The following is a 144,179-nucleotide window of genomic DNA, read 5'->3' on the forward strand; positions in this document are numbered from 1 at the left end:
TAGAATTGATGCACAATATAAATTCTCAGTAAGATGAAGCAGACCAAGTGTCAAGTGAGATAAATAAAAATAAAACCTCTACATAGAATAGCAAAGAAAAGACAAAAATCTTACAAGAAATCATAAAGAAAGGGTGGATTAGCCAAAAGGATTTGCAAAGAGATAATAGACTTTCCAGCAGTAAAATGAGAGGGTAAAAGACAATGCAATATTATTTGTGAAGTGTTAAAGGAAAATAAAGCCTATGTAGAATTCTATACCAAACTATTATTCAGGAGTAAGGGTGAAGATAAATATTTTCAGGGACAGTTTCACTGAAAGAACTAATAAGAATGTACTTCAAGAAGGAGAAAATTGAATTCAAAAAGGAAAGAGGATTCAAGAAGCAATGGTGAACAAAGAAAATGTTGAATATGTAATTATATTTTTAAAAGCATTTAGTGTAAATCGAAAAGTTAATGACTAATAGGGAGTGGTTAAAAGAAAGGTGAAATTAAATATAAGGAGATTAACGAAAATGTTAGAAGAAATTGCCTCTATCACCTCTGTGTGCATTGCTGTAAGGGAATACATGAGGCTGGGTAATTCATAAAGAAAAGAAGTTCAATTGGCTCACCATTCTGCAAGCTGTACAAGCATGACACCAGCATCTGCTCTGCTTCTGATGAGGCCTTATGAAAGAAAGTGAAGAGGGAGCCAATTTATCACAGAGCAAGAGCAGGAGCAACAGAGAGGGGGAGATGTGCCATGCTATTTTAAACAAACAGGTCTCTCATGAACTACCAGAGTGAGAACTCATCACCAAGGTGATGGGGTTAAGCCATGCATGAAGGATCCATATCTACGATCCAAACACCTCCTACCAGGCCCCACCTCCAACACTGGGATTATGTTTCAACATGAGATTTGAAGGTAACAAATATCCAAACTACATCATCCTTCCCAACTTTCCTCATGCCCATTTTTAATCGCTCTTGGGCACCTGTCTTCCTGCCCTCATCTCTTGGAAACCACTGATCTGCTTTCTGTCACTATTGAGACAGGTAGGATGATTAGTTCCATTTTATTGTGGTCTGGAGAAAAAGAACAAAAGCCCCTTGCCTAAGTGCTAGCTTATGTCTCAGCCAATCAGCAACAAATGCCTAAAAAACTATTAAAAACAACTTCCTCCCTCAGGGAGCTAGGGACTTGCCCAGGGCTCTGTATGTGCAGTTAGACTTCAACTCCAACCTACATTTATCCCTTTCTCATTTTAATGCTAACAATTACACCCAGGGCATGGAAATTTAAAATGCTAATGCTATATAGGATGTATGAAGAAGCATGTAGAACCACTGTGCAATTTCTAGAAAAACCCCTCCCATATATGCCCTGACCCAAACCTTCCCTAAAGAAAGACTCACTAAAACTAACCCACACACTACCCTCAGGGAGCAGCCCATTCCTTTTGCTTTCATGGTGCTGGCTTCCATGTGCACAAACTGAATAAACTCTCCCTTGCTGCGATGTATGGTGATCTCTCTTGATTTATTTATTTATTGTTATTATTATTTTTTTAAAGATGGGGTTTCACCATATTGGTCAGGCTGGTCTTGAACTCTTGACCTCAGGTGATCCGCCTGCCTCAGCCTCCAAAATTGTTGGGATTACAGGCGTGAGCCACTGTGCCCAGCTCTCTCTTGACTTCTATACTGGGGGATTGCAAGAATCCAAGGCATCTGCCAGTAACACTATGAATTAGTTTGTAGTTTCTAAAATTTCATATAAATGGAGTCATAGAATATATACCTTTTTTTGGTCTGGTTTCTTTCACTCAGGATAAAAATCTTGAGATTCATCCATGACACTGCAGTAGATATTGCTATTTCTTTGTATTCCTCAGAAGTATTCCATTGTATGAATTTGTATGGATATACCACAATTTATCCCTTCATCTGTTGATAATATTTGGATTGTTTCCAGTTTCTGACCATTTCAAATAAAGCTACTATAAATAAATCTTTGTATGGATAAATGCTTTCATTTTTCTTAGGTAAATACCAGGAGTAGAAAATTTGGATTATATGTGAGGTATATGTTTAACTTTTTAAGAGACTGAACGACTGGGTGCAGTGACTCACACCTTTAATCCCAGCACTTTGGGGGGCCAAGGCGGGCAGATCATGAGGTCAGGAGCTTGAGACCAACCTGGCTAACCTGGTGAAACCCTGTCTCTACTAAAAATACAAAAAAAAAAAAAAAAAAAAAATTAGGTGGTGTGCGCCTATAATCCCAGGTACTTGGAAGGTTGAGGCAAGAGAATTGCTTGAACCCAGAAGGTGGAGGTTGCAGTGAGCTGAGATGGTGCCACTGCACTCCAGCCCGAGTGACACAGCAAGACTTCATCTGGGAGGGAAAAAAAAACAACAAAAAAAACACTAAACAGTTTTCCATAGTTGTTCTGCTATTTTACATTCCCATCAGCAACTTAAGAAAATTCCAGGCCAGGTGTGGTGGCTCATGCCTGTAATTCCAGCATTTTGGGAGGCCAAGGCAGATGGATCATTTGAAGTCAGGAGTTTGAGACCAGTCTAGACAATACGGTGAAACCCATCTCTACTAAAAATACAAAAATTAGCTGGGTGTGGTGGCACACGCCTGTAATCCCAGCTACTAAGGAGGCTGAAACATGAGATTGCCAACATTTGGTATGGTCAGCCATTCTAATACTGGCCATTTTAATATATATGTAGTAGTATTTCAGTGTAATTTTTAATTTCCAGTGACTAATGATGTTGAACAACTTTTCATATACTTACTTTCCACTTGTGTATCTTTTTGGAGGAAGTGTCTGTTCAAATATTTATCTATTTTAACAATTGGGTTGTTTTCTTATTATTGAAAGTTCTTTATATATTGTGGGTAAAAGTTATCAGATACACAATTTATAAATACTTTCTCCCAGTCTGTGCCTTGTGTTCATTCTCTTAATAGTCACTTTTGCAGAGCAAAAGATTTTTTTATTAAGTTCAGCTAGTTTTTAAAAAACGTATTATGCTTTTGGTGTTATACCTAAAAAATCTTTTCTGCTTTTCGGCTTTCTGCTCAGAGGAGGCCAAGGTGCAACTTTCTTCGGTCGTCCCAAATCTGGGTTCATCCGATACCAGCCGCCTCCACCATGCCGCTGAAGTTCAACCCCGAGATCAAAGTCGTATACCTGAGGTGCACTGGGGGTGAAGTCGGTGCCACTTCTGTGCTTGCCCCCAAGATCGGCCCCCTGGGTCTGTCTCCAAAAAAGGTTGGTGATGACATTGCCAAGGCAACGGGTGACTGGAAGGGCCTAAGAATTACAGTGAAACTGACCATTCAGAACAGACAGGCCCAGACTGAGGTGGTGCCTTCTGCCTCTGCCCTGATCATCAAAGCCCTTAAGGAACCACTAAGAGACAGAAAGAAACAGAAAAACATTAAACACAGGGGGAATATCACTTTCAATGAGATTGTCAACATCGCTCGACAGATGCAGCACTGATCTTTAGCTAGAGAACTCTCTGGAACCATTAAAGAGATCCTGGGGTCTGCCCAGTCTGTGGGCTGTAATGGTGATGGCCGCCACCCTGATGACATCATAGATGACATCAACAGTGGTACTGTGGAATGCCCAGCTAGTTAAGAAGCACAAAGGAAAATATTTCAATACAGGTCATTTAACAACTAAAAAAAAAAAAAATTTTTTTTCCTAAAAAAGGTCACAAGATTTTTCCCTTGTTTACTTCAAGTAGTTTTATAGTTTTAGGTGTGAAAGGAAAGTATCTTGGGCCCCCAAAATCACCACGCTAAAGGGAAAATTCAAGCTGGGAACTGCTTAGGGCAAACCCACCTCCCACTCTGTTTAATGAGATAAATGCATATCTGATAGCCTCTTCTGGAAAGGTTAAGCAGAAACTCAAAGAATGCTACCTTTGAGTCTCATGGGTTGATGTCTCATGTGTCCCTAAAATGTAAAAAACCAAGTTTTGCCTGACTACCTTGGGCATATGGCTTCTGGACTTCCTGAGGTTGTGTCATGAGCATGCATCCTCAACCGTGGCAAGATAAACTTTTTTTTTTTTTTTTTTAATTTTTTATTGGATTTTAGGTTTTGGGGTACATGAGCAGAGCATGCAAGACAGTTGCGTAGGAACACACATGGCAGTGTGCTTTTCTTTCCTTCTCCCCTTCACCCACATTTGGCTTTTCTCCCCAGGCTATCCCTCCCCACCTCCCCCTCCCACTGGCCCTCCCCTTTTCCCCCCAATAGACCCCAGTGTTTAGTACTCCCCTTTCTGTGTCCATGTGTTCTCATTTTTCATCACCCACCTATGAGTGAGAATATGCGGTGTTTCATTTTCTGTTCTTGTGTCAGTTTGCTGAGGATGACGTTCTCCAGATTCATCCATGTCCCTACAAACGACACAAACTCATCATTTCTGATTGCTGCATAATATTCCATGGTGTATATGTGCCACATTTTTCCAATCCAGTCTATTATCAATGGGCATTTGGGTTGATTCCAGGTCTTTGCTATTGTAAACAGTGCTGCAATGAACATTCGTGTACATGTGTCCTTATAGTAGAACGATTTATAGTCTTTTGGATATATACCCAGTAATGGGATTGCTGGGTCAAATGGAATTTCTATTTCTAAGGCCTTGAGGAATCGCCACACTGTCTTCCACAATGGTTGAACTAATTTACACTCCCACCAACAGTGTAAAAGTGTTCCTTTTTCTCCACATTCTCTCCAGCATCTGTTGTCTCCAGATTTTTTAATGATCGCCATTCTAACTGTCGTGAGATGGTATCTCAATGTGGTTTTGATTTGCATCTCTCTGATGACCAGCGACGATGAGCATTTTTTCATATGATTGTTGGCCTCATATATGTCTTCTTTCGTAAAGTGTCTGTTCATATCCTTTGCCCACTTTTGAATGGGCTTGTTTGTTTTTATCCTGTAAATCCGTTTGAGTTCTTTGTAAATTCTGGATATCAGCCCTTTGTCAGATGGGAAACTGCAAAAATTTTTTCCCATTCTGTTGGTTGCCGATCCACTCTAGTGACTGTTTCTTTTGCCGTGCAGAAGCTGTGGAGTTTCATTAGGTCCCATTTGTCTATTTTGGCTTTTGTTGCCAATGTTTTTGGTGTTTTGTTCATAAAGTCCTTGCCTACTCCTATGTCCTGGATAGTTTTGCCTAGATTTCCTTCTAGGGTTTTTATGGTGCCAGGTCTTATGTTTAAGTCTTTAATCCATCTGGAGTTAATTTTAGTGTAAGGTGTCAGGAAGGGGTCCAGTTTCTGCTTTCTGCACATGGCTAGCCAGTTTACCCAACACCATTTGTTAAACAGGGAATCCTTTCCCCCTTGCTTGTTTTTGTCAGGTTTATCAAAGATTGTATAGTTGTAGATATGTTGTGTTGCCTCCAGTGCCTCTGTTTTGTTCCATTGGTCTATATCTCTGTTTTGGGACCAGTACCATGCTGTTTTGATTACTGTAGCCTTGTAGTATAGTTTGAAATCCAGTAGTGTGATGCCCCCCGCTGTGTTCTTTTTGCTTAGAATTGACTTGGCTATGTGGGCTCTCTTTTGGTTCCATATGAAGTTCATGGTGGTTTTTTCCAGTTCTGTGAAGAAAGTCAATGGTAGCTTGATGGGGATAGCATTGATTCTGTAAATTACTTTGGGCAGTATAGCCATTTTCACGATATTAATTCTTCCTAATCATGAACATGGAATGTTTCTCCATCTGTTTGTGTCCTCTCATCTCGTTGAGCAGTGGTTTGTAGTTCTCCTTGAAGAGGTCCCTTACGTTCCTTGTGAGTTGTATTCCAAGGTATTTTATTCTTTTTGTAGCAATTGTGAATGGCAGTTCGTTCTTGATTTGGCTTTAAGTCTGTTATTGGTGTAGACGAATGCTTGTGATTTTTGCACATTGATTTTATATCCTGAGACTTTTCTGAAGTTGCTTATCAGTTTCAGGAGTTTTTGGGCTGAGGTGATGGGGTCTTCTAGGTATACTATCATGTCGTCTGCAAATAGAGACAATTTGGCTTCCACCTTTCCTATTTGAATACCCTTTATTTCTTTTTCTTGCCTGATTGCTCTGGCTAGAACTTCCAGTACTATATTGAATAGGAGCGTTGAAAGAGGGCATCCTTGTCTAGTGCCAGATTTCAAAGGGAATGCTTCCAGTTTTTGCCCATTCAGTATAATATTGGCTGTTGGTTTGTCATAAATAGCTTTTATTACTTTGAGATACGTTCCATCGATACCGAGTTTATTGAGGGTTTTTAGCATAAAGGACTGTTGAATTTTGTCAAATGCCTTCTCTGCGTCAATTGAGATAATCATGTGGTTTTTGTTTTTGGTTCTGTGTATGTGGTGAATTACGTTGATAGACTTGCGGATGTTGAACCAGCCTTGCATCCCCGGGATGAATCCTACCTGATCATGATGGATAAGTTTTTTGATTTGCTGTTGCAATCGGCTTGCTAATATTTTATTGAAGATTTTTGCATCTATGTTCATCATGGATATTGGCCTGAAGTTTTCTTTTCTTGTTGGGTCTCTGCCGGGTTTTGGTATCAGGATGATGTTGGTCTCGTAAAATGATTTGGGAAGTATTCCCTCTTTTTGGATTGTTTGAAATAGTTTTAGAAGGAATGGTACCAGCTCCTCTTTGTGTGTCTGGTAGAATTCGGCTGTGAACCCGTCTGGACCTGGGCTTTTTTTGTGTGGTAGGCTCTTAATTGCTGCCTCGACTTCTGACCTTGTTATTGGTCTATTCATAGTTTCAGCTTCCTCCTGGTTTAGGCTTGGGAGGACACAGGAGTCCAGGAATTTATCCATTTCTTCCAGGTTTACTAGTTTATGCGCATAGAGTTGTTTGTAATATTCTCTGATGATGGTTTGAATTTCTGTGGAATCTGCGGTGATTTCCCCTTTATCATTTTTTATTGCATCTATTTGGTTGTTCTCTCTTTTATTTTTAATCAATCGGGCTAGTGGTCTGTCTATTTTGTTGATCTTTTCAAAAAACCAGCTCTTGGATTTATTGATTTTTTGAAGGGTTTTTCGTGTGTCAATCTCCTTCAGTTCATCTCTGATCTTAGTTATTTCTTGTCTTCTGCTGGGTTTTGAGTTTTTTTGATCTTGCTCCTCTAGCTCTTTCAATTTTGACGATAGGGTGTCAATTTTGGATCTCTCCATTCTCCTCATATGGGCACTTATTGCTATATACTTTCCTCTAGAGACTGCTTTAAATGTGTCCCAGAGGTTCTGGCATGTCGTGTCTTCGTTCTTATTGGTTTCGAAGAACTTCTTTATTTCTGACTTCATTTCATTGTTTATCCAGGCAACATTCAAGAGCCAGTTGTTCAGTTTCCATGAAGCTGTGCGGTTCTGGGTTGGTTTCTGAATTCTGAGTTCTAACGTGATTGCACTATAGTCTGAGAGGCTGTTTGTTATGATTTCAGTTGTTTTGCATTTGTTGAGCAGTGCTTTACTTCCAATTATGTGGTCAATTTTAGAGTAGGTGTGATGTGGTGCTGAGAAGAATGTATATTCTGTGGATTTGGGGTGGAGAGTTCTGTAAAGGTCTATCAGGTTTGCTTGCTCCAGGTCTGAGTTCAAGCCCTGGATATCCTTGTTAATTTTCTGTCTGGTTGATCTGTCTTAATATTGACAGTGGAGTGTTAAAGTCTCCCACTATTATTGTGTGGGAGTCTAAGTCTCTTTGTAAGTCATTAAGAACTTGCCTTATGTATCTCGGTGCTCCTGCATTGGGTCCATATATGTTTAGGATCGTTAGCTCTTCTTGTTTTATCGATCCTTTTATCATTATGTAATGGCCTTCTTTGTCTCTTTTGATCTTTGTTGCTTTAAAGTCTATTTTATCAGAGATGAGAATTGCAACTCCTGCTTTTTTTTGCTCTCCATTTGCTTGGTAAATCTTCCTCCATCCCTTTATTTTGAGCCTTTGTGTACCCTTGCATATGAGCTGGGTTTCCTGGATACAGCACACTGATGGGTTTTGGATTTTTATCCAATTTGCCAGTCTGTGTCTTTTGATTGGTGCATTTAGTCCATTTACATTTAGGGTTAATATTGTTATGTGTGAATTTGATACTGCCATTTTGATGCTAAGTGGCTGTTTTGCCTGTTAGTTGTTGTAGAATCTTCATTATGTTGATGCTCTTTTAGTGTGATTTTGGAATGGCTGGTACTGGTTGTTCCTTTCTATGTGTAGTGCCTCTTTTAGGAGCTCTTGTAAAGCTGGCCTGGTGGTGACAAAATCTCTGAGTACTTGCTTGTTTGCAAAGGATTTTATTTTTCCTTCACTTCTGAAGCTCAGTTTGGCTGGATATGAAATTCTGGGTTGAAAGTTCTTTTCTTTAAGAATGTTGAATATTGGCCCCCACTCTCTTCTGGCTTGTAGTGTTTCTGCCGAGAGATCTGCTGTGAGTCTGATGGGCTTCCCTTTGTGGGTAACTCGACCTTTCTCTCTGGCTGCCCTTAGTATTTTCTCCTTCATTTCAACCTTGTTGAATCTGACGATTATGTGCCTTGGGGTTGCTCTTGTTGCAGAATATCTTTGTGGTGTTCTCTGTATTTCCTGCATTTGAGTGTTGGCCTGTCTTGCTAGGTGGGGAAGTTTTCCTGGATGATGTCCTGAAGAGTATTTACCAGCTTGGATTCATTCTCTTCGTCCCCTTCTGGTACACCTATCAAACGTAGATTAGGTCTTTTCACATAGTCCCACATTTCTTGGAGACTTTGTTCATTCCTTTTTGTGCTTTTTTCTCTAATCTTGGTTTCTCGTTTTATTTCATTGAGTTGGTCTTCGACTTCAGATATTCTTTCTTCTGCTTGGTCAATTTGGCTATTGAAACTTGTGCATGCTTCACGAAGTTGTCGTATTGTGTTTTTCAGCTCCTTTAATTCATTCATATTCCTAAGTTATCCATTCTTGTTATCATTTCCTCATATCTTTTTTTACGTTCCTTTGGATTGATTTAATACATGTTCTTTTAGCTCACAAAAGTTTCTCATTATCCACCTTCTGAAGTCTAATTCTGTCATTTCGTCACAGTCATTCTCCGTCCAGCTTTGTTCCCTTGCTGGTGAGGAGTTTTGGTCCTTTCTAGGAGGCGAGGTGTTCTGGTTTCGGGTGTTTTCCTCCTTTTTTCGCTGGTTTCTTCCCATCTTTGTGGTTTTATCCGCTTGTCGTCTGCGTAGTTGCTGACTTTTCGATTGGGTCTCTGAGTGGACACCCAGATTGTTGATGAAGTATTTGTTACTTGGTTTTCCTTCTACCAGCCTAGCCCCTTCACTGTACAACTGCTGAGGTCCACTCCAGGCCCTGCTTGTCTGGGGTGCACCTCTAACAGCTGTGGCACAGTGAGGGATGCTACCCGTTTCTTTTTCTGCTATCTTTGTCCCAGGATGATGCCTGCCAAATGTCAGTCTTTTGGATATAGAGGGGTCAGGGAGCTGCTTGAGGAGACAGTCTGTACTTTTTTGGAGCTCAATTGCTGAGCTGTGAGCTCTGTTGTTCATTCAGGGCTGTTAGGCTGCTATGTTTGATTCTGCTGCAACAGAGCTCATTAAAAAACCCTTTTTGTTTTTCTCAAATGCTCTGTGTTGAGGGGTTTGGGCTTTATTTTTGGATGTTCGATGAGGTATCCTGCCCAGCTAGAAGGCAGACTAGCCACTGTTTGGCTGCCGAGGCTCCGCCCTGCTGTTTTGTGATTCGCCCTGTTCCTGCAGGCTCTGCTGTGGTCTCCGCCACGCCCTGCGGTGGAGTCTCTTCGTTGTAGTGTGTTGCCTCAGCAACGGCAGGCTGCGTCAGCAGTGGGCGTGTATCTCAGTAGGGACGGGTTGTCTCGGCAACGGCTGGCTGCGTCAGCAGTGGGCGTGTATCTCAGTTGGGGCGGGTTGCCTCGGCAACGGCTGGCTGCGTCAGCAGTGGGTGTGTATCTCAGTTGGGGCGGTTGCCTCGGTAGTGGTGGATGCCCCTCCCCCACAGAGAGTCTCGGACCGTCTGCTCGGGATAGTTTGAAATCGTGGTTTTGTTCGTCCCACTGGGTATCCCAAACGATCTGTCCCTGCAATGCCCTGGGCTGCCCTACTGTCCAAGTCTCATTCAGTCTCAAGTCCAGCCCTCTCAAGTCTCAGGTTGCCGGTTCAACAGGGCACCCGGACAAGCACGCCCTGTGGGGATTGCTGGGTAGGGCTGGCCGCCGCCGCCCCGGCTGCCAGCTTCGCCAGGCAGACCTACTGCCTGGCGTCCCGTGTCTTTTTTATACTTGGGAGTTCCCCCGTTCTGTGGGCAACAAAGATCAGTCTGGAAATGCAGCTCCGACTCACCGTTTGCGGACTCAACGAGAGCTGCAATCTTGGGTTGTTCTCACAGTGCCATCTTGAGTCCTCCCCCCAAGATAAACTTTTTAAATTAATTTAGACCTGTCAAAAATTTTGGTGGTTCACACAGGTTGTACATTTAGTTCTAATGATTATTTAATTTTTGTATATGGTATGCGGTATGGATCAAAGTTTTTTAGATATGGAGATCTAATTTTAATCTTTGTCATGACTGATTTAGCTGTTTATGGACCTTTATTATTCTTCCTAAAGTTTTGAGTTTTACTAGTTCCTTAAATATTACTGGAATTTTAATTGCAATTAGTCAGTGTAGAGATCAATTTAGGGGAGAATCAACATGAGCCTACAGTGTTTCTCCAGGTGTTTCACTGAAACTGACTTGCCAAAGTCATCAGTTACCTCCATGTTGCTAAATCCAACAGGCAAGTTAAACCTAAATCTTACTTGACCTCTCAGTAGCATTTGGCAAAGGGCTTCATTTCCTCTTCAATGAAACTTGGTTGCCAGGACTCTATACCAGAGATCACCAACCTTTCACTGGAAAGGGCCAGATAGCAACTCTAAACTTTGGGGACCTTATAGTGTCTTGTGCAATTACTCAACTCTGTGTGTACTGACTACAGTGTGAAAACAGCCATAGACAATATGTAAACAAATAAAAGGCAGCAAGTCAGATTTGGCCTCTGTGAGCTATAGTTCACCAACTTTTGCTCTACATTCTCTTTGTTTTAATCCTATCTTTAACTCTTCCTTACCTTACCTGTGCTTGTTGCTCCCTGTTCTCCTAACCTGTTAACATCAGAGCACCCCAGGACCTAATTTTTGACTTTTCAATAGATTTGTTGATGATAACACCCAATGTCATAATTATAAGTCTTTTATCTATGCTAATAATCCCAAATTTATATCTCCACCTCAGATCATGTACTGAACTCCAGATGTTATATCCAATGTCCTTTTCATATCTCCACTTTGATATCTAATAAGCATCTTAATCAAGACATGTCCAGAAATCCTGTCTTCATAAACCTACTCTGTTTTCAACATAGTATTAGTCAAGGTCTCCAGAGAGAAAGAATCAATAGGATATATATATATTTATGCCTATGTATTGACTGATAAAGGAAATCCATTATAGTTACTGGCTCACACAATTACAAAGGCTAAGAAGTTGAACAATTTTCCATGGGTAAGCTGAAGAACCAGGAAAGCTGGTAGTATAATTTAGCTTGAGTCCAAAGGCCTGAGAATTGGGAACTGACAGTGTAAGTCCTGGTCTTAAGCCTGAGAACCAGGAGCAGTGATATCAGTAGATAGATGTCTTAATTCAAGCAGAGAGAGCAAATTGCCCTTCCTTAGCCTTTTGATTCTAGTCTGAACTTCAAAAAATTGGATGATGCCCACCCACATTGGTGAGAGTGATATTCTTTACTCAGACTACCAAATGAAATGATAATCTCTTCTAGAAAAACACTCACAGACACCCCAGAAATAATATTTACCAGCTACATGGGCATCCCTTAGTCCAGTCAAGTTTATCATAAACTAAAAGACAAGTCCCATATTGGAAAAAGATAATTAACAAAGGACTAGTATCCAGAATATATGAAGGATTGGTCAGAAAAAGCCAGACAACTCCATAGAGAAAAGAAAGGGGACAAAAGATAGAGATACACATTCATAATGGAATTCATAATGCGCCACCATGCCCAGCTAATTTTGTATTTTTAGTAGAGACAGGGTTTTGCCATGTGGGCCATGTTAGTCTTGAACTCCCAACCTCAGATGACCCACCTGCCTCAGCCTCCCAAAGTGTTGGGATTACAGGCATGAGCCACCGTGCCAAGATTTAAGGCCAGGCGCAGTGGCTCACACCTGTAATCCTAGCACTCTGAGAGGCTGAGGTGGGCGGATCACGAGGTCAAGAGATTGAGACCATCCTGGCCAACATGGTGAAACCCCGTCTCTACTAAAAATACAAAAAATTAGCTGAGCTAATTTGGTGCACATCTGTAATCCCAGCTACCTGGCTGAGGCAGTAGGATTGCTTGAACCCAGGAGGCAGAGGTTGCAGTGAGCCGAGATTGACCCATTACACTCCAGCCTGGTGACAGAGACTCTGTCTCAAAACAAAACACCCAAACACACACACACACACACACACACACACACACACACAGATTTAATTAAATGTCGACAGTACAAAACAGAAAATTTAGGTACTTAATCATCAACCTCAACATTTCAAAAAGTAGTTTACATAGCCGAGTGCAGTGTGTCATGCCTGTAATCCCAGAACTTTAGGGGACTGAGGTAGGTGAATTGCTTGAGTTCAGGAATTTGAGACCAGCCTGTCCAACATGCTGAAATCCCATCTCTCCTAAAAAAAAAAAAAAAAAAAAAGCCAGGCATGGTGATGTGCATGCTGCGGTCCCAGCTACTTGGGGGGCTGAGGCAGGAGTAGCCCAGAAGGTGGAGGGGTTGCAGTGAGCTGAGATCCCACCATTGTACTCCTTCCTAGATGACAGAGCAAGACCATGTTTCAATTAAAAAAAAATTTTTTTTTTTTTCAAAATAAACCCTATACAGGTGTAGTAGTTTACTTTTTAGAATACTGATTCTCAATCTTTATTTGCAACAGGCCAAGAACTCATGAATTACTTTATCTAATTGAACTATTAAATAACCAGTTAAAATGCATTTGAAATATAAATAAATGCTTATAAGAATAGGCAGGGTGTGGTGGCTCACACCTGTAATCCCAGCACTTTGGGAAGCCAAGATGGAAGGATCACCTGAGCTCAGGAATTTGAGACCAGTCTGGCCAACATAGTGAGACCCTGTCCTTACTAAAAATAGAAAAGATTAAATAGGTATGGTGGCACATGATTCTAGTCTTGATTATTTGGGAGGCTTAGGTGGGAGAATTGCTGAGCCCCAGGGGTCAAGGCTTTAGTGAGCCATGATTGTGCCACTGCACTCCAACCTGGGTGACACAGCAAGACTCAATCTCAAAAAATAAGTAAGTATATGCTATATAAGAATAGAGTGCCACATCTTTCAGAATTTTTTGACAGTCGAGCCTGTTGTTGACATGTTGATATACTTCACAGGAACGTTATTGTATAGTCTTACAGCATGAAAGTATACTATCACATCTACCTATCTATATCAATATATCTTAAAATCTCTAAGCCACTATCTTTAATGAACATGTAAATTATTAACCTCATCTGCTACTAATGATGACTATAAGAAATAAATCTGGAGATATTTAAATTAATGTGAATGAAAAATGGTACCAGGGAATTCAGGTTAAAGAAAAAAAGCTCAGTGATAAAATATTCAATAATACTAAAATATAGAATACATATTAAATTTAAATAATGTCAGCTAACTTTCCTCTAAATATGTCATATAGATACTAAAATAACTGTAAGTCAGCACATTTATACAGTAATTACATACTGTGATGACATTCAGTATTCTCTTATAAAGGCAAATTTCAAATTTGAAACAACTTTCATTTTTCTCTAGGTATAATTTCTAGACACATAACAATGCTTGCATTGAGAATCTTTCAAAAATCTGAAACCCTGTATGATCATCAAATAAGAGAATTTATCAGTGAATGGGAGAAAACACACTATTAACTGAGAAAACAGAATGGCAAAGGTACACAGATAAAAGAGAAACAAGAAAAATATTAAACAGGATTTTACAGTTCCTAGTGTTACATGATAGAATGCCTGGCCTTTTGTGATACTGCCCATTTTGTCAAGGACAGGACATGTGGAAGAACAGGACATTTAAGTTTCATTAATTAAAACAAAGAGAATGTAGCCACCTATTACATTTCAGAAGAAAGTCTAACTTGGTCTAAATACAGCTAATTCTACTACGGCCATATTAAATAGTTTAATCAAGGGTCACTATTTCCACTTTAAATTAGGATTTCTTTATTCCATAGTGACCCTAGGTGATTTTAATATTTTATTTAACTATTTTCAGAAGACTGATAAAAAATGTCTTTATAAGAACGGAGAGATACTCTGTATCTCCAAAAAGAAACTGTACAATTACATATTAGCTACAGAAATAATCCCAGTGCTTTAGAAAACAAAGGCCACTTCTGCAGAGAGCTGGCACACACTGTGATTTTTTTTTGGGAACAATTTAATATTTTTCAGGACTAAATATCATTTTAATCTAATAATTTAAATCTAATAATTGCATTTCATATGGGAAAAAAACTCACCAACTTGTAAAAACACCGCATTCTCAAATAGCTATGGCAAGACCAAATATTCATTAAGGTCAGAGAGAAGTGAATATATCTCCCTAAGCATTTATTTTGCTTTATGGCATTTGATTTTCAATGAAAATGAAATGTTTTCTTATCTAATTTCCTTTAGAAATACTTAATTATGTTCTTCAGTTCTCAGTAATGACCTTTCAACATGAAATTTAAATATGAAGTTATTCTGTAATTCATTCATTTTCAATATGCCAGTTCAGAGAAAGATGTCTGCATTTCCAGGACTTTGCCAGTGTTATAGATTTTAAAGTTAAAAAGTGCAAAGACTTATTTTATCCTAGAAAATTCATTGCTTCTGAGTTGGTGTGTCACAATATGGCACATTTTCTATAAGAAGGTCTTTCCTAGGGACCAGTTCTGAAAGAAAAAAAAAAACAGAGAATAATTAACATCACTAAAATTGGAATTAAATGCAACGACACTCATTTTCCCCTGAAGTTCATAATAGTAAAATGTCTAGTTTTAAGATAAATCTCCCAGGGATATTTTATTTCAGTTGATATCTAAGGTGGAGTCCTTGACTCTAATTAGAATTAATAGCATTCTCATTTCAGATTATATAAAAACATATATGATCAACTTAACCCTTTATCATTTATTAAATATAGCAAATTAAATAACTGATCAGAATTCAGCTAAAACTTCTATTATTGACCATTTAATTACCAATTACTGATAATGAAAACAATTAGAAATTTTGCTTATACTATCTACTATATGAAAAGCAAGACTGGTCTTCTAATTTAAAGATTCAAAATTTCATAGAACAATGGTACTTAAAAGAGGGTGTTTTGGGTGGTCATATCAACTGGAGAATGATACTGGAATTTAGAGGACAGGAGCCAGGGATGCTAAATCTCCTGTAATGTGTGGGACAGTCTGGCACAGCGAAGAACTGTCCTGTACAAAATGCCCATAGTGCCCATGTTGAGAAACATCATTAAACAACAACAAAAACCTGTTAAGTCCTAGTTAAGACATCTTGCTGGAGTCAAGATAAAGCTCTTAAAATACAAATTTTTGGCCAGGTGTGGTGGCTCATGCCTGCAATCCCAGAACTTTGGGAGGCTAAGATGGGAAGTCTGGAGTTCAAGATTAGCCTAATCAACATGGTGAAACCCCATCTCTACGAAATGTACAAAAAAATTAGCTGGGTGTGATGGCACATGCCTGTAGTCCTAGCTACTTGGGAGGCTGAGGCAGGAGAGTGGCTTGAACCCAGGAGGCGGATGTTCTAGTGAGCCAAGATGGGGCCACTGCACTCCAGCCCAGGCGACAGAGCAAGGCTCCATCTCAAAAAGAAAAGATATAAAATTTTGAGGAGATACATGATTTCTTCTTTTCTCCAGAAGAGCTGAACCTAGCTGAGCTGTCATACTCAAAAATTGCTTACATGACCTTTTAAAAAGATAACCTGCCTATACTTTTTAAAACATCATGGTTGTGAAAGACAAAGAAAGGCTGAAGGACTGCTCTAGACTAAGGATGACTGAAGAGATATGATGACTACCGGCAACATGTGATCCCCAATAGGATACTGGTCACAGGGATTTTTTTTCATTTTGTCATAAAGGGCATTATTAGGACAAATGAAAGGAGTTAAATGTTAGTATTGCATCAATGTTAATACACTGGTTTTGATAATTATACTGCAGTTACATTAGAGAATGTCCTTGTATATTTAGGAAATATATATTCAAATATTTTAAAGAAATATACTCTAAAGTATTTCTCCAGAAGCTCTAAACTCAAATGAGCTATCATAATTTTAAAAATGCTCATTTTGGGGTAAATAGGCATATGTCTGCAACTTACTCTCAGAAAGTTCAGGGAAAAAATTAGGAAAACATAATAAACCATATACGGTAAAATGTTAGCACTTGTAGAATCTGGGTTATATCTACATATACACATACACACATATATAAAACCTTTATATATATATACACATACATACTATATAGGGATATATATATATATATACACACACACTATATATATATACACACACATATATATACTATATATGTGTATTTATGTATAGGTTATATATACATAGGTTACACACAGACATATATATATAAATACTGACCAGGTACAGCAGCTTTTGCCTGTAATTCTGGCACTTTGAGAAGCTGAGGTGGGAAGATTGCTTCAGGCTATGAGTTTGAGACCAACTTGGGAAACATAGGGAGACTCTGTCTCTACAAAAAATTTTTTTTAAAATTAGCTAGGCATGGCGGTATACACCTGTATTCCTAGCTACTCAAGAGGCTGAGGCAGGAGGATTGCCTGAGCCCAAGAGTTTGAGGTTACAGTGAGAAATGATTATGCCACTGCATTCCAGCCTGGGAGACAGAGAGACTCTGTCTCAACAAAAACAACAGCAAAAACAACAACAACAACAACAACAACAAAGCACTAAAACAAATTCAACCCAAAAGGCAAACTGAAAATTTTACTTAAAGAAGAACTGGTCTGACTAAAAATAATGCTCTTATTAGCCAGATTATAAATTTGGCTTACAAAAATAAAAACCAGTTAAGTAAGTATTATTTAACCTTTGTTTATATTGCACTTACTTTTACCAAACCTTTGGAGGTTTCATCAGAGAATAAATTTTAGTGTACATTTTAACTTGTTAACAATGGCAATAATTTGTTTCACTTTTCAAACCTGTATGTGCCTATTTCATGCCAGACATTAGGTCAAAAAATTAAGGTATGAATGTGAATATATAATAGTCTCTTCAGCTTCAAGGAGCATATAATCTAATGGAAAAGACAGCTAGACAAACCACAAATTATAGTATAATGTAATGTATTACAAAAGTGGTACAAGACTTTTATAGGAGAATGGAAAAATAAATGGCTAAATATAGCCCTATCATTTTAGAATATGTTCAGCTCTGAATAACCGAAGTCCAACAAGCTGGTTTAAATAAGGGATTTAATTTTTCTCACATTATCAAGAAATACAGATTAAGGCAGTCTGGGCTAGTGTTGTCCTTAGTGATACTAAAGACCCAGGCTCTTTCTCTCTTCTTGTTCTGCTACCTTCCATGAGTGTTTTGTCTTCACTGCTGCTGCCATATTATAGCTGCACTCCATGTGGGAAGAACAGAGAAGAGAAAACAGTAAAAGGAGAGTGCCAGCTCAGTCTATTCCTTTTAAACAGGAAAACAATGACTTTCTTGGAAGTAACACCCAGTTGATAGGGTTTATATAGACCAGAAAGGTGTCACATGGTCTGGAAAATAACTTTTTTTTTTTTTTGCTAGGTACATTGTACCCTGAACACAACTTTTCAGTTAGTAAAAAAGAACAGGAGAAGCCGGGCACAGTAATCACAGCTGTAATCCTACTACTGTGGGAGGCCAAGGTGGTCAGATTGCTTGAGCTGTAGTTCCAGCTACTCAGGAGGCGGACGCACAAGAATCACTTGAACCCGGGAGGTGGAGGTTGCAGTGAGCTGAGATGGTGCCAGAAGCAGACTCTATCTCCAAAAAAAAAGAACAGGAGAATAGATACTGGTGAGGCAACAAGCATCACCCTTTTTGGCCATGCAATATGCATCCTTCTTTTCATCTGTAGAATACATCCACTTACTACCTGTCCCCTAAGGTCTCATCCAGACTGAAATAAAGTATTTTTGGTTACAGTGCTAGTTTTCCAGAAGGTCCTGCTGAGCCTCATTGTTCTATGATGAAGATATTGGGGAAGATGCCCTTCTTTGCGTCTTTAAAAGCTTTCATAGTCCACTTCCTGGTGACATCAGTTTAGGGGCCCAGATTTGGCCTTAAGAAGTGAAAAAAGCTCAGGCCTAGAGTTTCTTGGCAATAAAATTTGCTCAAAAACTTTATGAGCTTCAAATTAGTTTCCAGTCATTTCCATGCACTAGTAGCCACAGAAAAATAAGCATGAAGACTGTCATCCTTCGGTAACAGCCTCTACATTCTGTCTAATCCCCTAACCCTTACCTTAGTGGCCACTTCTTAAAGTAGTGAAGAATAAGCTCCAGTGAGTAAATGAATCATACATCTAATCTTTGTCTGGAAGAATAAGAAAGTCTTGAAGCATTGATCTTATTCCATGTTACAGCTCAGAATTCTCCTGTTTGCATTGGCTTTAGTCTTAGTGGATAAAAACAATTAGCATTTTTTAACTCTCCAAGGTTCTAAATGACGGGACTTTTTAATCGATTAGGCTCTAGGCTGTAGACGGAAGAGTGCCTTTTAGCAAAGAAGTACTTCTTTCTACCTGTGCTTTGCAGACTAGCTTAATCTGCATTCATCCTCCTTTTCAATTTTAATTATTAATTGTTGAGATGGTACCTCCTCTGTCTCCCAGGCTGGAGTGCAATGGCGCAATCTTAGCTCACTGTAACCTCAGCCTCCCGGTTTCAAGCGACTCTCCTGTCTCAGCCTCCTGAGTAGCTGGGATTATAGGCACCCGCCACCATGCCTCGTCAATTTTTGTATTTTTCAGTAGAGGTGGGGTTTTGCCATGTTGGCCAGGCTGGTCTGGAACTCATGACCTCAGGTGATCTGCCCACCTCGGCCTCCCAAAGTATTGGGATTACAGGCATGAGCCACTGTGCCCAGCCAATTTTATTTAATCTAACTCATATCACCAGGAAGTGGACTATAAAAGCTTTAACTGTCAGTCTTGGTTGCAAGTCACAGAACCAGCCTCTGGCTGCTTAGAAGCTGAAAAGGCATTAAACAGGTTGTTTCAAATTGTCAAGAACCAGGCAGACCTGAGACTAAGCTTCCAGGAGTAATGACCAAAGCCATACCACATAAATAGGTTAATGATAAAAACGGCTGCTCTTCTGTGGGGTGCCAGAAGAAACTGCCGCCATTTTTACTCTCATGGAACACAAGACGCTACACTTCTGATGTTGCCAGAAACTCAACTTTACCATGTCTGCTCTTGCCATCATACCAATGCTACTTCTCTTCTCTATGAGGAACCTGATCCGGAAACCAATGATGCTACTCCTGCCAGCAAAACAGATTCTGTGCTGAATACAGGTAAGTGTGCTTCACCTAATCAAATGCCCATGCTGGAGCTACAAAGGAAACTGAGCAACTGAAATTTTCTAGATTCTGATTTAGGGATTTAGAATTCAGGCAGATGGAAAGTCTTGAAACAAAGCAGGGCTATTTGAAAAGTACTAAATAACCAGAAAATCTGTCAAATATCCACTATACTGTTTCTTTATCTAATTCACCTTATTCAATAATCTTTGGCATCAAAAGATATTTTACAACTGAATTGTTCTGTATTTATTAACTGTTAACTCTTTAATTAGGGCAAATGTATCACAAGTATACTGTTTTCACTATAATTTTGTTTTATTGATTATAAAATCCCTGACTTTGCTCTCCACATTAAATACTGAGTAGTATAACAGCATTAGTTTGTTGATGATGACAGATCTTTAAAAAGGAACTGCATTGAGATGATGGTTTATTTCCTGTACATTAGGCCCTTGAAATGCCTTATCTACTCTGGTCATATTAAATATATCAATAAAAAGCAATTTCTTGAAATAAAGTCTTTATCTCAATTTTGGAACAAAATAAAAATTTTGATAAAGATTTTAAAATAAATTATGTATAGCATAGTTTATAATAGTGTGACAATCATAGAGATATTTTGAATCTGAATAATTTAAAGGACATTAAAATATTTCATACTGAAATTCCAGAAACACTTCTAAATATTTCAAGCATGTTATCTATATTATATAAATGATAACTTCAAATTAGGGAAACTATAACCAAAAAGTGTTTTCTTCTAAGAACCTGTCCCTAACTCATCAAGTTTGGATCTGCAGCTCTGCTTATGTGCCTCAAAAATCTCTGCCTCCTATCATGGCACTGAAAGAACTAAAACTGTACATTTAATTGTCTGTCTTTTACACAGCACTCTAAGTTTCCCTGGATAGGAACCAGATCTGTCTTGCCCATTGTTCTATCCCTGGCATCTAGCCTAACAGTGATTCATTGTTTGTTAAGTCACATTAATGTCTTAGAACACAAACCATAGACAGTTTTAGACAATGACGAATCTAAATAAACCAAAAGGCAGAAGTTTAAAATACATCTGAAAAACAGCTTCTTAGAGATTTTCTTAAAATTGTATCATTCGTTTAGAAGTACCTCCCTATTTTTTCTTATATAAATGCCAGAGAGGAAATTAAAAATATGGATTTTACTAAAAAACTAAGTACCATAAAAAATAATGACCTGAAGTCCTACGTTTACTTGGGACCATCTTTACCATAACTTTATATGAATGAAAATATACATGTTTCTCAAAGTACAACATTGAAACCAGGTGACTAATATGCACACTAGAAACAGGGTTTCCACAAATGTCAGTAATCAAATAGAAAGCAAGTATAGAATAATGAATAACCTGAGTATCTTCCTAACTTATAAAGGCTATGCTAGACCAATGATGAGTGATATGAATAAAAAATTATAATTTATACAAATTCATGCACCTAAGGGTAATACGAAAAACAGAAAATGTAGAGAACATTTGAAAAAAAAAAAGTTTCCAAAATATTTTTTAAAGATTTTAAAAAGAAGGAATTATTTCAAATGATGAATTATCCTTGTAATAACTTTGAATTCACCTGCAGGGATAAAGGAAATAAATGTTTTCCTTTTATTATTATTATTATTATTATTATTATTATAGAGATGGAGTCCTGCTTTGTCACCAGGCTGGAGTGCAGTGGCATAATCTCTGCTCTACTACAATCTCCACCTCCCGGGTTCAAGTGATTCTCCTGCCTCCGTCTACTGAATAGCTGGGACTACAGGCACATGCCACCATGCCCAGCAAATTTTTGTATTTTTAGTAGAGATGGGGTTTCACCGTGTTGGCTAGGATGCTCTTGATCTCTTGACCTTGTGATCTGCCCGCCTCAGTCTCCCAAAGTGCTGGGATTACAGGCGTGAGCCATTGCACCTGGCCTCTTTTTATTAAATTGATACATACTAAATATATGGATATTTAAAGGGTACAGAGTAATATTTCAATACATGTATATGTGTGATGACTAAATCGGGGTAATTAGCACATCTATGACCTCATTTATCATTTCTTTGTGTTAGGAATATTCAAAATTTGCTCTTCTAGCTATTTGAAAATATACAATAAATTGTTAATTATAGTCACCCTACAGTGGTATAGAACATTAGAACTTATTCCTCCTGGCTAACTAATTTCAGACCCATTAACCAACCTTTGGCTATCCCCCTTCAACCCTTCTTGGCCTCTAGTAACCACTATCTGCTCTCTGTTTCTGTAAGCTGAACTTTTTTAGATTCCACATGAGTGAGAACATGCAATATTTGTCTTTCCGTGCCTGGCTTATTTCACTTAATATAATGTCCCCCAGGTTCATGTTTGTTGTCACAAATGATAAGATTTCCTTGTTTTTATGACTGAATAGTATTCCATTGTTATATATACAGATAGACTACATTTTCTTTGTCCATCTGTCGATAGATTCTTAGGTTGATTCTGTATCTTGGCTATTGTGAATAGTGCCACAATAAACATGGAAATGCAGCTATCTTTTGGATACAGTGATTTCCTTTCCTTTGGATACATACCCAGTAGAGGAATTACTAGATCATGCAATAGTTCTAATTTAGTTTTTGAGGAACCTCTACTGTTTTTTATAATGGCTATCCTAATTTACATTCCCACCAACAGTGTATAAGAGTTCTCCTTTCTCCACATTCTTGTCAGCATTTGTCATTTTTTGTCTTTTTGACAACAGTCATTCTATCTGGGTGAGATGATATCTCATTGTGGTTTTAATTTTTATTTCCCTGATTAGTGATGCTGAGTATTTTTTCATATACTTGTTGGTCATTTGTATGTCACCTTTTGAGAGATGTCTGGAAGTGATTTAAAAAAAAAAAAGAGAGGCTACTTAAGGAGTTTCTGCTGGGATTCAACATTTAATTTCCACCACAGATATTATTTGAATGAAAGAAAAAGAGATGGATTTAGAATTCACTCATGCATACAAGGTGATTACTCTTCCAAATGAAATTTCATTTTATAACTTTTAATTTCTATTATTTTTATTTTGGGACATTATTTCTTTTTTTTTTTTTTTTTGAGACGAAGTCTTGCTCTCTCGCCAGGCTGGAGTATAGTGGCGCCATCTCGGCTCACTGCAACCTCCACTTCCCGGGTTCAAGCGATTCTCCTGCCTTAGCCTCCTAAGTAGCTGGGACTACAGGCACGTGCCACCATGCCCAGCTAAGTTTTGTATTTTTAGTAGAGATGGAGTTTCACCATGTTGGCCAGGGTGGTCTCAATTTCTTGACCTCGTGATCTGCCGGCCTCAGCCTCCCAAGTGCTGGGATTGCAGGCGTGAGCCACTGCCCCTGACATTATATGATATATATTTTTTTTTAAAGAGAAAAAGAAGGGGAAAAAAAGAAAAAGAGGGAAAAAGGAATATTACTTCATTCCTAAAATGGGTTTCAATAATGGCCAATCAATATTTTGAGTGTTTAAAGTGGTTAATGCATATTTTATGTGTTTAAAATGGAGACCTCTATTGTGTTTATTTGTTCTGGCTCTGAGTTCAAGTCCTGGATATCGTTATCAATTTGTTGTCTCGTTGAATCTAAATCTCATTAATGTGTCTTATGTATTTGGGTGTTAAGATCTCTTATTGTTACATTAATCCTTTTTTTTTTTTTTTTTTTTTTGGGGTGATTTTCATTTATTTATTTATTTATTTATTTTTTTAAATTTTTTATTGGATTATAGGTTTTGGGGTACATGAGCAGAGCATGCAAGACAGTTGCGTAGGTACACACATGGCAGTGTGCTTTGCTTTTCTTCTCCCCTTCACCCACATTTGGCATTTCTCCCCAGGCTATCCCTCCCCACCTCCCCCTCCCACTGGCCCTCCCCTTTTCCCCCCAATAGACCCCAGTGTTTAGTACTCCCCTTTCTCTGTCCATGTGTTCTCATTTTTCATCATCCACCTATGAGTGAGAATATGCGGTGTTTCATTTTCTGTTCTTGTGTCAGTTTGCTGAGGATGATGTTTTCCAGATTCATCCATGTCCCTACAAACGACACGAACTCATCATTTCTGATTGCTGCATAATATTCCATGGTGTATATGTGCCACATTTTTCCAATCCAGTCTATTATCAATGGGCATTTGGGTTGATTCCAGGTCTTTGCTATTGTAAACAGTGCTGCAATGAACATTCGTGTACATGTGTCCTTATAGTAGAACGATTTATAGTCTTTTGGATATATACCCAGTAATGGGATTGCTGGGTCAAATGGAATTTCTATTTCTAAGGCCTTGAGGAATCGCCACACTGTCTTCCACAATGGTTGAACTAATTTACACTCCCACCAACAGTGTAAAAGTGTTCCTTTTTCTCCACATCCTCTCCAGCATTTGTTGTCTCCAGATTTTTTAATGATCGCCATTCTAACTGGCGTGAGATGGTATCTCAATGTGGTTTTGATTTGCATCTCTCTGATGACCAGTGACGATGAGCATTTTTTCATATGATTGTTGGCCTCATATATGTCTTCTTTCGTAAAGTATCTGTTCATATCCTTTGCCCACTTTTGAATGGGCTTGTTTGTTTTTTTCCTGTAAATCTGCTTGAGTTGTTTGTAAATTCTGGATATCAGCCCTTTGTCAGATGGGTAGACTGCGAAAATTTTTTCCCATTCTGTTGGTTGCCGATCCACTCTAGTGACTGTTTCTTTTGCCGTGCAGAAGCTGTGGAGTTTCATTAGGTCCCATTTGTCTATTTTGGCTTTTGTTGCCAATGTTCTTGGTGTTTTGTTCATGAAGTCCTTGCCTACTCCTATGTCCTGGATAGTTTTGCCTAGATTTCCTTCTAGGGTTTTTATGGTGCCAGGTCTAATGTTTAAGTCTTTAATCCATCTGGAGTTAATTTTAGTGTAAGGTGTCAGGAAGGGGTCCAGTTTCTGCTTTCTGCACATGGCTAGCCAGTTTTCCCAACACCATTTGTTAAACATGGAATCCTTGCCCCATTGCTTGTTTTTGTCAGGTTTATCAAAGATTGTATAGTTGTATGTATGTTGTGTTGCCTCCGGTGCCTCTGTTTTTTTCCATTGATCTATATCTCTGTTTTGGTACCAGTACCATGCTGTTTTGATTACTGTAGCCTTGTAGTATAGTTTGAAATCCGGTAGTGTGATGCCCCCCGCTGTGTTCTTTTTGCTTAGAATTGACTTGGCTATGCGGGCTCTCTTTTGGTTCCATATGAAGTTCATGGTGGTTTTTTCCAGTTCTGTGAAGAAAGTCAATGGTAGCTTGATGGGGATAGCGTTGATTCTGTAAATTACTTTGGGCAGTATAGCCATTTTCACGATGTTAATTCTTCCTAACCATGAACATGGAATGTTTCTCCATCTGTTTGTGTCCTCTCTGATTTCGTTGAGCAGTGGTTTGTAGTTCTCCTTGAAGAGGTCCCTTACGTTCCTTGTGAGTTGTATTCCAAGGTATTTTATTCTTTTTGTAGCAATTGCGAATGGCAGTTCGCTCTTGATTTGGCTTTCTTTAAGTCTGTTATTGGTGTAGACGAATGCTTGTGATTTTTGCACATTGATTTTATATCCTGAGACTTTGCTGAAGTTGTTTATCAGTTTCAGGAGTTTTTGGGCTGAGGCGATGGGGTCTTCTAGGTATACTATCATGTCGTCTGCAAATAGAGACAATTTGGCTTCCACCTTTCCTATTTGAATACCCTTTATTTCTTTTTCTTGCCTGATTGCTCTGGCTAGAACTTCCAGTACTATATTGAATAGGAGTGGTGAGAGAGGGCATCCTTGTCTAGTACCAGATTTCAAAGGGAATGCTTCCAGTTTTTGCCCATTCAGTATGATATTGGCTGTTGGTTTGTCATAAATAGCTTTTATTACTTTGAGATACGTTCCATCGATACCGAGTTTATTGAGGGTTTTTAGCATAAAGGGCTGTTGAATTTTGTCAAATGCCTTCTCTGCGTCAATTGAGATAATCATGTGGTTTTTGTTTTTGGTTCTGTTTATGTGGTGAATTACGTTGATAGACTTGCGTATGTTGAACCAGCCTTGCATCCCTGGGATGAATCCTACTTGATCATGATGAATAAGTTTTTTGATTTGCTGTTGCAATCGGCTTGCCAATATTTTATTGAAGATTTTTGCATCTATGTTCATCATGGATATTGGCCTGAAGTTTTCTTTTCTTGTTGGGTCTCTGCCGGGTTTTGGTATCAGGATGATGTTGGTCTCATAAAATGATTTGGGAAGGATTCCCTCCTTTTGGATTGTTTGAAATAGTTTTAGAAGGAATGGTACCAGCTCCTCCTTGTGTGTCTGGTAGAATTCGGCTGTGAACCCATCTGGACCTGGGCTTTTTTTGTGAGGTAGGCTCTTAATTGCTGCCTCAACTTCAGACCTTGTTATTGGTCTATTCATAGTTTCAGCTTCCTCCTGGTTTAGGCTTGGGAGGACACAGGAGTCCAGGAATTTATCCATTTCTTCCAGGTTTACTAGTTTATGTGCATAGAGTTGTTTGTAATATTCTCTGATGATGGTTTGAATTTCTGTGGAATCTGTGGTGATTTCCCCTTTATCATTTTTTATTGCATCTATTTGGTTGTTCTCTCTTTTCTTTTTAATCAATCTGGCTAGTGGTCTGTCTATTTTGTTGATCTTTTCAAAAAACCAGCTCTTGGATTTATTGATTTTTTGAAGGGTTTTTCGTGTCTCAATCTCCTTTAGCTCAGCTCTGATCTTAGTAATTTCTTGTCTTCTGCTGGGTTTTGAGTTTTTTTGATCTTGCTCCTCTAGCTCTTTCAATTTTGACGATAGGGTGTCAATTTTGGATCTCTCCATTCTCCTCATATGGGCACTTATTGCTATATACTTTCCTCTAGAGACTGCTTTAAATGTGTCCCAGAGGTTCTGGCACGTTGTGTCTTCATTCTCATTGGTTTCGAAGAACTTCTTTATTTCTGCCTTCATTTCGTTGTTTACCCAGTCAACATTCAAGAGCCAGTTGTTCAGTTTCCATGAAGCTGTGCGGTTCTGGGTCGGTTTCTGAATTCTGAGTTCTAACTTGATTGCACTATGGTCTGAGAGGCTGTTTGTTATGATTTCAGTTGTTTTGCATTTGTTGAGTAGTGCTTTACTTCCAATTATGTGGTCAATTTTAGAGTAGGTGTGATGTGGTGCTGAGAAGAATGTGTATTCTGTGGATTTGGGGTGGAGAGTTCTGTAAATGTCCACCAGGTTTGCTTGCTCCAGGTCTGAGTTCAAGCCCTGGGTATCCTTGTTGATTTTCTGTCTGGTTGATCTCTCTAGTATTGACAGTGGAGTGTTAAAGTCTCCCACTATTATTGTGTGGGAGTCTAAGTCCTTCTGTAAGTCATTAAGAACTTGCCTTATGTATCTGGGTGCTCCTGTGTTGGGTCCATATATGTTTAGGATCATTAGCTCTTCTTGTTGTATCGATCCTTTTACCATTATGTAATGGCCTTCTTTGTCTCTTTTGATCTTTGTTGCTTTAAAGTCTATTTTATCAGAGATGAGAATTGCAACTCCTGCTTTTTTTTGCTTTCCATTAGCTTGGTAAATCTTCCTCCATCCCTTTATTTTGAGCCTTTGTGTATCCTTGCATGTGAGATGGGTTTCCTGGATACAGCACACTGATGGGTTTTGGATTTTTATCCAATTTGCCAGTCTGTGTCTTTTGATTGGTGCATTTAGTCCATTTACATTTAGGGTTAATATTGTTATGTGTGAATTTGATACTGCCATTTTGATGCTAAGTGGCTGTTTTGCCTGTTAGTTGTTGTAGATTCTTCATTATGTTGAAGCTCTTTAGCATTCAGTGTGATTTTGGAATGGCTGGTACTGATTGATCCTTTCTATGTGTAGTGCCTCTTTTAGGAGCTCTTGTAAAGCAGGCCTGGTGGTGACAAAATCTCTGAGTACTTGCTTGTTCGCAAAGGGTTTTATTCTTCCTTCACTTCTGAAGCTCAGTTTGGCTGGATATGAAATTCTGGGTTGAAAGTTCTTTTCTTTAAGAATGTTGAATATTGGCCCCCACTCTCTTCTGGCTTGTAGTGTTTCTGCCGAGAGATCTGCTGTGAGTCTGATGGGCTTCCCTTTGTGGGTGACCCGACCTTTCTCTCTGGCTGCCCTTAGTATTCTCTCCTTTATTTCAACCCTGTTGAATGTGACGATTATGTGCCTTGGGGTTGCTCTTCTTGCGGAATATCTTTGTGGTGTTCTCTGTATTTCCTGCAATTGAGTGTTGGCTTGTCTTGCTAGGTGGGGGAAATTTTCCTGGATGATGTCCTGAATAGTATTTTCCAGCTGGGATTCATTCTCTTCATTCCCTTCTGGTACACCTATCAAATGTAGGTTAGGTCTTTTCACATAGTCCCACATTTCTTGTAGACTTTGTTCATTCCTTTTTGCGCTTTTTTCTCTGATCTTGGTTTCTCGTTTTATTTCATTGAGTTGGTCTTCGACTTCAGATTCTTTCTTCTGCTTGGTCAATTCGGCTATTGAAACTTGCGTTTGCTTCGCGAAGTTCTCGTATTGTGTTTTTCAGCTCCTTTAATTCATTCATATTCCTCTCTAAGGTATCCATTCTTGTTATCATTTCCTCGAATCTTTTTTCAAATCTTTTTTCAAGGTTCTTAGTTTCTTTGCATTGATTTAATACATGATCTTTTAGCTCACAAAAGTTTCTCATTATCCATCTTCTGAAGTCTAATTCCGTCATTTCGTCACAGTCATTCTCCGTCCAGCTTTGTTCCCTTGCTGGTGAGGAGTTTTGGTCCTTTCTAGGAGGCGATGTGTTCTGGTTTCGGGTGTTTTCCTCCTTTTTGCGCTGGTTTCTTCCCATCTTTGTGGATTTGTCCGCTGGTCGTCTGCGTAGTTGCTGACTTTTCGTTTGGGTCTCTGAGTGGACACCCAGAATGTTGATGATGAAGTATTTCTGTTGCTTGGTTTTCCTTCTACCAGTCTAGCCCCTTCGCTGTACGACTGTTGAGGTCCGCTCCAGACCCTGCTTGTCTGGGGTGCACCTCTAGTAGCCGTGGCACAGCGAGGGATGCTACCAGTTTCTTTTTCTGCTCTCTTTGTCCCAGGATGATGCCTGCCTAATGACAGTCTTTTGGATATAGAGGGGTCAGGGAGCTGCTTGAGGAGACAGTTTGTACTTTATAGGGGTTTAATTGCTGAGCTGGGCACTCTGTTGTTCATTCAGGGCTGTTAGGCTGCTATGTTTGATTCTGCTGCAACACAGCTCATTAAACAACCCTTTTTTTTTTTCTCAAATGCTCTGTGTTGAGGGGTTTGGGCTTTATTTTTGGATGTCCGATCAGGTGTCCTGCCCAGCTCGAAGGCAGACTAGCCACTGTTTGGCTGCCGAGGCTCCGCCCTGCTGTTGTGTGATTCGCGCTGTTCCTGCCGGCTCTGCTGTGGTCTCCGCCACGCCCTGTGGCGTAGTCTCTTCGTTGTAGCGTGTTGCCTCAGCAACGGCAGGCTGCGTCAGCAGTGGGCGTGTATCTCAGTAGGGACGGGTTGTCTCGGCAACGGCTGGCTGCGTCAGCAGTGGGCGTGTATCTCAGTTGGGGCGGGTTGCCTCGGCAACGGCTGGCTGCCTCAGCAGTGGGCGTGTATATCAGTTGGGGCAGGTTGCCTCCGTAGTGGTGGACGCCCCTCCCCCACAGAGAGTCTCGGACCGTCTGCCCGGGATAGTTTGAAATCGCGGTTTTGTTCGTCCCACTGGGTATCCCAAGCGATCTGTCCCTGCAATCCCCTGGGCTGGGCTACTGTGCAAGTCTCGTTCAGTCTCAAGTCCAGCCCTCTCAAGTCTCAGGTTGCCGGTTCAACAAGGCACCCGGACAAGCGCGCCCTGTGGGGATTGCTGGGTAGGGCCGGCCGCCGCCGCCCCGGCTGCCGGCTTCGCCAGGCAGACCTACTGCCTGGCGTCCCGTGTCTTTTTATACTTGGGAGTTTCCCCGTTCTGTGGGCAACAAAGATCAGTCTGGAAATGCAGCACTGACTCACCGTTTGCGAATTCAACGCGGGCTCCAATCCTGGGTTGTTCTCACAGCGCCATCTTGAGTCCCCTCCTACATTAATCCTTTTACCCTTGCATCCTTGTAGCTTTGAAATCTATTTTATTAAGTGTGAGAATTGCAACTCCTGCTTTTTATTTATTTATTTTTGCTCTCCATTTGGTTGGTGAGTTTTTTTCCATCCCCTTGTTTTGAGTCTTTGTATATCTTTAGATATATCGTTAGGTTTTGTGGATAATGTATATTTTGTGTGTTTAAAATGGAGAGCCCTATTGAGTTTATTTGTTCTGGATCTTAGTTCCAGTCCCGGATATTGTTATCAATTTTCTGTCTCATTGAATCTAAATCTCATTATGGGTCTTATGTATCTGAGTGTTAAGATCTCTTATTATTACATTAATCCTTTTATCCTTGTAGCTTTGAAATCTATTTTGTCAAATGTGAAAATTGCAACTCCTGCTTATTTATTTATTTTTGCTCTCCATTTGGTTGGTACGTTTTTTTTCCAACCCTTTATTTTGAGTCTATGTATATCTTTGGATATACCATTAGATTTTGTCTGTATCTTTTGATTGGGAGATTTGGTTGATTTAAATTTAGGGTTGCTGCCGTTTGATATTAACTGGCTATTTTGTCCTTTCGTTGATAAAAATTCTTCTTTATGTTAATGTTCTTTACTTTTTGGTGTATTTTTAGAAAGGGTCATACTGGTTGTTCCTTTCTGTGTATAGTGCTTCTGTTAGAAGTTCTTGTAAAGCAGGCCTGGTGGTAATAAAATCTCTGAGTACTTGCTTGTTCCTAAAAAATTTTATTTTTCCTTCAAATGTAAAGCTTAAATTGGCAGGATATGAAATTCTGGGCTGAAAGTTCTGTTGATTAAGTATATTGAATATTGGCCCCCACTCTCTTCTAGCTTGTAAGGTTTCTATTGAGAGATCTGCTGTAAGCCTAATAGGCTTACCTTTATGAGTAACTTGATCTTTCTCTCTGGCTGCCCTTAATATTTTCTCCTTCATTTCGATCTTGGTGAATCTAACGATTATGTGCCTTGGGGTTGGTCTTCTTGAGGAATATCTTTGTGGTGTTCTCTGTATTGCCTGGGGTTGAATAGTGTCCTGCTTTGCTAAATTAGGAAAATTTTCCTGGATAATGTCCTGGAGAGTATTTTCCAGCTTGAATTCATTCTGTCCGTCACATTCAGGTACACCAATCAAGCGTATATTAGGTCTTTTCACATAGTCCCATATTGCTTGGAGATTTTGCTCATTCCTTTTTATCCTTTTTTCTCTATTCTTGTCTTGTCGGTTTCATTAAGTTGATCTTCGACCTCTGATACCCTTTCTTCTGCTTGATCCATTCGGCTGTTTAAGCTTGTACATATTTCACTAAGTTCTCGTGTTGTATTTTTCAACTCCATAAGTTCATTTGTATTCCTCTCTATATTGTCTATTCTTTTCAACATTTCATCTAACCTTTTTTCCAAGTTCTTAGTTTCTTCACATTGGGTTAGAACAAGTTCCCAGAAGTTTCTTATCATCCACCTTTTAAAGCCTACTTCAGATAATGGAACACAGTCCTTTTCCATCAGGGCTTGTTCCGTTACTGATGAGTCCTTTTCCATCAGGGCTTGTTCGGTTGCTAATGAGTCCTTTTCCATCAGGGCTTGTTCCGTTGCTGATGGGTTCTGATTTTGAGTATACTCGGCCTTCTTAAGCTGTTTTTTTCCCTTCATTGTAGATGACCCGCCTTTCTAATTAGTTTTCTGAGTCGACGTCCGACTTATTGATTCCCAGTGCTGGGATCCAAGCAACCCACTGTGGCAACCTAAATAGCAGCGGTAAGACTGATGGTGCTCTTCTGCCCGGGAATCTCTGGTCTGGCTTCCCTCTTGAGTCCGCAACAAGCGGCGCTGAGTTCCCGGAGCTCCAAACTCCGGTCAGTAGGGGAAGCAGTCCTGTTGGCTCTGCATGAAGAGCTGCTGCGCCGAGACGCCGGCAAAACCGCTGCGGCGGCCACAAGAGTCGCGCTGGCGACCCGTGGGGCTCCTCCACTGGGAATCGGCTGATCGGTGAGTGACGAAAATTCGTCTAAAAGTGTGGCGTCGTCTCGTTCTCTGAGCTTTCACTGGGAGCTACAATCCTGAGCTGTTAGTGGTCGGCCATCTTGGATCGATCTCTATATGATATTTTTTAGAAACATATAATCACAATTCTCCATTTTCTAAACAAGAAGCAGAATTTTAGTTCATTTCTATGTGACAGTGTAGACACTGCTAAAATATTTTGAGAAACTGTGCTTAAAGTAACTTTTAGAAAGACAGATTAAGGAATCAAATTTGTTACATTTTGGACCTATACAAATGAAGTAGGAAAAAAGATATATATATATATATGTATTCACACACACACAGACACATACAGCCACACAGAAAGAATGAGGCTATTACTAAGGCAATCTATATTAATACTCCTAAAAGAGTCAAAATATTTAATTGTGTGGGAAAATTAAAATATACATAAAACCAAAGGATAAAAAGAGATTTAAACCAATATTCAATATTGTTATATCTAAAACCAGGAATTTGAAATATAGATACTAAATTTTAGTTATTTGAAATAACCTAAAACTTTATTCATATGATAAAAATAATACATATCTGTGATTCCCTGGATAAAATGTTGGCTATACTACACAGAAACTCTAAAGATCATTATTATGATAAAAGCTGATGACTATACATTTTTAATTTAGGATTAACTATGTTTGCTGACTTATAAACATAGATCAGCCAGGTGCAGTGGCTCAAACCTATAATTCCAGCACTTTGGGAGGCTGAGGTGGGTGGATCACCTGAGGTCAGGAGCTCCAGACCAGCCTGGCCAACATGGTGAAACCTCATCTCTACTAAAAATGGGCATGGTGGCAAGCTCCTATAATCCCAGCTACTTGGGGGGCTGAGGCAGGAGAATCACTTGAACCTGGGAGGTAGAGGTTGTAGTGAGCTGAAATCGTGTTACTGCACTCTAGCCTGGGTGACAAGTGAAACTCCGTCTCAAAAAAAAAAAAAAAAAAAAAAAACAGAAAAAACAGGCCGAAGCGGCAGGTTGGGCTGTGGCTCACATCTGTAATCCTAACACTTCGGGAGGCCGAGGTGGGTGGATCACAAGGTCAGGAGTTGGAAACCAGCCTGGCCAATAAGATGAAACCCCGTCTCTACTTAAAACTAAAAAATTAGCTGGGCGTCATAGCAGGTGCCTATAGTCCCAGCTACCCAGGGGGGCTGAGGCAGGATAATCACTTGAACTCAGAAGGCAGAGGTTGCAGTGAGTCGAGATCGAGCCACTGCACTTTGGGCTGGGCAACAGAGCAAGACTGTGTTTCAAAAAAAAAAAACAAACCAAAAAACAGAAACCACCCCCATCCCCAAAACAAACATAACTCAGATCTAATAACTTTTGTGTGTGTCTGACAGAGTCTGGCTCTGTTACTAAGGCTAGAGTGTAGTTGTACAATCTTGGCTCATTGCAACACCACCTTCCAGGCTCAAGTGATCCTTCCACCTCAGCCTCCTGAGTAGCTGAGATCATGGGCACATCTCCATGCCTGGAAAATATTTTGTATTTCTGGTAGAGACAGAGTTTCACCATGTTGCCCTGGCTAGTCTTGAACTCCTGAGCTCAAGTGATTCGCCTACCTTAGCCTCCCAAAGTGCTGGGATTATAGGTAAGAACCACAGTGCCCAGCCCAAGATCTAATAATTTCTGGTAAGTCCCCATTAACTAAAAGTAACTTTAAAAATCCTTTGGACTTACACTACCCGGTAGAAAGACCTAGTATAAGGCTGTAATAATCAAGACATTATGGTATGTGATACAGGACAGAAAAACAGATTGAAGAGATTATTAAGTCCAGAAACAGATGTACACATATATAGTTCTTTGATTTTATGAGAAAGGTGATCCTATAGAGTAGTAGGGGAAAGAGTGGTGTTTTCAATAAGTGTTGCTGGATCAACTGGATAGTCACGTGTAAAAAAATAAATCTTGACCCCTTATCTCACACCATATACAAACCAACTCTAGTTGATATAAACAACCAAATGGAAAACATCAAACAATATAGCTTTTTTTTTTTTTTTTTCCCAAGATGGAGTCTCACTCTGTTGCCCAGGCTGGAATATGGTGGCGTGATCTTGGCTCACTGCAGCCTCTGCCTCCCAGGTTCTAGTGCTTCTCTTGCCTCAGCTTCCTGAGTAGCTGGAATTACAGGCATGCACCACCACGCCCAGCTAATTTTTATAGTTTTAGTGGAGACAGGGTTTCACCATGTTGGCCAGGTTGGTCTTGAACTCCGGACCTCAGGTGATCCACCCACCTCAGCCTCCCAAAGTGCTGGGATTACAGGCGTGAGCCACCATGCCCAGCCTACAATAAAGATTTTGGAAGAAAGCATAGGAGAATCTCTTCATGATCTGGCTTCAGTTAGGCAAAGATTTCTTTAATAGAATTCAAAAGTACTAATTATTAAAAAAATTCATAAATATGACTACATTAAAATTAAGAACTTCTCATAGAAAGATAAGTGAAAAGGAAAGCCACAAAGTAGAAGATTCTTGTAATACATATACCCACCAAAAATTCTATATTCAAAACATACAAAGAAATCCTTTAAATCAACAATAAAAAGGCAGACAACCCCTTAGAAAAATGGACAAAAGTCTCAAACAGGTACTTCATAAAAAAAGAATATCCAAATGTCCACTAAACAACTGAAAAGGTCCTCATACTTCATTAGTTACCAGAGAAATGTAAATTAAAATCACAATGTGATACCACCACATATCCATCAGAAAGGATAATTTTTTTTTTAACCTGTGGCTTGTTGTGCATGTTGGTTACATGAGTATTTCGTTTTATGAAGATTTACTGAGCTATACAACTACAAATTGAGTACTTTTTGTTTGCATGCTATACTTTCATAGTCTGCTTAAAAAACAAAGCCTTTCAACATATATATATTTTTTTGAGGCAGGGTCTTACTCTGTCACCCAGGCTGGAGTACAGTGGCATACTTAAGGTTCACTAAAGCCTCAACCTCCTGGTGAAGCTAAAGTCTCACTAAAGGCTCACTAATGCCTCAACCTCAAGTGATCTTCCCACCTCAGCCTCCCTAGTAGCTGGAACTACAGGTGTGCACTGCTACATCCTGCTAATTTTTTGTATATTTTGTAGAGGTGGGGTTTTCTCATGTTACCCAGGCTGATCTTGAACTCCTGGGCTCAACTGAGACTCCTGCCTTGGCCTCCCAAAGTGCTGAGACTACAGGAATGAGTCACTGCACGTGGCCAACAATTTTGAATGTCATCTTTTTGTTGTTATTGTCCCCAAAGATTTTTTAGAGAATAAAAACAAAATATAATGTGAAATTTTATGAAGCACCATCCAGAGTCTCGAGGTATAAAGGAGGATCCTCAACTATATTTCCATTTCCTATAATCCTAAATCTTCTGAATTAAAATAACTAATTACAGACTGGGTGCAGTGGTTAATGGATGTAATCCCAGCACTTAGGGAGGCTGAGACAGGCAGATAACCTGTGGTCAGGAATTTGAGACTAGCCTGGCAAACATAGTGAAACCCCATCTACTAAAAATACAGAAACTAGCTGGGCATGGTGGTGTGGGCCTGTAGTCCTAGCTAACTAGGAGGCTGAGTCACGAAAAATGCTTGAACCTAGGAGGTGGAGCTTGCAATGGGCCAAAATTGCACCACTGCACTCCAGCCTGGGGGACAAAGAAGACCTCATTTAAGAAAACAAAAAACAAAACTAATTATAGAGAAAAAGGTAAAGAAATAGTCTAGGTAAGTGATAAATGATGCCAGAAAAATTAAGAACTGTAAATAAATATGATAAAAATACATAGTAGTACTATCCTTGTAATTAGTTTTGTAATATAACAAGATAAAAATTAAAATTAATTAAAAAGAAAAATGTGGTAAAACAAAGTTTCATAATTCAGTATTATAGACTATGACGTTATAAAATATATATGCTATATACCACATTGTCTGGCAAAATCAAGCTGTTTTACCACTCACCATTACATGTGCTATAATTATTCAATATTTTAAAACACATTGCAGTTAGAAACCATTTTTCTTTAATTTTACTTACTCAGTGTATTGTGGCCTGTGTGAATACCTTGTATAACAGATGTTCTGAGTAGCAATTCAACATCAGAACCTATTTTCATTAGCTGTTAAGAAAACCAAACAAATAGATCAAGTCCTTTGGGTGTTTCATATGAATGTACTGTTTCTGAAAATGATGGTTTTACAATAATTTCTTTTCAGGTAATACAGTAGTTTCTCCTTATCTACAGTTTCAGTTACCCATGGTCAACTATAGTCTGAAAATATTAAATAGAAAATTCCCCAAATAAATAATGTGTAAGTTTTTAATCACATGTCACTCTGAGTAGGACGATGAAATCTCATGCCATCTGCTCCACGATGTCTGGGATGTGAATCATCTGTTTGTCCAGCATATCCATGTTGTATACACTGTCCACCTGTGGTCATTTAGTAGCCATCTCAGTTAACAAGATTGACTGTTGTCACACTGCAGTGCTTATATTCAAGTAACTCTTATTTTACTTAATAATAGCTCCAAAGCATAAGAGTTCTATGGTTAATTTATAAATTAAACTTTATCATAGATATGCATATATAATAAAATGTAGGATTTGGTACTATCAGAGATTTGAGGCATCCACTGAGGATTTTAGATTTATCCTATAAAGGGGGACTACTGTACTGCTTTTAACTTTTTTACCATTCCAAGTAGCATAGAAAGCTCAGATATGCATATAGTTTTAACTTTTATCTATCAATTCTATATTGTATTCCAAAACAGATTTAGAGTATTTTTTGTTACAATGTGTATTTTTAAGTGTGTTTAAGATGCACATTTTGAAGGGCAGTTGAATCTTACAGAGTTAGATGTTCAGAACACTTGAATTCCAACTATGGCTCTATCATTAAGTGTATGGCCTTGGGTTAATTCCCTACTCTCTGAGTTTCAGACCTCATCAAATACTATGGACTTGAGAGACTTTGAGGACCTTTCAGGGATCTCTGAGGTCAAAATTATTTTCAAAACACTCTAGCCTTCTGCATGGTTTGAGTTGTGAGCAGTAGAACTTTCTCCATCAAAATGCCATTCTTTATTTGACAGAACCACTGACAAATTACGATTTCAGACTTAGCTATTTAGCAGACACTTTTTGAAAAAGTAGAATGTGTCACTTCAAAGAAAACAACTGACAGTATTTGCTGACGATGACAAAACTGAGGCTTTCAAGCAAAAATTAGAATTCTGGAGAATTTGTATCTGCCAGGGTAAGCTTGATAACCTCACAATACTTATATATTTTTTTCTTTCTTTGTTTTTGAGACAGGGTCTTGCTCTGTCACCCAGGCTGGAGTGCAGTGTCATAATCATAACTCACTGCAGTCTTGAACTCCTGGGCTCAAACGAGCCTCCCACTTCAGCCTCCAAAAGTGTTGGGACTACAGGTATGAGCCACCATGCCCAGCCTTAAAGATTTTTCTGATGAGATGGATATTAGTATTGATAGATGTAATTTAAAAATATGTAATGAACTATGTCAACATCTAGAATATCTGTAGTATTTAATGAACTTGTACTTTTAAATCATTACTGCATGATGTTACAAAATCATGCATAAGTAAAAAATCCATTCACAGGGAAATATCCATTAAAGTCCTTTAGTCTACCTAAATGAAGCTTTCAGGGCACATGAGGGAATATCACAAGAACAGGCAAGAGCATAAAAACCCTTGGTGAGAAAACTTCTTGGTAAATTCAAGGACCCTCAAAGAAGGTTCTGAGATTGGAAGAGTGAGGGGTATGTGGTTCAAGTTGAGGTGGGAAGGTAACAAAGGTCAGATGACAGACAGTCTTGTAGGTCATGTTAGGCACTTTATATCTTTCTTCAATGAGATGAAGAGTCATGGGGTTGTGAGTAGTAGAGTGCTGAGATATGCCTTTTTTAATGTTTATTCTGTCTTTAAAGATACTGAGAATGGGCTGTAGGGAGTGAGGCCGGAAGCAGGAGGAGGCTGTTTTAACAAGAGAGATGATGGTGGCTTGGACTCGGAGATAATAACAGGGAGGATGAGAAGTAGTTGAGTTCTGTATATATTAATATTTTGAGATTTAAGCCAACAGATTTGCTATCAGATTGGATATAAGTGTGAGAGAAGGATAGCAGTCAAGAAAGCACCAAGGTTTTTGGTCTGAGCATCAAAAGGAAAGCTGGAATTAACTGCGATGGAGATGGCTGTGGGAGAGCAAAGCCTCACCTCCTGACACCTGGGAAGGGGAAGGAGAAAATAATGGGTCTCCTCACCCACTGGAGGTAAATAAACTGAGTCAAGTCCTAGATACAAGGCTGGAAACAAGGCTAGTTGAGGAATAAGGGATTAGGGAGGACAAGAGGAGATGAGGAGAAGGCAGTCTGTATGAATCCTCGACCACCCACCTCAAAAAAAAAATTCCATTGGTCTGACAGATAACTGAGTTCTGCATTGGAACTAATCTTTAAGAAATTACCACATGTCAGGGTATATTATTAAAAAATATTCACAATTATGTGGCTTATTCCTGTAATCCAGCACTTTGGGAGGCCAAGGCAGGAGGATCACTTGAAGCCAGGAGTTTGAAACTAGCCTGGGCAACAAAGCAAGACCTCATCTTTACCAAAAAAATAAATACAATTAAAAAATCACAATTATCTAAAAGCCTGTTCTATACTTCTACTCTTTTCGAACTACGTATCTGTGTGAGGCTGAATTTTCTTCATATACTTCAACCTAAAACACATATTGCAGGGGTCAGGTGCAGTGGCTCATGCCTGTAATCCCAGCACTTTGGAAGGCTGAGGTGAATGGATCACCTGAGGTCAGAAGTTCGAGACTAGCATGGCCAACATGGCAAAACCCCGTCTCTACTAAAAATACAGAAATAAGCTGGGAGTGGTAGCATGCATTTGTAATCCCAGCTACTTGGGAGGCTGAGGCAGGAGAATCTCTTGAACCCAAGAGGTGGAGGCTGCAGTGAGCTGGGATCATGCCATGGCATCCCAGCCTGGTCAACAAGAGCAAAACTTCATCTCAAAAAAAAAAAAAAAAAAAAAAAGCCCAGCAAAAAACCAATACCATTCTTCTCACTAATATTTTTAAAAGTTATTTTTCATAAATACTGTATTATTAATATATAAGATTATTGTTATTTTAAAATTAATTAATACATATTTTTAAAATGTCTCAGTTTACATTTCGAATATGGTAAATATTGATATAAACAAAGCTTTTTGGGGTCCTCAATTTTTAAGATTGTAAAGGTTCTTTGAGACCACCAAGTTTGAGAACTGCTGGTCTAGAGAGAATGCCTGACTCCTTTTAGTACCAAGACTCTATCAACCCTCTAATACGATGCAATTATTTAAAAACTACTAAAATCTTAATATTTCAGAGTTGCAGAAAGTACAAATATACATTTGTATATAACAAATATGCAATTTCTAGATTACTTAATGTTAAACTAATGCTCTATAAGTAAAATGAATTTGGGAGATTGTAGTTCAATTTGCGAGACTGTAGTTCATTTTCCCAGACCTCAATTTACAAATCTTTAATCATAATTTCAAAATTAAAAAATAATTACCATATTGTTATTAATCAGTTTACTGAATAACAAACAGTATAAACTTCTTCATATACCTTTAACCTCCCTTCATGTCATGACTTGATTATACTGTCATCTTTATGTCTGTGGTGAATAAAAATTACATATTCCCTTTTGCCCTATCATATGTTTCAGCAAAATCTTTCTCATTTTGTTTATCTTATAGAGAGGGAATACTTAGGCTATCTCATAAGCTTCATTATTACAGGTATTTACTATTTCAAAAATAGCACTTTTCTCCACTAACTATAAATGCATTTTTTATCATTTTTTTAAATTTGGAAATTACATTAAACATGGAAGAATTTCTCTAGTTTGTATCTTCCTTTTTACCAAATCAATTCTTGTAACCATAACTACCTTGCAAATTATTTTCCATTTTTTGGTTTTCTTCCTAACAGTACAGGAAGCTGAGGACAGAGATAATGTGTATATTCCAGAATACATAATATACAGGAAAAGAAAAATTGTGCATTTTTTCAATCAACTTTTACTAGGAGTATGAGGGAGCTGAAAGAGTAGTGTCTGTACAGTGTCTTCAACTAGAGCAAGTGACCAAAATGCAAATACAGAAAGCAAAGAACAGTTCATACTGTAGCTGTTTATGTCATTGCCAAGATGGGATTAAAAATAAATAACTGCTTAGTTCAGCTAAAAGAGTAGAAGTTCCCTCTGTAATTCTGACTTACTACAACACTCATTCTCTTTAGTTTCAGTCACTTGCTCTAGGTGAAGACGGAATTTCCGTGGGTTTCTGGGTTTATTCAGCTGCTCTGGCTTTGACCATGGCTATTTCTATGTTCTGTTCATGGGGCACCCTGCTGTATTTTGGGTGCTGGCAGATGACCCTGACGAGGTGAGCCACACCAAATAAGTGAAGGTTATCTACAGTTGTGATGGCCTTAACTATCAAGTAATGTTTTTTACTTCACATAACCTATCTTCATCATTTCCTCTTTGTCAAAAAAATTGTATAAGTTTCACTGTAACTGAAAAAACTACTGTACCTCTTCTATTTTCTCAGGAGAAGTTTCATTTTTATTATTTTTGAATTCTTCATTTATCTTTATTCTGGCTGCTACAAAAAGAAAAATACATATAGTTACTTGCTTTTGTAATCTATAATTCCTATCTCAATAATTTACATGTTACTAATTAGGAATGGCTACTTCTCTAGTATAGAATATGGTTTTGCCCCCATGGAGAACAAAGCATAAGAATAAGAAATTTGCCAGGCGCAGTGGCTCACGCCTGTAACCCCAGCACTTTGGGAGGCGGAGGTGAGGGGATCACGAGGTCAAGGGATCAAGACCATCCTGGCCAACATGGTGAAAACCTGTCTCTATGAAAAAATACAAAAATTAGCTGGGTGTGGTGGCATGCACCTGTAGTCCCAGCTACTTCGGAGGCTGAGGCAGGAGAATTGCTTGAACCTGGGAGGCAGAGGTTGCAGTGAGCCGAGATCGTGCCACTGCACTCCAGCTTAGTGCCTGGTGACAGAGCGAGACTCTGTATCACAAAAAAAAAAATAAATAAATAAATTTATTAGCGAAGTCTCTTGAAGAGCTTTTGACAGGCTGACAAATTTGTAAGTAAACCTACTATAAACCTTTGGCATCCTAATACTTTTTCTACCACTGATTTTTACTCTCGAATTCATTTGTATAACTATAGCTATTGAGTTCTAATAAATCTAATTTAATGTTTTATTTTTACAAATCTAAGGATTTCTATTAAAATGCTTTTTTAAAGATGGTAAAATTCAATAATAGAAGTATGTTAAACTATATACACGCACAAAGATTGGCAGCAAGCAGGATATATGTGTACATATATAAAATTTTAAGTGTCTTGGCTGACATATAAAGCGAGTGAAAAATAAAACTTTTGTTCACATATACCTCTGAGAGTTTGGTATCAACACAGTAGCATACTTTGGTAGAATCTCACTGGCCTTATTGTGCTGCTGTGAGCATTTGAAGGAACAACCCATATAGAGTGTTTAGCAATTATGCCATAAATTGTTAGCTGTCCTTATAACTATTCCACTTAAAAAATTTAAAGCAACAAAAATATTCCATGTTGATAATTACCATAAAAACTTTCTTCTATGTTGTGTTTATATATATATGTTATATATACACACATATATACATATATATACATATATACATACACACACATATATACATACACACATATATATAACATATCTATATTATATATATATGTATAATATATATATATATATATTTTTTTTTTCAGATGGAGTCTTGCTTTGTTGCCCAGGCTGGTGCAGTGACATGATCTCAGCTCACTGCAGCCTCTGCTTCTGGGTTCAAGCAATTCTCCTGCATCAGCCTCCCAAGTAGCTGGGATTACAGGTGTGTGCCATCATGCCTGGTGAATTTTTGTATTTTTGGTAGAGGGGGGATTTCACCATATTAGCCAGGCTTGTCTCTAACTCCTGATCTCAAGCGATCTGCCTGCCTTGGCCTCCCAAAGTGCTAAAAGTACAGGTGTGAGCCACCAGGCCCACCCTATGTTGCATATATTTTAATATGTAAGGTGGTTTAGAGTTTGCACTTTTGTTTTTTGGGTTTTTTTAGACAGGGTCTTGCTCCGTCGCCCAGGCTGGAATACAGTGACACAATCTCAGCTCACTACAGCCTCCGCCTCCCAGGTTCAAGCGATTCTCCTGCCTCATCCTCCTAAGTAGCTGGGACTATCGGCATACGCTACCATGCCTGGCTGATTTTTGTATTTTTAGTAGAGGTGGGGTTTCACCATGTTGGCAAGGCTGGTCTGGAATTCCTGACCTCGTGATCTCCCCACCTCGGCCTCCCAAAGTGCTGGGATTATAGGCGTGAGCCACTGCGGCCGGCCTAGAGTTTGGACTTTTGAATCAGACAGCTTAGGCTAAATCCCAGGTCCACCTCTTATAAGTATGATGTGGGACAAATATTTTCACATTTTGTCAATTTTCTCATTTGCAAAAACAGTAATTATAATAGTAACCATCTCACAGAAATGTTATAAGAATTAAATCATGAATTCATGTAAAGTACATACAATATGCATATCTTAATCATTCAGAAATTATTTTTGACGAGTTACAAAAACTTAAATCCTTGGAAAACAGTGGGGACACTTTTCCTAGGTGCACTCTTAAGGAGGTTTAGACATGTATGAAGAGTGGGCCAGACGCAGTGGCTCACGCCTGTAATCCTGCACTTTGGGAGGCCAAGGTGGGTGGATCACTTGAGGTCAGGACTTCCAGACCAGCCTGACCAACATGAAGAAATCCTGTATTTACTAAAAATACAAAACTAGCTGGGCGTGGTGGCACATGCCTGTAGTCCCAGCTACTAGGAAGGCTGAGGCAGGAGAATTGCTTGAATCTGGGAGGCAGAGGTTGCGGTGAGCTGAGATGGCGCCATTGCATTCCAGCCTGGGCAAGAAGAATGAAACTCTGTCTCAAAAACAAACAAATAAATAAATAAAAATAAAAAATAGAAATGTATGAGGAGTGGAACTGAACATGACTATCACAGAACCTAAATTTTAGAGCCTGTGACTTCCAGGTAAGATAGCAATTACCTAAAACAGTGAGATACTGAATCTGAAATCATTTGGGATAGCTTCTCTTTCACAGCTGCTCTGTTAGACTGACGTAAGACCTAACAACATGGTAATATATAATCCTAGAAAGTGTGAAAATTTGATTATGTAACAGGAAGTTAAATGGCTTGAATATAAGGCAAGCAATGGTAAACACTGAAATTCTGGTCCCTTGCCTTTTTAACTGACTCTTTATAAAGACTTAATCTTTAAAAATTTTTCTTTAAGTAGATATCCCTCTATTAAGTGTAATATGGCTGGGCATGGCAGCTCACGCCTGTAATCCCAGTACTTTGGGAAGCCGAGGTGGGTGGATCATGAGGTCAGGAGATTGAGACCATCCTGGCTAACATGGTGAAACCTCATCTCTACTAAAAATACTCTACTCTGTAAAAACCCTGTCTCTACGAAAAATCAGATGAGCGTGGTGGTTGGCGTCTGTAGTCCCAGCTATTTAGGAGGCCAAGGCAGGAGAATCACTTGAACCTGGGAGGTGAAGGTTGTGGTGAGCGGAGATCATGCCACTGCCCTCCAGCCTGGGAGACAGAGCAAGACTCTGTCTCTAAAAAAGAAAAAAAAAAGTGTAATATAAGCTAATCTTTATAAAAGGATATTAGGGAAAGGTAGTGCAGGTCATTCTCTAAGATGGGTCTTAACCACACGGCTTTCTCAGATAGATTAGTAGTTATCTAAAAAGGAGACTGGCTCCAAAGAGGTAAAGAACGTACTTACCTTCTAATGCTCTGGCATCATTTTTAAAAACTTGTTGTCTGGTCCTGTGCAGTGTTTTAAAGAGCTGTAAAACCTGTTAAGAAAATCAGAATTCAAGGCCGGGCACAGTGGCCCATGCCTGTAATCCCAGCACTTTGAGAGGTTGAGGTAGCAGGATTGCTTGAGTCCAAGAGTTTGAGACAAGCCTGGGTAATATGAAACCCCATCTCTACAAAGAAAAAAAAAATTTTTTTTTTTTTTTTTGAGACGAGTCTCACTCTGTTGCCCAGGCTGGTCATGATCTCAGCTCACTGCAACCTCTGCCTCCCCAGTTCAAACAATTCTCCTTCCTCAGCCTCTCGAGCAGCTGGGATTACAGGAGCATGCCACCATGCCCAACTAATTTTTTGTATCTTTCTTAGAGATGGGGCTTCACCATGTTGGCCAGACTGGTCTCAAACTCCTGACCTCAGGCAATCCGCCCGCCTTGGCTTCCCAAAGTGCTGGAATTATAGGTGTGAGCCAACAAGCTTGGCCCTTTTAATTGTTATTTCATAAAAGACTAGTGAAATGTTGAGACTTATGAATATTCTGAGTCTGTATTAAAAAAAAAAGAGAAAGCCTGGCATTTGGTAAACAACAGATTGTGAAGAGGCTTTAGTGATAGATTGAGGTCATTTCACAGTTCTCAAGTCCAAAAAGGTACTCAATACTGTTCTCCAATATTGCTCTTCTCCACTATTCTCTATTTTAGTTATTGGAGGCCACCAAGCTTCTGAAGCCAGAAATCTGTAGGTCATCCTTTTAATCTACCTTACTATTCTTGTGGAAACTTTAGGAATGTCTCTATAATCTTTCTTATATCCTCTATCAGCAAAACTACTTACATTCAGATCCTCCCTATCTCTTAGATTACTTTCAAAGGTTTGCCACCACATTCTCCTCTCCTCCAGTCTGTTCTACAAATAATTTCTAATATTTACTAAGCATACTGTGTGCTAGTCACCATTTTAACTGTTTTACAAGTATTAGAAAACCTATAACATAAAAGGCAGATACAAAAACAGAAACAAAAAACAGAGCAAAAAAACTTAAAAAATAGAACAAAAACCAAGCAGCCATAAAAAACTTCCTCAAAAATATGTTATTGCAGAGATGGAATAACATGAATGAAAAGCTATAGTAAATTTAAAAAGGAACATTCAGAAAACTCCCAAAAGCACATGGCTATCAAACAGGTGAGAGTAAGGATTAAATAAGAAAAATTGCCCAGAATATAGAATAAAAGTTCAGAAATAGACATTAAGGAGAGGAAAGATAAGAAAATTAAGGAGAAGCCCCAACAGTTAGATTAGCAGAAGGGCCAACAAAAGAAAAAAGAGAAAACAGAGGAAAGAAATTTTAAAAATTTCACTAATGTTTGGGTAAAAGCAAAGAAAAAAAAATTTCACTAAATAAGGCACATGAGTTAAAAGATAGAAAGGGTTCCACCAAGTCCCCAACATAAAAGTTATACCATAAGCACAGCGTGATGTAAGTTCAGTGTGATGCTGCTGATGATAAAATCTCAGAGAAAAAAACAATTCACATGTAAAGAAAAAAAATCAGAATGGCACCTGATTTCTAAATAGCATTACTGTAAGAAGACAGTGGAATAATGAATATCATTCAAGTTTTGAAAAAATGTCTGCCTTAGAACACCATAGATACTCAAACTATCTATCACTCAAAGACAAGGGCAAATACATATTTTCAGAAACACGAAGTCATCTGTCATACACAGTTTACTAGAAAGCTGCAGAAGAATATACTCCACCAAAATAAGAAAAGGAACCACAAAAGGAAAAGACATGGGAACCCAGGAGACAGGTGGTCTAATGTGGGAGAAGCAAAGACCACGGGGAAGGAGAAATGCTAGTCAACATTTGTGCAGCCAGACTAGAAAGCAACTAGTCAGGACTATAGCAAAAGGCTGAATTGCTCCAGAAAAGGTATTGCTAGGAAAAATGAAACTGGTAGACTCTTTTTGCCTAGAATTTGGGAATAGATATCTATGATATTTATTAAAGAATATTTTTAAAAAGTAATTTTTAAAAGGCGGTTATTAATTTAAAGATGAAGAACTGGGAAAAAAGACAATGTAATCATATATAGTACTAAAGGGCTCAGCTGTGGGTAATTTTTATAGTAATAACATCAAAGATAAAAGCTAATTCACCAATATCTGTATACTGAAGAGTTAATGAGTAAGGGGGAACTAGTCCTTATCTTCCATAGTTAAAAGTCAATAAATATCTCTAAAAAGAAGTGCCAATAAATAGCAGTTTAAATGTTATTTAGAAACATTGAGATAAATTCCAGAAGAAATAGCTAAAATGATTAAAAGTGCTTATCATTAAGAAGCAGGAATTGAGAGTAGGTAGAAGGAAATAGGCACCTAATGGTTTTCTATGCAGCATTATTTGACTTCTTAAACTTTATGCATTTATTATACTTATGAAATTTACATTATAAAGAGAAAAGGAAAGAGCATTATCAAAACAGGAAAAACACCCTTTTGTCTTTGGGTCAAAAAAGAAAAGAAAAAAGAAAAAAACCCCACAGATGAGAGTGTAAAGAAAACTTGGGTAAAAGAAAAAAAATCCCACAGAATGGAAGAAAATGTTTGCAAATCATATGGCTGATAAGGGCCTAGGATCAAGAGTATATAAAGAACTCTTACAACTCAACAGTAATAAAAATTTTAAATCCTAATATAAAAATACAAAAACATATATGACGAACCCACAGCCAACATCACACTGAATGGGGAAAAGTTGAAAACATTCCCCCTTAAACCTGGAACAAGACAAAGATGTCCACGCTCACCATTCCTAGTTTACATAGTGCCAGAAGTCTAGCCAGAGAAATCAGGCAAGAAGTAAAAGGCATCCAAATTGGAAAAGAGGAAGTCAAATTATCTCTGTTTGCAGATGGCAGGATCTTATACCTAGAAAACCCTGAAGATTCCTCCAAGACTTCTAGACTTGATAAACAACTTCACTAAAGTTTCAGGATACAAAATTAATGCATAAAACAGTTGTATTTCTATATACCAAAAACATTCAAGCTAAGAACCAAATCAAGAACTCAATTCCATTTACCATAGCCACAAACAAACATACAATACCTGGGAATTCATTTAACCAAGGAGGTGAAACATCTCCACAAGGAGAACTTCAAAACACTGATGAAAGAATTCATAGATGACACAGACACACATGGAAAAACATTGCATGTTCATCAACAGGAAAAATCAGTACCTTTAAAATGACTATGCTACCCAAAGCGATCTACAAATTCAATACAATTCTCAAATGATCAATGTCATTTTCACAGAATTAGAAAAAAAAAAATCCTAAAATTCGTATGGAACCAGAAAAGAGCCTGAATAGCCAAAGCAATCCTAAGCAACAAACAAACAAAAAACAAAGCTGAAGGCATCATATTATCTGACTTCAAACTATACTACAAGGCTACGGTAACCAAAATAGCATGGTACTGTGCCAAAACAGACACATAGATTAATGGAACAGAATAGAGAACTCAGAAATAAAGCCACACACCTACAGCCATTTTATCTTGAACACAGTGAACAAAAATAAACAAAGAGGAAAGGACATCTTATTTAATAAATACTGCTGAGAACACTGGCTAGCCATATTTAGTAAAAAGAAACTGGATCCCTATCTCTCACCATATACAAAAATTAACTCAGGATAGATTAAAGACTTAAATCTAAAACGTCAATTTATAAAAACCCCAGAAGAAAACCTAGGGAAAGTTCCTCTGGACATTGGCCTTGGTAATAAATGACTAAGATTTCAAAAGCAAATGCAACAAAACCAAAAGTAGACAAATGGAACTTAATGACACTAAAGAGCTTCTGCACAGCAAAAGAAACAATCAACAGGGCAAACAGACCACCTACAGAATGGGAGAAAATATGTGCAAACTGTATATCCAACAAAGGACTAATATCCAGATTCTATAAGGAATGGAAACAAATCAACCACAAAAAATTCCAAACAGCCCCATTAAAATGTGGACAAAAGAAGACATACAAGCTGCCAACACACAAGGCAAAAAAATGTTTAACAACACTAATCAACAGGGAAATGCAAATGAAAACCACAAGGAAACACCATATCACACCAGCCAAAATGACCATTAAAAAGGAAAAACAAAACAAAACAGATGTTGGACACGGTAGCTCATGCCTGTGGTCCCAGCACTTTGGTAGGCTGAGGTGGGTGGATCACCTCAGGTCAGCAGTTCAAGACCAGCCTGGCCAGTGTGGAGAAACCCCGTATCTATTAAAAATATATATATACAAAAAATTAGCCAGACGTGGTGGTACATGCCTGTAATCTCAGTTACTTGGGAGGCTGAGGCAGGAGATGCTTGAACCTGGGAGGCGGAGGTTTCCGTGAGCCGAGATCGTGCCATTGCACTCCAGCCTGGGCAGCAAGGGTAAAACTCTATCTCAAAAAATACAAAATGAAACAAAACAAAACAAACAGCTGTTGGTGAGGATGCAGAGAAAAGGGAACACTTACATACTGTGGGTGGAAATATAAATGAGTTCAACCTCCATGGAAATCAGTACAAAGATTTCTCAAAGAACTAAAAACAGAACTACAATTCAGCCCAGCAATCCCACTAGTAGGTAACTACACAAAAGAAAATAAATGGTTTTATCAAAAAGACACCTGTGCCCATATGTTTATTGCAGCACTATTTACAATAGCAAAGTCATGGAATCAACCTAAGTGTCTATCAACAGCTTACTGGATAAAGAAAATGTGGTGTGTGTGTGTGTGTGTGTGTGTGTGTGTGTGTGTGTGTGTATCATGGAATACCATGTAGCTGTAAAAAAGAATGAAGTCACATCCTTTGCAGCAGCTGCTGGAGACCATTATCCTAAATGACATAACTCAGAAACAGAAAAATCAAGTACTGCATATTCTCACTTATAAGTAGGTGTTAAACAATGAGTACACATGGATAGAATGACAGAAGTAATAGACACTGGGAACTCCAAAAGGGAGGCAGATAGGAAAGGGGTTGAGGGTGGAAAAATTATCTATTGTGTACAATATTCACTATTTGGGCGATGGGTTCACTAGAAGGCCAAACCTCACCATTATGTAATTTACCCATGTAATAAGCCTGTATTTGTACTCTCTGAATCTAAAATAAAATTAAGAAAAATAAAAATGATCAAAGGATTTGAATAGATATTTCTCCCTCCCCCCAAAAAAACCCCAGAAATGGCCAATAAGCCATGGAAAGATGTTCAATGTCATGTGCCATCCAGAAATACAAATCTAAACCTCAATGAGATACCATTTCATCCCAGTAGAATGGCTACCACAAAAAAAGACAGTCAATAACAAGAGCTGGCAAAGATGTGGAAAAATAGGAACTCCTATACATTGTTGTTTGGCATTTAAAATGGTACAGCTGCTTTGGGAAACAGTTCGGCAGTTACCAAAAAACAGTTAAGTCTACAGTTATCTTATGACCTAGAAATTCTACTACTAGGTACATACTCAAGACAAATGAAAACATGTTCACACAAAAACCTGTACACTAATGTTCATGGCAGTATTATTTGTAATAGTGTCAATGTAGAAATAACCTAAATGTCCATCAACTCATGAACAGGGAAGTAAAATGCCGAATATCCATATTAATAAGAGCTTAATTAGCTCTTAATAAGCTAATGCAGGCCAGACACGGTGGCTCATGCCTATAATCCCAACCTGCTGGGAAGCTGAGGTGGGTGGATCCCTTGAGCTCAGGCGTGCAAGACCAGCCTGGGCCTGGCACAGAGGCTCACATCTGTAATCCCAGCACTTTAGGAGGTCAAGGCGTGTGGATCACCTGAGGTCAGGAGTTCAAGACCAGCCTGGCCAACATAGTGAAACCCTGTCTCTACTAAAAAAATACAAAAAATTAGCTGGACATGGTGGCGGCCACCTGTAATCCCAGCTACTCAGGAGGCTAAGGCAGGAAAAATCGCTTGAACCTGGGAGGTGGAGGTTGCAGTAAGCCAATATAATGTCACTGCACTCCAGCCTAGGTGACAGAGTAAGACTCTGTCTCAACAACAACAACAACAACAATAACAACAAACAACCAGCCTGGGCAGCATGGCAAAACCCTGTCTTTACAAAAAATAGAAAAATTAGCCAGTCGTGGTGGCCTGTGTTCCCAGGTACTTGGGAGGATGAGGTGGGAGGATCTCTTGAGCTTGGGAGGCAGAGGTTGCAGTGAGCTGAGATGATACCACTGCATTCCAGGCTGGGTGACAGAGTGAGACCCTGTCTCAGAACAAAAAAAAACAAAAACACCCCCTAAAACCCAAAGTAGAGCTAACGGCTGGGCGCAGTGGCTCATGCCTGTAATCCCAGCACTTTGGGAGGCTGAGGCGGGCAGATCACCTGAGGCTGGGAGTTTGAAACCAGCCTGGGCAACATGGTGAAACTCTTTCTCTATTAAAAATACCAAAATTAGCTGGGTGTGGTGGTGGGCACCTGTAATCCCAGATGCTCAAGAGGTTGAGGCAGGTGCTACATGTTACACTGAGTAATGTATACAGGCTGGCTTGAACTTGGGAGGAAGAGGTTGCAGTGAGCGGAGATTGCGTCATTGCACTCCAGCCAGGGACACAGAGCAAGACTGTCTCAAAAAAAAAAAAGGAAAAAGCATTATGCTAAATCTACTCTACTTGTGCTCTACAAATCAACAGAGCACATCTGTTTAAAGCATGGTTCACTGAATATTTTAAGATCTACTTCTCAGAAGAAAAAAAGATTTCTTTAAAAATATTACCGCTCACTGACAACATACCTCATCACCCAAGAGCTCTGATGGAAATGTACAAGGAAATTAATATTGCTTTCAAGACTGCCAAAACAACATCCATTTTGCAACCCCACAGGTCAAGGTCAAGTAGTAATTTTGACTTTCAAGTCCTTTTTATATTTTTTGAGACAGGGCCTTGTACTGTCACCCAGGCTGGAGTGCAGTGGTACAATCATGGCTTACTGATGAAGCCTCGATCTCCTGGGCTCAAGTGATCTTCCCACCTCAGCCTTCCAAGTTGCTGGGAGCACAGGCACATGCCACCACATTGAGCTAATTTTTGTACTTTGTGTAGAGATGGGTTTTGCCATGTTGCCCAGGCTGTTCTTGAACCCTGAACTTGAGCAATCTGCCACCTCAGCCTCCCATAATGCTGGGATTAAAGGCATGAGCCAGACTTCCAAGTCTTATTTAAAAGACTCATAAGGATACAGCTGCCATAATGATTACTCTGATGAATTTAGGCAAAGTAAATTGAAAACCTCCTGGGAAGGATTCACCATTCTAGATGCCATTCTGAGAATTCAAGAGATGAGGTTAAAAAAAGCAATAATAACAGGCATTTGGAAGAAACTGATTTGAATACTCATGGATGACTTTGGGGGTTCAAGACTTCAGTGGAAGAATTAACTGCAGATATGTGGAAAGTGCAAGTGAAATTAGGATAAGAAGTGGAGCCTTAAGATGTGACTTAATTGCTGCAATTTTTATAAAACAAATGCATGAGGAGTTGCATGGATAAGCAAAGGAAGTGGATTCTTGAGTTTATGAAGATCATCACTCACATCACTTCACTTCTGGTGAAGATGCTGTGAACATTGTTGAAATAACAACAAAGGATTTAGAATATTATACAAACTTAGTTCATAAACTTAGTTGATAAGTGGCCAGGGTTGAGAGGATTGAATCCAATTTTGAAAGTTGCTCTACTGTGGGTAAAATGCTATCAAACTGGATTGCATGGTACAGATAAATCTTTTGTGAGAGAGAAAGTCAATCAATGTGGTAAACTTTATTGTCGTCTTATTTTAAGAAATTGTCACAGTCATCCCAACCTTCAGCAACTACTAATCTGATCAGTTAGCAGCCATCAACATTAGACAAGATCTTTTATCAGCAAAAAGATCAACTTGCTGAAAACTCATAACTGTTAGCATTTTCTAGCAATAAAGTATTTTTAATTTAAGGTATGTACTTTCAAAAGACATATGCTATTGCACACTTAATAGACTACATTATAGTGTAAACATAACTTTCATATGCACTGGGACCAAAAAACTTGTATTACTTGCTTTAATGCAACATATGCTTTGTTGCCATGGCCTTGAACCAAACCCGCAGCATCATCTAGGTATGCCTGTATCTAAAATTGTGGTGGTGGGTTTGGAATTGAGTAATGTGAAGAGGCTGGAATAATTCTGAGGTGCTTGATAGTAAAAGCTTAGACTGCCTTGAAAAGATTGTTGGTAAAAATAAGAACTCTGCAAGCATCATAGAATCCAAGGGACTTTAATATTGCAAGAGCAGACACATGTTGCGTGGGGTTTAAAAAGTGAGGAGTAAGTAAACCTAATGGTTTTACATGCTGTTTAAAGAAGACAGATGATTCCATTAGTACAACAAATTAGCATCCCTAATTTAAGAAGACTAATATAAGAAAATGTTATCATTATTGCCATAGCACTATTGCAGTTAACGTTACCTTGGAGCAGATAAACTTTTATTAAAATGTAGAAAGCCAGGTCACAGACTGTATTCTTTTCCTCATTTACTTATACTGATTGGACAAATTCAGGCAGTGTATATGAAATGTGGATTCTTTATAGTCAGATCAGTTTGAATCTGAGATTGTCACTTAATGTAAGCTTGGATAAGTAACAGCCTTTGGGCTTCAATTTTCTTGAATAATGGCTTAATTTTAAGGGATATAGGCTTTTTTTTTTTAATTTTTTTTTTTTTTGAGACGGAGTTTCGCTGTTGTCACCCAGACTGGAGTGCAATGGCACAATCTCAGCTCACTGCAACCTCCGCCTTCTGGGTTCAAGCAATTCTCCTGCCTCAGCCTCCCAAGTAGCTGGGACTACAGGCGCGCACCACCATGCCCAGCTAATTTTTGTATTTTTAGTAGAGACGGGGTTTCACCTTGTTGACCAGGGTGGTCTCGATCTCTTGACCTTGTGATCCACCCACCTCGGCTTCCCAAAGTGCTGGGATTATAGGCGTGAGCCACTGCGCCTGGCCCCCATGACAGGCTTTACCAAAAGTGTTTTTGGAATGAATCCTACTTAATTTCATTTGTATCCAAGTTTTCCAACCAAATCCCCACTTCAAGGACTTTCCATGTGCTAGCTGACTTTTCTGGAATGCTTTTTTCTCTCCTCTAGCTAATTTCTAATCAAACTTCAGGTCTGAACTTTCTTGAGAGATTATTTATTTTTTGAGATGAAGTCTTGCTCTGTCACCCAGGCTGGAGTGCAGTGGTGCAATCTCGGCTTACTGAAACCTCCACCTCCCAGGTTCAAGAAATTCTTGTGCCTCAGCCTCCTGAGTAGCTGCAATTACAGGAATCTGCCACCATGCCCAACTAATTTTTGTAGTTTTAGTAGAGAGGGGGTTTCACCATGTTGCTCAGGCTGGTCTCAAACTCCTGATCTCAGGTGATCCTCCCACCTCAGCCTCCCAAAGTGCTGGGATTACAGGTGTGAGCCATGGCACTTGGCCCCTTGAGAGATCTTTTAAAGTCCCTCCAGATAAGTTAAATCCTAGTTATATGCTCACAAAACACTGTATTTTCAAATCAAAGCACTTATTACAACCATAATGAAATAACTGTTTAAAGTTTCCCTACCTGCTAGATTTCTTTATGAAGGCAAGGATGTTCAGTTTATTGTGGCATCCACTATGGTTAGACAATATAGGGTAAATGTTGGCTGTTGGCTATAATAATAACTATTACAGACATTCAAAGAATTTTTTGAATGAATAACCCTGAGCAGTTCTGTTTCTATTGGTGCTGTGACATTATGTACAAAAGTACATGAGGACTGTTTGGTGGCTCCCTATTATTGATCAAGTGCAAACCCAGCTTTTCTTCACCGTATTATAGCAGGCCATTTCCACATTTCCTTGTTTATGTTTCAGCCAGTGACAACTACAGGTCCCAAATGGTCACGCTGATATGAAACGTTAATGGATGGCTGCCAATGAGAACTGTGCACCAGGCAGGAACATGCATCATGCTTGGGTGTGAGAAATGAATCTGAGATCACGTAAGTACTCAGAGAGATGATCCGACCGAGCACAGCCAGCACATGCCAAGCTCATTCAGTGAGCTCAGGTCTCACCAGCCCCTGCTCTGTCTTGCTGTGTTACTTTTGACAAGTAATTTTGCAGGGGTTCGGTTTCCTCGGCTGTTAGGCTTCTGTGCACCTTCTGTTTATTCAAATAAACTTTTCACTTCATTGAACTGCTGTTGCTTAGGTCTGCCTTTGGCGTCTCCTATACTTCCCAGGGATGTGAAATGGGTCCCTCAGACAAATACTCGGTCTGAAGATGAAATGGGAACAGAACTCAAGTCGCGGGCTTGTATCTTGGATAAACACTGCGTATCTCGTAGTGAACCACAATGGTGCCTCCCGCTCTCCTCCGCACGTGCACAAACCCGCAACTACCCCTCGGAGTTGGTCATCTGACTTCTCTGGGGTAAGAGCCACATCCTCGGTAAAGGGTCCGGAACCCCAGCCTCCAGATACTCCAGACAATTTTCTCAAGCCCGCGAGCTTACCCTCCCCGTCGGCATCGCACCCACCCCTTCCCGGGGCCCTGTCACCTTGACTGCGTGGCTCATGGCTCTCCTCACCGCGGCCGCTACCTCCGGAGCAGTCGAGGAGCCCCGCCTCTCAGCAACCAATCAAAGCCTGAATTGTCCGATTCCCAGTAGCCGCGTTACTAACGAGCCACAACCAATCACCATGCAGCGTCTCCGTTTTAGCCCCGCCCTCCTCGAAAAGGACCAAGCTGGAGGCGTACGCTAAACGGATGGCAACTGGTAAAACCGCGAGAAGCCGCAGAGCCCAATTACTGTCCAGAAGAGAACGGAAATCGCCTGGACGCCATATTAGTTGGGGGCAGAGTCATTTCCGGCGCAGGGAACCACTGTAACACAGACTGGGTTTGTATTTAGCGGATGGCGTCGGCGCCCGCGTATTGTAACCTCCTGTTGAGGGTTTAGGATCGTCTGTAAAAGAACCCTTATTTTAGCGTTTCCCAGTTGCTACCGTCTCTTTGGAAATGTGCGAATAAAAGCCAAGTCTCAACAACTGCAGCAGGTATTGATTGGAACGCTGACTCCTAAAAATTCTGTGTATATTCTCTCATTTATTTCCCCAGAAGGTGAGGTTAAATTACTCTCTGAAGTTCTCATGGTTAGTAAATGGACATCTGGGCTGCAAATCCGCTATGCCTGACCGCAAAGCCTCGTCTTACCCTTTACATTTTGCCTATTCAACTCTCTCAACTCCTTGGTTTTGCTGATAAAGAGGTAGGAAATAGGCAATTAATCATCAGCAGCATAATCAGAAACAATCATAAAGCGTTTATTTAAGTGCGTTTTAATTTGTGACTTTGCAAGCATCAAGAAAAATCTCTGTAGACATGCTACTAACGTGCCACAACCTTTTCCTATTGTTCCTAATGCATAATTGTTCTCCTTCCCTACCCCTGTAGCCTTTCAGGTTAACTTTTAGGTAAAATTTACTTTTTATTGAAAATGAAAGATCTGGACCAATGGATTTCCAAGGTCCTTTTTCTTTTATGTGATCAATGTTATTTTAAGGAATTATTGCAAGTCATTCTGAGAATTGCAAGATAACTGATTTTTTTTTAAATTAAGGTGCATTCGATTTGCAGGACATTTAACGTAAGGAAGCAATGAAACCAAATGTACTGGATATTGTCTTTTATCTAGGAAACAATAAATTAGATGATCTTGGACCTTGCATTGTATCTCCTGAATTCTGACAGTGATTTAAAAGATGCCCCATCCTTGCTCCCCATTTTCACTGTAGACTAATAGTGCAGCTTCCTGAAAATTCATAACTTATTGTGGTGATTTCTTGCTAGCTAGCGTCCTGTATTTAGTTAACCAAAACCCCTCATCTGCTGATATTTGAAAACAGTTCATATAATGACAGAATCAGTTCAGTTCTGTGGCCCTTCTTTTCTTAGATAAATCTGCATGACTCTTTTAACTGTTCTGCATATGAGGTGGGCTCTTTACTATCCTAGTTGTTCTGGGTACATGGCCTGGTTTGTCTTGTCACCCTAAAATAATCAAAAGGCTAAGGAACCAGTTACAGGGGTTTATTCAGCTGGAAAATATGAGGGCAGTCACATGGGAACATGTAGACACTAAAAAATGGTGATACGTGCTTCCAGTGTGAGGAAAAGTGAAGATTGTTTATAGAAGACAAAATGGAGATGCTGAAAAGAATTACAACATCTTGCGAACAACTGATAACATCCAGATTTAAGATCTGATTGACTGCTATTGATTACACTCTAAGGTGGTTGCTTAATATTTTTTGTAAAAAAGTAACAATCACAACGGTCTACAGCTCCAATATTATGTAGTCTAGGTTTGAATGAAGAGTAGGGACTCTGATTAATATATAACATTTCAACATAAAGGTCAGGAAGCAACAATAGTCATGCACCAGAGAAGAAAAACAGCTGTATTACACAACTCAGTTTTCAGGGCTTAACTTTTCTCCGTTGGCTTAATAAATTTGGAAGGTTCTGAAATTTCATTTTCTTTTTAAAGTTTGTATCTCAAAATATAAGTTGCAGGACTGAACAGGAAATTCCAACATGTTCATCATGTAAGTTCACAAAGCTATGTAGTAGGCAGAATAATGGCCTCCGGAAGATATGTTCAGATTCCAGGAACCTCTGACTATGTTGTATATGACAAGACATTTTGAAGATGTCATTAAATTAAGTATTTTGAGATGGGAAGATTATCCTGGATTGTCTGGTGGACTCTGTAATCACAAGGATCTTTATAAGTGAAAGAAGGAAACAGGTCAGGGAGAAGTTTGAAGATGTTCTGCTCCTGGCTTTGAAGATGGAGGAAGGGGCCACAAACCAAGGAAAGCAGGCCTCCTCTAGAAACTGGAAAAGGTGAGGGAATGGTTTTTTCCCTACAGCAACCAGGAGGAATGCACCCTTGCTAACACTTGATTTTAGCTTAGTGAAACTCAATTTGGACTTCTGACTTCCAAAAATGCTACCTGTTTTTGGCTTCTTCCATTTTCAAAGCCAATAATGGAGCATCTTCAAATCTCAGACTCTCACCTCTGCCTCTGTGGTCACGTCTCCTCTTACTCTCACTCTTCTTTGTCTCTCTTTACAAGGGCTTACAAAGGCTCTTGTGATTACTTTGGGCCCACCTGGATAATCCAGGAACTTCCCTATTCCAAGATCCTTAACTTAATCACATCTACAAAATCCCACTTACCATGTAAAGTAACATATTCACAGGCTCCAGGGATTAGGACATGGGCATCTTCTGCCTAGCACACTGAGTTTGGGTGATGCCAGTAAATAAGGTTGAAATGGAAATAAATGAGGTAGAGGCAACAGCAATGGACCTGATCACATAGTGTCCTATAAGCCAAGGTAAGGATTTTGGATTTTATTCTATGATGGTATACACTAGCATATTACCAGCAGGAGAGTGACATTATGATTTATATTTTATAAAGATCATTTTGGGTGCTGTGTGGCAAATTAACTACAATGGAAGCAGAGAGGTTCTCCAACTAGGAGCCTTTCGAAGTATTCCAGGAAAGAGATGTTAATAGCTTGGATTAGAGTAGTGGAGGTAGAGGAGGTAAGAAGTGATTAGATTCTTAGTGATGTGTGCTGAAAGTACAGAGAGAAGATTTAAGGATAATTTCGAGGCTTTGGGCTGGAGTAATTGGGTGAATGGTGGTACAGCAGATATACTGCAAAAGGAGGTTTTGGTTTGTTGCGGAGGGAGTCAAAATAAAATTGCAATGCCTGGTAGCCATCTAAGTGGAGGTGGTCAATAGACTGTGATACACATCACGATGATATACATCACAGCCTATTGACCACCTCCACTTAGATGGAATTAAGGGGAGAGTTAGGTCAAGAGACAAATACTTGAGAGTCACTACTCCATAGATGGTAAAGCCTTCAGACAGAGTGAAAGCTGACCATAGTATTTATTATCCAAACCAGCACACATTTTAACTTTTTATTTTGACAATTTCAGACACAGAAAAGTTGTAAGAATAATACATAGAATTTGCATATGCCTTTCACTCAGATCCTCCAAATGTTAACATTTTATTATACTTGCTTTATTCTTTTCTATTTCTCTACTTATCTATAGACAGACATTTTTTCTCTGAATTGTTTGAAAGTAAGTTGCAGACATGATACCCATACCCTTAAATACTTAAGTGGATTTTTCCTACAAAGTCTTTCCCTTGTATCACTAGTTCTTAAAGTATGGTTCTTGGGCCAGCTGCAACTGTATATCACCTGGAAAGTTGAAACCTAACTTGTAGGACCTCACCCCAAACCAACTGATTTTGAAATTTTTTCTGTGGTTGTGAAAAGAAATTAACATGACTTCAAAACTATTATCTAATTTATAGGCATTATTTAGATTTTACCAATTGTCCCAGTAATGTCTTTGATAGCAGAAGTACCAATGGGACACTTTTGAGATTAAAGGGAACCACAGTCAGTAATGTAGCCAAGACAGAGTAGTAGAGTGTAACCATAAAAGGCAGTTGAGCTCACACCTGTAATCCCGGCACTTTGGGAGTCCCAGGCAGCCGTCTTACCTGAAGTCAGAAGTTTGAGACCAGCCTGGCCAGCATAGGGAAACCCTGTCTCTACTAAAAATACAAAAATTAGCCGGTGTGGTGGTGTGTGCCTGTAGTCCTAGCTACTTGGGAGGCCGAGGCACGAGAATCACTTGAACCCGGGAGGCGGAGGTTACAGTGAGCCGAGTTCGTGCTACTGCACTCGAGCCTGGGCGACAGAGCAAGACTCTGAAAACAAAAACATCGAAGAGGTATACTTTTTCTTAATACGTATACTTAGAAGTCTAAGGTCCAGTATGATGAGAACTGGAACTGTCCATAGGATTTTATAAATTGATGTTCTTAGTGACCTTGACAAGAGGGAAATAGACTCAAAAATAAAAGATAAGAAAGCCGACATGGTATGTAGAAAACTCCTTTTTAAAAGGAACAAAGATACAGAGGAGGCTGTGGGATTAAGTAAGGTTTTGTTCTTTTAAGGTGGGCCATTAATACATTAGGTTGATTGCTACTGGGAAAAATTGCAGAGCAGTCTAGGGAGGTTTACAAACTACGGGTGCCAGGAGTAGTTTCATCTCTAAAGATTCTGATTTAATGGATCAGCCAGGCTCACAGGGATATTTAAAAGCCCCCCAAGTGATTTTAATGTGTAGTCACGATTGAAAACCACTGGTAGAGAGAGAAAAAAATCTGCTGCAGAGAGGATTAAAAAAAAAAATCCGCCGCGGGAGCAAGACCCTAAATAAATAAGTGCTAAATTGTCAGCCAGCACCACTTGAATGATCAAATCTTGTCAGTTACAGTATCCAACTTTTCCTACAAGCGTCCATAGGCAGACGAAGGGTTTATACCAGTAACTCCATTCTCCAGGAGACAAGAAAGGAGGATATAAAAACGACTCAGGATTCTCCTTGGAGCTAAATATCGGGAACTTGCTCTAGCGAGTTCCCGCCGTAGTTCTTGCCGAGCTCCCGCGCTCTGGCTGCACGCTGTAGCCCAGGTCGCCAATGCGCACGCGCAGGGTTCGCTGGGTCTCACGAGCCCGGGTCCTTGCGCAGGCTTGGCTGCGCGTTCTCGCGCTGCACGTTCAGCTGGTTCCTCCCTCCTTCCGAGCCTCTCCCTTGGCCGCCCCGCGGGAGAGAGGCAGAGATGGCAGATGAGATCGCCAAGGCTCAGGTCGCTCGGCCTGGTGGCGACACGATCTTCGGGAAGATCATCCGCAAGGAAATCCCAGCCAAAATCATTTTTGAGGATGACCGGGTGGGTACCAGGCACTGCTTCGCTCGCCTGCTGAGGCGGCGGTATAGCCCGCGGATCCTCTGGTTTCCCGCGGAGGGGTCGCGAGTGCCGCGGTGAAGGGAGGGGACCCGAGAGCACCCGGCTGCCCTGGCCGAGCGGGCCCCCAGCCAGCGGGCAGGGCCCGGGCACTCCGAGGCGGCCTGCCGGCGCGTGCCAACGCTCCGGTTACGCGTTATCTGCCCCGGGCGCGGGCCAGGCCGCCGGGCGCCCTGGGTGCCGCACCGCGGGGTCTGGACACGTGTCTGGGCGCACTGGGGCCCCCGCGTGGAAGCCCGCAGGCTCCCCAGCTGCCTCAGACCTCGCCGGTGTCAGGAATCTCGAAATCTCGCCTGCGCTCTGCCTGACAGAGAGAAACCCGATCGCGTCCTGACTCAGGCCCAATCTCCGCAATCTCCCGCGCACAGCCAGCCGGCCTGCCAGGGCCTGGCGTTCCTGGGCGCAGATAGGCAGGATATTGTGCTCGAGGGCCTCAGGGTCGCGGGAAGGCGCGGGGACCTGCTGGGCCTGCCGGCTTCCTTCGCGGGTTGCGGCTTGTGGCTTGCCACCCTCACCCCTACCCGTACGCCTATCCCCACCTCAAGGCCCACCCTGGGCCAGCGAGGCGATCTCCCTCCTGCGATAAGTGGGCCCGCCTGGGATTTGCTTTCCATTGACCTCTCCAGCTAAACATTTTGGACTTAGAAACAGGGGAATGATTTCTTTTATATTCAACAGGAAGTAATTTTATGCCAAGAGACTAAGACTAGTTTTTGTTGACTTCCTCGTAGGTGAAATCCCAGTTGATGTGACTGTGAGACATCTTGTGTAAATTATTTAGTGGACAGTTGTATTTTGGGGATTGGATCTCAGATAAAGCTGGGTAGAAGATTGGCTGATTTAGATAGGAAAAAATTTGTAAACATTTTGTTAAATTTAGGAAATATGAAATAGAAAAACATTTATTCTACTGGGATAACGTTATTTGAGATTTAATTAGGTTCCTCCAGGTGAATTTTTAAAAAATATTTTGTTTCTAATCAGGGGAAATTCTTTTCTTTTAGAAGAAATATTTATTTGTAAAGTTTGCAGTTGCCTTTGAGAAATGGTTGAAAAATTTTCATTTGAACCACCAAAGTCCAACAGTATAACAGCAGGAAGCATTCTAAATGAATCAGCGTTTTGTAGGGAGGACCCAGTAGAATTACTCCTGAGACAAGTGTGGATGGGTTTTATTAAAACAGCTTTCATTTCAGCAGGGAGCAAGAAATACAAAAATATTCATGCAGTATGTGTATTTATAGACACTGTGGTAAATAATTTGTCTAAATGCTAAATAATTTGTCTAAATATACAAAGATTAGGTATATTTCTTAAATACTTATGTGAGAATAGATAATCAAATATCAGACAAATATGTAGTTACAAAACTCATCGCTACCATAAAGAAAAAAAAACCAGGAAATTGCACAACTAGGACTCTGTTCTGACCTGGGAATAATGGGAGGGGGAGGGGAAACATTTTTTTTCTCTTTTTTTTTTCCCTCCCAGAAATAATATATGTACTGGGAATGGAATGGAGGAATGACCAGCAGTTTAAGTTAGACAGAAGTTGGGGTTTGGAGCGGGAGAGGATCATTCAAAAAGTCCTGAGGGCAGAGATCTCAGAAGGACAGTTTGATGTGAAGAGTTGCAGGAGACCTGGAGAGGTAGGCAAGGATTAGCATGGCCAATTTCTATGCATCCATTGGCTCCCAATTTAAATGTCACCGCCTCAAAGTTGTTGTTCCTAAACAATCAAAATCAGGCTTTTGTGATAATCATTCATATTATACGTTACTTTTCCTTTGTAATATGTATGACCTTTGGTGATTATACCTTTATTTAGAGTTGGTCTTCCCATAAGACTTCTATGGAAAGGACCATGGCACCATTCATAATGTGTACATTTCTGTATTCTTAGCATCTAGTGCCTCCCATGTAGTTAGTGCTCAGTAAATACTTGTTGAAATAAGTTTTAGCCTACCAATATGCTAAAACTTTGACTTATTTGTTACTTTCCCTTTTCCCTAGTGCCTTGCTTTCCACGACATTTCTCCTCAAGCACCAACACATTTTCTGGTGATACCCAAGAAACATATATCCCAGATTTCTGCAGCAGAAGATGATGATGAAAGTGTAAGTAAATTTCTAACATGAATTATTTTCTTGCTTTTAAAATTGGGAGATTAATTTTGTCCTTAAAGATTAATTTCTTGTTCCTAAGGTCATTACTAAAGAGAAATAGAAAAACCATTAGGACTTCAGTTGGCCAGCTGTTTTCCAAAGTTGCTGCATCATTTTGTATTCCCACCAGCAATGAATGAGCATGCCAATTTCTCCATATCCTCATCAACATTTCCTATTGACTCTAGCCATCCTATTAAGTGTGCAATGGTATCTCATTTTGCTTTGATTTGTATTTCTCTAATAGTAGGTAGACTTTTAAGGTACTATTTCCAAACTATCTTTTTTCTTGTATTAATTATCTATGTTGTATCATTTAAGACATTTTTTTAGTTTAATGCAGATTAATATAATCTATGAGCTCAAGAGTGTCCCAGTTTAATTCAGTCTCTCTGGCCAAGGAGATACTATTCCTCCTGTTTCTTAATTTTAACTCAAATGGTATATACTTAATTGGGTCTCTGCCTCCTTAAAAGTAGTGGCCTGCCTGTATTGGCAATATCTTTGACACACAATTTCTTCTATTATTACTCTCAGGTAATTGTAGAAAGTACTGAAATCCCAGTTTATTTTGGAAAAGCCAGTACGTGTTCAATTTGTCCTAATTGAAGTTAAAATGTATGGTAAATTTCCATCATTCCTTTGCAGATAGATCAGTCTGCATTTCAGTCAGGCCTTGGCACACCAGTGATGCGGGGGATGATACTAATGAAGGAGGATCATGATTCTAGCCTCAAAAGTTAGGGAAATATACTGTATAAGAAGACAGAGCTGGGCGCGGTGGCTCACGCCTCCCACTAACTACATGGGAGGCACTAGATGCTGAGAAAACAGAAATGTACACATTATGAATGGTGCCGTGGTCCTTTCCATAGCACTTTGGGAGGCCGAGGCGGGTGGATCATGAGGTCAAGAGATGGAGACTATCCTAGCCAACATGGTGAAACCCTGTCATACAAAAAATTAGCCAGGCATGGTGGCACATGCCTGTAATCCCAGCTACTTGGGTGGCTAAGGCAGGAGAATCGCTTGAACCCAGGAGGCGGAGGTTGCGGTGAGCCAAGCTTGTGCCATTGCACTCCAGCCTGGGCAACAAGAGCAAAACTCCATCTCAAAAAAAAAAAGAAGACAGAGACCTCCTTTTTTTTTGAGACAATGTCTTGCTCTGTCACCCAGGCTGGAGGGCAATGGCACGATCTTGCCTCACTGCAACCTCCGCCTCCCAGGTTCAAGCAATTCTACTGCCTCAGCCTCTCAAGTAGCTGGGATCCTTTTTTTTGAGACAGGTCTTGCTGTGTCATCCAGGCTGGAGTACAGTGGTACCGTCATGGCTCACTGCAGCCTCAACCTCCTGGGCTCAAGCGATCCTCCCACTTCTACCTCCCAAGTAGCTCAAACCGCAGACACATGCCACCATGCCTGGCTAGTTTTTGTATTTTTTTATAGAGATGGGGTTTTACCATGTTGCACAGACTGGTGTTGAACTGCTAGGCTCAGGTGATCTGCCTGCCTTAGCTTCCTAAAATGTTGGAATTATAGGTGTGAGCCACTGCACCTGGCCTCAAGACCTCTTAATATTAAATTTTCTTTGATAGGTTTTTGATGTCTCATTTCAGCTATGTGTTTAGTATTTATCAATCATATACTCTTATTCTAAGCAAGTAAATAAGGCAACTGTTTTTACTTCTTAACAATTTGTCAAAGAGTGATTCAGTTTTCTAATAGCATTTTGTCTTTTTTTTTGAGACAGAGTCTCACCCTGTTGCCCAGGGTAGAAGTGCAGTGGTGTGATCTTGGCTTACTGCAACCTCTGCCTCCCAGGTTCAAGCGATTCTCTTGTTTCAACCTCCCAGGTAGCTGGGACTACAGTTGTGCACCACCACAACTGGCTAATTTTTGCATTTTCAGTACAGATGGGGTTTCACCATGTTGGTCTGGCTGATCTTGAACTCCTGACCTCAAGTGATCTGCCTGCCTTGGCCTCCCAAAGTGCTAGGATTACAGGCATAAGCCACCATGCCCAGCCTTCTAATAGCATTTTATCTGACATCCTACTTGTTGGATATGGCCTTTATCTCTGTGGTCTGGAGTTAACCATGTATATTTATTTCTTAGTTTGGACTCAATCTTGCATACAAACTTCATAAGTAATATAGCTATACTATGACATTGACTCTTAAGAAAGTTATGTGGCCAGAGGTAGGAATAGAGGCATCCTGTTAGAGTTAGTAAGGCTCCAGACCTGGGACGTAAAGGAGGTCATTACATTATAACTGAAACCTAGGAGCGATAGGCAAGATGGAAAGTCCATTTTATATCAAATCTTACTGCCAGTTTTTTTTGTTATTAAAAGACTATTCACAGTCCAAGTAAATGGAGAGATATTCTATGTTCCTGGATTAGAAGACTTAAATATGAAGATGTCAGCTAAGTGCAGTGGCTCATCATATAATCCTAACACTTTGGAAGGCTGAGATGGGACGATCACTTGAGGCCAGGAGTTCAAGGGTGCAGTGAGCTATGATGATGCCACTGCACTCCAGCCTGGGCAGCAGAGTGAGACACTGCTTCTTAAGAAAAAAAAAAAAGATAGGACTGGGCGTGGTGGCTCATGGCTATAATCCAAGCACTTTGGGAGGCTGAGGCAGGCAGATCAGGAGTTCGAGACCAACCTGACCAACACGTTGAAAACTCTTCTCTACTAAAAATACAAAAATTAGCTGGGTGTGGTGGCGCACACCTGTAATCTCTGCTACTCAGGAGGCTGAGGCAGGAGAATCTCTTGAACTAGTGAGGTGGAGGTTGCAGTGAGCTGAGGTTGCAGTGAGCTGAGATCGCGGCATTGCACTCCAGCCTGGGCGACAGAGCAAGACTCCATCTCAAAAAAAAAGAGATGTTATTTCCCTCAGCTTCAAACTATAGATTCAATTAAAATGAACATTTTGAATTTTGACAACCACTTGTCAAAATTCAGATTCCAGAATATCTGTGGAAAGTGCAAAGGTTCAACAATAGTAAAAAACCTTGAAGAACGAGATAGATCTGATTTTTTTTTTTAATAGCTGCAGTAATTAAGACAGAGTGGTATCAACCCAAGGATAGTGGACCTTTAGAACAAAATACAGTGTCCAAACATAGACCTTCACATATGTGTATCTTCAGTTTGGCAGTTCTATTCCAGATCAGGACTGAGGAAAGGAAGGATTTTGTTTTGTTTCTTACTTATGTTGGAAAATTTCAGACATTCAGAGAAGGGAGAATAGTAAGTGTAACGAGTTCTCAGCTATGTATCATCCAACTTCAACATTTATTAATATATTCATCCTTAACCCATATTTTCCCTGATCCCTAGTTTTGTTTTTGTTTTTTTTTTCTTAAAGCAAGTTATAGACGTATCATTTCAGGATGGACTTCTAAATGATTATGCTAAGATAATTGTTCACATTAAAATGAAATTGGACCACAACCTCATACTTTGTGTAAGCATCAATTCAGGTACCATAAAGACCTGTTAAGAATGATTTTTTTTTAAAAGTCAAAATTAGAGAATAACTTTATGATCTTAGGGTTGGGAAGGATTCCTTAACAATAAATTTAAAGTACCATCCATAAAAGAAATAGATTGATTAAATTAAGCACATTAAAGTTAAGGACTTCTTTTCTCCTATGAAGAGAGTGAAAAGGCAAACCACAAACTGGGAAGAGATTTGTAACTTCTGAATTAAGGGGGAAGGTGGAAAAAGTAACAGAATAGGGTCATTTGGAAGCCTCTGGAGTATGATAATGTTCTGTTCTTTGATCTGGTAGGTATGTAAATTTTTTTATTATTATTTAAACTGTATGTTTTATACATTATCTCTATATAGCATTTTACAATAAAATTTAAAAAATACTGGAATTAAGAAAAGGACATTTTGCCTCTTTAGTATCTTAATTACAGTTGACCCTTGAAAAGCGCAGGGGTAAGGGATGCTAGTCTACACAGTCGAAAGTCCACATATTACTTTTGACTCCCCCAAAACTTGCTAATAGCCTACTGTTGACTAGAAGCCTTACAGTAACAGCTTTACAATAAACAGTTAACACCTTTTGTATGTTATATGCCTTATATATTGTCTTCCTAAAGTAAGCTAGAAAAAGGAAAAGGTGGTTAAGAAAAATCATAAGGAAGAGAAAATATATTTACTGTTCATTAAGTGGAGTGAATCATAAAGGTCTTCATCCTTGTTAGCTTCATGTTGAGTAGGCTGAGGAAGAAGAGGGGTTGGTTTGGCTGTCTCAGGGGTGGCAGAGGCAGAAGAAGATTTGAATATAAGTGGACCTGCACAGGTCAAACCCATGTTGTGCAAGGGTCAGTTGTTTTTACTTGGGGATACCTTTTTAAAGTGAGACATTATTTCTGAAACTTAGAAACTTCATGACATTAATTTTTAATTCAATGTATTTGTACAAATCAGAATTAAAAGGTTAGAGTGAGTACTTAATGGTAAAATACTGTCTTATATGCAGTAACATTAAAACTTCAGAATACAATTTTTTTTTTTGAGACTGAGTTTTTGCTCTTGTTGCCCAGGCTGGAGTGCGATTTCACAATCTGTGCTCACTGAAACCTCTGCCTCCTGGGTTCAAGTGATTCTCCTGCCTCAGCCTCCCGAGTAGCTGGGATTACAGGCATGCGCCACCATGCCCATCTAATTTTGTGTTTTTAGTAGAGACAGGGTTTCTCCATGATGGTCAGGCTGGTCTCAAACTCCCAGCCTCAGGTGATCCACCCACCTAGGCCTCCTAAAGTGCTGAGATTACAGGCGTGAGCCACCGTGCCCCGCCCCAGAATACAAAATTTTAACATTTAGTATAATTACACAATCATGGCATTTTAAGGTCAGAGCTTCTTACTCAGATGTAGCTCTTTTCTGTAAGAATTGATAAAATCTTAATTTTTACTCGGTTAACATTCTAAATTAGTGTTTTGAGGTCAGCTCTTTTACATAGAAGACAGTTGTGTGCCAGGAAACATTTACTGAACCAACTTTAAAACTGTGCTAACTCATAATTAAATTTTGTGACCAGCATAGGTACCTGTTGTACAAAATTTTATATAGATGCTCCTCAACTTAAGATGGGCTTACATTCTGATAAACCCATAAGTTGAAAATATTGTATGTCGAAATGCTTGTAATACACCCAACTTACTGAACATTATAGCCTAGCCTACACTAACTTAAGCTTACTCAGAACACTTAACATTAACCAACAGTTGGTGAAAATCATCTAATACAGAGTGTATTCTGTAACAAAGTGTTGAATATCTCATGTAAGAGTATTTTACTGCATATCACCAGCCTGGAAAAAGATCAAAATTTGAAGTAATGGTTTCCATACCAATGTAAAGTTAAAAATTATAATTTCCCCAACTTATGGTTTTTGTCCATTGTCCATCTGTACAATGGACCTTACTGCATGAGCAGCAGAGTCCACTATCTTGGGGCTTACTAAAGTAAGAGGAATAGAAACGTAAGACTCTCCCTTCCCTCTTTTCTTGCTATAAGAATTAAAGGAGTTCCCTTTCCTGAGAGCTTTTTAAAATGTTGAAGTTAACCCTCCCAACTTTTTTCTCTCACCGTGGGAAAGCATAAGTAGTGAAATGGTAAAGTGTTTTTCTCTTGCCAGCCTTCTTCGCTTTAACTTTTTATAGGGAAGAAACCTGGCAACCCACAAGTGGACTCCATGTGTAAATAGAGACAGATTGACTGTAGATAGAACCAAAAAACAAACAGGATGACGCAGAATGAGACTAGGTATTTGCCACAGGATCTTATAAGTCCCCAGACAATGCACTAGATATGGTAGTGTTCATAGAAAATCCATAATGGTCACAAGGAAGTCATGAAGAAAGCAAGATGTCTTGCTTTATGAAGAAAACTTAAACACCACTTGGAATATAATTTAAAAAGTGTTTTGGTTGGGCATAGTGCCTTGTGTCTGTAATCCCAGCATTTCAGAGGTTAAGGTAGGCAGACTGCCTGAGCTCAGGAGTTTGAGATCAGCCTGGACAACATGGAGAAGCCCTGTCTCAACAAAAAAATTAAAAAATTGGCTGGGCATGGTGGCATGCGCCTGTAGTCCAAGCTACTTGGGTGGCTGAGGCAGGAGGATCACTTGAGCCTGGGAGGTCAAGGCTGCAGTGAGCTGAGATCGTACCACTTCACTCCAGCCTGAGTGACAGAGCAAGACCCTGTCTCTTAAAAAAAAAAAAAAAGCTAACTTTAATTGAATAACAGATCTTTTGTCTAATTTGTTTCTTGAAATTAGTAATGAATAAATACCTAATCTTAATGGGTCTCCAACTGTAGATTATGCTCTGTTGGGATTAAGAGTTTCCAAGTATTTGCTCAAAGGAGTGTGTTTCAAGGAGAGTTTTAAGATTTGACATTTCAGCTTGACAGTTTGTTATATAATGGTAAAAAGTTATAAATTGCCTGTGCCTAAGAAACTTTTTTTTCTTTTCCAGCTTCTTGGACACTTAATGATTGTTGGCAAGAAATGTGCTGCAGATCTGGGCCTGAATAAGGGTTACCGAATGGTAGTGAATGAAGGTTCAGATGGTGGACAGTCTGTCTATCACGTTCATCTCCATGTTCTTGGAGGTCGGCAGATGCATTGGCCTCCTGGTTAAGCATGTTTTGGGGATAATCTTCCCTTCTCTAGGCAATGATTAAGTTAGGCAAGTTCCAGTATGTTAAGTGGCACACTTATTTTTGCCTGTGTATGGAGAGATTCAATAAATAATTTTCAAACCAGATACATAATAAAAGACATTGTTGCATGGTTTATAGTCTCTCTGCATTTTGCCTTTGACTTGTTATTTTAGAAATAGATTTGTTGGAATATATGAAAGTGGGTTTATAAATTTTGGAGATTTCTTCCCAAGCAGGACTCTATGAACATTGCATTGTCTTAATGGTGTTGTTAGTCTTTGAAGACAAATTATGAGAGATTATAAATTTAACTTTGAAATATTTTTCCAGGCTAAAATAGGTCCAAATTAGATTTTTTTTTTTTTTTTTTGGATAAGGAGTTTTGCTATTGTTGTCCAGGCTGATCTTGGCTCATTGCAACCTCCACTTCCTGGGTTCAAGTGATTCTCCTGCCTCAGCCTCCTGAGTAGCCGGATTACAGGTATGCGCCACCATGCCCGGCTAATTTTGTATTTTTAGTAGAGATGGGGTTTCTCCATGTTGGTCAGGGTGGTCTCGAACTCCCAACCTCAGGTGATCCACCCGCCTCAGCCTTCGCCTCCCAAAGTACTGGGATTACAGGTGTAAGCCACTGCGCCTGGCCTCCAAATTAGATTGTTAAGCTAATTCTCACATTTTCTAAGAACACAGGAATATTGATGAAATTGATCCAGAAAATGACCATTTTGGGTTTAGAAACAATGCTTTCCCCTGGACTCTGGGTGTAATTTGGAAAAAGGATGAAAGTAGTTTTGTCATACAATCTTTGATGACCATGGGGGTATTTCCTTGCTATTTAAACACCATCTGAATATTTATTATAAAGACTTGAAAACATTTTACCTAGAGTTCATTTTTCTGGTTGAAAACCCACTGTTCTAAATGTGTATGTACACATTAATAAAAATATTTAAGTTGTGCACGAATCTGGCCAGGTCATAGAATAGGAAAGGGAACTTGTCAGGATCTGAGTTTTCAGGTAGACTGAAACAACTGTTTGTTTTTAGTCTCACCATGTACCCTGGCCTTTTAAAATTTTTTTTTTTAAACAGTCTCGCTCTTTTGCCCAGGCTGGAGTGCAGTGGTATGATCTCAGCTAACTGCAGCCTCCACCTCCTGGGTTCAAGTGATTCTTCTGCCTCACTCAGCCTCCTGAGTAGCTGTGATTATTGTCGTGTGCCACCACACCTGGCTAATTTTTGTATTTTTGGTAGAGACAGGGTTTCACCATGTTAGCCAGGCTGATCTCAAACTCCTGACCTCAGGTGATCCATCTGCCTTGTCCTCCCAAAGTGCTGGGATTAACAGGTGTGAGCCACCACTCCTGGCCTCTAAGGTTCTATTTAATACAAGGTTAATAGCTTTGCTTCTTTGCTTTCCTTTATGTAGGCACTTTCCAGATTCTAAAACTTAATACTTGTTTTTGTTTTGTCTCTCATTCATACTTTTTTTTTTTGTGAGACAAAGTCTCACTCTGTCATTCAAGCTGGAGTGCAATGGTGTAATTTCGGCTCTCTGCAATTTCTGCCTCCTAGGTTCAAGCAATTCTTCTGCCTCAGCCTCCCGAGTGGCTGGGACTACAGGTGCATACCACCTGCCTGGTTAATTTTTGTATTTTTGGTAGAGACTGGGTTTCACCATGTTGTCCAGGCTCCTGACAGGTGATCCACCCTCTTTGGCCTCCCAAAGTGCTGGGATTACAGGTGTGAGCCGTTGCGCTTGGCCTTCTATTTTTAGTCTCTAAAAAGATTGTTGTAGCGTTTTGACACATTTAATTGAAAATTGTTTTTCTTAAAATTTTATTTCCTGTGATTTTTTAAAATAGATTTTTTTTGGGGGTGTGGGGAGAGGAGGGAAATTTGCTTTTTATGTGTAACACATAATTTTTTTCCCTATTTGTCATTTGTCTCCTTTATAGTGTCTGGAATGTTTGTGTAGTTAATGCATCCATTTTAAATTTATTTCATAAGCCTTTCACACCCCGAGGATTTTTAAATACTCTTTTTTTTTCACCTAGTACTTTTGTGACTTTATATTTTATATTGAGGAAAGGTGTAGGGAGGAGTTTTGGAGGGATTTCGGCCACAGTAAAGAATGAAATAATGAGATGCATTTGTATTATGTATAGGAGGACTGGCTCTGCTTTTTCATGCGTGTCTTTCCCACTGATTTAGTTAAGCTGCTGTTAATAAATTAGGTAGGCAACCACCAAGTTGTCCTGCTGGTTCTGTGTGTCACCTCTCTGCCCCAAACTGTCTTGTGGCATATATTCACCAAACCTCAGGTGGTAGCCGGTCTCCAGGATAGCCCACAAGGATCCTTGTGTCTGATATTTACACCCTTGTATTTCTTCTCATTTTGAATTTGAGCTGTATCTGTGACCAATAGTATGGAACAAGTGACAGTATGATTTCTGAGGCTGGATTACAAAAAGCATGATGACTTACACTGTGGTCTCTTGGATTGCTCACTGCTATTGACCGAATTTTGTTTCCCAAAATTCATATGTTGAAATTCTAACCTCCAATGTGATGTTATTAGGAGGTCGGGTCTTTGGAAGGTGATTAAGTGATGAGGCTGGGGCTTTTATGAATGGGACAAGTGCTCTTATAAAAGAGACTTTGGAGAGCTCCTGCCCCTTTCACCATGTGGGAACCCAATGAGAAGAAAGTCCTTACAAACCAGGAAGTGGCTCACCAGACATTGAATCAGCCAGTGACCTGGTCTTAGACTTCCCATCCTCTAGAACTATGAGAAATAAATTGCTGTTGTTTATGAGCCACTCAGTCTATAGTATTCATTTTTTTGAAACAGGGTTTCTCTCTGTCACCTAGGCTGGAGTGCAGTGGTGCGATCATGGCTCCCTGAAGCCTCGACCTCCCTGGGCTCGGGTGATCCTCCCACCTCTCCTCCCGAGTAGTTGGAACTACAGGTGCATGCCATCACACCTGGTTAATTGTTGTATCTTTTGTAGAGATGGGGTTTTGCCATGTTACCCAGGCTGCCACAGTATTCTTTTCTAGCAGCCAGAACAGACTAAGATACTTGCTAAAGCCAACTGTTAATAGCCAGGGACACTCAGGCAGCCCACTGAAAAGGGGTTATGATGAGAGGAACTGAAGCCTGCCAACAACCAGCAACAATATGTCAGCTATGCAAATAAACCACCTTGAAAGCAGACCCTCCCCAGCCATAGTTGAGCCTTCAAGATGACCAGTCCTGATTAGCATCTGACTGCAACCTCATGAGAAAGACCCCACAGTAGAAGCACCTGTCTAATCTCTCAAATTCCTGACTCAGAAATGGAGCGATAATAAAGTCACCAAGTTTTGGGATAATTTGCAACAGCAGTGCTAACAAAAATACCGTTGTCTTAATTTGTTTTGTTGTTTTTTAGCATACAGCTAGACTGCATTTTCCTGCATCCTTTCAGCTGTGTGGGACCACATGCCTATTGTCTGGTTAATGAGATATGTGAAGAACTGATGTATGTCATTTCCAAGACTGTGAAGTGTCTCCCATGCACTCTTCTTTGCTTTTTCTTTTTCTTAGTTGACAAGATGCAGAAAGGCTTCAACAGAGGAGACTGAGATGTTTGATGGAATAAGCCTGAGTCTCCAAATGACTGCATGGAGCAGTATTTGCCACCCTCCTGACCCACACTGAATTTTGTTAACCCACTGAGATTTCAGGGTTTGGGTAATAATACTTAGGAGTATTTATTGTAATGAATACAAGACCTATGATTGGGTGTGATGAAACTGTTCTGTATAGGGCTTGGGATTTTAACAATCATAACAGCCTATTTGATTGTTCTGCCCTTAGAAATAGCCCAAAGGTTGAGATTGTCAGGGTAAAGAGGGGTTAGAACTTGGAGATAACAATTGGGCTTTTATGTAGAGTGTAAGCCAGTGTGGAGACGATAGTACCACATTTTTTTTTTGAGCCGGAGTCTTACTCTGTTGCCCAGGATGGAGTGCAGTGACGTAATTTCATCTCACTGTAACCTCTGCCTCATGGATTCAAGTGATTCTTGTGCCTCAGCTTCTCAAGTAGCTGAGGTTACAGGTGTGCACCACCACTCCCAGCTAATTTTTTTTTTTTTTCATTTTTAATAGAGGTGGGGTTTTACTATGTTGGCCAGGCTAGTTTCAAACTCCTGACTTCAGGTGATCTGCCCACCTTGACCTCCCAAAGTGTTGGGATTACAGGCATAAGCCATGCACCCAGCCAATATCACATCTTGATTGGACTGATCTGAGGGGGCTACATGGGAAATAACTCTTATCTTTAATATTAAATGTTAAATTTTAGACCTGAAATGATAAGTTCAGGTCATTTGAGGAACTTAGTTTATCACTGAAATAATTTCCTTGAGTAAGCCACTCAGAAAATCAAAGTGATCTTTAATCTTTATCTTAAAATGTATGTATTCTTGCCAGGTGTGGTGGCTCATGCCTGTAACCTTAACACTTTGGGAGTGTTAAGGAGGGGGGAGGATTGCTTGATCCCAGGAGTTTAAGACCAGCCTGGGCAACATGACAAAACCTCATTTCTACAAAAAGTAGGAAAAAAATTAACTAGAATGGTGGTGTGAGCCTGTAGTTTCAGCTGCTTGGGAGGCTGAGGTGCTGGGAGACTGAAGTGGGAGGAATGCTTTAGCTTGAGAGGCAGAGGTTGCACTGAGGCAAGATCATGCCACCGCACTCCAACCTGCGTGGCAGAACAAGACCCTGTCTACCAAAATAAAAAAGTGTGTTTTTCATTTATTTAGGTTAGAATTAGCCTGCATAATATTAAAAAAAAAAGATTTAAATGAGATAATAAAAGCTTATTTTTTCTTTCAAATTACAGAATCCTCTAAGGTGGCAATCAGGGCTCTTTTGGCATTCATGACATCAGCAAGAATTCAGGCTCCTATCTTTCTTTTCTATCATACTTTATATCCTCAAGGTCACTTCATGATGCATGGATTGATGCAGCTTCAGTTATCAGATTCCCCCACCAAAAAGAAAAAGAGGGAAGGAAAATGTCAAAAATAATGTCAGCATTATGTATGTCCCTTTTAAAAAGAGCTTTTACAGAGGTCCTTCCAGACCTTCTGCTTATATACTATTGGTCACCCCAAGATATAAGACAGGCTGGGTACCTTGCCACCCAGAATTAAACTAAAAGGGAATAAATCTAGAGTAGATACTAACAGGTAGGTCACAGCCTCATCACTGATAGCCAGTGTTCATGACTGAGTAAAAAAGCAGCCAGGCATTCTTAGACCTTACCAAGGTACTGAAAGGACTGCTTAGGTAGCTGCAATTTAGCTATATTCACTCTTTTCTCCAATACTGAGTCAAGACCAGCAGGCATTTTGTTGACCATCCCCTGTTTTCTGTGAACAGTGGGTGCAACTGTAATTCCAAGCAAACCTCCTTTGCTACACTCATTTCTAGTGCTTTATCATACTGATTACACTTTTTTCTATTTACATTATGGCTTGCAAAATAATAGGTAAAATTTCAAAAGCTTTCCCCACTTTTTTTCATTTTTTTTTTGAGACATAGTCTCTGTTATCCAAGCTGCAGTGCAATGGCACAATGACCTTTCACCTGAGGTCAGGAGATCAAGACCAGCCTAGCCAACATGGTGAAACCCTGTTTCTACTAAAAACAAAAAAAATTGGCAGGGCGTAATGGCAGGTGCTTGTAATCCTAGCTACTCTGGAGTCTGAGGCAACAGAATCGCTTGAACCTGGAAGGCAGAGGAGGTTGCAGTGAGCCAAGATTGTGCCATTGCACTTCAGCCTGGGAGACAGAGGGATACTCCATCTTAAAAAGAAAAAAAGAAAAGAAGACTTATAGAAAAGAACAAGTGGTGTGGCAAGTCCTCTGAAGCTTTCCTGAAAGGGTCTAATAGGCATCTTGCTTGACCAGTATAGTACAACTGAAAATTGGTATACTGGTTACACATATCAGCCTGCCATTCAAATGTGCAGTAAATATACCTCTTTTTGTTTTTGTGTAACAACTTTTCTGTTTTGAGTCTCTGATCCATTCTGGTGAAAGAAACTTACTTTTAGTCAATTTGGGGCTTTCCCCCTCCCATCCTTGGGGTCGTACCTAATTTCTGGAGGGTCTTAAATAGTGCCATGGGATCTGGAGAGGAGATCTAGTCCTCCTTGTCATTGGTCTCTACAGTTTACCTGAGGCTTTTGTTACCTTATTTAATCCTTGTTCATTGATCCCCTAGGTTGACGTTTTGTAATAATGATAACCATGATTATGATAGTATTATGATAGTAATTATGAAAGTATCATGATAACATTAATAACAGTTTCTATTTGTTTAATGCTTTCTATGAGACAGGCACTGTGTTATATATATTAAAAATACTGTTGCTGGCTGGGCGCAGTGGCTCATACCTGTAATTCCAGCACTTTGGGAGGCCAAGGTAGGCAGATCACAAGGTCAGGAGATTGAGACCATCTTGGTCAACATGGTGAAACCCCGTGTCTACTAAGAATGCAAAAATTTGCTGGGCGTGGCAGCGCTGCCTGTAATCCCAGCTACTCGGTAGGCTGAGGCAGAAGAATTGCTTGAACTCAGGAGGCAGAGGTTGCAGTGAGCCAAGATCATGCCACTGCACTCCAGCTTGGCGACAGAGCTAGACTTCATCTCAAAAAAAAAAAAGAAAAAAAAATAGTATTGCTAAAAACAACTCTGTGTACATGTAATTTGCACAGAGCATATGTGTAATGGACATTTGTAATTATCGAGATCCAGCTTTTGAAGTCCCTTCCTTTTTGAGGAATTCCTTGCCTCCCAAAACAGAAGTTGAAATGGACAGACATCTAGTATTCTAGTTCCTCTGCCAGCTGCAATGTAGGCCCTTGACTTAGGCTCTGCCAATCAGATGCACTCATCTGGGATTTTGAATTTGAAACTAATGACACAAATAAACAAGGACAGTAGAGATTTCTTTCTGGTGTCAGTGGCAGCAGCATCAAGTTGGCAAGTGCAAAAATGTCTGTGTTGCCAACTCTTGGATCCAGTGTTGAATGCCAGGGATGACAACAGTGCAAACTGCAGTTCCTGTGTTCAGTGGCAGTGGTAGCAGTGTACCAGTAGACTGACTCTATGCTTCTATTTTTTTTGGAGGTGGGAAAACAAAAGTTTCACTTTTGTTGCGTAGGCCAGAGTGCAGTGGCATGATCTTGGCTCACTGCAAACTCCACCTCCCGGGTTCGTTCAAGCAATTCTCCTGCCTCTGGCCCCCAAGTAGTTGGAATTACAGGCATGAGCCACCACACCCAGCTAATTTTGTATTTTTAGTAGAGACAAGGTTTCTGCATGTTTGTCAGGCTGGTCTTGAAATCCTGACTTCAGGTGATCTGCCCTCCTCAGCCTCTCAAAGTGCAGGGATTACAGGCATGAGCCATTGTGCCTGGCCTCTAGTTCTATTTTTGTTTGTGGTATTATCTACATAGCTTCTCTTTATTCCTGTCTGTTTTCCCAGTTTGTCTGTGAGCCATTCATTAAATAGTTTCAAGAAATTAGCTGATGGAGAAATTCTTAGCAGGAGTGATCGTAGGCAATAGGAGAAGTGTAGGTGGAGTGGGGTGATGGAGAGCTTGGGGTTGGTTAATTGGCCTGGTTTGGGATGGAGGCAAGGAGAACCCAGCTAACATTAAGGAATTGGATTTTCACAGCCCATGGCAAATAGCTTTTTTTTTTTTTTTGAGATAAGGGCTTCCTCTGTTGCCCAGACTGGAGTGCAGTGGAGATTATAGTTCACTGCAGCCTTGAACTCCTGGGCTCGTGACCCTTTCAACTCAGCCTCTCAAGTAGTTGGGATGATAGGCCTGTGCCATCACACCTAGTTCAAAATAGCTAATTAAATCATTCATTTGATCATCTGCAGTGACATGATAATTGAAGCCAAGGCTTTGGGTTTCCAAATCCTATTGCCATAGGATCATATAAAGGGTAGGCATGGAATTTGAGATTGTGAGGGTGTGGAAACTGCTTCTAATATTGCTGAACATCTTAAGAAGTAATAACAAGGCTGGGTACGGTGCCTCACGCCTGTAATCCCAGCACTTTCAGAGGCCAAGATGGGCAGATCACTAGAGGTCAGGAGTTCGAGACCAACCTGGACAACATAATACAACCCTATCTCTACTAAAAATACAAAAATTAGCCAGGTGTGGTGGCAGGCGCTTGTAGTCCCAGCTACTCGGTAGGCTGACATATGAGAATCGCTGGAACCTGGGAGGCAGAGGTTGCAGTCAGCTGAGCTGAGATTGTACCACTGCACTCCAGCCTGGGGGCGGCAGAGTGAGACTGTCTCAAAACAACAACAACAACAACAAACCAAACAAAAAAGTTATCAGTGAAACCCAGGGAATTTCTGTGGCTCTGCTACAAAAATCTATAAGAGATTTGCAAGACATAAGCTCTTGCAGCTGAAGAACTGGAACAATTGTAGGCCAAACACAGTGTTTGATCCTCAGGGTTGCTAAATTTAATTGGTTTGATTCATGGACTTATATGTAGACTCTTATGAGGCAGTCAGGATGTTGATCAGGAAAGAGTGGTATCTAAATATTTAGAATGAGCTAAGATGGAGAATTTGGCTGACTCAGACAACCTCAAATTCCCAACCGATTGAAACTCCCTTTTCCCTTTTCAGCTGAAGTGTTCTTTTCTCTTGTGTGGAACTGATTTTTGGTTGCTTGAGGACCTTTTCTTGATTACTTCTCTTGTATACTACAGCTATTCCTGTGCCTCTCTCTTTAAATGGAAAGGGAACTCTCTCATACCTGATTAACTTCCTTCCATGCACCTCTTGCATTTCTTTCTTACCCTCTTTGTAATTATACAGTAGAAGATCCCAAGAGATCCTAAATGGTACATTGGGACCATCCTTAGAACTTTAAAAAGAAAAATTGCCAGGCAAAACTAGCACCTTCTATTATTATAATTATTATTTGGGTTTTTTTGAGACAGAGTCTCACTCTGTTGCCCAGGCTCGAGTGAAGTGGCATGATCTTGGCTCACTGAAGCCTCTGCCTCCCAGGTTCAAGCAATTCTTGTGCTTCAGCCTCCTTAGTAGCTGGGATTATAGGCATGTGCCACCACACTTGGCTAATTTTTTATTTTTGGTAGAGATGCGTTTCGTCATGTTGACAAGGCTGGTCTTGAACTCCTGACCTCAAGTGATCCACTTCCCTCGGCCTCCCAAAGTGCTGGGATTACAGGCATGAGCCACCATGCCAGGCCCTTCTATTATGGATAGGGATGAAGAAAGACAGGAAACACCCAGGAGTTAATAATCTAAAAGTAAATAAAAAAGATAGAAAAGCAGACCCTAAAATCAAACACGAGGAGAACCAAATGAAGTAAACAGTGTATAAATATTAAAATTATAAACACACAGAAAATGTAATTCAAGTTTCTTTTGAACACAGCACACTGACCCTATATCCTTAATAGGAGGAATTCTAAGGGCAAGGAACAAATGCAAATAAATTCAGAATTTTATCTCATAAACTTGTTATAATGGTGAAATTACTTTTTGTGTGTATAGTAGATAGCACAAATGAGTAAAGATATTGGTTTGAGTGGGAATCAAGGTTTTCATTATGGAAGAAGAGAGATAAACACATGGAATGGAAAAGTTGATAAAGAACCTCTGTAAAATTGAGAAATATGTCTATCCTGATGATTTTTTTTTAAAGAAAATATAGCTTTGTTTACTGTCAAGGACTAGTAACAGTAAACACTACATAACACTCAGCTCTTGGTTTTTAAATACCATTCTCTACTAGAAGGCCTCAGGTTTCCATGAAAGAAATGGCTGATTCCAGGTGCAGGGCAGGGAAAGTTCAAGGTGAGCATGGAGCATCTTGCTGTGGTTGTAGCCTGGGAAGTGCAAGTGCTCAAAGACTGAGGAGGTTATGTCAAAAAGACATAGGAGTTAGGTTGGAGGGTTCCCTGTGGCCAAATTTGGGACAACATGAGCATAATCATGATTAATTATGGCCTGGGCACAGTGGCTTTTAATCCCAGCACTTTGGGAAGCTGAAGCAGGGTAGATTGCTTGAACTCACGAGTTTGATACCAGCCTGGGCAACATGGTGAAACCCTGTCTCTACTAAAAATACAAAAATTTGCCAGGCGTGCTGGTGTGTGCCTCTAATCTCAGCCACTTGGGGGATTGAGGCTGGAGGATGGCTTAAGCCCAAGAGGCAGAGGTTGCAGTAGCCAAAAGCAAACCACTGTACCCCATCCTGGGTGACAGAGTGAGACCCTGTCTTAAAAAGGAAAATAAATTAATAATGGTCATAATACATGAGGAAAGAAGTCTGTAAATCTATATTGGTATGAAAGAGAGAAATGCTTTGTTTAAAAAAAAACAAAGTTCCAACTAGTAAACATAGAAGAAATGATCAAATGAAAAAAATAACTTTTTCAATTCACAACATAAAAATTGATTCAGTCAATTACTTTTAACCTCTGAAAGATTTTTAATAGAACCTCTGAAAGATTTTCATAAAGATGAAGTGAGAATTTTGGGCAGAGAACTTGGACTTCCAGAAGAGTTAGTTTCCAGGCATCCATTTCCAGGTCCTGGCCTGGCAATCAGAGTAATAAGTGCTGAAGAACCTTATATTTGTAAAGACTTTCCTGAAACCAACAATATTTTGAAAATAGTAGCTGATTTTTCTGCAAGTGTTAAAAAGCCACATACCCTATTACAGAGAGTCAAAGCCTGCACAACGGAAGAGGATCAGGAGAAGCTGATGCAAATTACAAGTCTGCATTCACTGAATGCCTTCTTGCTGCCAATTAAAACTGTAGGTGTGCAGGGTGACTGTCGTTCCTACAGTTACGTGTGTGGAATCTCCAGTAAAGATGAACCTGACTGGGAATCTCTTATTTTTCTGGCTAGGCTTATACCTCGAATGTGTCACAACGTTAACAGAGTTGTTTATATATTTGGGCCACCAGTTAAAGAACCTCCTACAGATGTTACTCCCACTTTCTTGACAACAGGTGTGCTCAGTACTTTACGCCAAGCTGATTTTGAGGCCCATAATATTCTCAGGGAGTCTGGGTATGCTGGGAAAATCAGCCAGATGCCGGTGATTTTGACACCATTACATTTTGATCGGGACCCACTTCAAAAGCAGCCTTCATGCCAGAGATCTGTAGTTATTCGAACCTTTATTACTAGTGACTTCATGACTGGTATACCTGCAACACCTGGCAATGAGATCCCTGTAGAGGTGGTGTTAAAGATGGTCACTGAGATTAAGAAGATTCCTGGTATTTCTCGAATTATGTATGACTTAACATCAAAGCCCCCAGGAACTACTGAGTGGGAGTAATAAACTTGTTCTCTTAAAAAAAAACAAAAAAAAAAAAACCAAAAAAAAAAAAACCAAAGTTCCAACTAGTAAACATAGAAGAAATGATCAAATGAAAAAAATAACATTTGTTAGCAACATGGTGTTAGCATGCTTAACACCATCGGTGAAAAACTGGGGCACATGGTCTCAAAGTATCATTTCCAAGTAATTTATTAATTGTAAAGGGGAAAGATATACTTCATTTATGATGAAGAGGTCTGATAGTACATTAAATATCTTAACAAAAATAGCATCACTAATGGTGATACAATAAAATACACAACACCATCTATGTATTATTCTTGCCAGGAATGTTTAATCTGAATCTAGGGATGAAGAAACAATCAGATATTAATAATAAATCTCAAGTCCAGAATATGGAGCATTTTATAAGAACATTGGGCTGAACTGTTTTTTTTTTAATTAATCAATGAGAGCTTGTTATGTTGCTCAGGTTGGCCTTGAACTCATAGCCTCACCTCCTCAAGTGCCAGGACAACTGGCCAGAGCCACCGCAGCTCCTGGAGCTGAACTGTTAAAACAAAAAGTCAATGTCATGAGAAACATCAGTATCACCACCACTACCAACCTCATAAACAACAAACATTACCATCAAAAGGTATGAGAACTGTTCTAGATTAAAAGAGGCAAAAGAGAGTTAATGTAATGCAATGTACTATTAATAATAAAATCTTGGATTAAAAAACAGCTATACAAGCTAATAAAAGACATTTTTGGGACAATTAAGGAGATCTGAATATAAATTGTATATTAAATTACATTATTGATTTGTTAATTTTCCTGGGTAGATAATTGGTTGTGGTTTTATAGGAGAATGTCTTCTTAGGGGAATGCATGACTAAGCATTTAGGGATAAAATGAAACTTAAAGAAGCTGTAATCTCAGTATTTTTGGAGGCTGAGGTGGGTGGGGTGGATCACCTGAGGTTGGAAGTTCGAGAGCAGCCTGACCAACATGGAGAAATCCCATCTCTACTAAAAATACAAAATCGCTGGGCGTGGTGGGGCATGCCAGTAATCCCAGCTACTTGGGAGGCTGAGGCAGGAGAATCGCTTGAACCCAGGAGGCAGAGGTTGCTGTGAGCCGAGATCATGCCATCGCACTCCAGCCCAGCCCGGACAACAAGAGTGAACTCCGTCTCAAAAAAAAAAAAAAGAAGCTTACCCATAGACAGTGACTCCCTGTTTCCTCTCAAACCCACCTATCCCCAGCCCTCAGCAATCACTATTCGGTTTTTGTGGATTTGCCTATCCTGAACATTTTATGTAAATGGAGTAATGCAGTATATATGGTCTTTTGTGACTAGCTTCTTTCATTTAGCATCCATGATGTGGTCTCAGTAACTTTATTCTTTTTTCTTGCTAAATAATATTCTGTTGTTTAGATATGCCACATTTTGTTTACCTATTCATCAGTTGAGGGGGACTTTTGGTTTGTTTCCACATTCAGCTATCATGTATAATGGTGCTATGAACATTTATGGACAATTTTTTGTGTGGATATATGTTTTCATTTCTCTTAGTTGTACACCTGGGAGTGGACTTGCTTTTATGGTTTCTCAATTGGTCATATGGTTACTCTGTGTTTAACATTTTGAGGAACTGCTAAACTTTTCCACAGTGACTGAGCCATTTTACAATTTCACCAGCTTTTGGTATCTAAGAAACCATTGTCTAATCACAGAGTTTAAGATCACAGAGTTTTTTGCTTATATTTTCTTCAAAACCTTTTATAGCTTTATGTCTTAAATTTACATATTTGATCCATTACGAGTTAAGTCTTTGTATGTAGCATGAGATTCAACTTCATTGTTTCCAGTTGTTTCAGTACCATTTAAAAAGACTATTCTTTTCCATCAGACATGGGACTAAAGAAAAAGAGACTATTCTTTCCTTATTGTCTTGGCACCCTTTTCAAAATCAATTCACTTTATAAATGTGAAGCTTTAATTTTGGACTCTATTCTATCTTACTGACCCATATGTTTATACTTAGGTCCATACCACAATGTCTTAATTCCTATCGTCTTGTTTTAAGTTTTGAAACTGAGAAGTGTAAGTCCTCCAACATTGTTCTTTTAAAAGGTTACCTGACTATTTGGGTACCTTGTATTTTCTATATGGATTTTTAGTAAGTAAGCTTTTTTTAAAAAGCAGTTTTAGAATCATAGCAAAACTGAGCGGAAAATACAGACAGTTCCTACATACCTATCCTGGACTCTATGCACATTTTCCACCACTATCAACATTCTGCACCAAATTGGTATTTTACTTCGTTTTTTTTTTTTTTTAAACAGAGTCTCACTGTGTCACCCAGGCTGCAGTGCAATGGCACAATCTCTGCAACCTCTGCCTCCCAGGTTCAAGCAATTCTCCTGCCTCAGCCTCCTAAGCAGCTGGGATTACAGGTGCGCACCACTACACCCAGTTAATTTTTGTATTTTTAGTAGACATGGGGTTTCACCATGTTGGTCAGTCTGGTCTTAAACTCCTGACCTCGTGATCTGCCCACATCAGCTTCCCAAAGTGCTGAAATTACAGGGGTGAGCCACCACGCCCGGATGGTACTTTCTTATAATTCATGACATTGACACATCATTACCACCTGAAGCCCATAGTTTTATATTACAGCTTACTCTTGGTGTTGTATGGGTTTTGGCGAAATATAATGACATGTTATAGTATTATACAGAATGCTTTCATTGTCCTAAAAATTCTCTAGGCTCTACTTTTTCATTCCTTCCTCCCCACTAACTCTTGGCAACCACTGATTTTTTTACTGTCTTCATACATAGTTTTACCTTTTCCAGAATGTCAAGTATTTGGAGTCATAAAATATATAGTCTTTTCAGTTGGCTTCTTTCATTTAGCAATATGCATTTAAGGTTCTTCCAGGTCTTTTCATGTTTTGATAGCTCATTGCTTTTTAGCACTGTATAATATTTTATTGTCTGGATGTATCACATTGAATTTATTCATTCACCTACTGGACACTTGGTTTGCTTACAAGTTTTGGCAATTATGAATAAAGCTGCTATAAAATCCATGTGCAGATTTTTCTGGGGGCATAAGTTTTCAACTCACTTAAGTAAGCACATAGAAGCATGATTGCTGCATTGTTTTTTGTAAGAGTAGGTTTAGTTTTGTAAGAAACTGCTAAAGTGGCTGTACCATTTTCTATTCCCAGCAGCAATGAATGAGAGTACCTGATGTTCCTCATTCTCACCAGCATTTGGTGGTGTTGGTGTTTTGATTTTTTTCTTTTGGAGACAGAGTGTTGCTCTGTCACCCAGGCTGGAATGCAGTGGGGTGATCTTGACTCACTGCAACCTCCGTCTCCCAGGTTCGTGTTTCTCCTGCCTCAGCCTCTCAAGTAACTGGGATTACAGGCACCTGCCACCATGCCCAGATCATTTTGGTATTTTTAGCAGAAACAAGGTTTCACCATGTTGGCCAGGCTTGTCTCGAACTCCTGACCTCAGGTGATCTGCCCATCTTGGCCTCCCAAAGTGCTGGGATTACAGGCGTGAGCCACTGTGCCTGGCCTAGTTAGTGGCATTTTATTAATTCCCCAATGACATATGATGTTGAGAATCTTTTCATATGCTGGTTGCTATCTGTATATCTCTTTGATGAGGTGCCTGTTCAGATCTTTCTGGTTTCTTTTGGAGATGTAGTCTTTTTTGAGACTTTCTGTTTTTGTTTTTTTTGAGATGTGGTCTCACTCTGTCACCCAGGCTGGAGTGCAGCGATAGATTTTGGCTCACTGCAACCTCCACTTCCTGGGTTCAAGTGAGTCTCCTGCCTCAGCCTCCTGAGTAGTTGGGACTATAGGTGTGTGCCGCCACGCCCAGCTAATTTTTGTATTTTAGTAGAGACCAGGTTTCACCATGTTGGCCAGGCTGCTGTCAAACTCCTGAATGCAAATGATCCACCTGCCTTGGCCTCCCAAAGTGCTGGGATTACAGGTATGAGCCACTGTGCCTGGCCCTTTTGCCCATTTTTTTTTTTTTGAGATTGAGTCTCTATTGCCCAGGCTGGAGTGTAGTGGCGCAATCTTGGCTCAATGCAATCTCTGCTTCAAGCAATTCTCCTGCCTCAGCCTTCTGAGTAGCTGGGGTTACAGGCATGCGCCACCATGCCCATCTAATTTTTGTATTTTTAGTAGAGACAGGGTTTCACCATGTTGGCCAGTCTGGGCTCGAACTCCTGAATGCAAGTGATCCACCATCTCGGCCTCCCAAAGTGCTGAGATTACAGGTGGGAGCCATTGTGCCTGGCCCTTTTGCTGATTTTTTAATTGGGTTGTTTGTTTTCTTGTTGTTGAGTTTTATGAGTTCTTTATATATTCTGATAACAATCCCTTGTCAGATATATCTTTTGCAAATATTTCATTCTCTCAACAGTGTCTTTCACAGAGTAGAAATTTTTAATTTTAATGAAGTCCAGCTCATCAATTATTTCTTTCAAGGATTGGGCCTTTGATGTTATAGCTAAAAAGTCATTACCAAACCCAAGGTCATCTGGATTTTCTTCTATGTTATATTCCAGGGGTTTTATAGTTTTCCATTTTCATCTGTAATCCAATTTGAGTTAATTTTTGTGAGTGATGAAAGGTCTGTGTGTAGACTAATATATTTTTTCTTTTTTGCATATGGATGTTCAGTTGATATGGCACCATTTGTTGAAAAGATTTTATTTTCTTTATTGTATTGACTTTGCTTCTTTGCCGAAGATCAATGAGGAGGTAGAAGTGGTGAGCAGAGAAAAAAATACAAGCTGACTGTATTTATGGGAATCTTTTTCTGTGCTCTCTATTCCATTCCAGGGATCTGTCTATTCTTTCTCCCATAGCACACTATCTTGACTAATGTAGCTTTATTATCCTGGGCCAGGGCGGGTGGATCACGAGGTCAGGAGATCGAGACCATCCTGGCCAATATGGTGAAACCCTGTCTCTACTAAAATTCAAAAAATTAGCCAGGCATGGTGGCGCTGGCCTCTAGTCCCAGCTACTGGGAGCCTGAGGGAGGGGAATCGCTTGAACCCAGGCGGCAGAGGTCGCAGTGAGCCGAGATTGTGCCATTGCACTCTAGTTGGGTAATAAAGCAAGACTCCATCTCAAAAAAAAAAAAAAGGTCCTGAATGAAGTTGGACACTGTTATCTTTGGCTTTTCTGGGTCTTTCTTCTCTCCACATAAATGTAAGAATCAGTTTGTTGATACCCACAAAAATAACTTGCTTGGATTTTGGTTGACACTGAATCTATAGTTTGTAATTCCTCAACTTCTAAAGTTTCTAAACAACTGCCAGAGGTCAGTTAGTCCCCACTTATTTCTCATCTCCTCACAAGCAAGAACTTCAGTGCTAACCTCATTTTAATCATGAGGGTACCTGGGCCACAGGTAAAGTCTTAATAACTGGCTGCTATGTAGGAGGAAGATCAGACCTGTAGTGTCTACTGATTTCTGTGATACAAACACTCTCACTGTGGCTTATTTCAAGCTGCCAACTGAAAGTAAAGTTGAGAGGAGATATGCAGTAGCACACCGTTACAGAGTATGTCCACCATGCAAACAAAATAGATAGCAATATCCTCAAGAACGTAGGTAATAGCAAAGTTGTAGTAAAATAATTAGAAAGTGATTATGTTTGAGTGTTTATTACTTTAAGAAAACTTTTTCTTTGGAAATAATTACAGAGTCATAAGAAGTTACAGCACAGCACAGGGAGATTCTGTGCACTGTCAACCTAAATAACAAACAGAAAGAGGCTCTCTGAAAGAAATTTATTTGGGAATAGAGACTTATAATTGTCATGCACAAGCCACAATAAACTACTTGCATATTTTGGGCGGTGGAGCAGAAAAGGAAGACAAAGGTTTTTAAAGGAAAAAGTGAGAAGGATCTCCTAATTGTTTTGAAATAATTATCCTTGGTTACAAAGATAAATAACAAGGATGACAGTAGTTAGAGGTTGGACAGGCAGTTGCTGGGCAGGATATTACTGCAGAAAAAAATTTTTGTGTAAGATTGTGATGGCTTTTGTGTAAGCTTGTTTTTTTTTTTGTAGACTTGCTTTTGTTATCAAGCATATAAGCATGAGAACCTCTCTTTGTGCCTTCCTTGGTTCTATTTCTCAGGGTTTTCTTAACATTAGTGATGCTGTTTTGATTCTGACAACATTCACAGTACCCATTCTCCAGCTTCCCATGATGATAACTTTTTTTTTTTTTTTTTGAGACAGGGTCTTACTCTGCTTTGCCATCCAGGCTGGAGTGCAGTGGCACCATCATGCATGGCTCATTGCAACCTTCACCTCTGGGGCTCAAGTAATCCTCCTGCCTCAGCCTCCTGAATAGCTAGAATTACAGGTGTGTGTCACTATGCCTGGCTAATTTCTTCTATTTTTTGTTGAGATGGGGTTTTGCCATGTTGTTCAGGCTGGTCTCAAACTCCTGGACCCAAGCAATCTGCCTGCCTCAGTCTCCCAAGGTGCTGGGATTACAGGTGTGAGCCACCAGACCCAGACAGTAATATCTTACTTAATTATATATTACCAATACCAGAAAATTGGGACTTTATTGCCTTTTTATTTTTTGAATTTAAGAAAACTTAATTGTGGTAACATACACATAGTATAAAATGTGTCTGTTCATATCCTTTGCCCATTTTTGAATGAGCTTGTTTGTTTTTTTCTTGTAAATCTGTTTTAGTTCTTTGTAAATTCTGGATATCAGCCCTTTGTCAGATGGGTAAACTGCAAACATTTTTTCCCATTCTGTTGGTTGCTGATTCACTCTAATGACTGTTTCTTTTGCCGTGCAGAATCTGTGGAGTTTGATTAGGTCCCATTTGTCTATTTTGGCTTTTGTTGCCAATGCTTTTGGTATTTTGGTCATGAAGTCCTTGCCTACTCCTATGTATTGTATGGTAGTAGATATGTTGTGTTGCCTCCGATGCCTCTGTTCTGTTCCATTGGTCTGTATCTCTGTTTTGGTACCAGTACCATGCTGTTTTGATTACTGTAGCCTTGTAATATAGTTTGAAGTCTGGTAGTGTGATGCCTCCTGCTGTGTTCTTTTTGCTTAGAATTGACTTGGCTATGCAGGCTCTCTTTTGGTTCCATATGAAGTTTAAGGTGGTTTTTTCCAGTTCTGTGAAGAAGGTCATTGGTAGCTTGATGGGGATAGCATTGAGTCTGTAGATTACTTTGGGCAGTATGGCCATTTTCACGATATTGATTCTTCCTAACCATGAACATGGAATGTTTCTCCATCTGCTTGTGTCCTCTCTTATTTCGTTGAGCAGTGGTTTGCAGTTCTCCTAGAAGAGGTCCTTTATGTTCCTTGTTAGTTGTATTCCTAGGTATTTTATTATCTTTGTAGCAATTGTGAATGGTAGTTTGTTCTTGATTTGGCTCTCTTTAAGTCTGTTATTGGTGTAGAGTAATGCTTGTGATTTTTGCACATTGATTTTATATCCTGAGACTTTGCTGAAGTTGTTTATCAGTTTCAGGAGATTTTGGGCTGAGACAATGGGGTCATCTAAATATACTATCATGTCGTCTGCAAATCGAGACAATTTGACTTCCTCCTTTCCTATTTGAATACCCTTTATTTCTTTTTATTGCCTGATTGCTCTGGCTAGAACTTCCAATACTATATTGAATAGCAGTGGTGAGAGAGGGCATCCTTGTCTAGTGCCAGGTTTCAAAGGGAATGCTTCCAGTTTTTGCCCATTCAGTGTGATATTGGCTGTTGTTTTGTCGTAAATAGCTTTTATTATTTTGAGATACGTTCCATCAATACTGAGTTTATTGAGGGTTTTTAGCATAAAGGGCTGTTGAATTTTGTCAAAGGCCTTCTCTGCGTCAGTTGAGATAATCATGTGGTTTTTGTTTTTGGTTCTGTTTATGTGGTGAATTACATTTATAGACTTCCATATGTTGAACCAGCCTTGCATCTCCAGGATGAATCCTACTTGATCATGGTGAATAAGCTTTTTGATGTGCTGTTGCAATCGGCTTGCCAGTATTTTATTGAAGATTTTTGCGTCTATGTTCATCATGGATATTGGGAAACAAACAAGCCCATTCAAAAATGGGCAAAGGATATGAACAGGCACTTTACAAAAGAAGACATACATAAGGCCAACAAACTTATGAAAAAATGCTCATCATCACTGGTCATTAGGGAAATGCAAATCAAAACTACATTGAGATACCATCTTACACCAGTTAGAATGGCAATCATTAAAAAATCTGGAGACAACAGATGCTGGAGAGGATGTGGAGAAAAAGGAACACTTTTACACTGCTGGTGGGAGTGTAAATTAGTTCAACCATTGTGGAAGACAGTGTGGTGATTCCTCAAGGACCTAGAAATAGAAATTCCATTTGACCCAGCAATCCTGTTACTGGGTATATATCCAAAGGACTATAAATCATTTTCCTATAAGGACACATGCACACAAATGTTCATTGCAGCACTGTTTACAATAGCAAAGACCTGGAACCAACCCAAATGCCCATTGATGATAGACTGAACTGGGAAAATGTGGCACATATACACCATGGAATATTATGCAGCAATCAAAAACGATGAGTTCGTGTCCTTTGTAGGGACATGGATGAATCTGGAGAACATCATTCTCAGCAAACTGACACAAGAACACAAAATGAAATACCGCATGTTCTCACTCATAGGCGGGTGATGAACAATGAGAACACATGGACACAGGGAGGGGAGCACTACACACTGGGGTCTGTTGCAGGGAATAGGGGAGGGACAGCCGTGGGGGGAGGTGGGGAGGGATAGCATGGGGAGAAATGCCAGATGTGGGTGAAGGGGAGGAAGGCAGCAAATCACACTGCCATGTGTGTACCTATGCAACTATTTTGCATGTTCTGCACATGTACCCCAAAACCTAAAATGCAATTAAAAAAAAAGAGAAAATAAGAAAGAATCTTGAAAATCTTCCAGAGCGTTCTGTTGGGTTCTACTGCCCCCTTCTGCTGCTTGAATTTTTATCAACTTGTTTCTTAAGATGCTGGGACGATCGCCAGACAAATTTTGTGTTTAATTTTATAATGTTTCTAAACATTCACATGTGCACTGTTCATTTTAGTTTTATGTTTCATGAATATGCTGAAAAGAAATGAAATATTTATTAATTGAAACGATAGGCCATTCATATGACTTAAGAGAAAATGAACAATAAAGACACTTAATGTAAAAAAAGTGTTATCTTAACCATTTATTAGTATACAATTCTATAGTTTTAAGTATATTCATATCTTATCATATGGTTATCTTAACAACTAGTTTGCAAAATTTCTGAAAGTTTAACAACTGGCTATTGAGAGTCACTATATCAGCTCCAGCACTTGAATGGATCTGAGTCACTTCAGGCATGAGAATAGGCACTATTTGTTTCCAGATAGTGGGGGAAGAGAAGCCAAAACAGAGCTCTAACATTTCCCCTTCTCTTCTATCCTTTCTTGCTGGATTTCCCTTTGCCCTGGCCAAAGCCACCATACCCTGCACATACAATTTCAAAGCATTTCTCTCATTAGGAATTTCTCAGTTTTCCTTCTCTACATTTTTGGGGCTGATCTTGTGGGAGGGGAATAAGAATAGAATGCCTGTCACTTTTTATGGGAGTATAATCTGCTACTTCTCCGCTCCATGCTTGCTGGTGCCCTTATCATGGAGGAGGAGGTGTCTATGCCTTGAGAGAGAACCTTTCATCTTATCTCAAGGGCATTTCCAGGAGATGGGTGTCTTTTCATTTGTTCACAGTGATTTTGCTCTTCTAAATTGTCAATCTCTGGATGAAAGAACTCATCCTGGGAGGCTTTGTGGACTGTGTTAGTTTCTCTGAATGACAACTGAGGGAAGAGAATTGCTGCTTCAAACTGGGAATTGCAAATTGGGCGAATTAGTTAGGAATTCATAAAGATACATTCAAGTAGAGCAAAGAACATCACTTTATTCATGGTTTGTATGAGCATTAATTTTCCAGGAAACTTTTGATGTGTGTGCTTTTCTTAAGTGCAGCATACAATTAGAAGTTATAGTAGGCCACTTACATGACACAGTTATACATTTGGTGACTGATATTCATAAATATTAGTCATGCACTTTGGGGAATCATTAAATTTGATTTAGGTGACATATTTAAAAAGCTCATAGATTTAATAGGATGTTATAATTAATCTGTGTTTTTCTGCAGAGAGGAAGCCAAGAAATGTAACATTTTATAAGGCATTAGTGAGAAGTTAAATAGAGGGAAATCCTCAGAAAGGCAGGTGTGCAGAACTAGCTGGTAAGTCTGTAGGACCCAGAGGATTCACCAGGAGACATGCAGAATGGCCGCCTAATTTGCTAAGGCTCACTGGAGACTGCACAAACAGCGAGCTGGACATGTTCACTTTTCCATTTTCTTCTTAATGGAATATATCACAATGTTTGAGCAAGAGAGCTTCTTTCTCTCCCTAAATATTGGTTATGACTCAGTACTTTTGCTAATCATTTTAGTAAGCTTTATAAGTGTGTTCTCATGCATCGTTTGCTGAGTATACAGCATGTACCATCCAGCATTTTTTTTCCCTTCAGACAGAGTTTTGCAGTGGCCTGATCACAGCTCACCACAACTTCAGCCTCCTGGGCTCTAGTGAATCTTCCCACCTCAGTCTCTTGTAGCTGGGAATACAAGCATGCCCAGTTAATTTTTTGTAGACATGGAGTTTCACCATATTGCCCACGCTGGTCTCGTACTGCTGGGCTCAAGTGATCCACCCAGCTCAGCCTCTCAAGTGCTGAGGAGTGAGCCACCACCCCCAGCCCAGCACATTTAAAAAAATGTACTTTCGAATATGTAATAATTTTTTCAATCTCTCTGTGTTTTTTTTTTTGGATACGGAGTCTTGCTCTGTTGCCCAGGCTGGAGTGCACAATCTTGGCTCATCACAACCTCTGCCTCCCAGGTTCAAGTGATTGTCCTTCCTCAGCCTCCCAAGTCTGCACCAGGCTAGTTTTTTGTATTTTTAGTAGAGACAGGGTTTCACCATGTTGGCCAGGCTGGTCTTGAACTCCTGACCTCAGGTAATCTGCCCACCTCAGCCTCCCAAAGTGCTAGGATTATAGGCATGAGCCACCGCACCCAGCCTCAATCTCTTTTAAGTTCAGGGGTACATGTGCAGGTTTGTTACATAGGTAAACTTGTGTCATGGGGTTTGTTGTACAGATTATGTCATCATCCAGGTATTAAGCCTGGTACTCCTTTGTTGCTTTTCCTGATTCTTTCTCTCCTCCCACCCTTCTATAAGCCCCAGTGTGTGTTGCTCCTCTCTATGTGTCCATGGGTTCTCCGTTTAGCTCCCACTTATAATTGAGAATGTGCAGTATTTGGTTTTCTGTTCCTGTGCTTGTTTGCTCGGAAAATGCCCTTCAGCTCCATCCATGTCCCTGCAAAGGTTGTGATTTTGTTCTTTTTTATGACTGCCTAGTATTCCATGGTGTATATGTACCACATTTTCTTTATCTAGTCTATCATTTAGGCATTTAGGCTGATTCTGTGTCTTTGCTGTCATGAATAGTGCTGCAATGAACATAAGCATGCATATATTTTTACAACAAAATGATTTATATTTCTTTAGGCATATAGCCATAATGGGATTGCTGGGTTGAAATGGTATTTCTGTCTTTAGATCTTTGAGGAATTGCCACAGTGTCTTCCACAATAGTTGAACTAATTTATAACAGTGTATAGTTTTCCTTTCTCTCCACAACCTTGACAGCATCTGTTATTTTTTGACTTTTTAATAGTAGCCAATCTGACTGGTATGAGATGGTATCTCATTGTGGTTTTGACTTGCATTTCTTTAATGATCAGTGATATTGAGCTTTTGGTCATATGATTGTTGGCTGCTTGAATGTCTTCTTTTGAAAAGTGTGTTCATGTCCTTTGCCCACTTTTTATGAGGTTTTTTTTTTTCTTGTAAATTTAAGTTCCTTATAGATACTGGGGGATTTAAGTTCCTTATAGATACTTTGTTGAATGCACAGTTTGCAAAAAATTACTCCCTTTCTGTAGGTTGTCTGTTTACTCTGTTGATGGTTTCCTTTGCTGTGTGGGAACTCTTTGGTTTAATCATATCCCATTGGTCAATTTTTGCTTTTGTTGCAATTGCTTTTGGCATTTTGAGAATGACATCTTTGTCTGTGCCTATGTCTTGAATGGTATTGCCTAGGTTGTCTTAACAGGTTTTATAGTTTTAGGTTCTACATTTAAGTCTTTAATTCATCTTAGGTTAGTTCTTGTGTAGGGTGTGTATTAGTCCATTTTCATGCTGCTAGTAAAGACATACCCAAGACTGGGCAATTTACAAAAGAAAGAGATTTAATGGACTTAAAGTTCTATGTGGCTGGGGAGGCCTCACAATCATGGCAGAAGGTAAAAGTCATGTCTTACATGGTGTCAGATGAGAGAAAAGAGCTTGTGCAGAGAAACTCCCATTTTGTTTTTTGTTTTTTTAGTCAAACTTTTTATTTGGTATTCTGTAGTTATTTAACAGACACTTAAATGGTCATATTGGGGGAGGAGAAAAGGGAGGTTCTTGCAGATTCTCAAGGAAATGTCAGAAAGGCAAAATGGCCAGCATTATCCATTTGCTTTTTTTGGTTTACTGGGTGAATAGCACTTACCTTACATAGGCATCTGATTTTGGGTTTTTCATACTGAGAACATTGAGATTTCAGTTGGAAGATACCCTGAAGTCTTATGCGTGGCCTACCCTAACCACCCTCTAATAGCTAGCTTGTTCATATAGGCAGAATGATTCATCTCTCCATTTTAGATGGCTAGATATTTTGTGGAGGATCTTAGAACTGCTTGCCTCATTTACTGGGAAAAATCAGATAGGAAGTGGCCTTTAGGGACACTTTTACTTGGAAAGTTACAACACTAGTACAACAAATCTTAACACATTTAACATTTGCTTGCTGAAAAGCAATGTCATAAAGCAAAGTAAAATTAAACATGTTTTACTTTTTTCCTCACAAGAACATAAAAATTACGGAGGGGAACTGAACAGGGAATTTAAAAAAAGTAAGACAACTTTTCCTTTTAGTAGTCCCTGGGCCATTATGACAGAATAGTATCCACTTTTTGTTTGTTTCTTTGAACTGGGATTTTGGTCAAAAGTTTTGTTTGTTTCTAGTATCCACTTCTGCCTCCCCCTCTATCAGATGGGCTTCCCCCACTGCCACCACCTCTTGGTGTTCCGCAGCTTGAACTGCTATAGAAATCACATGGAGGAGGAAGCCCTCTTTCTGTCTGCCAACCCGATCATGACCACCCAAGTAGAGATCACTTCGGCTGCTTGAGTAACTGTCTCAACTTCCACCATATCCGTCATATGAGCTGCTGTAATCATCATAGTGACAGTGTCCACCATAAGATGTCAGGGGCCCTCGTGTAGGTGGAGCACCACCTGAGTTACCCTGTCATGTGAATCCCTGTAGGAACCTCCACTTGAATGATCTGAATAGTCACGATCACGACCCTATCCATCTCTATTGCCATTGCTATAGCCTCTTGATGGATAGTCATCTTGTGAACTGACCATAATCATGGTAAATATAATCTCATGGTGGTGGTACATAATCTGTTGTATCATGAGAGCTTAGGTAATCTATGCTTGAATAGCTGTCTTTAGTAGAATACCCATCATCTCTTGGGGACAAATAAACATCTCTATGAGACGGCAGCAGTTCTCTTCATGGTGGACCTCCATAACTATCTCTTCCACGTGATATAGGAGACTTCCTCCTTTTCCACTGCTGCTGTGAAGTCGTCTTGAAGGTGCAGATCTCTTAGGAGAAGGACCCCCACTTTTTGGTGGTGGTCCTCTTTTTACTGGGAGTGGTCCCCTGGAAGAACGCATGTTAAAATTCATGGAATATCCACTGTCATCCATGTGTCCTCCCTGTGAGAGAGGGCTCTGGGTTCCTTCACTTCCTCCTTTTCCACCTCTAAGAACTCTTGGACGGCCTCTACTTCTTGGAGGTGGAGACAGTCCATATCTACCACTTTTAAATGATGGGTTCCACTTTGATGGCTTTTCCATGTAATGACTTTCCATTCATGTCTCTGGCTGCATCCTTAGCATCTGTTGAGATTTCAAGGATGACAAAAGAAATTCCTCTTGATTTGTTGGTTTCATAATCTTTCATCAAGAATACTTCCATATTTGCCAAATACTGCTTCAAGAGCTTTCTCATTCATTTCCATATTAAACCCACCAATGAAGAGCTTTCCTGTGTGATCTGCTTCAACCATTTTTTTTTGCCAGTGAGTGGGAGGGGTGACAATGGATTTAAGCTCCAATAAGCTCACCAACAGGGGCTTCCTAGCAGCTCAGCACCAGTGGTGACTGCTGGATCCTAGGACCAAACGGCGAAACCTCTAGCACTACTGTGCAACAAGTAAAACTCCCATTTTAAAAACCATCAGATCTAGTGAGACTTACTATCATGAGAACAGCATGGGAAAGACCCACCCCTATGATTCAATTATCTCCTACTGGAACCCTCCCACAATGCATGGGAATTGTGGGAGTTAAAATTCAAGATGAGATTTGGGTGGGGACGCAGCCAAATCATCTCATTCCACCCCTGGCCCCTCCCAAATCTCATGTCCTCATATTTTAAAACCAATCATGCCTCCCAACAGTCCCCCAAAGTCTTAACTCTAAACTCCATAGTCAAAAGTCTCATCTGAGACAAGGCAAGTCTCCCCTGCCTATGAGCCTGTAAAATCACAAGCTAGGCACTTCCTAGATACAATGAAGGTACAGGCATTGGGTAAATACAAACATTCTAAATGGGAGAAATTGGCCAAAACAATGGGGCTACAGGGCCCATGCAAGTCCAAAATCCAGTGGGGCAGTCAAATTTTAAAGCTCCAAAATAATCTCCTTTGACTCCATGTCTCACATGCAGGTCATGGTGATGCAAGAGGTGGGTTCTCATGGTCTTGGGCAGCTCTGCCCCTGTGGCCTTGCAGGGTATAGCCTCCCTCCCAGCTGTTTTCATGGGCTGGCATTCAGTGTCTGTGGCTTTCCAGGCACAGGGTGGAAGCTGTAGGTGGATCTACCTTTCTGAGGTCTGGAAGATGGTGGCCCTCTTCTCACAGCTCCACTAGGAGGTGCCCCAGTAGGCACTCTCTGTGGGGGTTCCCACCCCATATTTCCCTTCTTCTCCCACCCCATATTTCCCTGGCAGAGTTCTACAGGAGAGCCCTGCCCCTGCAGCATACTTCTGCCTGGACTTTCAGGCGTTTCTATACATCCTCTGAAATCTAGGTGGTGGTTCTCAAACCTCAATTCTTGACTTCTGTGTACCTGCAGGCTCAATGCCACATGGAAGCTGCCAAGACTTGGGGCTTGCACCTTCTGAAGTGCCATGGCCAAAGCTTTATGTTGATCCCTTTCAGCCGTGGCTGGAGTGGCTGGGACACAGGGCACCAAATCCCTAGACTGCACACAGCAGAGGGATCCTGGGCCCAGCCCATGAAACCATTTTTTCCTTCTAGGCCTCTGGGTCTGTGATGGGAGGGGCTGCTGTGAAGACCTCTGACATGCTCTGGAGATATTTTTCCCATTGTCTTGGGAATTAACATTTGGTTCCTCATGCAAATTTCTGCAGCTGGCTTCAATTTTTTCTCAGAAAATGGGATTTTCTTATCTATCTTTTCCTCATTGCCTATTTTTGTCAGTTTTGTTGAAGATCTGATAGTTGTAGGTCAGTGGTCTCATTTCTGGGTGCTCTGTTCTGTTCCATTGGTCCATGTGTCTGCTTTTGTACCAGTACCATGCTGTTTTGGTTACTACAGTGCTGTAATATAATTTGAGGTTGAGTAGCATGATGCCTCCAGCTTTGTTCTTTTTGCTTAGGATTGCCTTGGCTATTTGGGGTCTTTTTTAGCTCCATATGAATTTTGAAATAGTTTTTCTGTGAAGAATCTCAGTGGTAGTTTAATAGGAATAGCATTGAATCTATAATTTGCTTTGAGTAGTGTGGCATTTTTAACAATATTGATTCTTCCTATCCATGAGCATGAAATGTGTTTCCATTTGTTTGTGTCATCTTGGATTTCTTTGAGCAGTGGTTTGTAGTTCTCCTTGTGGAGATCTTTTACCTCCTTAGTTAGCTGTATTCCTAGGTATTTTATTCTTTTTGTGGCAACTGTGAATGTGAGTTCATTCATGATTTGGCTCTTGGTTTGATTGTGTTCATATATAGGAATGCTAGTGATTTCTGCACATTGATTTTGCATCCTGAAATTTTGCTGAAGTTGTTTATTAGCTTAAAGAGCTTTTGGGCTGAGACTATGGGGTTTTCTAGATATAGGATCATGTCACCTTCACACAGGGATAGCTTGACTTCCTCTCTTCTTATTTAGATGCGCTTTATTTCTTTCTCTTGCCTGATTGCCCTGGCCAGGACTACCAATACTATGTTGAATAGGAGTTGCAAGAGAGGGCATTCTTGTCTTGTGCCAGCTTTTAAGAGGAATGCTTCCAGCTTTTGCCCACTCAGTATGATGTTGGCTGTGGGTTTGTTGTATATGGCTCTTATTATTTTGAGGTATGTTCATTTAATACCTAGTTTATTGAGAATTTTTTTTTAACATGGAGGGATGTTGACTTTTATTAAAAGCCTTTTCTGCATCCATTGAGATAATTGTGGTTTTTGCCTTTAGTTCTGTTAATGTGATGAATCACATTTATTGTTAAACCAATCTTGCATCCCAGGGATACAGCCTACTTGATTGTGGTGGATAAGCTTTTTGATGAGCCTAGTACATTTGACCATTTATTCAAAATAGATTTATTTTGATATTCTCACCACATATTCTACCTATGTGCTATATCTCCTTAGGGAATAGACATTGCTTCCTGTGGCTGGGTGCAGTGGCTCATGCCTGTAATCCCAGCACTTTGGAAGGCCAAGACAGGCAGATCATTTGAGGTCAGGAAATCAAAACCAGCCTGGCCAACAAAGTGAAACCCTGTATCTACTAAAAATAAAAAAATGTTCTGGGTTTGGTGGCAGGTGCCTATAATCCCCACTACTTGGGAGGCGGAGGCAGGAGAATTGCTTGAGCCTGGGCAATGGAGATTGCAGTGAGAAGAGATTGCACCACTGCACTCCAGCCTGGGAGACAGAGTGAGACTCCATCTCAAAAAAAAAAAAAAAAAAAAAAATTACATTGCATCATGTTCAATAAGCAGGTTTTGGGCAGAAAGTCCTGCTTGTAAGAATATTACTTAGGTGTATTAGAAAAAACCTTAGAGACAAATTTTAACAATAAGTGAAGGTATATTGTGTGTGTCTCCCCCTCCCACCACCTCTTGCAATGTTTGCAAGGGAGTCCAGCTTTCAGAAGTACTGGCTCACTAAATTGATAGAACAAACTATTCATAGCATACAAAAATGGCAATCCAGAATTCTAATTCTAATTAGATGACATTTGGGTCAGTTTTGATTTAGAAAAAATATAAGATGTGCCTCTGTTTCGTTAAAGGAAGCCAGAATGTTCTATTTTTTCTAAATCAAAACTGACCCAAATGTCATCTAATTAGAATTCTGGATTGCCATTTTTGAAAAAAGACTAACCTTCCTAAAAGCCTTGCATTCCAAGAAATTAGTCTTTTTTCAGATTCTGTATGCAAACTTGCTTAGCTGAATGGTATAGAGTTAGGGTAAGGGTGGGATGTCAGCTTTTCTGACATCAGGTGAATAAAATTTATTATTTTAAAGTCAGGAGGAAAGTGTTGATTGTACCTACTCTATAAGTGTCTTATAAAGGCATGTGTGTGCATGTACACCCTTCCCTGCTTATGAGAATCTTAACACCTGTGGTAGAATTTGGACTGTTAGATGGTCTCCGACTCAGAATAGAAGGGGGAGCAGTTGGAAAAACCAGAAAAAGAGTGAGGGAGCTCAACCTCATCCATACCCTTTTACACCCTTACAGTTTTCTTCAAAAAGTTGCACTATTCTTTTTAAGTTGTCCATGTCATCTTTTCTTTTTAACTGCATGAATTTCCATAGATAATTATTCATGTGGGCGAATAAGTATTATCATTAAAAATATAAAAAAATCTGGAGAGTTAAAAGACAGTCATTTACAGACAGGGCTTATTCTTCCTGAGTCACATGGAACTCTGCTCTCAGAATAATCTATTCAGCTACATCACATTTACTTATTTAGATTATACATGAAATTCATAAGTTAATGCTTATTATAAAAAGTCAAATAATTTGAGTATATATAGAGTAAAAATGTAATCCACATATGTATCTTCTTAATTTCTTTCCCCTCCATAGGTCTAAGCACACACACATGTTCAGCTTTGGTTAAAATGAGAGTAAAGAGAACCATAGCTTTTAAGTCTCAATGGTATATAACAAGAAATCATGAGGAAAATAAAAGGATGAAGCTATTTATCAAGTTAATTTCCAACAGGAAGGAAATGAAGGAAGATTAAGTATGCTTGTAGTTGTTGATCCTAAGAACATAATGGACAAGATTTGCATCCAAAAATTGTTTAAGATTAGTTTAATTTTGTTTCTTCATTTTTTATTTTTTGAGATGTGGTCTCACTCTGTTGCCCAGGCTGGAGTGCAGTGGTACAATCACCGCTCACTGCAGCTTCAAACTCCTAGGCTTAAACAATTTTCTTGCCTTAGCCTCCCTGGTAGCTAGGACCAGATATGTGCACCACCATGCCTGGCTAATTTTTAAAAACTGTTATTTTAAAAAGTAGACCTTGTAGAGATGAGGTCTCACTATGTTGCCCTAGCTGGTCTTAAACTCTCGGGCTCAAGAGATCCTGCCACTTAGGATCCTAAAGTGCTGAGATTACAGGCATGAGCCACATACCTGACCAGTTTCTTTGAAACTTCAGTGTGTGATAACAGCTATTAAAGGTTAGAATCTGTAAACTTAAGTAAATACAGAGTACTCTTTTTATAGGAAATTATAATTTGCTCCAAGGAATTGTATTTGTTCAGGAGATTAAAAATTTTCACTACCTTTGTGATAATTTATGCATTAATATGATCTCGCTCATCTTCTTATAATTAATACATTGATATATACATTATGTAAATTGTCTTCCCAAGCAATGGAAAATATCTAGACTCAGAATTGTAGATAGCCTTTTCTTCTTGCCAGCTGAACCAAGTTTAAACATTTTGTGGCTCTAAAATATTTATTTTTAATTTTAAATTTATTTTTAAAAAATAATTTCAACTTTTAGATTCAGGAGGTACAAGTGCAAGTTTGTTACACAGATTTATTTTTCAAAACAAGACACAAAATTTCATTTTATTTTTTCCGAGATGGAGTCTTGCTCTGTCGACAGGCTGGAGTGCAGTGGCACCATCTGGGCTCACTGCAACCTCCTCCCAGGTTCAAGTGATTCCCCTGCCTCAGCCTCCTGAGTAGCTGGGACTACAGATGCCCACTACCACGCCTGGCTAAGTTTTTGTATTTTAGTAGAGATGGGGTTTCACCATGTTGGCCAGGGTGGTCTCAATCTCCTGACCTCATGATCCACCAGCCCTGGCCTCCCAAAGTGCTGGGATTACAGTCATGAGCCACCACGTCTGGCCCAAAATTTCATTCTTTAACAATAGCATGAAAGTACCATAATCTATTTAATCACTCTCCTACTGAAGAGCCTTTGGGTTGATTTCTATATTTAACTATTACAGCATCCTGCAACAAACATCTTTATACACATTTTTGTAATTAGGTGCAGATATGTGCAAACAGAAGAGATGTCTAGAATTGGAATTTCTATATCAAAGCATATGTATATTTTACCTTTTCAAAGAGAAACTGCCCTCTTAAAAGGCTATTTCCATGGGTATATGAGACATCAGTATCCAGTACCATTACCAATAATGCATTTTTAAAAATTACAGCTTTATTGAAATATAATTCACATGCCATAAAATTCACCTGCTTAAAGTATACAATTCATTGGTCCTTAGTATGTTCACAGAGATGTGCCATCATTGCCACAATCTAATTTTAGAATACTTTCTTTTCTCCAAAAAGAAGCCATGTACCCCTTAACAGTCACTCTACTTTCTCCCAACTCCTAGTCTCCTAGCACTAGGCAGTACTAATCTGCTTTCTGTCTCTACAGGGTTGCCTTCTTTGGACATTTCACATAAACTGAGTCCTACAGCATATGGTCTTTTGTTTCTGGCTTCTTTCACTTAGCATACATTTTCAAGGTTCATCCTTGTTGTAGCTTGTATCAGTACGTCATTCCTTTTTAGGATTGAATATTATTCCATTGAATGGATATATCACATTTTGTTTATTCGTCAGTTAATGGACATCTGGATTGTTTCCACTTTTTGGCTATTATGAAAAATACTGCTATGAACATTGTGGATAAGTGTTTTTTTGTGGAAGTATGTTTCTGTTTCTCTAGGAGTGGAATTGCTGGGTTACATAGTAACTATGTTAAACTTTTTGAGATACTGTCAAACTTTTCTATAGTGGCTGTACCATTTTACATTCTCATCAGCAAGATATGAGGGTTTCAATTTCTCTGTATCCTCACTAACACTTGTTATTGTCTGTCTTCTTGGTTCCAGACATTCTAGTGGGTGTGAGGTGGTATCTTATTGTTATTTTATTTTATTTTATTTTGAGACGGAATCTTGCTCTGTCACCTAGGCTGGAGCACAGTGGCAGTGATCTTGCTCACTGCAACCTCCACCTCCCAGGCTCAAGTGATTCTCTTACCTCACTTCAGCCTCCTGAGTAGCTGGGACCACAGCTGTGCCCCACCATGCCCATCTTTTATTTGTGTGTGTGTGTGTGTGTATTTAGTACAAATGGAACCTCACCATATTGCCCAGGCTGGTCTAGAAATCCTGGGCTCAAGAGATCAGCGTGCTTCAGCCTCCCAAAATGCTGGAATTACAGGTATGAGCCATCGGGCCCAGCCAAGGGCTTCCTATTGACTAATTTGTATTCCATTTTCTCCAGGTTGAACAGATTTTCATATATTAGCTAATAATAGTGCTTCTAATGTGTGTTGCCTGGTTCTGTATTTTGCCGAGTTTTGTTTGATTCTTTCTTTTAAAAAAATCTAGCTAACATTTGATGAAGACATTCTGTTCTGGTTTCCTTCCTTGCTCATATACTTTAGTAAGGACCTGGAAGGCTAGGTTCAGATTTTTCAGACTCTTAGGGGATTTCTGTCAGAATGTGGCTCTGCAGGACTGGCTCCCAATGCAGCTCCAAGTTCACAGGCCACCCCCTTTTTTCTTCTGTTTTGGTGGCAGCTCTGCCCAGCATCTCATTGCAAGGGGCTGGTGCAGTGTGCGAACACCGCAGCTCTCTTGATCATGCTTCTTCCATCTCTCCACTAGACACCTCCCTGCTTAGGCACCCGGCAAGCTGGGCAGCGCGGGTACCTGTAGAAGGGGCCAAATCTAGGTGGGCGTGTCCTGTGTCCCTGTGGATTCCTAGTTCCAGGCATAGGCAGAGGGATGAGTGGGAGCAGGTTCAGAGCAGGACTTCAAGATGTGGGGCCCCTATCTTGCAGGGGTCTAACTATTAAACATTTTGTAACAACAACAACAACAACAACCACAACCACAACAACAAGAAGAAGCTTTGCTAAAAGTAAATGCCATTATTATTTGCATTTAAATGGCAAAACTTGGCGGGGCATGGTGGTCATGCCTGTAATCCTAGTACTTTGGGAAGCCAAGTTGGGTGGATTGCTTGAGCCCAAGAAATTTGAGACCAGCCTGGGCGACATAGTGAGAACCTGTCTTCAGAAAAAATAAAAATTAGCTAGGCCTGGGGGCTCCCGTAATCCCAGCACTTTGGGAGGCTGAGGCGGGTGGATCACTTGAGGTCTCGAATTCGAGGCCAGCCTGGCACACATGGCAAAACCCCATCTCTACTAAAAATTCAAAAAATTAGCTGGGCATGGTGGAGGGTGCCTGTAATGGCAACTACTTGGGAGACTGAGGTGAGAGGATTGCTTGAGCACAGGCAGTTGAGGCTGCAGTGAGTCAAGATTGTGCCACTACACTCCAGCCTAGGCAACAGAGTAAAGACAGTCTAACAAAAAAAAAAAAAAAAAAAAAAAAAAAAAAGCTTTTGCAAATTTACTTATTATTTTATAAGCCATAAGGTAAATAGAAAAAAAATAAATGAATAAATGGGAAAATCCATCACAATTTCCATTCAACTGACTTGTCAATTAACTTTTTGTAAACCACTTGTAAGTTTGAAACTGTGTTCTACCAAGTCGGTGTTAACTTAATCCTAGTTTTTACATTTGTTCATTCCTGGTAGTAGTTGTGAACTCCTATGAGCATAGTCAGTCTGGGGGTAGGAATTTTATTTTTGAAAATGTAAGATATATTGATTTCCAGGAGCTTACTGAAAAAATAAAAATTTAATCTGGAGTTTTCAAAACGTGTTCACAAGATTGAAGGTTACAACTCTAAATGATGGTTGGTGGTAGCTCCATAGTGACCAAAGAAACAAAACCAAAGAAAAACAAAAGCACTAGACAAACCAAAACCAAAACCAAACCAAACCAAACCAAAACAAAACAAAATCCAAAACCAAATAAATAAGCAAACAAATAAGAACCAGTCAGAAAGTAGATGACTTGTGAAGACCAAGCCGTTGGAACTCCTTGGGAACTCTCATATGAATATCTAGATTTTAGAAACAACATTTAATTATGTTAGATCATGGGGGAAAATATACATACAAACTTCAGGAAAGTAGAATCATTTCAGGTTCATTTTGGGCCTTCAGATGAGACTTCAATGCTAACCAACTTACTTTAAAGTGAGCCTGCTTAACATATAACAGAATAAATAATTGTCATGCTTTATTGTTTTTATAATTTTGTCAGCATCTTTTTTATTTCAGTATTAAAAAACAGTAGAAAGAAAACATGTAATTGTCAGATGCAGTTGCAATACTTTCTGTTTATTCAGTTTTGAAAGGCATTTCTTAATCAAGGTTAGTCTGGTAAATGATATCTCTTCGGGCTGTGAACCAAACATCTTTGTGTAAGTGAAATAAATGCTGCACTAGGAGGCAGGATACTTGGACTTGGATTCTGACTCTCACTTGAGAAGTGATCTCAGGCTTACCTATTTACCTAGAGGTCTTTGAGGTGTCTTGTGTACCCTGAGGTTCCCTGTCTTTCTCAGAGTGTTGTGTCTGAGCAACAGAAAACACTTACGTGAAAGCACTTTGAAAAGTATAAGTAACTAATACCCATCTCATGGGCTTGTGAAGATTAAATGAATTAATATTGGCCTGGTGCCTGACATATAGTTATCACTCAACAAATATTAATTATTACTGTTATCCTTGCGTTGCACTTTTAAACTTGCAATCATGTTTTATACAGCACCAAGTGACATTTCACATGGAAGAAATAGAAAATAAGTATATAGAAATAGTAAAGTCAACTTTACAAGTGGGTGAGTTAAAAACACATTTGCTGGCCAGGCATGTATTACATGGGATTACTCATGCCTGTAATCCCAGCACTTTGAGAGGCCAAGGCGGGTGGATCACCTTAGGTCGGGAGTTCAAGACCAGCCTGGCCAACATGGAGAAACCCTGTTTCTACTAAAAATACAAAACTAGCCGGGCTTGGTGCCATATGCCTGTAATCCCAGCTACTCTGGAGGCTGAGGCAGGAGAATCACTTGAACCTGGGAGGTGGAGGTTGCAGTAAGCTGAGATCGTGCCATTGCACTCCAGCCTGGGCAACAAGAATGAAACTCCATCTCAAAAAAAAAAAAAAAAGAAAAACCCAAACAGACAAAAACAAACATAACCACACACACACACACACACACACACACACACACACACCCCGACATTTGCAAATCATTTTCCAAGTCATTTATATCTTATTGTTTTGCATCTAGTAAGACTATACTCAGAAAGTATAAATATGTGGCATGGGTTTCTCATTAAAAGAGAAGCCTCTGGATTTTATTGGTACTTAGCCTCTTTCTTTGACTAACGGTATTTATATTAGCTGATTCTGAATTCTGAGCATCTTGTCATGCACTTCTCAGTATTCCCACAGAGGGGCAGAGCAACACTATTTATTAAATTAACACTAATCTTGCTGTTTCTTAACTGGATTCTGCAGTCTAATATGAAGCCCTGTGAATGCTTTGTTTGAAGTTGTGCTTGTTAAATTTACAAGTCTTTCCTGAGAAGCTTCCGTGCCCTCTGAGCACTTTGTATGTGTGTGTGTTCAACATAATCAGAGTGTGTGCATGTGTGTATGTATGTGTGTATTTAACATAGAAGAACAACGGAATGCTTACTCTGAATGTTTATATAACTGCCTTTCATTTTGACTGATGGATTCCTCTGAGGAAGGTGAGAGAATCCTAGCTTTGTGCTTGGGACAACCAATGGTTTTGCAGTTGTGACTCAGAAGCATCCCTCTGGGAAACCAGAAACTTGATGCTAATGCTGGTCTCTTCACTCCTTAGATGTAGAAGTGAAATTACAAAAGGATGTATACAAGGTTTACACATGTTGTCCATTGCACAGGGATCTAGACAACTTGTTGAAACTATCCTTAGAGCTTGACTTCTAGACTAATCTATAGGTAGGTCTCTGTGAGGACACTGGTAAACTAAAAAAAAAAAAAAAAAAAGCAAAAATATGCATAGTAAATGAAGATACATGGGCAAAATGCCCAAATGACTAGTTTTAAGCCTAATCACATACTATTCACTTTATTTGAAAGATAGCATTTACCTTGCTACCTTATTCCATAAAGCTTAGGACCTTCCCCGACACCAGTATTTTTCTATGACTTGATTCACGCAAAAAAACAAAACAACGACAACAAAAAACCCACAAAACTTTGTAGCCCTTAATTTGAGCAAGATGTAGTTTGTTTGTTTTGATGAGGGAGGGAATTTGTGTGTTTAAAGTCTTGCTTGGAAGGCCAGGCATGGTGGCTCAGGCCTATAATCCAAGCACTTTGGGAGACTGAGGCAGGCAGATTAGTTTTGCCTGGCCAGCATGGTGAAACACTGTCTCTACTAAAAATACAAAAGTTAGCTTGGCATAGTGGAGGGCCTGTAATCCCAACTACTGGGGAGGTGGAGGCATGATAATTGTTTGAACCTGAGAGGTGGAGTTACAATGAGCCAAGACATGTGACTGTACTTCAGCTTGGGTGACAGAGTGAGACTCTGTCTAAAAAATAAATGAATAAAATTATTGCTTGGCAGACCTGGGTACAAGTACACAAGTGTTTGTTGAATATTACTGTATTGGACTGGATATGGTGGCTCTTACCTGTAATCCTGATGCTTTGGGAGGCTGAGGTGGGAGGATTATTGGAGAGCAGGAGTTTGAGATCAGCATGGGCAATATGGAAAGACTCCTGTCCTTACAAAAAATAAAAAATAAAATAGTCTGGCATGCTGGCACATACCTGTAGTCCCAGCTATTCAGGAGGCTGAGGTAGGAGGACTGCTTGAGCCCAGGAATTTGAGGCTTCAGTAAGTCACAATTGTATCACTGCTCTCCAGCTTGGGCAACAGACCAAGGCTGTCTTTAACAACAATGACAACAATAGTAACATCAACGCAAAAAAAAAAAAAAAATGTTCTGATCATTCTGGTAACCTGGAAGATTAGATTTCAAACCAGCAAGGAATATAAGCTTCACAAATGTGCAGTTTGGGGTTAGGAGCTAAGATATAGTGAATGTTGAACAACTATTAGCATCCTAAATTTTTATCATGCTCTGAGGTTTTTCCAGTTCTAAAATTTTGATTCTACAATTTATATTTTATTATTTTATTTTATTTTATTTATTATTTTTTTTTGGAGGAAGGGAGGGATGAAGGAAGGGAGGAAGCGGGGAGGGAGGGAGGGAGGGAAGGGAAGGAAGGAATTCAAGCAATGAGAGAGACATTGCCAACCTGGATCTAGAGGTTTGCAAGTTGATTTCTTTTTTTTTTTGAGTGAAGGAAAGAAGAAAAAAATGAGTAAAGGAGAGGAAGAAAGAGGAAGAGAAAGAGGGAGAGTGAGTGGAAATATTGCTTTATTCTTAAAAAAAATGGGTATTAATAATGGCCAATCAATGTTTCATTTAAACCTATGAGAACGTGTGATGTGGTATTGACTAGAATGTTTATTTTGTGTATTTGAAGTGGAGAGCTCTATAAATATTTATTAAGTTTACTTGTTCTGGATCTGAGTTCGAGTCCTTGATATCCTTATTAATTTTCTGTCTCATTGTGATCTAAGTCTCTATGTATCTGGGTGTTAGGATCGTTAGCTCTTGTTGTTGCATTGATACTTTTACCACTATATCTTTGCTGCTTTAAGATCTATTTTATCCGATACGAGAATTGCAACTCCTGCTTTTTATTTATTTATTTATTTTTGCTCTCCATTTGGTTGGTAAATCTTTCTCCATCCCTTTGTTTTGAGTCTTTGTGTATCCTTGCCTGTGAAACAGGTCTGGATGTAACATGCCATTGGGTTTTGGCTATGTCTTTTGATTGGGGGATTTAGTTGATTTAAATTTAGGGTTACTGCCATTTGATGTTAACTGGCTGTTTTATCTATTCATTGGTGTAAATTCTTCTTTATGTTGGTGCTCTTTACTTTTTGGTATATTTAGAAGGGCTGATACTGGTTTCTTTCTGTGTGTAATGCTTCTTCCAGAAGCTCTTGTAAAGCAGGCCTGGTGGTAATAAAATCTGAGTTCTTGCTTGTTCATAAAAGATTTTATTTTTCCTTCAGTTGTGAAGCTTAGTTTGGCTGGATATGAAATTCTGGGCTGAAGGTTCTGTTCTTTGAGGATGTTGAATATTGGCCCCCACTCTCTTCTGGCTTGTAGAGTTTCAGCTGAGAGATCTGCTGTAAGTCTGATTGGCTTCCCTTTGTGGGTAACCTGACCTTTCTCTCTGGCTGCCCTTAGTATTTTTGCCTTCATTTCAGCCCTACTGAATCTAACGATTATGTGCCTTGGGGTTGCTCTTCTTGAGGAATATCTTTTTGGCATTCTCTGTATTACCTGGGGTTGAATATTGACCTGCTTTGCTAGTTTAGGAAAATTTTCCTGAATAATTTCCTGAAGGGTATTTTCCATCTTGGATTCAGTCTCTCCGTCGCATTCAGGTACACCTATCAAACGTAGATTTGGTTTTTTCACATAGTCTCACATTTCTTGGAGACTTTGCTCATTCCTTTTTTTCTCTAATCTTTTTTTTACGTTTTATTTCATTAAGTTGGACTTTGACCTCTGATATCCCTTCTTCCGCTTGAACAATTCGAGTGTTTAAACCTGTGCAAACTTCTCGGAGTTCCTGTATTGTATTCTTCAGTTCCATTCTTTCACTCATACTCCTCTCTAAGTTGTCTATTCTCAATAGGATTTCATCAAACTTTTTTTCAAAGTTTCTTTACGTTGGACTACAACATGTTCTTTTAACTCACCGAAGTTTGCTATTATCCATTCCCTGAAGCGATATTCTAGCATTGGGACACACTCGTTCTCCATCAAGCCTTGTTCCATTGTTGATGTGGAACTGTGATCATCTTTAGAGGGAGAGGTGTTTTGACTTTGAGTATTCTTAGCTTTTTTACGCTGGTTTCTTCCTGTCATTGTAAGTTTATCCTCCTGTGGTCTTTGAATTTACCAACTTTCAGATTAGGTCTCTTGGGTGGGCATCCAGGTTGTTAGTTCCTAGGGCCAGAGCAGCGGCTTTAAAACTGATGGTGCTTTTCTGCCCAGGATTCTCCTGTCTGGCTTCCTTCTTGTGTCTGTAGTGGGCGACTCTGCCTTCCTGGGGCTCCAAACCTCGATCAGAAGGTGAGCTGGTCCCGTTTACTCTGCGCCTCTGCGCTGAGCGCTGCTGCGATGAGGTGCCGTCACAGCCACTGCGCCGGGCTCTGGTGTTGTGCTGGGGGCCCTTGTGGGTCCTCTGAACCTGTTTACTCTGCTCCGAGAGCTGCCCCGCCAAGGCACTGGTGGAACCGCAGCACCGGCCATGAAAGTCGCGCTGGTGACCGGTGTGATTCCTCCACTGGGGATCTTCTGCTCCGTGAATGAACAGAATTTGTCTGAAAGTGTGGCATCATCTAGTTCTCTGCGCCTTCACTGAGAGCTGCAGTCCCGAGATGTTAGATAGGCCATCTTGGATCGGTCTCCTACAATTTTGAAGATAAAGAAAAGAATATATAAGCAGATGTCAAATTTTGTGGCACAAATCTAAGTATTGCTTTGGAAGATTAACAATGATGATAATGATTAAAAGTTGATATTTTGGTTTCAAAATTATTGCTAGAGATTAATTAGTGTGCAAAAGGAAGAATTTTTTTATCTTTTTCCTTCCATTTTGAGAACTACACAACCAAATCTTGTCCAGCTTCTGTGGGCTTTCTACTATTTCCCAACAATCGTTACTTAGGATAAAACTGAGCATTGTAAGCTCTTCTCAATAACTATTTTTGGCATGTTAATTATCTTAAAAACTAGCTTTAATTTGAATTCAATCAACAAGTATTTCAGGAGCCACTTACTGTGTGCAAGCCATGGGAAATGCAAAGACAAGTAAGAAGAAGGCCTTATTGTTCTACATTACACAGATCCATTTTGTTGTATTTATTGTGATCTCTAATGAAAAATACTAGTTGTGACATATGCTCAGCCTACTCTTCTCTCTCTTGGGATAACAAAAACATAGGGCGTGATTTTATTATGTGTCCACAATATCTGTGGCTTCTCAGAAGCCAGAAGCTGTTCTTGGACCATAGTTTAAATATTCACAGAAACTTCCTCTACACAAATGACTTCCAAATTCACATCCCTAACTTTGAACACTTCTGATTTCTAGTCATAAATCTCCAACTATTTGGCAAAAATGCACTTGGATTCTTGGTTCACCTCAGCTGAACTTGACTATAAACTGTCATCATCACCCCCTTACTCACAAAAAGACTTTTTTTTAAATGATGAGTACCATCATTGCTGTGTTCACTGAGGGTTGAAATTGATGTTATCGTAGATTCCCCTGTGTTCCTTTTACATCGTAATCAGTCTGTCAGTTCTTACTTCATAACATCTCCCATATTAGACTCCTCCTCTTGACTTCTGAAGTCACTCTAAGTTTAAACCCTTATCATCTGTCACTTACCTTCTCACCTTCAGACTCTCTGTCCTCTAATCTAGCCAGCCATCATTTCCATATTAGTCATTGGAAGGTGCTACATAGACCTCTAAAGGCATTTCCAGTTCAAAGATATTATTTTTTATATTGTGCAATACCAATTGATATTTTTGTTTAAAAGATATTAAGTGACAAAAAATTATATATATTTATCATGCACAACATGTTGTTTTAGAATATGTATAATTTGTGGAATGGCTGAATTGAGCTAATTGACATATGCATTATCTCACATACTCATCATTTTTTTTGTGTGGTGAGAACACTTCAAATCTGTTTTAGCAATTTCCAAGACTGCAGTATATTTTTTTCACATTTCTTTTTTTCATGGTTATATTTATTTTATTTTGTATTTGTTTATTTTTTTATTGCACTTTAGGTTCTGGGGTACATGTGCAAAACATGCAGGATTGTTGCATAGGTACATACATGGCAATGTGGTTTGCTGCCTCCATCCCTCCATCACCTATATCTGGCATTTCTCCCCATGTTATCCCTCCCCAACCTCATTACCCACTGCTGTCGATCCCCTATTCCCCCTCAACAGACTCCAGTGTGTGATGCTCCCCTCCCTGTGTCCATGAGTTCTTATTGTTCAACACCCACCTATGAGTGAGAAGATGCGGTGTTTGATTTTCTGTTCTTGTGTCAGTTTGCTGAGAATGCTGGTTTCCAGATTCATCCATGTACCTACAAAGGACACGAACTCACTGTTTTTTATGGCTGCGTAGTATTCCATGGTGTATATGTACTACATTTTCCTTGTCCAGTCTATCATCGATGGGCATTTGGGTTGGCTCCAGGTCTTTGCTATTGTAAACAGTGCTGCAATGACTACAATATATTGTTATTAACTACGACCACCAAGCTGTACAATAGATTTCTTGAACTTATTCTTCCTAATTGAAATTTTGTATCCTTTGATTAACATCTCCCCACTCCCCTCCTCCCTGCAGCCCCTGGTACACCATCCCACACAACTTTTATGAGTTCAACTTTTTTAGATTTTACATATAAGTAAGATCATGCAGTATTTGTTTTTCTGTGCCTGGCTTACTTCACTTAGTATATTGTTCTTTAGGTTTATCCATGTTGTTGTAAGTGACATGATTTTCTTGTTTCTGAAGGCTGAATAGTATTCTCTTGTATACCTACAGCACATTTTCTTTATCCATTCATCTCATGGACACAGACTGATTCCATATCTTGGCTGTCGTAAATAATGCTGTAATAAATGTAGGAGTCCATATATCTATTCCACATACTGATTTCATTTCTTTGGATGTATAGCCAGAAATGGGATTGCTTAATCATGTGATTAGTTCTATTTTTCATTTTTAATATTTTGAGAACCTTAGTTCAAATATGTTATAAATCTATTATTTTTCTACTCAAGAACATTAGAACTTTTCTGTTATTTAGAAGATTAAGCCCAAATTGGCATTCAAGGATTTCCAGTCTGGTTCTAGCATACCCTTCCAATGTTGTCTTCCATTACACTTTATCAGAACCCTCTGCAGCAGATTTAGCAGTGCATTCATGCCTTAGTACACTTCCATACTTTATTTATCTGCATTGTTTTTTCTCTATATCCACGCATTTATTACCTGTCCAAGCTAAGCCCAGTAACTTTTTTTTTTCTTCAATAAAATCTTCCTTGTCTTCTCCATTTGTAGTGATCTCTCTATTGGCTGAACCAACAGTAATGTGTATGCCTGTCTATGGCCTTGCTGCACTTGTGATGTTTCTAATTCTCCTATTTGAATGGAGGCTGCCCATTATTTCCTGTATCCCTTACCTCATGTAGGTAAAGCTGCTCTCAGTAAGTACTTGTTGACTAGCCAACTGAATGAATGATTTAGTAAATGGAGAATGAATGAAGAGTTGGGACAAGCTGACTTTTGACCACTGAAAACTTTAAGAATTATGTTCTTCCCAAATGCTTACACTGGACTGTAATCAAGTCAGGAAAAAAAGATCATCTGTCCCTCTGGAAGAAATTCGAGGCTGGGAAAGTTAGTCAGGAAATTTCTGCTGGAGTGCCCAAAGGGCATATGTATTCCTACATCCTTATGAATCTCAAGTCTCTGAATATTCTGTGAAGATTGACATTCTCAGAGAGATAAAAAGAGTTCAGGATTTGCCTTCATTCTGTCTGGAATAAATGAAAAACCAAAGGTCTCCAATTTTCCTTCCAGACTTTTGGGAAATGCTTCTGCCTTGAAGGCACTGAGCATTCCTCTGCACTGGGTTAAGAGGCTTTGAAAAATATTCACTGACCTATACTGGATATTTATCATTAGAACTGTCAGCTGGAGTAAGGGATGCCATATTCTTAGAGGTGTTCAAAGGCTTGGCATGATTAGGATTACCTTGGGGTTCAGAGCTAAGAGTTTATCTGCCTAGATTGACACACAAATAAGCCCACAGAACACGTAAAGTGTCTACTAAATAACTTCCTATGTGTAATGGAACCGAGAGGAAAACTGATTAACTCTGTATCCTTTTTTTTTTTTTTTTTTTTTGAGATGAAGTTTCACTCATTTTGCTCAGGCTGAAGTGCAGTGGTGCAATATCAGCTCACTGCAACCTCCGCCTCCCTGGTTCAAGTGATTCTCCTGCCTCAGTCTCCTGAGTAGCTGGGATTACAGACATGTGCCACCACACCCAGCTAATTTTGTACTTTTAGTAGAGACAGGGATTTGCCATGTTGGCCAAGCTGGTCTCAAACTCCTGACCTCAGGTAATCTGCCCACCTTGGCCTCTAAAAGTGCTGGGATTACAGGTGTGAGCCACCAAACCTGGCCAACTCTGTATCCTCTTTATTGACAACATTATGTACCATTTATGCTTGTACATTTGTATGAAGTAAGCATGATGAAATACTAAAAAGTTATTTATTTTATTTTAAGATTGTTTTATTGTGATGTGGTTAAAAAGTGAAATGATGAAGAATTAGTCTTCATTCTACTATGAATCAGTTTGTTGTGTGCATGGTTAAGATATTTTTCCTTGGCCAAATTTTTCATGACCATACACTGCTTAGGATCTATGTGATTGTTGGCCAAACAAGTTGACTTTGTAGAAGCTCTAATTACACAACTTTCTATAATTGGTTTTCTACACTGCAGCACAAAGAAGACTTCCTTTTCCCTTTTGCATACTTTTTTTTGTGTGGGTGGGGAGAATGATAAAAGCCTTTTCCTGACACTGCGATGGTGGTTTAGTGTGAGGCTAGGCCTTCACAATAATCAAAGAATACATACACCATTTCCATGTTCTCAAATAGGTATTCTGAGCCTGAGAATATTCCTCTGCTCTTTTTCTTAGGAGGTTCACTGAAGATCAATATTTCTGAGGCTTGCTTCTATTTCTTCTTTAATGCTCAAGCAGAAGTCTCACGTTTACTCAGTCTTTCCCTCAAAAAACACCCAATGTAGAACTGTACTACATTTCCTAGTCTTTGAGAATTTCTAGGGCACCATGACCTCTAATGAATCTTTGTTTTAAACAGATGGTTACTTAATATCAGCACCACTGTGGTGACGAGGCAACTTACTGAGAAATTAGTAACATCAATAAACCATTGATTAAAGATGAAGGTGGGTTACTAAAGATGACCCTTTTGACTAGAGACCACTCATTCATTCAACAAATGGTTCCTGAATACTTACTTTATGCCAAGCACTATGTTAGTAACTGGGGATACACTGCTGAACAAGGTAGGAAGCTTCCTCATCTTTGTTGATCTTATGTTCTTTTTTTTTTTTTTGAGACAAAGTTTTGTTCTTTTTGCCCAGGCTGGAGTGCAATGGCACAATCTTGGCTCACTGCAACCTCTACCTCCCAGGTTCAAGCGATTCTCCTGCCTCAGCCTCCTGAGGAGTAGCTGGGGTTATAGGCAGCTACCACCATGCCCCACTAACTTTTTTAAGTAGAGACAGAGTTACATCATGTTGGACAGGCTGGTCTTGAACTCCTGACCTCAGGTGATCTGCCTGCCTCCTCCTCCCAAAGTGCTGGGATTACAGGTGTGAGTCACCGTGCCTGCCCTGATCTTATGCTTGAATAGGCAAGACAGACAACAGGCAAGTAGAAAAGTTAATAACATAATTGCACATTCCACTGTGTTATTAAGGAAATAATCAAGCATTGCAATTGGGTGGTCATGGAAGTCTTTTCTGAGAATGTGATATTTATGTAGAAACCTGATGGCCGTAAGAAAGCTAGATTCATGAAAAGTTAAGGAAGAGCTTCCCAAGAAGATGCATCAGCAAGTGTAAAAGGCTTAAGGGTGGAAATGTTGGTGTTTTCTAGAGACTGACAGATGAATATGACTAGAGCATAGTGGGCAAGGAGAAAAGTGAAACTAAGTGGGGTGGAGTGATGTTTGGTATCCAAATTATTTAGAGAGAATCTCGAAGGGCAAGGTATGAAAACTGTTCATTCTGGAATTCTAAGTGGAATGGGACAGGCTGAAGAACAGTCGATTTTAGTCATGGTAGTAAATTTATTTTGAAGAATCATTCTGATTGCTGTAAAGAGGTGGGGGGTGGAGGAAGGTTAGAAGCAAGGAGGCCAATTAGGGTGTGTGTGTGTGTGTGTGTGTGTGTGTGTGTGTGTGTGTATGTTTTCTCCTTGAGATCCACCTTGTGGATCTGCCTAGGAGGCTGATCTGTAGTATGATTAATTAAACAGGGAGATCTGAGACTATTTAAAGACATCTTTTTGCAATCTCAGGATATATATTCATACACACATACACAAACACACACACACACACACACACACACACACACAATGGAAGTTGTTAGAATCAAAATGAAGTCACTTATGCCAAACCCTAACAAAATGCAATCAGAAGGCCATAAAGGAGGGGCTCACACACAAACATTACTGTGATAAAAACTATTAGAAAGATTCTATGAAAAAATCACAACCTTGCACAAAGGCCACTGCAACTTTATACAAAGACTCTTCTGGAAGTGTATCTGCCTAACAACTGTCTAGTCAGCCTTGAACTGATGCCACCCTTGTTATTGATTCTTAGACTAAGATAGTTATTTCAAAATAATGTATGTAACCTTTCTCATTTGCCTTTGAAAACTCTTGCCTTCCTTTGCCTCTTTGGAGGCCCAGCCCCATGGTTCATCATGGAATATGTATTCCTGGATTGCAATTTATCATTTGTTCCTGAGTAAGCTTATTTTACAGCCACTCTCTATTGTTATATTAGGTTGATAGTATATATGCATGTATATATATTAGGTTGATAGTATATATGTCATGAATAAAAAAGACACAGATATTTTACAAAAGCCCCAAACCAACCAAAAGAAAACTCTAAACTGCAACATATGATATGTCTAATAGGCCCTTTACTGACAAAGTGTCTCCCAAGAAAATTTGAATATTAATCAATTGATGGGAACTATACAGCTCACAAAGTAAGACAACCAGTGTTGGCCCAAGGAACAGTATGGGGTGAGATTTTCAAGAGGTGCCTAAGGTTCTCAAAGGTATCACAGGGAGAAAGGCTTGTTGATTGTCCTGATAGAAAAGGTGGGCTTACATGAGAAAAGGAAGGAATTACTGAATGATTTGTGGGCAAAGCAATTCTACCGTCAATATAGAAGGTGTTTGTCCTGTGAAATTGCCATTGGGTATGGAATTGGGCTCTGTGCAGGTCTAGGAACCCACTTTGCATAAATATACTTTAATATCTAAACTATTCTATGAGATAACGTACTTCCAATTATTCATGCAGTCAAATGAAGAGGAGCAGTAGGGTTGATGATCCTAATCAAGGACCTAAGATTTGAATTACTTTAGCTCACTGGTTCTTAACAGAGGGTGATTTTGCTCTTTGGAGGATTTACGGCAATGCCTGAATGCATTTTTGGTTGCCACTACTTGAGGAGTTTTTATTGGCATCTAGTGGGTGGGAGCCAAAGATGCTGCTAAATGTTCTACCATGCACAGAAAAGCCCCCACTACATAGAATTGTCTGGCCCCAAATGTTAATAGTGCCAAGATTGATAAACCTTGCTTTTGGATAACCTATTTGAAAAACTGATTATTATTTTCTTTTCCTGATAGTTTACAGCTTAGACTATTGCATTAAAACCCAACTACTTGTATTTGGGAAAGAAATGACTTATACATTTCATGTTGTCCCTCAAACCTGTGGAAAAGCAAGTTATCCCGTAATAGGATTTTACTGTATGAAGCTTTGTTACAATCCATAAAGACTAACCAACTGATACTGTGTGTGAGGTTTTTTTGGGTGGTGAGGTGGAATAGGGCAGAAATATTGTATGCAGCAGCAATTTGGGGGTTCAGAATTTGTTTTGGGTAAGTCACAACTTGGGTGATATAACTACTGACAATTTTGGTTTGATTGTCTTAACCTTTCCTTGGATTCAAGAGAGACTGGGATAAAATTACTATGGGAGTTTGAAATTAATAAAATGTGCTCATTAAATTATAGGATCTTTGGTTTTGTTTTTCATTTTTCAAAAAAGGATATAATTTTTTACTAGGACATATTTTTTTTCTGGAGTACATACTTCACTTCTTTGTTGGGTAATTTTCACCTCAAAAACATCAAAGTGTTTTCCACCCCATCTAAAACTAGAAAATGTGTAGCCTATGTTTTCAGAGACTTTAGGGGCAATGTGCAATGAGCAATTGCTCCAGCTGAAGGAGTAATGTGGAAATGGATTGATCACAGTTTGAAAAATCAAGCTAGACTGACACATCCTCTAGCCACAAAATATATTTGACTCAAGCATTCCATTGGTATTATGAGCTTTTGAAAAATGAAGAGTCTTCTTGGCTGCAGAGTAAATATACGAATTCTTCTATTTCTGGAGTCTTCTCAGAAATGCAAATGCACATAGGAAACATAATAAATGTGCTCCCTTGGTGATAGTGAAGGAAAAGTTCAGCAGTAAATAACTTACTGAGTTCATTGTAAATTCTTAAAATCTCCTTTCCATCATCATAGTCTTTTAAATGCAAACTCAAAGCAAAAAAAAAAAAAAAAAAGCTAATCTCAGGCTTGTCTTTTATGACAGCAGTGTGGGAGGATTAATAAATGTTATGAGATTTTCTGAAGAATAAAGACACTTTTCAGAGTAAATAAAAGTAGTTTTAATAGATACAAATACCATTTTCCTCAACATCAGTTTTGAATTTTCCCTAAGGTGAATAGACCGATAAGGGGTAACTGGTTGGTTGTTTTACTGTGGAATACCCCAACATGAATGGCAGTCCAAGGATTCAGTTTTCAGTATTGTCTGTCACTACACCTTCTCTGTTGTTCTGCTCCCTACATATTTCTACTATTTTCTTCCTTCTAACCAACTTGATGTCAGAGACATGAAGCTGCGAGAGCTTGCTCCAAATTACCACATATATTCTATGTATAGATTTTTGAGGTGTATAACAAGAGAAGATTTCTAAACCTCTGATCCACATAATATTTATCTCTCCCTCCCTGCCACCCCCTGGATACTTGCATCAACATTCCCATGTATGCTGAGGTTCTGTTGTCAGAATAAAGCCTATCAGTTGAGTCTATGTGATGTAAACTCTGTGGTCTTAAATAAAGAACGCTTGGACTCCTTTTTCCTCCTCCTCCCTCTACTGCTCCTACTCTTCCTCCTTGTATCTTCTTAGTGATTTGGTGTCATTAAAGCCACCTGAGATTCTTCCTGGCTACATAGGACTTTCACTTGATTATTTTGGGGTATGGCTGCAGCTGATATGTACTGTGTATATCATTTCCTTCAGTATATTTACTATCATGTACCATTCAAACTTTTCCATTTACCTTCCTTCCCAAGAAAGTTTTAAATATGTACTTCATTTACATGGGGATTATTCTAAATTATGTAGAGCCCAATGAGAAGGTCTGCTAAGCATGACTGAGTTTAATCCTGGGGTTGAAAGTATCAGTTAGCTAAAACCTGCCTGCAGTTCCAAGACACACTATATTATTGGTTATCTGCTTCTTTAATCTTTCTAGAATTTGATAGTCCTGGATTCAATAATCTTATTTCTACTTAGGAGAGAGTTGAATTGGATGAAGTTAGGGAAGGTGTAACTGTGAGCATTAGTTCTTGCTAACGTATAAGTAAAGCAATAGAACAGCAAGGTGGATAGAACTTAGTCAACTTAAAATGTATTTCTTAAGATACATTCTATTGAAATATAATTCACATACCATAAAATTTACCCTCTTAAAATATACAACCCAGTGGGGTGGTTTTTTTTTAAGGGTTTTTATAAGGTTGTGCCACTCTTACCACTATGTAATTTTAGAACATTTTCATAATCCTAGACTTATTTTTGACTTGAAAAAAGTACTTTTGCCTTGTAATGGTTTAGGAGGGAAAAGATGATGTGGTAGGAAGAATAATGGCCCCTCAGAGATGTCTACACGCTAATTTCCAGAACCTGTGGCTATGTTAAATTACATGGAAAGGATATTATAGTTATAGATGAAATTATAGTTGTTAATAATGGGGAGATTATTCTGGATATCCATGTGGGCCCAATGCAATCACAAGGGTCCTTGAAAATGGAAGAGAGGGTTCAAGGAGTCTGTCAGAGTTAGGGAAGATGTGTGATGAAAGCTGTGGTCAAAGTGTTGTGATCACTGACTTGAAGATGCAGAAGAGGCTGCAAGTTAAAGAATCCAGAAGACATCTAGAAGAGGGAAAAGGCAAGGAAACAGATTCTCCATAGACGCTTCAGGAGGAATGCAGCCTTGATGACACATTGATTTTAATTCAGTGAGACCCACTTTGGACTTCTGTAACATAGCACATTTGTGTTGTTTTAAGCCACTGACTTTGTGGTAACTTGTTACAGTAGCTGTAGGAAACTTACATAGATTGAGAAAGATGGCAGGTGGGGGAGAGTGAGGGAAAGAGGAAGGGAGAGAGAGAGAGGATCAACCATTAAGTACTATTTGTATGTCTAGCCCCATTTGATGACGTCCCAGACTAAGAACTGGCTTTGCCATTTCACTTGATCCTGTTGGTCTTTGAAAGAGTGGGCTCTTCCCTTTAATGTTTGTAGATCATTTGATGTTTTTCTCCTAGTTAGACCTCAGGAATTCCACTAATGCTGATGTGAATGGACTGGAACTTTGACTGGTCTTGAGAATTCACTAGGTTTCTCAAGAAACTGCTGGGAAGTGGAACTTGTTAATCAGGGTGAACAAAGAGCTGTACACCTCCATTCCCACCTACTGACTCCACTTCAGGTGAAGCAAATTGCACAAGAGAAACCCCTTGATATCAAGAAGGAGTCAGATAATTAACTTGATTATAGCGCTATGACTCAGTTTTGCTCATGAATTGTTTAAAACATCAAAGTCTGACAAAGTTTAAAAGTAGAAAGAGCATGAATGGTGATGTAATGTGCTTTTCATTTCTTTTTAAGAAAAATTTTAAAAGGTTCTGTAAAATCTGTTGTTACCTTTTTTTATAAAAGCAAAAAAGGCAATGAATCTTTAAATTAATTCTTCATTTTTGCTTTCTAAAATAAAAATATATTAAGGGCTAGGCACAGTGGCTCACAATTGTAATCCGAGCATTTTCAGAGGCTGAGGTGGGAGGATTGGCTGAGGCCAGGAGTTCAAGACCAGCCTGGGAAACATGGGTGAGACTTCATATCTACAGAAATTTGAAAAAGTAGCCAAGTGTAATGGTGTGTGCCTGTGGTCCCAGCTACTTGGGAGGAGGGGGTGTGAGAATCACTTGAGCCCAAGAGGTTAAGGCTGCAGTGAGCTGTTTTTGCACCACTGCACTCTAGCACTCTAGCCTGGGCAACAGAGTGAGACCCTGTCTCAAAAAGAAAAAAAAAAAAAAAAAAAAAGAAGAGGCAAGTTACAGAATGGGAGAAAATATTAGTAGTCTATCCATCTGACAAAGGTCTTATATCCAGAATTTATAAGGAACTTAAACGAATTTAAAACAGTCCCATAAAAAAGTGGTCAAAGGATATGAACAGACATTTCTCAAAACAACACATTTATATGGCCAACAAACACGTAAAAAAAAAGCTCATCATCGGCGGTCATTAGAGAAATGCAAATCAAAACCACATTGAGATTCCGTCTCATGACAGTCAGAATGGCAATTATTAAAAAGTCAGGAAACAATAGATGCTGGTAAGGCTGTGGAGAATGCTTTTACATTGTTGGTGGGAGTGTAAATTAGTTCAACCATTGTGGAAGACTGTGTGGCAATTCCTCAAGGATCTAAAACCAGAAATACCATTTGATCCAGCAATCCCATTATTAGGTATATACCCAAAGGAGTATAAATCATTCTATTAAAAGACACATGCACATGTATGTTTATTGCTGCACTGTTCACAACAGCAAAGACTTGGAACCAACCCAAATGCCCATCAACAATAGACCGGATAAAGAAAATGTGGCATATATATACCATGGAATACTATACAGCCACAAAAGAGGATGGGTTTATGTCCTTTGCAGGGACATGGATGAAGCTAGAAGCCATTATTCTCAGCAAACTAATACAAGAACAGAAAACCAAATACTGCATGTTCTTACTCAAAAGTGGGAGTTGAACAATGAGAACACATGGACACAGGGAAGGGAACATCACACACCAGGGCCTGTTGGGGGTAGGTGGCAAGGGGAGGGAGAGCATTAGAACAAATACCCAATGCATGAAGGGCTTAAAAACTAGATGACGGGTTGATAGGTGCAGCAAACCACATTGGGACATGTATACCTATATAACAAACCTGCACATTCTGCACATGTATCCTAGAACTTAAAAGTAAAATTAAAAAAAAAAAAAGTATTCCGTTATACTTCAGGATATCTTTTCTGCCAGAATTTTGGCAACAACTGGAAATGTAACAGAAAATACAAGAATGCTGAGGGTTCTGAGAAGATGGAGAAGATGGCTGAGTAGTGTGCATCAGACAGAATCTGTCCCTCTAACCTAACATCAATTGTACTAGTAGAATCATCTGATGTAACTGTTTTGGAAGTCTGAAGTCTACTGAAGGCTTGCAACTTTCTGGGTGAAGGCTTAAACCGTAAATTGTAGTTAATTTGGGTCAATTTTGGCTTAGTACTGTTGCAACTACTCATTCTCTACCCCTCATCTATATGACAGGCAGCCATGGATGTGTATCTGAAGCAACCTTTATCCAACTTGCAAGAGTAGGTGGGCAAAAATGACCCTGTGTTCCACATATTGGGGATCTGTGCTCTGACTGCTGATTGCTGCTTTTGATCACAGAGGTGCAGACAGAGAGGCAGGCAGTCATTGTGATTGCACTTCTCTCACCCCATATTGTTGCAAGCCTCTCCCTCTCTGGCTGAAGTAACTTCCTGGGTACTTAAAGGGCTGGTACCTTTCTCTGCCTCATTTTTTTTCTCTGTTGGGAGACACAGATTAAGGACTAGGATATTCAAAAGCAATTGCATATAGAGGGAAAAATAGAAAGTGACTGCAAATGCCCAGAGAAAGGTGCTGGCTCGAAAAGGATTTGAGAAAACCTTAAGTTTGCAACTCAGTGATGTTTATACCTCAAAAGTTTAATCCTTGGCACAGAGATAGCCTACAACAATAATAAAAACAACAAAAGGCAGCAAGCTGTGGGAAAAGGGTGCAATATAGTTTCCAGAAGCACCACATTATTAGATTCAAATGTCCAGTTTTCAACAAAATAAATCACATGGCATACAAAGAAATAGGAAAATATGGCTTACTTAAAGGAAAGAAAAAAAAAACAACCTATAAACTGACTAATAAAAAGACCTCACAGCAAATCTAGAGAAATACTTTAAAATATTTGTCTTAAAGAATGCTCAAAGAACTAAGGAATATGTGGAAAAAGTCAAGAAAATGATGTATTAACAAAACAGAAATATCAATAAAGAGAAAAAATCTAAAAGAAACCAAAAGAAATTATGGTGATGAAAATTACAGTAACTAAAATGAGAAATTTACTAGAGAACCACACTACGACACATTATATTCAAACTTTTAAAAGCCCAAGACATGGACAATTATAAAAGCCAGTATTATTGTAACAACAGTTTGCTATTTCACTTTCTGTTTTCTACCTGGTGTAAGATACTGATCCATTAAAGAAAGTTTAAGGTTGGGCACTGTGGCTCATGCCTGAACCTTGGCACTTTGGGTGGCCAAGGTGGGAAGATTGCTTAAGCCCAGGAGTTTGAGACAAGCCTAGGCAACATAGGAAGACCTCCATCTTCACAAATGGAAAAAAATTAGCCAGGTATGGTGGCATGTACCTGTGGGCCTAGCTACTTGGGAGGCTGAGACAGGAAAATCACTTGAGTATGGGAGATCAAAGTCGCATGAGCTGTGATTGCACCACTACACTCCAGCCTGGTGAAATAGTGAGACCACACCTTTCCAAAAACAAAGAATGTGTAAAAGCTAATATTATTGTCATTTTGGTTTATGATTCCACATTTTGTTTTCTATTTAAGATGATAATGCATTTAAAATAATTATTTTTTTGGCACACCAAAGATATAGTATCTACAACTGACATGACCACTGAAAAAGGTGGAGATGGAGCTATAAAGGAGCAGATGCATGTTATTGAAGTTGAGCTGGTATAAATTCAACTTAGAGTGCAATAACTGTAGAATGTTAGAGGTAATCCCTATGGTAACCACAAAGAAAATAGCTGTAGAATATACAGAAAAGAAAATGAGAAAGGAATTTAGATATTTTACTACAAAAAGTCAACTAAACACAAAAGAACCCAGTAATGCAGGAAATAAAGGACAAAAAGAAGCTGGGAAGGCATATAAAAAACAAATAGCAAAATGACAGAAGTTAAGTCTCTCCTTATCAGTAATTACTTAAATGTAAATAGATTTTTTTCTAGATTATATATATATATATAAATATATACAAATACATGTATATATTTATATATATATTTTATTGCATTTTAGGTTCTGGGGTACATGTAAAGAACATGCAGAATTGTTGCATAGGTACATACGTGGCAGTGTGGTTTGCTGCCTCAATAACCATCACCTCTATCTGGCATTTCTCCCCGTGTTATCCCTCCCCAACTCCCTACCCCACACTGTTCCTCCCCTAGTCACCCCCCACAGACCTCAGTGTGTGATGCTCCCCTCCCTGTGTCCATGTGTTCTCATGGTTCAATACCTGCCTATGAGTGAGAACATGCAGTGTTTGATTTTCTGTTCTTGTGTCAGTTTGCTGAGATTGATCATTTCCATGTTCATCCATGTCCCTACAAAGGACATGAACTCATCATTTTTTATGGCTGCACAGTATTCCATGGTATATATGTGCCACATTTTCCCTGTCCAGTCTATCATTGATGGGCATTTGGGTTGGTTCTAAGTCTTTGCTATTGAAAACAGTGCTACAGTGAACATATGTGTGCATGTGTCCTTATAATAGAATGATTTATAATCCTTTGGATATATACCCAGTAATGGGATTGCAGGATCAAATGGAATTTCTATTTCTAGGTCCTTGAGGAATCGCCACACTGTCTTTCACAATGGTTGAACTACTTTACACTCCCATCAACAGTGTAAAAGTGTTCCTATTTCTCCACATCCTCTCCAGCATCTGTTGTCTCCAGATTTTTCAATGATTGCCATTCTAACTGGCGTGAGATGGTATCTCAATGTAGTTTTGATTTGCATTTCTCTAATGACCAGAGGGGATGAGCATTTTTTAATATGTTTGTTGGCCTCATATATGTCCTCTTTTGAAAAGTGTCTGTTCATATCCTTTGCCCACTTTTGAATGGGTTTGTTTGTATTTTCTTGTAAATCTGTTTTACTTCCTTGTAGATTCTGGATATTACCCTTTGTCAGATGGGTAGATTGCAAAAATTTTTTCCCATTCTGTTGGTTGCTGGTTCACACTAATGATTGTTTCTTTTGCTGTACAGAAGCTCTGGAGTTTAATTAGATCCCAATTGTCTATTTTGGCTTTTTTTGCCAATGCTATTGGTGTTTTAGTCATGAAGTCCTGGCCTATGCCTATGTTCTGGATGGTTTTGCCTAGGTTTTCTTCTAAGGGTTTTATGGTGTTTGGTCTTATGTTTAAGTCTTTAATCCATCTGGAGTTAATTTTAGTGTAAGGTGTCAGGAAGGCATCAAGTTTCTGCTTTCTGCACATGGCTAGCCAGTTTTCCCAACACCATTTATTAAACAGGGGATCCTTTCCTCATTGCTTGTTTTTGTGAGGTTTGTCAAAGATCAGATGGTTGTAGATGTGTGGCATTGCCTCTGAGGCCCCTGTTCTGTTCCATTGGTCTATATCTCTGTTTTGGTACCAGTACCATGCTGTTTTAATTACTGTGGCCTTGTAGTATAGTTTGAAATCAGGTAGCGTGATGCCTTCAGCTTTGTTCTTTTTTCTTAGAATTTCCTTGGCTATGTGGGCTCTCTTTTGGTTCCATATGAAGTTTAAGATTTTTTTTTACCCCCTAATTCTGCAAAGAAAGTCATTGGTAGCTTGATGGGGTAGGATTGAATTTATAAATTACTTTGGCACTACATGGCCATTTTCATGATATTGGTTCTTCCTAACCATGAGCATGGAATGTTTTTTCATCTGTTTGTGTCCTCTCTTATTTCCTTGAACAGTGGTTTGTAATTCTCCTTGAAGAAGTCACTCCTTCACATCCCTTGTTAATTGTATTCCTATGTATTTTATTCTCTTTGTAGCAATTGTGAATGGCAGTTCACTCATGATTTGGCTCTCTGTCTACTATTGGTGTATAGGAACGTTTGTGATTTTTGCACATTGATTTGTATCCTGAGACTTTGCTGAAGTTGTTTATCAGCTTAAGGAGATTTTGGGCTGAGATGATGGGGTTTTCTAAATATACAATCATGTCATCTGCAAACAGGGACAATTTGATGTCCTCTCTTCCTATTCAAATACCCTTTATTTCTTTCTCTTGCCTGATGGTCCTAGCCAGAACTCCCAATACTATGTTGAATAAGAGTGGTGAGAGAGGGCATCCTTGTCTTGTGCCAGTTTTCAAAAGAATGTTTCTAGTTTTTGCCCATTCAGTATGATATTGGCTGTAGGTTTGTCATAAATAGCTCTTATTATTTTAATGTACAATCTATCAATTGCCTAGTTGATTGAGAGTTTTTAGCATAAAGAGCTGTTGAAATTTTTCAAAAGCCTTCTCCGCATCTATTGAGATAATCATGTGGTTTTTATCTTTGGTTGTTTATGTGATTGATTACATTTATAGATTTGTGTATGTTGAACCAGCCTTGCATCCCAGGGATGAAGCTGACTTGATTGTGATGGATAAGCTTTTTGGTGTGCTGTTGGATTTGGTTTACCAGTATTTTATTGAAGATTTTTGCATCAATGTTCATCATGGATATTGGCCTGAACTCTTCTTTTTCATTTGTGTCTCTGCCAGGTTTGGTATCAGGATGATGGAGGTCTCATAAAATGAGTTAGGAAGGATCCCCTGTTTTTGTATTGTTTGGAATAGTTTCAGAAGTAATGGTACCAGATCCTCTTTGTACCTCTGGTAGATTTTGGCTGTGAACCTGTCTGGTCCTGGACTTTTTTTGGTTGGTAGGCTATTAATTGCTTCCTCAACTTCAGACCTCATTATTGGTAGATTCAGGGATTCAATTTCTTCCTGGTTTAGTCTTGGGAGGGTGCAAGTATCCAGGAATTTATCCATTTCTCCTAGATTTACTGGTTTATATGCATAGAAGTGTTTGTAGTAATCTCTGATGGTAGTTTGTATTTCTGTGGAATTGGTGGTGATATCTCCTTTATCATTTTGTATTGCATCTATTTGATTCTTCTCTCTTTCTTTTTATTAGTCTGGCTAGCAGTCTATCTGTTTTGTTGATCTTTAAAAAAAAAACCAGCTCCTGGATTTATTATTTTCTTATGTCTCTATCTCCTTCAGTTCTGCTCTGATCTTAGTTATTTCTTATCTTCTGCTAGCTTTTGAGCTAAAGGAGCATGTTCTAAACCAATACAAGGAAACTAAGAACCTTCAAGAAAGGTTAGATGAAATGCTAATGAGAATAACCAGCATAGAGGAGAACATAAATGACTTGATGGAGCTGAAAAACACAGCACAAGATCTTCATGAAGCATACACAAGTTTCAATAGCTGAATTGATCAAGTGAAAGAAAGAATATTAGCAACTGAAGACCAACTCAATGAAATAAGGTAAGAAGGTAAGATTAGAGAAAAAAGAGTGAAAAGAAATGAACAAAACCTCCAAGACTTATGGGATTATGTGAAAAGACTGAATCTACATTTGATAAGTGTACCTGAATGTGATGGCGAGAATAAAACCAAGTTGAAAAACACTCTTCAGGATACTATCAAGGAGAACTTCCCCAACCTAGCAAGGTAGGCCAACATTCAAATTCAGGAAATATGGAGAACACTGCAAAGATATTCCTCAAGAAGAGCAATCCCCAGGCACATAATCATCATTCACCAGGGTTGAAATGAAGGGAAAAATGCTAAAGGCAGCCAGAGAGTAATGTAGGGTTACCCACAAAGGGAGGCCCATCAGACTCACAGCAAATCTCTCAGCAGAAACCTTATAAGCCAGAAGAGAGTGGGGGCCAATATTCAACATCTTTAAAGAAAAGAATTTTCAACCTAGAATTTCATATCCAGCCAAGCTAAACCTCATAAATGAAGGAAAAAGAAAATCCTTTACAGACAAGCAACTGCTGAGAGGTTTTGTCACCACCAGGCCTGCCTTCTAAGAGCTTCTGAAGGAAGCAATAAACACGGAAAGGAATAACTAGTACCACTGCAAAAGCATACCAAATGGTAAAGACCATTGACACTATGAAGAAACTGCATCAATTAATGGGCAAAACAATCAGCTAGTGTCAAAATGGAAGGATCAAATTCACACATAACAATATTAATCTTAAATGTAAATGGGCTAAATACCCCAATTAAAAGACACAGACTGGCAGATCGGATAAAGAGTCAAGACCCATCAGTGTTCTGTACTCAGAGACCCATCTCACATGCAAAGATACACATAGACTCAAAATAAGGGGATGGAGGAAGATTTACCAAGCAAATCGAGAGCAAATAAAAGCAGGGGTTGCAATCCTAGTCTTTGATAAAACAGATTTTAAACCAACAAAAATCAAAAGAGACAAAGAAGGGCATTACGTAATGGTAAAGGGATCAATGCAACAAGAAAAGCTAACTATCCTAAATATATATGCACCCAATGTAGGAGCACCCAGATACATAAAGCAAGTTCTTACTGGCCTACGAAGAGACTTAGACTCCCACACAATAATAATGGGAGGCTAGAACACTCCACTGTCAGTATTAGAGAGAACAATGAGACAGAAAATTAACAAGGAAATCCAGGACTTGAACTCAGATCTAAACCAAGTGGACCTAATAGGCATCTACAGAACACTCCACCCTAAATCCACAGAATATACATTCTTCTCAGCACCACTTCACACTTACTCTAAAATTGACCAAATAATTGGAAGTAAATCACTCCTCAGCAAATGCAAAAGAATGGAAATCATAACAAACAGTCTCTTAGGCCACAATGAATTCAAATTAGAACTCAGGATTAAGAAACTGACCCAAAACTGCACAACTACATGGAAACTGAGCAACCTGCTCCTGAATGACTACTGGATAAATAATGAAATGAAGGCAGAAATAAAGATGTTCTTCAAGACCAATGAAAATGAAGACACAACATATCAGAATCTCTGGGACACTTTTAAAGCAGTGTCTAGAGAAAAATTTATAGCACTAAGTGCCCACCTAACAAGCAATGAATGATCTAAAACTGATACCCTAACATCATGATTAAAAGAACTAGAGGAACAAGATCAAATTAAAAATAGGTTTATGGAAACTAAGTGGTCTCCAGGATAACACAGAAAAACAATTTAGTGTGTTTTTTTTTTTGGAGAAATTTAACAAAGAGGTTGAAATAATTAAAAAAAAAACAGAAATGTTGGAATTGATAAATATATTTGCTGAACTGAAAAATTTGTTAGAGGCTCTCAACAGCAGAATGGATCAAATGCAGGAAAGAATAAGTGAGCTACTTGAAAATAATTAGAGGAGAAAATAGAATGAAAAGGAATGAATATTGCCTACAGGATATAGAAAATCACCTCAAAAGAGAAAATCTAAGAATTATTTGTACTCAAGAAGGAGTTGAGCAAGAGCAAGGGGTAGAAAGCTTATACAAAGAAATGACTAAGGCAATAAAATTAGTAAGTTGAAGAGTATCTACACTTTCATGTTTATGGCAGCACCATTCACAAAAGCCAACTCATGTTTATCAACATCAACTCATGTTCATCCATTTTCTTTCTCTGATAAATGGAGAAAGAAAATGTGGTAGATAATTATGATGAAATACTATTCTACCATAAAAAGAAGAAAATTCTGTCATTTGTGACATTTATGAACCCACAGAACATTATGTTAAGTGAAATAAGCTAGGCATAGAAAGACAAATACCACATGATCTCACTCATAAGTAGAATCTGAAAAAGTTGGATTCATAGAGAAGAGAGCAGAAGTGTGTTACCCAAGGCTGGGTTGCTTGCGGGGAAGTGGAGGATGAGGAGATGTTAAAGGATATATTAATACAATTAAATAGGAGGAATACATTCAAGAGGTCTATTGTACAGCATAGTGACTATAGTTAATGAACATATATTACATTCTTGAAAAAGATACTGGATGTTAAGTGTTCTCATCACAAAAATGTTAACTATGTGGAGTAATGCAATTGTTAATTAGCTAGATTTAACTCTTCCACAATGTATAGATACTTTAATACATTATATTACACATAATAAATACATTTCTAAAAAAGTGGGAAGGGCTAAATTTCAGAAAGGAGTAGGACTAGTAAAATGTGTCAAAGAAAGAAATAAGAGGGTCATTTAGTTTCCTGGTACCATTAAATGCAGCTGAGACTGATGCCCAGGATCTGATTTTAGCAGTTTTAGCTTTCTCTAGGCACAGAACTTTAGCTTCTTCTTATCTCTTCTATGAGATCAGAAACGTTTCTGGTAGTTTACAGAGAATGGTTATTTCTTCATAGGAAGAACAAAATCTGACTGTATTCTGCCAGGCTTATACATGCTTTGGTTGAGATATATTAGGACAACAAACTATGCATAGTTAGTCCCTCCTATACTTAACAGTGCCACTATCCTTCCTTCTAGGTGGCTTCACTTCTTCCTAGCCTGAGAGTGTCCCCAGAACATATTCACTAAAATATGAGCTTTTGTAGAGAGAAGGTGAGAAAAATAAACCTGGTGACAGAGCTACTATTGCTCATGATTAAATCCTGGCCTATACCTCTTGACTTTTCCTCTTCACCCTTTCTCTTTTCCATGTCCTAGACAATGTCCAAATATATTTCTCTTGTAATCTGAGTAAATTTCAAAGGCTCCATCTTGCCCAGTCTCAGCATGTTGTCACATTTAAAGAAAGAGTTGATCAGGCTGGGAATGGTGGCTCATGCCTATAATCTCAGCACTTTGGGCGACTGAGGTGGGAGGATCATTTGAGCCCAGGAGTTTGAGATCAGCATTGGGAACTTCGTGGGACCCCCATCTCTACAAAAAAAAAAAAAAACGGGGGGACTCAAGATGGCGCTGTGAGAACAACCCAGGATTGGAGCCCGCGTTGAATTCGCAAACGGTGAGTCAGTGCTGCATTTCCAGACTGATCTTTGTTGCCCACAGAACGGGGAAACTCCCAAGTATAAAAAGACACGGGACGCCAGGCAGTAGGTCTGCCTGGCGAAGCCGGCAGCCGGGGCGGCGGCGGCCGGCCCTACCCAGCAATCCCCACAGGGCGCGCTTGTCCGGGTGCCTTGTTGAACCGGCAACCTGAGACTTGAGAGGGCTGGACTTGAGACTGAACGAGACTTGCACAGTAGCCCAGCCCAGGGGATTGCAGGGACAGATCGCTTGGGATACCCAGTGGGACGAACAAAACCGCGATTTCAAACTATCCCGGGCAGACGGTCCGAGACGCTCTGTGGGGGAGGGGCGTCCACCACTACGGAGGCAACCTGCCCCAACTGATATACACGCCCACTGCTGAGGCAGCCAGCCGTTGCCGAGGCAACCCGCCCCAACTGAGATACACGCCCACTGCTGACGCAGCCAGCCATTGCCGAGGCAACCCGTCCCTACTGAGATACACGCCCACTGCTGACGCAGCCTGCCGTTGCTGAGGCAACACGCTACAACGAAGAGACTACGCCACAGGGCGTGGCGGAGACCACAGCAGAGCCGGCAGGAACAGCGCGAATCACACAACAGCAGGGCGGAGCCTCGGCAGCCAAACAGTGGCTAGTCTGCCTTCGAGCTGGGCAGGACACCTGATCGGACATCCAAAAATAAAGCCCAAACCCCTCAACACAGAGCATTTGAGAAAAAAAAAAAGGGTTGTTTAATGAGCTGTGTTGCAGCAGAATCAAACATAGCAGCCTAACAGCCCTGAATGAACAACAGAGTGCACAGCTCAGCAATTAAACCCCTATAAAGTACAAACTGTCTCCTCAAGCAGCTCCCTGACCCCTCTATATCCAAAAGACTGTCATTAGGCAGGCATCATCCTGGGACAAAGAGAGCAGAAAAAGAAACTGGTAGCATCCCTCGCTGTGCCACGGCTACTAGAGGTGCACCCCAGACAAGCAGGGTCTGGAGCGGACCTCAACAGTCGTACAGCGAAGGGGCTAGACTGGTAGAAGGAAAACCAAGCAACAGAAATACTTCATCATCAACATTCTGGGTGTCCACTCAGAGACCCAAACGAAAAGTCAGCAACTACGCAGACGACCAGCAGACAAATCCACAAAGATGGGAAGAAACCAGCGCAAAAAGGAGGAAAACACCCGAAACCAGAACACATCGCCTCCTAGAAAGGACCAAAACTCCTCACCAGCAAGGGAACAAAGCTGGACGGAGAATGACTGTGACGAAATGACGGAATTAGACTTCAGAAGATGGATAATGAGAAACTTTTGTGAGCTAAAAGATCATGTATTAAATCAATGCAAAGAAACTAAGAACCTTGAAAAAAGATTTGAAAAAAGATTCGAGGAAATGATAACAAGAATGGATACCTTAGAGAGGAATATAAATGAATTAAAGGAGCCGAAAAACACAATACGAGAACTTCGCGAAGCAAACGCAAGTTTCAATAGCCGAATTGACCAAGCAGAAGAAAGAATCTGAAGTCGAAGACCAACTAAATGAAATAAAACGAGAAACCAAGATCAGAGAAAAAAGCGCAAAAAGGAATGAACAAAGTCTACAAGAAATGTGGGACTATGTGAAAAGACCTAACCTACGTTTGATAGGTGTACCAGAAGGGAATGAAGAGAATGAATCCCAGCTGGAAAATACTCTTCAGGACATCATCCAGGAAAATTTCCCCCACCTAGCAAGACAAGCCAACACTCAATTGCAGGAAATACAGAGAACACCACAAAGATATTCCACAAGAAGAGCAACCCCAAGGCACATAATCGTCAGATTCAACAGGGTTGAAATAAAGGAGAGAATACTAAGGGCAGCCAGAGAGAAAGGTCGGGTCACCCACAAAGGGAAGCCCATCAGACTCACAGCAGATCTCTCGGCAGAAACACTACAAGCCAGAAGAGAGTGGGGGCCAATATTCAACATTCTTAAAGAAAAGAACTTTCAACCCAGAATTTCATATCCAGCCAAACTGAGCTTCAGAAGTGAAGGAAGAATAAAATCCTTTGCGAACAAGCAAGTACTCAGAGATTTTGTCACCACCAGGCCTGCTTTACAAGAGCTCCTAAAAAAGGCACTACACATAGAAAGGATCAATCAGTACCAGCCATTCCAAAATCACACTGAATGCTAAAGAGCTTCAACATAATAAAGAATCTACAACAACTAACAGGCAAAACAGCCACTTAGAATCAAAATGGCAGTATCAAATTCACACATAACAATATTAACCCTAAATGTAAATGGACTAAATGCACCAATCAAAAGACACAGACTGGCAAATTGGATAAAAATCCAAAACCCATCAGTGTGCTGTATCCAGGAAACCCATCTCACATGCAAGGATACACAAAGGCTCAAAATAAAGGGATGGAGGAAGATTTACCAAGCTAATGGAAAGCAAAAAAAAGCAGGAGTTGCAATTCTCATCTCTGATAAAATAGACTTTAAAGCAACAAAGATCAAAAGAGACAAAGAAGGCCATTACATAATGGTAAAAGGATCGATACAACAAGAAGAGCTAACGATCCTAAACATATATGGACCCAACACAGGAGCACCCAGATACATAAGGCAAGTTCTTAATGACTTACAGAAGGACTTAGACTCCCACACAATAATAGTGGGAGACTTTAACACTCCACTGTCAATACTAGAGAGATCAACCAGACAGAAAATCAACAAGGATACCCAGGGCTTGAACTCAGACCTGGAGCAAGCAAACCTGGTGGACATTTACAGAACTCTCCACCCCAAATCCACAGAATACACATTCTTCTCAGCACCACATCACACCTACTCTAAAATTGACCACATAATTGGAAGTAAAGCACTACTCAACAAATGCAAAACAACTGAAATCATAACAAACAGCCTCTCAGACCATAGTGCAATCAAGTTAGAACTCAGAATTCAGAAACCGACCCAGAACCGCACAGCTTCATGGAAACTGAACAACTGGCTCTTGAATGTTGACTGGGTAAACAACGAAATGAAGGCAGAAATAAAGAAGTTCTTCGAAACCAATGAGAATGAAGACACAACGTGCCAGAACCTCTGGGACACATTTAAAGCAGTCTCTAGAGGAAAGTATATAGCAATAAGTGCCCATATGAGGAGAATGGAGAGATCCAAAATTGACACCCTATCGTCAAAATTGAAAGAGCTAGAGGAGCAAGATCAAAAAAACTCAAAACCCAGCAGAAGACAAGAAATTACTAAGATCAGAGCTGAGCTAAAGGAGATTGAGACACGAAAAACCCTTCAAAAAATCAATAAATCCAAGAGCTGGTTTTTTGAAAAGATCAACAAAATAGACAGACCACTAGCCAGATTGATTAAAAAGAAAAGAGAGAACAACCAAATAGATGCAATAAAAAATGATAAAGGGGAAATCACCACAGATTCCACAGAAATTCAAACCATCATCAGAGAATATTACAAACAACTCTATGCACATAAACTAGTAAACCTGGAAGAAATGGATAAATTCCTGGACTCCTGTGTCCTCCCAAGCCTAAACCAGGAGGAAGCTGAAACTATGAATAGACCAATAACAAGGTCTGAAGTTGAGGCAGCAATTAAGAGCCTACCTCACAAAAAAAGCCCAGGTCCAGATGGGTTCACAGCCGAATTCTACCAGACACACAAGGAGGAGCTGGTACCATTCCTTCTAAAACTATTTCAAACAATCCAAAAGGAGGGAATCCTTCCCAAATCATTTTATGAGACCAACATCATCCTGATACCAAAACCCGGCAGAGACCCAACAAGAAAAGAAAACTTCAGGCCAATATCCATGATGAACATAGATGCAAAAATCTTCAATAAAATATTGGCAAGCCGATTGCAACAGCAAATCAAAAAACTTATTCATCATGATCAAGTAGGATTCATCCCAGGGATGCAAGGCTGGTTCAACATACGCAAGTCTATCAACGTAATTCACCACATAAACAGAACCAAAAACAAAAACCACATGATTATCTCAATTGACGCAGAGAAGGCATTTGACAAAATTCAACAGCCCTTTATGCTAAAAACCCTCAATAAACTCGGTATCGATGGAACGTATCTCAAAGTAATAAAAGCTATTTATGACAAACCAACAGCCAATATCATACTGAATGGGCAAAAACTGGAAGCATTCCCTTTGAAATCTGGTACTAGACAAGGATGCCCTCTCTCACCACTCCTATTCAATATAGTACTGGAAGTTCTAGCCAGAGCAATCAGGCAAGAAAAAGAAATAAAGGGTATTCAAATAGGAAAGGTGGAAGCCAAATTGTCTCTATTTGCAGACGACATGATAGTATACCTAGAAGACCCCATCGCCTCAGCCCAAAAACTCCTGAAACTGATAAACAACTTCAGCAGTCTCAGGATATAAAATCAATGTGCAAAAATCACAAGCATTCGTCTACACCAATAACAGACTTAAAGAAAGCCAAATCAAGAGTGAACTGCCATTCACAATTGCTACAAAAAGAATAAAATATTTTGGAATACAACTCACAAGGAACGTAAGGGACCTCTTCAAGGAGAACTACAAACCACTGCTCAACGAAATCAGAGAGGACACAAACAGATGGAGAAACATTCCATGTTCATGGTTAGGAAGAATTAATATCGAGAAAATGGCTATACTGCCGAAAGTAATTTACAGAATCAACGCTATCCCCATCAAGCTACCATTGACTTTCTTCACAGAACTGGAAAAAACCACCATGAACTTCATATGGAACCAAAAGAGAGCCCGCATAGCCAAGTCAATTCTAAGCAAAAAGAACACAGCGGGGGGCATCACACTACCGGATTTCAAACTATACTACAAGGCTACAGTAATCAAAACAGCATGGTACTGGTACCAAAACAGAGATATAGACCAATGGAACAAAACAGAGGCACCGGAGGCAACACAACATACATACAACTATACAATCTTTGATAAACCTGACAAAAACAAGCAATGGGGCAAGGATTCCATGTTTAACAAATGGTGTTGGGAAAACTGGCTAGCCATGTGCAGAAAGCAGAAACTGGACCCCTTCCTGACTCCTTACACTAAAATTAACTCCAGATGGATTAAAGACTTAAACATAAGACCTGGCACCATAAAAACCCTAGAAGGAAATCTAGGCAAAACTATCCAGGACATAGGAGTAGGCAAGGACTTCATGAACAAAACACCAAGAGCATTGGCAACAAAAGCCAAAATAGACAAATGGGACCTAATGAAACTCCACAGCTTCTGCACGGCAAAAGAAACAGTCACTAGAGTGGATCGGCAACCAACAGAATGGGAAAAAATTTTCGCAGTCTACCCATCTGACAAAGGGCTGATATCCAGAATTTACAAACAACTCAAGCAGATTTACAGGAAAAAATCAAACAAGCCCATTCAAAAGTGGGCAAAGGATATGAACAGATACTTTACGAAAGAAGACATATATGAGGCCAACAATCATATGAAAAAATGCTCATCGTCACTGGTCATCAGAGAGATGCAAATCAAAACCACATTGAGATACCATCTCACGCCAGTTAGAATGGCGATCATTAAAAAATCTGGAGACAACAGATGCTGGAGAGGATGTGGAGAAAAAGGAACACTTTTACACTGTTGGTGGGAGTGTAAATTAGTTCAACCATTGTGGAAGACAGTGTGGCGATTCCTCAAGGCCTTAGAAATAGAAATTCCATTTGACCCAGCAATCCCATTACTGGGTATATATCCAAAGGACTATAAATCGTTCTACTACAAGGACACATGTACACGAATGTTCATTGCAGCACTGTTTACAATAGCAAAGACCTGGAATCAACCCAAATGCTCATTGATAATAGACTGGATTGGAAAAATGTGGCACATATACACCATGGAATATTATGCAGCAATCAGAAATGATGAGTTCGTGTCGTTTGTAGGGACATGGATGAATCTGGAAAACATCATCCTCAGCAAACTGACACAAGAACAGAAAATGAAACACCGCATATTATCACTCATAGGTGGGTGATGAAAAATGAGAACACATGGACACAGAAAGGGGAGTACTAAACACTGGGGTCTATTGGGGGGAAAAGGGGAGGGCCAGTGGGGGGGAGGTGGGGAGGGATAGCCTGGGGAGAAATGCCAAATGTGGGTGAAGGGGAGAAGAAAAGCAAAGCACACTGCCATGTGTGTACCTACGCAACTGTCTTGCATGCTCTGCTCATGTACCCCAAAACCTATAATCCAATAAAAAATTAAAAAAAAAAAAAAAAAAAAAACTAGCTGAGTGTGGTGGCACATATCTGTCCCAGTTACTTGGCAAGCTGAAGTGGGAGGGTCACTTGAGCCTGGGAGGTCGAGGCTACTGTGAGCCATGATGGCCCCACTGCACTCCAGCCTGGGTGACAGAGTGAGATCCTATCTCAAAAGAAAGAAAGAAGGAAAGAAGGAAGGATGGATGGAAGGAAGGAAGGAAAGAAAGAGAAAGAGTTGATCAATGAAAAGTATGTAATTAAAATTAATTCAAACATTTACTTAAGTCTCTCAAAGAACATTAATGGAGATCCAATTCAAAATTCACAGGATCAGTTTTTAAGCTAGCTATTTTTCCATTCTTCTCACCCTCCAGCTATCTCACAGCCCCCATGCTTCCATGGATTATGAATCCCTGTCAGATTACTTAGTTCTCTGTGCTCACTGATGACTTATATCTGCACAATAGGGTTGAGTGGTGGTGAGGGAAGAGACATGCCAAAAGTTCCTTAGTGGGTTGTGGTAGAAGAGTCTATTGGTTTTGATTACAATGTACTTAAACTTTAAAAAATTATTTATTTATTTATTTATTTATTTTTTTGAGGTGGAGTTTCACTCTTGTTATCCAGGCTGGAGTGCAATGGCGTGATCTTGGCTCACCGCAACCTCCGCCTCCTGGGTTCAAGCAATTCTCCTGCCTCAGCCTCCTGAGTAGCTGGGATTACAGGCACGCAGCACCATGCCCAGCTAATTTTTTTTTGTATTTTTAGTAGAGACGGGGTTTCACCATGTTGACTAGGATGGTCTCGATCTCTTGACCTTGTGATCCACCACCTCGGCCTCCCAAAGTGCTGGGATTACAGGCATGAGCCACCGCGCCTGGCCCTGTACTTGAACTTTTAACACTTTATTGCAATTACTTACCTACATGTTTTTTTCTAACACTTAGATCAGCAGTCTTCCACAGAAGTATCCTAGTCCACTAATGTGTAGGAATCAGGCTGGATATATTGAGGCAGTAAAATTTTACACAGAAAAATCTGAAAGGGTAGGGACAGCCACTACATGCATTTCTATTCCTTAGCTGTAGAAAGAATGAATATATGCATTTTCATTATGTAGACTGGGATTTATTTATGCCTTAAACTACAGTAATTATAATGTTGGTCTTAATCACAGATCAGTTTCTTTCAGCTTGAAGTTATTAACACAGATTTTATGACCTACACCTTCCTAAAAGGAATGAATTGGAGAGAAGGAGTGAAGAAGAAAGAAGGCAAAGGCCAATTCTTAACTCAGCTGATGGATACAACTTTTAGGGACTTTTCATTTTTTTTTTTTTCTCCAGGAAGGATAATGAGTCTTACATTATCAGTTCAGATCTTATGATGCAGGATTTGCTTGAAACCCAGCATGATATTTGCTGCTAGAGATTTCATATGACTCTGTATTGATTCTGTACTAAAAGGATATAGAAAACTCATTTTAGACAAATAGTGAATGTGTGCTGGATAATTTCTCTCTCTCTAACTTTGCTTTGTCATATACTATTGCCAAACTCCTTGTGCTTGTGTGCTCATGTGGCTGTGTTCTCCTGGGTAGCATTCCATCTGTTTGATTTACCAAACCTGTGATGCCATCCCTTTGGGTTGGAAAAAGTAGATGTGGTTTGGGTGCCAGAGTATGAAAATTCAGTTTCTGCTAATGTACATATCAAATCAGCAAATCACCAGATAAGTCAGTGGTGATTTTAAAGTCACACTCTTGGACAATAGTACAGACTTTTCCAAATAAACATTAATTTAATTTTTCTATCAATATTTTCTTCTCATAATATCAGTACTTTCTTGGAGTGGGTTTAACAGGTAAAAATTTGCCTTAATCATTCTTTTATGTGACATTTTAGTGACCATTTTTTTGTTGGATTATTTAAATGGCAAATTATAAACTATTTTACATTATAAAGATTTGTAAAGGAGTTGTAATCTTTGAAAAATAGGATAGCAAGATTTAGACCATCTTGCCAACTGCAACCATCTTGTCTGAATTATTACAACTCCACATAGCAACTATTAATCTTTTTCTTATTTTTGATTGCTTTGGATTAATCATAAATTTAATAACATATGTTTATACTTAGTGTGTTTTTCTTTTTTGTTCCCAAAACAAAAAGGATATTATTTTTATTCTTTATAAATTTTGGACTTTTATATATTTTTAATGTTAAACTTTTTTTTTCAGGTGAATACCAATAGATACTATTTAAACCAGGTAGGAATTCAACTGTTGGAGAAGTGATTGTAATTGTTTGTTACACTTCTGCTTTTGTAGACATGTAATTGGGTCTTTCCCATCCACTTTGCCAGTCTTTTTCAAGTAGTATATTTAGACCCCTCAAATGTAAGGTGATTTTTCATATAGTTGCAGTAATCTCTGACCACATTTTAAATGTTCTCTATTTCCTTGTTCTTTCTTTTTTTTCTTTCACCCTTTTCTGCCTTCTCTCTTTTTCATTAAACATTGTATATGATTTCATTTTCTCTCTTGTCTTAGCATATCAGTTATACTTCTTTAATAATTTTTTTAGCAGTTGCCCTACTGTTTGCAGTATATGTTCATAACTAATCTAATTTCACTTTCAAATAACACTGTACTGCTTCATGAATAGTACAAGTACTTTATGATAGAGTATACCAATTCCTCTCTCCTGCACTTTATAACTTTTTTGCTGCTATTCATTTCCCTTATCTGTAAGCTATAATCATTGAATGCATTGTTGCTACTATAACTTTGAAGGGCTAACTGTTAGGACAAACAAGAATAAAAAAAACAGGCTGGGTGTGGTAGCTGAGGCCTGTAATCCCAGTACTCTGGGAGGCTGCAGTGGGAGAATCACTTGAGGCCAGGAGTTCAAGACCAGCCTAGACATTATAATGAAACCACATGTTTACAAAAAAATTAAAAACAATTAGCCAGGCATGGTGGTGCTCACTTGTAGTCCCAGCTATGTGGAAGCTGAGGTGAGAGGCTTGCTTGGGAGCTCAGGAGTTGGAGGCTGCAGTGAGCTATGATTGAGCCACTGAAGTCCAGTCTGGGTGACAGAGCAAGATGGAGATAGGCTATATTTATTGTTTACAATTTCCTATGGTGCCCCTGTTGTCATGTCCCCTGTTGTCTTTGGGTTTTCCTGAAGACTCTTTATACAGAAACTGGGGCATGCAGTGTTTTTTTAGTGGTAATTCCCTGTTTCATAGAGGAGCACTATTAATGTGGTGGTAAGGTGTGAGGGGAAGGCATTCTATGGGCCTGTGATTAGGCCTCAGTCTTTTAATGAATCTAAGTCGGGTATTCTCAACTCACATGAAAGGCTGGAGAGGGCTGGATGTCATTTCCCTTCTCCCAGGTTGTCTAGGCTCTGGTAAAACCCCAGTCAGGCTCTGGTAACTTTCGTTTGAAGGTAGACCTTTTTAAGGAGAACAGAGAACTCTGCGCATATTTAAAAATGGATGCTTCCCCCTTTTCCTGTGTTGGGCTCTCCCTGAGCCTGGGTTCCCTTGGAGTTTAACTCTCAAGCTAGTCTACCATTGAGCCTCTAGCAATTTGTCAGTTTTAGTTTTAAGCATTCCTATTGATATTGGCTCCTGCTAAGCTGTGATTCTTTGTATATGCCTGTCTGTCTCTTCTCTTTTCCAAGCAGCAGTTTGACCTGTTTGCTCAATTCTCTGATCAAAGAAGGGTTGTTAGTTTTCAGTTTGTTCAGTTTTTTTGTTGTTATGAGAACTGGATTGATAAGTTCAAAGCTCTTTACATGTCAGACTGAAATCTGGAAGTCAACAGGCCTGCTTTAAAGGAAAAAGAAGATAAAATCCTTAACATAAAATCCGTAGTCTATGGACAATTCAGAATAAGAATTATCATCTGACTAACAGTCTCACATTTAATCACTTGCTTGTTATATTAGTAACATCCGGAGTATCCACATTACAGTTGTGTATATTATTAGGACATAAATATGAAGAGTAAAACAGGCTTTGAGATTATAATTCAAGTCCCTCAATTGATTAGTTGTTCATTTCCCTCGGGGTCTCTGTATATGCTGTTTCCTCTTTCTGGGATACCATCCCCCCATTAAATGAGATTCTGGCAGGGGATGGGGGCAGGCAGGAATCTGTTTTCTCCAATAAGTTCCCTAAGTGATTCTGATAATAAACAGGGTTCTGGAACTATTGGATGACACATGGTTTTCTTTTATTACCCCTGATCCCCAACACAGGGTTTTTGGGTCCTTAGCACCTTCTCTACAATTCTTTCATCTTATCACTCACCATATTGCACCATAATGGCTTCTAATGTCATATACCTTTGAGTTCTGCGAGGGCAGGGCCTCTATTTTAACCCCAGTTGTTTGTTTTAATGCACAGTAAAGTGATTATGTCCTGGTTTGATCAGGATAATCCCAGTTTATGCTGGTGCTCCCAGCATAAACTCCCTTAACTCCCACAGCCCCCTGGTTGTGATGATAAATTATAATTACCCTAGTTACAAGAATCTCTTGTCGAATCCTTTGTATAAGTTTGAAGATTTTTAGTAACTCATGTAATAATTTTATCATTTTCTTTGGAGAACAGATATAATTAACAGACTGTGACTGTTGTTTATTATTTTTAATTTGCCTATTATTGTAACTTATGAAGCCAAGGTTTTTGTGTCCCTTTCCCAGAAGAAATATAAATCTTGCTGAATCCTAGTATTTTTTTTTTTGGTACGTTGTACCAGCTTGACTTTGATCTATCAGAAAATAAGAAAATAAAAGAGCCCTATTCATTAGTACCTCAAATTAGGTATCAAATTTGTGATAGGATATATCCATTAAATTTTACTAAATGTTGTAATAGGATTAGAGCATAGACCCATCATGTCTGCCCAAGGAGACATAACATTAACCTAACCTAACCCAACAACAGTTAACATTGCCAAGATGCCTTGTGTCCCTGAAGCACTTTACTTGGTTATGACCACATGGCTTAACTAAGATTTTAAGCAAATCTCTCTCATTGTTTTTTATAACCAGTTGAGCTCTTCTAGAATGGGGATCCAGACTACTCTGGCAGTAAGCAATCCTACCTTACAGCAGAGGGCCAACAAACATTTGAGTATTTTTTTGGCATTGTGTTGGAGAGGATATAAAGGGATGGTATACCTGTTTCTGGCTCTTAGAGTCTGAAGTTTCCATCTAATTGTGACTAAAGAGGAAAGAGATTTCTAACATTGGCAGATTATAAAACAGATGATATATAGTAGATGTAATACAGATTTATCAAATGAATGAATGAAGAGTTACCACCCATGTAGGACTTTATATAGTCTGTCCGGGTAAAGAAATAAAAGTGTAAAGTATAAAAACAACAACAACAACAACAACAACAACAACAACAACAACAAAAACAACAAACCATCCCTCTCTCCCATTTTTGTCCTGAAAGCTATAGTACATTCATGGGTATAGAATAAAGAAATGGAAAGACATTTGGTAATTTTGATACTCTGTTAACTAATTATGGTGAACAGATGTTCTAAAACCTACTTATAAGTTTAAGCAAAATTAACATGATATTCTATGAGAGCATTTTATTTCATAGAATGATTATGCTTGATAAAAGAGGGATGTGTCTTTTTTTCTTCTTAGCTTTCACACTAAATAGAAACTGAAATTGATAATAGAAATTTAAAAAATTTTACAAAGGATCTCATATTTAGCATTAAAAAATCAAAATTATTGAAAAGTTGGTTACAAACTGAGATTCATTATCTATTTTCATTTTCAAGTTGCAGTCTGTTGTCCTACAGAGAAAATATATTAACTTGGCACACTAGTGATATGTAGAAATTAATACAGCTTCCTAAAGTGCTCAACTTTTTCAATATAACCTTATTACATTTGGAGGGAAACGTGGCCTTTTAATCTACATGACAGTAAATACTAAATTTGTAGGTTGAGGAATAAAACAACATAGATATATAGGTTTATTTGGTTTCTGATACTAAAGTTTGGTAAAATTTGGCAAGGTGCCTAACTTTTTTGAGTTTCAGTTGCTGAGCCTATAAACAGAAGAGGTGATATGGGTGATATTTGACACTGTAAAAAAATTCAAACTAGAAGATAGGAAGACAGCTATAGGACTAATTACATGGCTGATTATATGAGCATGGACTCACTACAATCACATAAAAATGTTTGAAAAACTACAACAAAAATTAAAATAAGTCCATAGCAGAGCTATAATAAATACATAAGTAAATAAATAAATAAATCTCCCAATCAAATGAATAGAAAAAAATAGTTGGAATGAAAATGCAGGAGCTGTCTCTCTGGCTGCCCATGTGGTTGGAGGACTCAGATACAGGCTTTGGAAATGAGAGGCTTCAATTTTATCACACTCTCCTGGACAGAATATGTGATATTAGAATTGCACAAAGCTGGGGCCTAACCCTTTGATCTCTGCATAAAACAAGGACTTTGAAATATCAGTCTCTCTTGGAAAAGGGAGAAGAAAAGCTGTTCAGTATTTCAGTAAAACTTCAAGAATGCTTTTATCTGGTTTGGGATCTGTGTAGAAAAAAGGCTTCTGTGATAATTCTGAGACTTATTTCTATACTATGCCCAGATTTAGTCAGAATTTATAGTTCACATGTGGTGTGGGAGTCCTGAGCCAATAAATTAATATAAGAACAAATCCTATATTAGTGAACTCTCTGGAGTACCTGGAAGAAATGATTGTAAAACACTTTTGAGGAGATATTTTTATGAAAGATACATAAAGCTCTTATTTTTTAAAAAGTTTATAGTAAAGATGAGCTCCCAGTAAAACCTTACAAACTACATGAGATAGTTTGGATATGTGTCCCCTTCAAACCTCGTTTGAAATATGATCCCCAATGTTGGAGGTGGGGCCTAATGGGAGGTGATTGGGTCATGGCAGCTTGAATGGCTTGGTGCCCTCCCCATGGAAATGAGTGAGTTATTACTCTGCTAGTTTATGTGAGAACTGGTTTTTTATAAGAGCCTGGCTCCTCCTCCTTTCTCTCTTGCTCCCTCTCCCACCATGTGACATGTTAGCACATTTTCCCTTCTCCATTATTAAAAATTTCCTGAGACCTCACCAGAAGCTGAGCAGATGCAGGTGCCATCCTTTTGTATGGCCTGAAGGACTGTGAGCCAAATAAACCTCTTTCTTTACAAATTGTCCAGTCTCTGGTATTCCTTTATAGTAATGCAAATGGACTAACACACCACATGAAGAACTACTTTATCATTTGAAGTGGACAGACACAGTGAATACAATTGGCAAACTTAGACTTTGAGATAATATAAAAGATTTCAAGAGACCATTAAGTAAGCATGATTTATATAATTATTGGTATACAAATAAATTAAAACAAGAGGTAAGAAAATAATGTGAAAAGCAGAAAATAAATATTATGAGAAATAGCTAGATAGATCTTTTTTGGGGGGGGGGATCTGTTGCCCCAGCTGAAGCACAGTGGTGCAATCACAGCTTATAACAGCCTCAATCTTCAAAGGCTCAGGTGATCCTCATGCCTCAGTCCCTTGAGTAGCTGGGACTACTAATGCACACCACCACACTCACCTAACTTTTGTATTTTTAGTAGAGATGGGGTTTTGCCATGTTGGCCAGGCTGGTCTTGAACTCCTGACTCAAATGATCCACCCACCTTGGCCTTCCAAAGTTCTGAGATTTACAGGCATGAGCCTGTAGCTGGCCTCAGCTAGATCTTCTAGAAATATAAATATATAGTCATAGAAATTAAAAATGCAATAATTTGGATTAAAGAACAGATTAGCTGTAGCATCAGAGAGACCTCAAAAAACTAAATAGAGTACAGCATGTAGAGTTTGAGAGGAAAAAGATGAATGAGAAATGTGAGAATAGAGTGAGAAGGTTCAGAAAGAGGTGATAGAATAAGGAGGAAGTGCCATTCAAAGTAATAATGATTGACAGTTTCTCAAAATTGATGAAAGATATAAAACCTTAGATTGAATAAACACAATTAATTCTGTGTGAAATAAAAAAATAAACTCATGCTTTAATATATTAGACAAACTGCAGAACACCAATGACAAAATGAAAAATCTTAAAAGCAATGAGAGAGAAATGACAGATTATTTATAAAGTAATGGCAATGTGACAGATTATCAATATTCAGCAACAGTAGAGGCTAGACAGCAATGAAATAATATCTTCAAAAGACTGAAGGGAGATAACTTTTAACCTATCTAAAATATCATGTAAGAATAAAGTGAAAATTAAGCTATTTTTAGATGAAATCTGAAAGGCTTTACTGCTCACTGACTCTAACAA

The 144,179-nt window shown here is 39.4% G+C and overlaps 2 protein-coding genes and 2 pseudogenes across 14 annotated transcripts; 2 read left to right on the plus strand and 2 right to left on the minus strand.

Annotated features, from left to right (window-relative positions):
* The first annotated feature begins 3,067 nt into the window (after window positions 1–3,067).
* LOC100388516 (large ribosomal subunit protein uL11 pseudogene) lies at window positions 3,068–3,700 on the plus strand (annotated as a pseudogene).
* A 6,837-nt stretch (window positions 3,701–10,537) lies between these two features.
* On the minus strand, window positions 10,538–54,751 carry LYRM7 (LYR motif containing 7). Of its 12 annotated transcripts, none has more exons than XR_013532088.1 (6): window positions 54,697–54,751; window positions 43,977–44,049; window positions 40,631–40,701; window positions 36,027–36,108; window positions 16,809–16,920; window positions 12,997–15,073 (listed from the first exon to the last, which is right to left on the minus strand). XR_013532088.1 is itself a non-coding variant. In XM_002744626.7 (5 exons), exons 1-5 carry the CDS (start codon window positions 54,712–54,714, stop codon window positions 15,003–15,005), a joined length of 315 nt encoding a protein of 104 aa, XP_002744672.1. In that variant the 5' UTR covers window positions 54,715–54,751; the 3' UTR covers window positions 10,538–15,002. The 12 variants fall into 12 exon arrangements, 10 of the variants coding, with proteins under 10 accessions (XP_002744672.1, XP_078221061.1, XP_078221059.1 ...); XR_008479828.2 differs by having other exon boundaries at window positions 54,652–54,751; XM_002744626.7 differs by lacking the exon at window positions 16,809–16,920 and having other exon boundaries at window positions 10,538–15,073.
* A 5,034-nt stretch (window positions 54,752–59,785) lies between these two features.
* Window positions 59,786–71,175, plus strand: HINT1 (histidine triad nucleotide binding protein 1). Of its 2 annotated transcripts, XM_035290944.3 has the most exons (4): window positions 59,786–59,989; window positions 61,556–61,713; window positions 62,078–62,182; window positions 68,742–71,175. In XM_035290944.3, the coding sequence occupies exons 2-4, from the start codon at window positions 61,576–61,578 to the stop codon at window positions 68,904–68,906; spliced, it is 408 nt and encodes a 135-aa protein (XP_035146835.1). In that variant the 5' UTR covers window positions 59,786–59,989; window positions 61,556–61,575; the 3' UTR covers window positions 68,907–71,175. The 2 variants fall into 2 exon arrangements, with proteins under 2 accessions (XP_035146835.1, XP_002744673.1); XM_002744627.7 differs by lacking the exon at window positions 61,556–61,713.
* Window positions 71,176–93,614: 22,439 nt separating this feature from the next.
* On the minus strand, window positions 93,615–94,739 carry LOC100390693 (RNA-binding motif protein, X chromosome-like; annotated as a pseudogene).
* Between the last annotated feature and the right edge of the window lie 49,440 nt (window positions 94,740–144,179).

The sequence above is a fragment of the Callithrix jacchus genome, chromosome 2, assembly GCF_049354715.1.
Source record: "Callithrix jacchus isolate 240 chromosome 2, calJac240_pri, whole genome shotgun sequence".
In the NCBI taxonomy this organism is placed as follows: domain Eukaryota; kingdom Metazoa; phylum Chordata; class Mammalia; order Primates; family Cebidae; genus Callithrix; species Callithrix jacchus.

Coding starts and splice junctions, on each gene's coding strand:
- HINT1 (XM_035290944.3), top strand. CDS start 61,576: ATGGAATGGAGGAATGACCAGCAGTTTAAGTTAGACAGAAGTTGGGGT. Junction 61,714..62,077: donor GTTGCAGGAGACCTGGAGAG/GTAGGCAAGGAT, acceptor CCTTTTCCCTAG/TGCCTTGCTTTCCACGACAT. Junction 62,183..68,741: donor CAGAAGATGATGATGAAAGT/GTAAGTAAATTT, acceptor TTTCTTTTCCAG/CTTCTTGGACACTTAATGAT.
- LYRM7 (XM_054252574.2), bottom strand. CDS start 54,714: ATGAGCCACGCAGTCAAGGTGACAGGGCCCCGGGAAGGGGTGGGTGCG. Junction 44,050..54,651: donor GTGCGATGCCGACGGGGAGG/GTAAGCTCGCGG, acceptor TTTTCTTAACAG/GTTTTACAGCTCTTTAAAAC. Junction 40,702..43,976: donor TGATGCCAGAGCATTAGAAG/GTAAGTACGTTC, acceptor TTCTTTTTGTAG/CAGCCAGAATAAAGATAAAT.